Consider the following 102,530-nt stretch of genomic DNA (forward strand, 5'->3'; position numbering starts at 1 on the left):
GGGGGACACATCCTCCCCCAATATTCAATATGCTAAAAATGTCCCCCCCCCTCCAATATATTGCTATAAAAAAGTAATTGCTATGCTATGTAATTAAAAACTGCTAAACCTTGGCCACACTATCTGGACTTGTCTTCTTATAAATCAATGCATAGATTTATGTTTATATGATAGTGGTTATGGTGCTATTTTATTAATCCCTAATCTCTGCCATTACATACAATGAAACAAGAAATGGTAAAAAAGTTAAAACAGAGCAATGTAATACAATACACTATTAGACATTGTAAAAATGAATAAAAAGTCCATCCATCCCATGTGTTCATAATTTTTTTTTATTTTAGGCAAGAAATGAGTTTTCAAATGTAGATATTTTTCTGGGTTGGGACCCCCAGACACCCTGGAAGATTTGGTCCCCCCCAATGTTGACTCCATGGCTACGGCCTTGTGGTCAATATTAAACATCCCTCCAATGCTCTCTATCCTAGCTGAAAATGTAAGTGCTGCATTCATTGTTGAAGGGTAACTCTTACGATTAGGAGGAGTTAACCAATGATATCGGATGCACCTCCGATTCGCACGGTTGGAAACGTACGGTGCGAAAGAAGTTCCACACATATATATATACATCAGTGGCACTTAATGCGTGCAAGACATCCTTGGTGGCCTAGTGGGGAACTTGTGTGGGCTGCAAGTCCACGGGTTATGGGTTCAAATCCACTGTTCGCTGTTTATTAATAACTTACGCCCCTGTGGTTGCTTTTCATCAAGTTCAATAATGGTGATAACATATTTACTGGACAATTTTTGTATATTTAATTTACTTTAAATACAACGAAAGAACATTTATGCCTCGCACCAATCCTTTGCAGTGTAGTGGGCAGCAAAGTCGCCTTTGAAGTGGTTGAGCCCCTTCAAATTCCAGATTTAGTATTTTGCTGTCGTACAGGTAGGAACAACAGTTCCACACTGCCCACCAGGGATTATTTGTCTGTCGTGCATAGCTCCTCCCAAACATGTAGTACGCTCCTGGATTGGTTGAAGTGCGTCACGTGACCGCGAGCTTTCTGTCGCGCGCGAATGCACTGTCCAACCAAGTTCCTACCCGCCCACTCCGAAGGAACGTGTTTTCGACATTTAGCAGACGTCGGTATTTTTGCTCAGATCTGTATAACTATGTGGGAGTCAGTGACGTCACCATACCTTTGTGGCCCTGCGGGAGGGACGTGGTGCTACAAACCACCAAGTCTCGAGTTCAAATCCGACGTTTTTATTTTTTTTATTTCATAATTTCAACAAAGAAAACTAAATTATTGTGTTTATTTTTTTCCATGTAAATATACATTTGAAATGACAATGTTGCAAACGACTATAATTTAATAACCAGAACAATCACACCAACCACCAACCCCTCGTGGTGCAGTGGGTAGAATATGTGCCTTTTAAACTTGTGGACCTGGGTTCAAATCCCAAAGCTTATTTTTTTTGTATTGCTGATTTTAAAATAACACAGCACGGTGCAGAGAGTGCAGTAATTACACCGCACCGAGCACCATGTATCTGTGTGAAGACGCGGTGGCTCAACGCGATGCGAGATGGAGCCCAAAGTGTGGAGGTGAACGGTTCAAACCCTGCCAATAAAGCTGAACGGCGAATATTCTGGACAAAGAACCAGAGGATGCCCGAGTGGCTGACATGGACGTACAAAACGGGCAAGTGCGTGGTGCACAAGGAGAAGAATGAACTCATGGTGGGTGGGGCTAGAGGACCCCAATGTCACTGGATGTTACACGAGGCAAGAGTGTGTATGCAAGAAGAAGACAGAATCCAAGATGCAGAGATGGTGGTGGGAGCCCTTGCCCAGATCTTGAAGTGACCTGGAAGAATAAGGGGTAATGGGGGACGAAAGGAATTTTTTTTTAAATGCAAAAACAATAGATTAGGTTCACCACTAGGGGGCGCTGTCATGCCACTAGGGGGCGCTGTCCCCGCTAGGGGGCGCTGTTGCTATTAAAATACCCATTGAAAATGACATTTTCTTGCAATTTTGCCACTTTTTCGAAATTGCGGCTGTAAAGCTGTGGTTTTATGCAAAATCTTAATCTGAAACTCAAACGGTAACGTTACAATGGTAAAATAATAATTTTCAACCACAAAATGTGCTTGTTTTGCTGGAATGTGGCATTAAACAGATAAGAAAAAGATATGTTTAACAACAAAATTCGACCACATCGTGATTTATCTAAAAAAATGCACTGTGAACATTACCAAACTGATCATTTATCTGTTCAACTCTATAAAATCCATAAAACCTTGATCATTGGTGAAGTATGATGAAGCAATCTGCACGACCCACACATTGGAAGGTGAGACTGACAAAATAATGGCACATGTACAAGCAGCAATCAGTAAAAGGGTTCAAACGGAGTCAAACATCACCAAATTAACTATACCCGCTGACATACATCTTTAAAGACCATTAAAAGATCATGTTTTTTTACACCAAAATACGACTAATAATACCTGGTAGGATGGGGATAGTTTGGTTTTATTTGTATGTGTTTGAGTTATTTGTTTACATTTATTACACTTTGCACTACTGTCATGTTGTTGTGCTGTTGTTGTCACGTTCTGACCCGCCCCTACTGGACATCTGTGCAAAAAGAGCTGGACAGCTCATCGGATTCCTCCAGGATAAATAAATACTCTTGACTGAACTAATCAGCAAACAAAAACATGGCGTCCAAACCGCATACACACAACTTTAGCGCGAAATCCAATGGCGGTAATCACAGTGAGCAAGCCATTTTGAGCTAACAACGTTCAGAACCAATCCTCTTCCCCCTCACCTTGCTCCACTCTCCTCCCCACGCGCTTCGCTCCAGCAGCCGAGGTCGCTCCTTATCCTCCGCTGCTCCCTTTTCCGTGGAATTCTCTTTGCCGGATCAACTGCAACGCAATCAGTCCAGGCACAAGCCCTTCGTCTCCTCCTCTGCCTCTACAACAACAATACAAATTATCAGAATGTTTAGTTTTATATAGCGTCCCTCGTTCATGCCGATTGCGTCTCACAATCTGCCGAGGAACCGTAAGACAAACTGGAAGGCAGCCCACGTGGTGAGGCTGCCACCGACAATTGCCCAAGCTTTGCATTGCGTGGATTTTTGGAAAGCCAGGGTAGGGCAACCCAACACACACGGGAAGAGGATTTCGCAACATTCGTGCGATCCACCGACCCTTAACCTCCACACTGCTGGGTTTCAGGCGTGTGCACCCACCAGCACCTCTGAAGTGCATCCTCTCCCTGTCAATCCTGTAACCGCCTACCGCTATCTTCCTGTGCGAATAACAAACCCTTCTGTGCCACGTGCTCCCAAGGTGGATCGTGCCACCCTGTGTCGGCACGCCATCCCGAGATCCAGTCACACGAAGGTGCTTCATGAATCCACATTGATTTGAAGCTGCAGGAATGAATAATCTTTGGTTCTTTCGGTAAAGTCACGTAGATAGAAAAATAGCTTTTCTATATAAAACTAAAACATTATTATAATTATTATTGTTGTAGAGGCAGAGGAGGAGACGAAGGGCTAGTGCCTGGACTGATTGAGTTGCAGAAAAGCTATTTTTCTATCGACGTACGACTTTACCGAAAGAACCAAGCAGTATTAATTCCTGCAGTCACGAAAGCTTCAAATCAAGATTGAACCACCTCTACGGGGAGGATGTCCACACAACTCAGACATGAATTCAACCGAGAAGATGGATTCCAAATTTTGCAATCTTTGGAAGGACGTTGATCAACCAGGTGTAGTGTTAACTGTTGTGTTGGCCGACTCTCTGAGTTGCATTACATTTCTAAGTTTGCTAAGTTTTATATATATATTCTCTCTATCACCTTGTCCGTCTGTAAATTTCATTAGCTGACGTTTACTAGCCTTACGTTTGCTAGCCTTACATTTACTTGCAAATTCCATCCCTAGCCCCCCCCCCCACTTACCCTTGGGTTGTACCCACCACAAACGTTTTTAACCTCTGGTTGCAGTCGCTCTCTCGCTACATTTCCTCCTGCCTCAGCAGTCCGCCTGCTGTATTGTTTCACGTGAAGACGATGGTTTGTGTTGCTATCGAAACGTCGTGATCTATTAGCTATGTTTCTATCTACGTGACTTGACCCAAAGAACCAATGAGTATTAAATCCACATTGTGCTGCGCTGAGGATTGTGCTTCAAGTGTTACTCCTCTTTAACGGCACGGGAGACGCGAGCCCCCCGAGTGAGCGCGACTAGTTCTAGATTTGAAGCTTTCGTGACTGCAATGATTTATACTCTTAGTTCTTTCGGTAAAGTCACGTAGGTAAAAAATGAAATTAATAAAAATTAAATTAAAAGCGCGACTAGGTTGGATCCCTGAACCTGGTTGTCACAGTGCCACGCTCACCCGTGTCTGCCTTGATCGCGAGCCACGTGTCGCCTGACTGTGGAAATAAACCCCGGCTGCGGTCACCGGTGTCCGATCGCTTCTGCCCTCGTCTGACTTTCAACCGATCTGCTCGCGACAGGCGCCGCGAATCCGTGCGGGGAATTCAGCAACAAAAGCTTCGCTGATCATATCAGGATTCAAATTAACGACGTCCATTTCGAAGATATGGCGGTATTTGGTTGTGCTTAAAAGTAACAGGAAAACACCTAACGGGTGAATTTCGATTTAAAGCTTTCGTGACTGCAGGGATTCATTTTCTTGGTTCTTTCGGTGAAGTCACGTAGAAGGGAAATAATAAAATAAAAAAAATAAAGCATAATAATATATAATATAATATTTACAACGGCGCACGATCATTATTTTATTATTTAATAATGGAAATAATAAAATAATACAAATAAAGCATTATTATGTTATATTATATAATATTATATTTATTATGTTTTATTTTTATTATCTTCTTATTTCCATTCTACGTGACTTTACCGAAAGAACCAAGAAGACCTAAGGGGTGGTTTGCGGGAAGGCTGCCGTATCCCTCGGGAACATTTCCAATACTTTAACAGCCGATCGATATTTTTTGGAGGCATATTTCTGTAGCTGGAGGCTCCCGTCCAAATCTTTCCCAAACCATCACAAGCGCCTTCGATCTTAACAATCATGCAAGCAGATGCCCCTCCCCACTTGATGTGTCCTGCAGTGATAGCTCTGTGCGCTATGACCCCACTCCAAGATATCTCGGGGTTATCATGAGTAGAAGGCTGACCTTCAAGCCTCACACAAAAAAATAACAAATCCAGATATACAAACACAGACATAACTTCAACCGTGATGATGGGTACAAATTGAGCAATCATTGGAAAGATGTTATTAACCATGTAAAAAAGATTTAACTACGCATATTTGTACCGTCTTATTTGACAGGTACTAGTCTATTTTACCGAGTGTTGACATCCCCAGCGTTTAACAGTGCTGCTATTTTGGATTTGGCAGCCAACATCGGCCGTAACCCCGGTTGAGGTTATCCAATTGTACCCTCCCTTCTAGCCCCGCCCACCTTCCCTTCTAGCCCCGCCCACCTTCCCTTCTAGCCCCGCCCACCTTTCCCTTCCAGCCCCGCCCACCTTCCCTTCTAGCCCCGCCCACCTCCCCCTTCTAGCCCCGCCCACCTTCCCTTCTAGCCCCGCCCACCTCCCCTTCTAGCCCCGCCCACCTTCCCTTCTAGCCCCGCCCACCTTCCCCTTCTAGCCCCGCCCTCCCTTCTAGCCCCGCCCACCTTTCCCTTCTAGCCCCGCCCACCTTCCCTTCTAGCCCCGCCCACCTCCCTCTTCTAGCCCCGCCCACCTTCCCTTCTAGCCCCGCCCACCTCCCTCTTCTAGCCCCGCCCACCTTCCCTTCTAGCCCCCCCCCCCACCGTTCAATTCCCTGACTACCACATTTAGATAAGCCCCTCCCCCTCCCCTTAACTTGTATGATTTCTCCTCACTTGATACAATAAATTAAGCTGTGACGATCCCACCTGAAGACTTGTGTTGCCTCCGAAACGTCGTGATTTAATTGATTTATTTTCATTCATTATTATTTTATTGTATTTATTTTTACCTACGTGACTTTACCGAAAAAACATAAGAGTACAAATTAGACTGTGGTGTTGCAGCGGTTTCTAATGCGAACAACTTCAAATGTCATCTTCATTGGGCAATTCACGTTGAAAGAATAATTGTATTTTTATTGTTTTAAACACAACAAAACAATTTCTAAAAAATTATTATTATTATAAAAATAAGTTCTCATCTCCAGCTGCTTGGTGGGGTCCTTCCCAACGGACCGAGTGGACGAGCCGTGTCTGCAACACAAATAGTAACACTTGGGCCTAACTAGCTACCCCCACTTGAGCTTCCGCTGGACACACAGAACACATCAATGGGGCTTTAAGAGTTTTCAGGTTATACGGGGGATCTGTGCCGTGTCTTGTGTCTGCTTGGAGCGGATTATCAGAACGTTATTGATCCATCTTCTTAGGTTTTTTCGGTAAAGTCACGTAGAAAGTAAAATAAAATAAAAACAAAAATCACGACGTTTCGGAGGCAACACAAGTCTCCGTCATCAGGTGGGACCGTCACAGCCAGATTAGCTGTATCAAGTGAGGCAATGATTCAAGATGTAATCCCTTAAAAGCGAGTTGAGGGGGGAGGGAGAGGGAGGGGGGAGCTCATCAGACTATGGTAGCCAATGAAAGGAACGTATCGGGAGGGAGGGGGGGCGAGGCCAAAAGGGTGGGCGATGGACGTGGAAGCGCTTGTGCGCAAGCGGCCAATTACTGCACACGCCAACACAATGGAGCGATTGTGTGCAAGCGGCCAGCCACTGCACCCGCCAACACAATGGGCAGAGAGGAGGAGGCGAGGTCTAATACACATGATAGACAAAAGAACGAAAATGATGATGGGTACAAACTTAGGGGGAGCTCATCAGACTATGGTAGCCAATGAATGGAACGTATCGGGAGGGAGGGGGGGGGCGGGGGGGGGGGGGCGAGGCCAAAAGGGTGGGCGACGGACGTGAAAGCGCTTGTGCGCAAGCGGCCAATTACTGCACACGCCAACACAATGGAGAGAGAGGGGGAGGGGGGGGGGTCTGATACACATGATAGACAAAAGAACGAAAATGCCCATGTTTATATCAATGCTGGCTGAACAATGAAGAGAGTACTGTTAAAATAACTGGGGATGTTAACACTCGGTAAAGTACAGTAAAATAGTGCCTGTCAGATAAGATGGTCCAAAAAATTTGTGATTAAGTCTTTTTTGCGTGGTTGATAACATCTTTCCAATGGTTACTAAGTTTGTACCCATCATCACGGTTGAAATTGTGTCTGTGTTTGTATATTTGTATGGCTTCGTGTACAAACCTTTGATGGTAGCCGGGAGGTTTGCAGAGAACCTTGGTCTCGGAAAAGACAATTTCATGAGAGCCCACCGAGTTGTAGCAATGATCGGCCACGGCAGAAGAATCAGTTCTGCCGTGTTTCAGATCTGACTTGTGCTCGCGGACACGATCAGAAACATGACGTTTCGTTTCTCCAATGTAGCAATCACCACAAATGCAACTCAATTTGTAGACTCCAGGATACTGTAAGTCAGGAACGACATCCTTCACAGATGGAATCAGATCACGGATTTTATGCACTGTACTGAATCGGACTTGGATCTTATGTTTGTTTAGAATTTTGGAGATCTTTTTGGTCACGCCAGCTATGTATGGTAACGTGATGGTTTTGGTCGGAGTTTCATGTGGCTGTTTCTGTGTGGTGGGAGAGACAGCTTGGCGGATAGTACGGTCAGAGTATCCGTTCATCCTGAGGGCCCGATGTACATGTCTTAATTCACCGGTCAGGTGGTGTTTGTCAGAAATGCCATGTGCTCTGTGGTATAGCGTTTTGATGAGAGAGTTCTTTTGAGATGGGTGGTGGTGGGAATCCGGTTTCAAGTAGGAGTCTGTGTGGGTGGCTTTTCTGTAGACAGAATGTCCCAAGGAACCGTCAGGACTCCTCTCAAACAGAATATCCAAGAATGGTAGTTTACCGTCTTTCTCCACTTCCATGGTGAATCTGATGGATGGGTGTCTAGAATTGATGTGGTCCAAGAAGTGGTTCAATGCTGGGAGGCCATGTGGCCAGATGACGAAAGTGTCATCCACATATCTCTTCCACAAGGAAGGACGCAGGGTGGATGTCTGGATGGCGTCTGATTCAAACTTTTCCATGAATATGTTGGCTATAACTGGTGACAAAGGGGAGCCCATAGGGGTACCCTCATTCTGTTTGTAGAAGGTGCCATTCCAGGTAAAATAGGTGTTGGTGAGGCAATGCCTAACCAGCGCAGGTGCATCAGAATTCAATCCATGTTGGACTAAGTCCTCAATTATTGTTAGGGTGTCCGGTACTGGGACTTTGGTAAACAAAGATACTACATCAAAGCTGACGAGGATGTCATCAGGAGATAGTACCATGTCCTTAACCATAGAGACTAATTGGGTTGAGTTGAGTACTGCTGAAGAGGTCTTGCCTGTGAAAGGGAGCAGAGTATCTGATAGAAAACGGGCTAGTTTGTACGTAGGAGAGTTTATCGTCGACACAATGGGTCGTAGTGGGGTGCCTTCCTTATGGATTTTGGGAAGACCATAGAGTCTGGGAGGTCTTGCCGCCGATGGTTTTAGAGAGGGACGTTTGCTTGGTTTGTCACCAGTTATAGCCAACATATTCATGGAAAAGTTTGAATCAGACGCCATCCAGACATCCACCCTGCGTCCTTCCTTGTGGAAGAGATATGTGGATGACACTTTCGTCATCTGGCCACATGGCCTCCCAGCATTGAACCACTTCTTGGACCACATCAATTCTAGACACCCATCCATCAGATTCACCATGGAAGTGGAGAAAGACGGTAAACTACCATTCTTAGATATTCTGTTTGAGAGGAGTCCTGACGGTTCCTTGGGACATTCTGTCTACAGAAAAGCCACCCACACAGACTCCTACTTGAAACCGGATTCCCACCACCACCCATCTCAAAAGAACTCTCTCATCAAAACGCTATACCACAGAGCACATGGCATTTCTGACAAACACCACCTGACCGGTGAATTAAGACATGTACATCGGGCCCTCAGGATGAACGGATACTCTGACCGTACTATCCGCCAAGCTGTCTCTCCCACCACACAGAAACAGCCACATGAAACTCCGACCAAAACCATCACGTTACCATACATAGCTGGCGTGACCAAAAAGATCTCCAAAATTCTAAACAAACATAAGATCCAAGTCCGATTCAGTACAGTGCATAAAATCCGTGATCTGATTCCATCTGTGAAGGATGTCGTTCCTGACTTACAGTATCCTGGAGTCTACAAATTGAGTTGCATTTGTGGTGATTGCTACATTGGAGAAACGAAACGTCATGTTTCTGATCGTGTCCGCGAGCACAAGTCAGATCTGAAACACGGCAGAACTGATTCTTCTGCCGTGGCCGATCATTGCTACAACTCGGTGGGCTCTCATGAAATTGTCTTTTCCGAGACCAAGGTTCTCTGCAAACCTCCCGGCTACCATCAAAGGTTTGTACACGAAGCCATACAAATATACAAACACAGACATAATTTCAACCGTGATGATGGGTACAAACTTAGTAACCATTGGAAAGATGTTATCAACCACGCAAAAAAGACTTAATCACAAATTTTTTGGACCATCTTATCTGACAGGCACTATTTTACTGTACTTTACCGAGTGTTAACATCCCCAGTTATTTTAACAGTACTCTCTTCATTGTTCAGCCAGCATTGGTATAAACATGGGCATTTTCGTTCTTTTGTCTATCATGTGTATCAGACCCCCCCCCCTCCCCCTCTCTCTCCATTGTGTTGGCGTGTGTAGTAATTGGCCGCTTGCGCACAAGCGCTTTCACGTCCGTCGCCCACCCTTTTGGCCTCGCCCCCCCCCCCCGCCCCCCCCCTCCCTCCCGATACGTTCCATTCATTGGCTACCATAGTCTGATGAGCTCCCCCTAAGTTTGTACCCATCATCATTTTCGTTCTTTTGTCTATCATGTGTATTAGACCTCGCCTCCTCCTCTCTGCCCATTGTGTTGGCGGGTGCAGTGGCTGGCCGCTTGCACACAATCGCTCCATTGTGTTGGCGTGTGCAGTAATTGGCCGCTTGCGCACAAGCGCTTCCACGTCCATCGCCCACCCTTTTGGCCTCGCCCCCCCTCCCTCCCGATACGTTCCTTTCATTGGCTACCATAGTCTGATGAGCTCCCCCCTCCCTCTCCCTCCCCCCTCAACTCGCTTTTAAGGGATTACATCTTGAATCATTGCCTCACTTGATACAGCTAATCTGGCTGTGACGGTCCCACCTGATGACGGAGACTTGTGTTGCCTCCGAAACGTCGTGATTTTTGTTTTTATTTTATTTTACTTTCTACGTGACTTTACAGAAAAAACCTAAGAAGATGATTCCTTGCAGTCACGAAAGCTTCAAATCTAGAGTTATTGATCCACTTCGCGTGCCAAGCTTCACATTTCCTACTCTCCCATTCATTCACATCCCGGCAGCAAAGCGTCACTCAATCTGGATCCAACACCTCAGCCTCGGCGATGGGGGCAACAACTCACACTTTAGACGGCTCCAGATGCAGGGACCTGGCTCCACGTTCAGGGTCTCTCGGCTCCAGGTGAAAGGTTTCTTCAGGCTCTCGGTGAAGGATTTCAAGGCTCCAGGTGCAGGGTCTCTAAATTCCAGGTGCAGGGTCTCTAGGTGCTGTACGAACGGACGCCGTGCTGTGCTTCATGAGTTCCTTGTCGCCCGCACCGAATGCTTTTTTTAACACATTCCTGCGGAGGGAGCTGGTAGGAACGTTGGGTTGCTCGGTCAATGGCCAGGGTCAACGGCGGCATGGTGTGTTCCGCAAATCTGCCCGACTGTGAGGGCGGGCAGAAGCCGGCGTGAGTAGGTTAAACGTTGAGTTTTATAAGGGCACCACGGGATGACCAGCCCCTCCCCACCCAGCTCCACCCCACCCAGCCCCACCCCTCCCCACCCAGCCTCCCCACCCTCCCCACCCAGCTCCACCCTCCTCACCTAGCCCCTCCCCACCCAGCCCCTGCCTCCCCACCCATCCGCTCCCTGCACGACGGGACACAATAATCCCCTGTGGGCTGGTGTAACCAGGAGATTTCTACCAGTAAATCTCCCAACTCAGTGGTGACGCCTGCACCTGTGTTGATATCGCCCACCTAGCTGGTTTTGCGGGTTCCGTACCACGCGCGCGTGTGTGTGTGTGCACATAGGGTTGTAGTACACACACGAAACACACTTTACGTACAATACTCTATTCCGTCTCGGCTCAAACTTTACAAATGAATTATATTGTTTTGCGTTGAAAAAATACACATTTCACCGCAGTTACGCAACTCTTCTGGTGCACGGTCGATGCACTTATACTCATCTACCCACTTATTTGCAAGTTGTCTCAACACTGGATACCATCCTCTCATCCGTCTCTCGCCACCACCGATCTGCAAAAAAGGTTAATTTTATATTCGGCGAGATTCGGGCGCTTCGCCTTACCATCTTATTTTAACCCGGTACTAAAACATCGCCATCTTCATCATCATCATCTTCGGTAAGGCGATAATTTGCCCGCAATCCCCCCCTCCCTCCACCACCCCCTTCGACGTTTGGGTTCAGCGAACGGTACATGAAACGCCGCCCAGTAATGAATTGGAGCCCCCCCCGCTAATTTAATAGTGCGGACGTGAAGAGGACGGACGGCCAAGCTGAACGCGATCTTGGGGAATGTGCTGGGCCCGCCGATATTATTTCTGTGTCAGTAATGAAGTATTCTCGGGTGTCGGAATCTGGTAACAAGAAACAAAAACAGACCACCCACCTCCAACAGCTGTTGCGTGTCCCAGCCCGCTGTCATACCGTGAAGCCTGTTGTTGCTGGCAAAAGCAAATCACGTATTCGTCACCGGTGCCGGTTTATCCTATAGTAGCAAAAGTAGCTACTACATATATAGTAGCTACGGGCCCCGCACTTTCAAGGGCCCCGCGCGAAATGCTTTCACGCTATCAATTCCGGTTCAGTGACTCTGCACTTGCTCTATTACTATAGTACTATACTGCCCTTCAAACTTTATGAACGACTGGGTGTTTAAGGTTAGCGATTTGTCGTATTATCTGGCTGTATCGCAAATGAAAAAATACAATTACTTTACTTTGCAAGTTAAAAATGTATGTCTTTTAATATTAACGTTTTTTTTTTATTTAGGGCCCCTTTATAACATATGCTAAGGCCCCGTTTCATCCGGCACTGGACGTCATATGCCAACCTGCAGCAATGCCCAGCGAAGTCAAATAACGCGGGGGGTGCCCCACTGCACCCCCCCCCACCCAACCTCACCACCATCGACAACAGATCGACAAAGGGCTGTGGAGTACGACAAGCAACTGCAAGGTGATCCCGGACCAATTGTTTTCGTCATCATCAGCCACGGTCAATCCACTGCAGGATAAAGGCCGCGGCCACCCCACACGATGCCGCGTCGTAGTAATGCGCTCCGCACCTGCACACAGACACATTTCATCGCTCCATCTCTCAACTCTACTGCCACTCCGCTCGGATTCGTAACCTTCGCCTCGCGCACCTGATCCGCGTGTGAAATGTTTCTGTCTTTAAAGTGTCATTCAGATGTGGAAAGAGAAAGTACTTTCCATAGTGTTTTTTTTCACTTTAATATCATGCCAACTTCAGCAACGACGACGGGATTCAGCAAAGGTGAGGTGGTGTATCAACAACACCGGTTGTGATGACCTCAAGTCGTGACTTTTGCGATGCATTGTCATGGGCCGAGACAAATTGGAGATCCCAAATCCATCCAGCAGATGGCAAGTTTTAGCTGCTAATGCCCTGCTTTCCGTGGACGAGTTGAAGGTTTTTTTTTACCCAAAAAACCTCTGATGGATAAGCTTTATTTTGTCTAACGCCAAGTGAGAACTCGAGAAACCCAGGATGGTCTCGTTTGCACGTGTGACCTGGGGCATTCGGATGACGCAGGCGTTCATTTCGCACCTCAGATTGCCTACGTCCTGCGCGAAAGAAGTTCAACATAAAGTAACATGCATTGTGGCTGAATATACCCGCAGTAATAATGATGGAATTGAACCGCGAGCCTCTGCAACAAGCAGCAAAAGCGAGATCACTGGGCAGTGTTAACGGTCTGGGCCCTCCTTACAGAGGCGACTATATTCAGCCCTCTGTCAATCCCCCGTTGGATGAAGGCTTCTCCATGCCTTACCGTCCACCACGCTGTTCAGTCCTGGTTGGTGTGGTGGGCCGGGGTGACTTCTCAGTTCTCGCACCCAACCAATAGTTTGGCAGATCAAATCACGCAACTGCTGACCCACACTGCTCAACATACAAAGACAAGATCACCCTGTACAGCCTTTAAGAAACTCATGGGTCAATTGCCGTAAAGCGAACACTCAAGGAGGCCGGCACGGCGCACACGAGTGGGTCGCCAATATCATGCCTGGCCACCTTTGTCTCCCCCAGTGCTGATGTTTACACACACAGCACCAGTACTAATACTGGTAGGAACCACCTGTTTCCACCAGCCCACAGGGGATTATTGTGTCTGTCCGTCCGTCATGCATCCAAAAATGGGAGGGGTGGGGCTGGGTGGGGAGGGTGGGGAGGGGCTGGGTGGGGAGGGTGGGAAGGGGCTGGGTGGGGAGGGGAGGGTGGAGAGGGGCTGGGTGGGGAGGGGCTGGTCACCCCGTGGTGCCCTTATAAAACTCAACGTTTAACCTACTCACGCCGGCTTGTGCCCGCCCTCACAGTCGGCTATATTTGCGGAATACACCACGCCGCCGTTGACCCTGGCCATTGACCGAGCAACCCAACGTTCCTACCAGCTCCCTCCGCAGGAATGTGTTTTAGTTCTGGGAGGCCCAGGAGCTGTTCGGACATTCGCCGTCACTGTTATTGGTAGTGAGTGCGAATCGGACCTGGGTCACGCGGTCCGTGGCTCAGTGCGCCAACCACAGAGGCACCGCACGAGAATTATTCACAAGTGCTCACACGCAAGACACTCACGTGGCCAATCATGCTATGGACAACCATCTCCATTCGCTTTCACGTGTTTCAAATACGTTTATTGCCGCTGTGTATCACGTAGCATCGGACGAATGAAACGTACAAGCGCCAGGCAATCCTCATCCCAGACGAGGCACACCTTCTGACCACGTGCCTTGGATTGGCCGCACTTTGTCGCTTTTGCTCTCGATACATGCGCACGCACTGCAGTAGCAGCCTGCATCACACACACAGTTACTGGGGGTTTTCCTATTCGATGTGGGTTTTGTTTTGCACGTGAGAAAGTGTCCCTTATTTGAATTACAAGTGCAGACATATTGATAGGGCGGACAAACACTGGTTTATGTCCTACCCAACAATAACTAATATCATACGAGCGACCAGGATTAAACAAAAAACATACCTGTACGTGCCTTAACGTAGTTGTCCCCACACACCCCCCACCCCCCCACCCCCGAATAAATGAATTTTGGGACACAGTGAATACAATTTAATTCGATCAAGCGGTTGAGTTGCAAGTCGGCGAGTTACGCGATCAGAGTGCTTAATTTCAAACAAGCCGAGTGCTTTTTAATCCGATTCATTACTCTTCGGATTCCAGTGAGAGTGACGCTGGCAGCAAAATGTTTCGTGTCAAATATGTTGTTGTTAAAGTTGGGGTTAGAGGGCCGCATGTAATTCAGGACGCATACCTAAGCGTCACAGATCCTACCCGACCAATTAACCGCCCACACTCAGTGCGGCGTTGGTACACGGCGGTCTTAGCAGTCATTTGCTATACATGTTCTGTAATACGACCTCATTTGCATATCCGTCTATACCGTAGTCCCCCAGCAAGTATGGTATGCGACGTTGAAAATGTACAGAAATATGGATGACTCAAAAATTGGCTGAAAACATCTTAGAATTAAAACCCAATAGAGGAAGAGTCCTACAAATCTCTGTGATCCATAATATGTTTTTTTGTTAGATGGCGTAAATATAAATGCGTCGTTAAACCCGCCAGCACCTGACACAGCCAATTGGTAAAGTTTGCCACGTAAACAAAACATGCCAATTAGTTACTAGGTCAGCACACCGCTTGTGTGTTGAGGAGTAAACCCACAAAATATTGTGGGTTTGGTGGTGGCGGGTTTAACGACATTATTGTTACGCTATCTAACCCAAAAAAAACCCTCTTATGGATGTTTATGTCTTGTTCTTAATTTGCTAAGCATGCAGTCATAAACATGCAAGGCAATTCTATTTCGTGATCTATTGATTGTACTGTGTGGCCCAGTCGTTCCCTTTTCATCTCGTGCTCTGCCTTCTTACCAGAAAGAAGAACATTTATCTAAAATAAAATAAATAACATTTGAGGGTGCCACGTTCGCTACCGTGCGTCAACATGCATAGTTTGTGCCATCCAGCTCCTCCTCATGCATCTGAGAAAAACAGGAGTCTCAAGAAAACGTGTACGTGTGTCCTATAAAGGCAATAAGTGCAGCGTGATTAGGTAATACAGACAGCCTCCGCACCGCATCATCAAATTCACCGCATCACCAAAATTCACTTTTCCAAAATCATCTCCGGCTCATCCTTGTTCAGGATGGAATGCTTTTTGGAAAAATGTGAAGGTCTTCATCCAGCAGTTGAAAGCCAATCAGGTACTCTCCGAGTACATCAACGGTTTTAAGTAGTGCCATTAACATTGAGTTTAAACGCATTCAAGTCGAGTTGATACGTGCGTAGATAAGGTTGACCAGAATAATAACCTACACCACTTTCCTAAGTGTTGACCCTTCTCTAATCCACTTTAATGTGGGTGGGAGGGGGTGCCTCCGAGGGACAGATCCTCATTGTCTGAATTCATTTGCTCCTTTTTATCCCCCCCATTGAGGCGACGACAGGAAGGATTCATTTCTTCCAGGGGACAGATCTGGGCTAATCATCCACGCAAAGGCTCGGATGAACGGATGTATTTTGTGCCACTTCCGATTTGACTCCTCTCATCCGTGCAAACGTTCAGGCAAAGAGATAATGGGATTTTTCACGCATCAATTAGGGCGTGTCTGGATTAAAACTGGGGTTTTGGGGTAAAATAAAAAAAAAAGTGAAGTCGGCCTTCATGGCTGTGTGTTGCGGTTCTTTTGCTGTGCGGTGCAGGATCGTCGTGGGCGGATCTGCCCCCATCAGACTCCCAGCTTGGCGGGCAACTCCAGGGTCAAGATGTCATCGTCGAGATCGCCGTAGGTGATCGGCATCCCCAGCAGCATGAGGGAGAGCAGGCTGGGCGTGCCTACGAGGCAGAGGGGCGGACGGGCGGACGGACAAACGGAGGGATGGAACAACAAAGGGACAGACGGACAAACGGAAGGATGCAGGGCAAAAGCAAAACGTTGGACCGGACCGTGGCACTGGAAACGGCGGAACAGACTTGACCATATTGAGGTGGCTGGGTGGCACCTATGAAGGCCGGAGAAAGTGATGCAGCCAGCGCCACGTCTTTCCGCCTTTGTCTCCCCAGTGCTCATGTTTACGCAACTGTACCAGATAATCTTTTAAGGTTGAGTCGACCCACGGGGAAGGCGCAGATATCGCTCGCCACTACTCTCAGCCATGGCCGGGGATCGAACTCCGGGTCGCCAAGGTTCATAGCGCGGCACGCAAACTAACCACTGCGCCAGCGAGCTGCTCACCCCCCCGACACCCCGCACATTAAAGCATACCACACATAATTGACACGTGTCCCATATCGAGCCTTGCGCCGCTGATTATACTCGGGCCTGATGATCCATTACATTTTGGCTCGATGTCCCCTTGTGCACTCACAGACGTTAGGGGAGAGAGAGAGAGAGGAGGGGGGGGGAGAATTTCGCAGAGCGCACGGTGGGGACAGAACACCCGAGGAAGACGCAGCCCTGGCACCGAGCCTTCCGTAGTCATGCGACGTCTCTATTTGCGACGGCAGGCCAACCCAGCGCGGTTAGCGAACCCCGTACCGCGCTTGACATTGTACCGGGGGAGGTGGCTGTGGGGGGGGGGGGTGGGGACTGTCGCCGGACAGGCCTAATGAGCCCTCTATTTTTGACTCGGGAGTGCCGCTGAAACCGCGATGCGATGTAATTAATATATCGGCAATTTGGTGGGATAAACTGCACCCCTTGGTGGGATTTATCGCGCCGCGTGCAGCCTCCGAGCGATGCGCCGAGTGCCAGCCGCCCAGCTCCCGTCAGAATGCCGGAGAGCGGGTGGGTCCCCACCCACCCCCTACACATCAAGTTTGTTTTTAGATTTAAAGCTTTCGTGACTGCAGGGATTCATCTTCTTGGTTCTTTCGGTAAAGTCACGTAGAAGGGAAATAATACAAATAAACATAATAAAATAATTCCCACGACGTTTCGGCCACAACGCAAGCAGCCGTCCTCAGGTGAAGAACAGGTCTGTCGGAAAGACAGCGTCTGACGTTTCACCGGTAATTACAACCAGACGCTGTCTTTTACAACAGACGTGTTCTTCACCTGAGGACGGCTGCTTGCGTTGTGGCCGAAACGTCGTGAGAATTATTTTATTATGTTTTAGTTTAATTTTTTTATTATTTCCCTTTTACGTGACTTTACCGAAAGTACCAAGAAGATCAAGTTTGTTCTTCGTCAAGCCCCAACCCTCGTCGGGCTTGGTGGTGGTGGTGTTCGTGCGCCGCTGCGACCCGGCGCTTCCCAGGCAAGGGTTGGTGGATCACGCAGAGATTTGGAGGCGAGGGTGGGTGGGTGGGTGGGCCTGCGAGCAGGTAGCCAGCGGGAGGTGGCGGCGGTCGGGTAAAATCGATTGTGGGATTCGATCCACGTGCATCTTTCAGTCTTGTCCCCTCGTGCGTGGGGTTTTTTTCTTCTTCATCCTCCGGATAACTCGGCGTTCCTCCCCACGTGAAGCAAAAAGGGTCGTGAATGCGGTTGGATGGAACATCTCCCAATGGAGCAGAACCCTCCAGAACATGATTCCTGTCACTCAGTGGGGGCTTTCCTGGGTAAATACAGGGCATCATTATTATGATTACTAGCCATGTGCGCCCTCCAGTTGTTTGTCATTGCATACGCTCTATGCATGTCGCATACACCTCGTCGCTGGACATCCCCTTGTGTGCACGTCTGGCCAGTAGGTGGGTGTCACATCCACAAAACAACGATCGCCTGTGCAGCCTTTCAGACTTCAGGGGTTGTGTTGGCGAGCACCTGCTAAGGCCGACACAGCACGTGAGGTGCCACCGCTTCCCTAGTGCCGACGTTTCGGTACGACACCAGGTGCTCACTTAAGGCCGAGTCAAACTTGGGGAGGGCCAGAACCGATTCGGATATCACTTGCCACTGACGGGAGCCATAGCCGGGAGTCGAGCTTAGGGCCCCCCCTAGGTTTGTGGCGCAGCGATAGGTTGATTTTAGCAGAGCGTGACTGTGTGGAGACGCTGTCCGTCCGCAATTCTAACGTGAACAAACGGTCCTCTCAACACTCATCGTTCGCCTTCGAGCTCATCGCACCTCGGACGAGTTACCCAGCGCCACATCTGCGTGCGTGCCCGCGCGTGAGATCATGCAGTCAATCCAAACGGGTGTTTGTTGTTATAGTTGTTGTGCGAGCGCTTACCTTGTGGTGCGCGCGGCGCCACTTAGCCGCGCGCCAATTCCTGGGCCACTGTCGTGCAGAACGGACGGCGGCGCGATGAGAGCGAGCGGGCGGGCGGGCGGGCGGGCGAGCGGTCGGGCGATGAATCGAGCGAGCGGGCGGGCGGGCGGGGGAGTGGGATTGCGAGCGGGTGAGCGGCAACGGCGGAGCAGGAATGGTCGCGGTTGCAGAGGCGGATGGAAGGGAGCGGGGAGAGGGGTAGGGGTAGGCAGATGTTGAGATGGTCAGCGAGCGATCACCACAGCGTAGGTTTCCACGGCTCTGCCGTGCAGTTCTCCCATGAGCTTTCGGGGTCGTGCCACGGCGTTGTTCGGAAGCGCAATGCCAGACGGCTCGCTCCGCACGTGCTGCTGGTGGGAGCGTCTTCGTCCGGCACGTGTGGAGCGAAACGTCGGACATCGTTGCAAATCGACGCACGGTACGACCCGAAAGCTCATGGGAGAGGGAACATCACAGTCCCGCAGCGCAGAGCGCACTGAATAGGCAGGGTGTGGGCATCGCGGCTTGGCACGGGCACGCTGGGGGTAGAGGAACTTCTATAATTTAACGATTATTTATTGCTGCTCACTACCACCGGGAGGGGGGGGGTCACTTAAAGCGATCACCTTCATAGGTCCAAAATAATTTGAACGCAGATTCCTTGGCAGGTAAAGATTCGTCAAATCATCGATCGAACTCCGTCTCTCACGCTCGTTGCGTAGATTCTCCTCGCGACACAGGCACGCATCGAATCAAGCAAAGCGAGAATCGAACGCTTTCGACTCTCGCTCGCAAGAGTCAACGGGCGTGCCGTCAGAACAATCCGTGGACACGCGCAAGAGCCGAGATCAACCCTGCTGTGAGCAGGCACAATGATTTGGAGTGCGTCTTTACACACCGCAGCCAGCGCCACGGAGAATACGGTGACGAGTTCTGCCTTCAATGCAGCCAAGCCAAGCGTCCCTGCCACTGCCCATTCAGTCTCCACGTTGACACGTTTGTCACATTCTAGATTTGAAGCTTTCGTGACTGCAAGGATTCATATTCTTAGGTTTTTTCGGTAAAGTCACGTAGGTAAAAAAATTCAAATTAATAAAAGTAAAATAAAATTACAATAAAATCAAGTGATACAGTTATCGTGCTGTGACGGTTCCACCTGAAGACGGAAGCTTGTGTTGCCTCCGAAACGTCGTGATTTTTATTTTATTTAAATTTTATTTTACTTTTATTAATTTTAATTTTTTACTTACGTGCCTTTACCGAAAAAACCTGAGAATACGTTTGTCACAGCACACGCACCGTCGGCAATGCATCACCAGCCAATGGGAAATGCATAGGCAATCGAAATGCATGTGCCTACCACAATACACTGCAGCATCTGTACGTGTATATTAAAACATACAGCATATCATCACTGTCAATTGCGCGCGTGTGTGTGTGTTGCGGTTCGTGTTTTGGCTGTGGAATGAAAAGCACAGGTCACAACATATTTCCGCACGGCTATGACAGCGAACAAACCCTGCTGCATGACGGGATATAAACGTACGCACCAAATGTAGTCGGGAATTGACGTGCTTCCGAGTTCACTGCTACTACTACCACCTGCTCAGGGTGCCGAGATGTTAACTACCTCGCCTGGTATACAGGAGGTCGTGGGTTCGATTCCGACCCTGACGCCTGCTGTATGTTTGGCCGCGTGGAATTTTCTCCGGTGCCACTGGGTTTTCCTCCACCTTTAGGAACACGGCATGACGAGAGTATTTTGGCTGCTATGAATTTCCACGTGGCGATGAGCCGCTTCCTTGAGCTATCATTTTTAGTCAGGTCGCTTCTGGAAAAAAAGAGCTTTATAAGCTCAGTGAGCCTTATCTGGTTTAAATAAAAACAAATGTTTACAATTTAGTTGTTAACTCATCACCGAAAAAATTTCCCGGTCGCATGTGCAGACGGGAGTAGGCATCACGTGACCAGTTGCCACAGCCAATTAGTGCCTTGGGACTTAAACGAGGCCTCCCTGGGGTAATGAATGAAGTATTTGGTTATTTTACGTAAAAAAAAGGTTATTGATCCGAAGACGGGCTATTGCCAAAATAATTTGCTTCGACACATTTGGTAAGCTATGAAAGGCAGTGTTTGAAAACGGCGACGATAGCAAAGAATGGACGACCTTTCCAAGAATACCACGTTGTATACAAACGTCGCATTTGTATGCAATTACGCAGGAATCAAGGTACGGGAAGAGACACGTCGCGCCAGTCCTGTGTGCACAGAACCACCGCCGGCAACGCGTTTGCTCGTTTCCTGCGCCGATTGTGCAACACAATCACGGTACGTTTCTGCGTTTCCCAGCCGCCTTTCATCGCGGCCAACCTCGGGGGTGCCTCTCTGATGATGACCAATTCACCACCCCCCCCTCCCTTTCAAATATAAACGAAGCCATCACACTCGTGCACACGCCTGATGATTTCCGAACTGTAGCATTCGTCAGCAGTCGGTCGATCTTGTGTGTACGTGTCGAAGTAGTAATTCCGAGGCGAGATATGCAGTGTGTGTACGTGTTGATTCAACAGTCTGTTAAGACTATATGGGGGATCTTTGTCTTTGTACATGTGTGTCTACGTGTGTGTGCACGTGTGTGTTTGTGTAAGCGCGTACAGAGACTGTATGTTTGTGTGTGCGTCCATGTCCCAGGTGATATGGAGAGCACTGATTGAAATTCAGAGAGAGACCTGGTGTGTATGCGTGTGCACGTTGGGACGTGTTTAGCAATCATCAGGCGCGTGCTGCGTGCAACGACAAAGTAAACTCGGAAGGACGAAGTGTGACAGCTTAGAAGGACTTTGAGTCCGAGAAACACTGGGTCCGGTGAAATGACAAAGCGCGTATTTCGGCTCACGACAAAAAAAAAATCAACAACAATAACAACAACCCGCGAATCGCCCTCCACGTTTGGTCCAGAACGACGTCGCGATCGTGGCAGACGGACGAGCAGATCGCGACCGACGAGAAGGGGGTGGGGGGAGGCACGGAGCACGTGGCCAGGCAGGACCGCATCGACAGGACGCGCTTTATTAGGACTCTGACCCCGGGGCCGCCTGGCCTCATCTCGGTCAACGTTTGCGTAACGGCCGGCCCGTGGATTGCGTGGTGCCGGTAGCGCCAACGGCGCGATGGGGAAATGGAGAGCAAGCCGAGGACATGGGCCATTTTAAGGATTTGTGGCCCGAGGGCGTTCGGGTGACACGGAGGGTCCGAGCGCCGAGCTGGATAATCCTGAGAGCCTGTGGTTCGGATCCACGTTTCAGCCGCCTGTGATTAAATTGGTCTCAGTCCCGCTTCATTGGGCGTTTTACAATTATATTACCCGCGACGAACAAACACAGCACGAAATCACGACGTAACGACATCCCATTATTGTTTACATACGAGCACCACGCCGATCTACACCTGTGAATAACTCGATAATTAAATTACCCAACATACAAAAGGCCGGCACATACAACAACAAAATCGATTAATATTCCATATCTGCTCTCAATACATGACACCTCGGATGCCTCCATCACCTTTGGGGGGAGGGAGGGGGGGTCAAGGCTTTTGTGAAAGTGAAAAAGCCGCAAACCTAATCATCGCCTGCAATTGCTTTGTCCACACCTGCGCCAGCATTGACGAAAAACAAGGACATTAAACAGCAGGTTCAGGATTTTATAAACCAGTCGATGTCGTAAATGTGTCACGTGATGAAACACATCGGTAGTCATCGCCGAGCGGATCGACGCTTGGACGTAGAATCCGCTTCGGCTGCGAGCAACCGGTTGCATAGACGTCCACACGCAACAGAGTTGCCACGTGCAACTGATCACTCAGGTGTGGACCCGGCTTAAAGGTGGGAGGGGGGGGGGGCAAGTGAAGGTGGTCCGGCCTCGGAGGAGACAAAGTCGTCAGGGTCCCCCCCCGGGGAGTCCGGTGACGGCACACTCGCACCGACGCGGGGCACGGAAACCGCGCGCACGCACGCACGCAACTTCTATTCTCGGCGCCCGACTTTTATCCCGACGTTTACGCCGAGGCCCGGAGTGGCACCAAGGCTGCCCGCGGGGACGCCCATGCAAGGTAAGGAATGTGCGCCACACGCGGTGCCCAAACAGATGGGCCACGTCGAACAACTGCCGCCTCGGCCAATGCGCTTTAGCGGCCACTTAGCAAGTTGACGCGCCTCCCCCCCCCACACCCTCCCCACACACAACCCTATCCCTCCGGCCAACCCGCATCTTGACCCGTCACGTGTTTCAATAAATTAGTGCACGAGTCAGGAGGGGAGGGGGGGCAGTATTTGTCACCCGGGGTGGCAAATACTGCCAGTCGACAGTGTCACCCCATATGGACAGCGTGTTGCCATTCGTGCAGTGTCCACATACAGGCAGTGTCCCACCGTGACCGGAAAGCTGCCTCGATTCTAATCGCACTTCCATGGATGTTTCATCTCACATTAGGGTTTTTTTTTTAAATCCCGCCTGAAAAGATGTTCCCTGCCAAGCATACTGCGGCCTCTTCCCAAGACAACACGCTGGCCATCGTGCAGTAGCTCTCATTTGGAGATTAAACGAAGACAATCATTGACAGCATTCCTCACGCTCGTTGGTCACAATGAGGCATTTTGGGAACCATCGGCTCAAGGGCTAACTAACATGGCCCGGATGGATGCAGTGAAAATTTAAATTATTATTATTCTTTGGTTCTTTCGGTAAAGTCACGTAGATAGAAAAAGAAAAAGAAAAACCACGACGTTTTAAATTAATTAAATTATTATTTCAGGTTTCTGTATCATTTTGTCCCTTACTTAATTTGGAGCATTCGTGACTGCAGGAATTACTCTTTGGTTCTTTCGGTAAAGTCGTGACTTTACCGAAAGAACCAAAGAGTAATTTTGTCCCTTCGCGAACTTTCCTGTGCGCGCGCTGCATGCGTGGTGCCCGACTCGAGCTTGCGTTCCCCTCTGGCTTTCCCAGGAGATGGGATCGGCTCGTGCTGCAGGCGCTGGACAATCTTCGCGTCGCCGGAGCGAGAGAGACGGCGACGTCTTCGGGGGGGGGGGGGGGAGGTCGTCATCCCGGGGGCCGACGTTAGCGATGGCGATTAAAAGATGTCACTTTCAACCGTTGTCGCTGCTGTCGTTTTGCCGTACTTTTGTGTTTCCGGCTCCCCCTCCTTTTACTCCCCCTTCTAAACCGGCGCTCACTTTCTCGCTCGGTGTTTTCCGGAACGATGCTAGGTCGACGGGGTTGTAGCGCAGGGATTGGTTTGGGAGTGAGGCACTATTACGAAGGAACGCAAGGTGCGCCTCTCCACAATAATCCGCTTAATCCCATATCGTTGCAGCATCTATGCCTGCGTGTAGAGGCACAGCATCGCACGCCTTTTAGAGCGGCGTCAGGACAAAACAAGGCCACGTGGATGAGGCGCCCCAAAATAATCCCTTTCGCACGTCGTACTGGACTGCCCCGGCTAAGATTAATCGCTGCTTGCCAGTGAGATAATCGTTATATAATAACGTCCACTCAGCCGATCTTCAATACATTGCATTCAACGATACAGCGCGCGCCACGAATATCCCTGTGCGTGCGTGCGCTGCATCGAACAAACGCGCACCACCGCAAAGGTAGCGAGAGGGGTGTATTTTTAGTTTGTAGCTCCCGGGACGCGTCGCGCAAAGCATCGCGGCTGTCAACAAGCGACCCGCCGGGGAGATCAACGCCGGAGTCATTGTGCTCAGGACAGCGTGTGCCCTGCCGCTGCACGTGACTCCTGCTGCTGCTGCCGTTGCCAAAGTGGGCACCTCCAGCTCTGCAAGTCGGCCCAAGGTGGCAATCGTTCTTGTTAATGCTTACAAAGCAAAAACAACAACAACAACAACAAAACTAAGTTATTCTTCTTTGGTTCTTTCGGTTAAGTCACGTCTAAAGATAAAATAATAAATTAAATAATAGCATATTACGACGTTTCGATTGCAACACAAGCAATCATCATCAGGCATAAAAGAAATAGCAACAAAAATCTAACTAGAAAACTGTCTGCTTGTATGTCTGTCTATAGTTTTCTAGTTAGATTTTTGTTGCTATTTCTTTTATGCCTGATGATGATTGCTTGTGTTGCAATCGAAACGTCGTAATATGCTATTATTATTTAATTTATTATTTTATCTTTAGACGTGACTTAACCGAAAGAACCAAAGAATAATTACTGCAGTCACGAAAGCTCCAAAATTAAGATTGAACAAAACTAAGCTATTTTATTCACCGGGTCAACCTCCGGTGAGCTATTAGATATGTTTTTCAGAGGCAATCTGTGCTACTCGTTGATAGCTCGTCAATAGTGGCGATATCATCACCATCGCATTTGGGGGTTTATAGTAGCGGCCAAAATAATAATAAACGCGTGTTTATTATTATACAACAACCAAACGCGTGTTGTTTCTAAATGTGGAGGGCAAAACCGGAGGCCCCCAGGAAAAACTATCCACGCGACTGCCACGGAGGGAGAGAGAGAGAGAGAGAGCGCACGGACTACAAATATACAACAGGCATCGTCAGGGTCCGGGATCGACCTTCTGTGTGCCAAAGGCTATCATCTTGTGATCATCTTGTGATGATAGCCTTTGTACTATAAGAATTGCGCAAATACCAAATGTATTTATCTACCGATTACCGCCGCTAATTATTGGCATGGGCGTTGTGGAACAGCTCATCCGGAAAAAAAATGATGAATGCACCCACGACGAATCAATGTCTTGCTTAATTAAACAATATAAAAGACGTGGTATGTCCACGTGATCTTCAGACAGCGTCCGGAGAGCTCAAATGCAGTGGACAGAAGGAAGTGAGCGTGGTGTGGAGCACCGTTTTTAGCCCCTCGGTTTTGTCTTTCGCTGGCCACACGCCGTATTGGGCCCCTTGGTCCCGTTGTTCGGCAACTTTGATTTAAAAAAAAATATAGATTTTTTTTATCCGCATATACTGTCTTCCGCATCGTTTCTGCACGTTGTATTTAGTAAGTAAGGCATTTATAAACGCGCAACTCTTATCGCCGAGGTTTATCACGAGTGCGCACACATCTCGACCCTGGGGGAACAGGCTGTGCCACGGTCCACCACTGGCCCACAGGGCAGTGCCTCTCCGCTGTGCCACTGAAATTCTCATCAGTAAGACTGCCCGTTGTCACCCGCAGGCGCGGATGCGAGGTGGAGAGCACTACCGGCACCACGCCATCCACGGGCCGGCCGTTACGCAAACGTTGACCGAGATGAGGCCTGGCGGCTCCGGGGTCAGAGTTCGAGTTTGAATCTAGGATCTAGCCACCCGTGGGTTAAACTGATCAATGATTTGGTCATGGTGGTGGTGGTGCTGCTGCTGAGTTGTTTGCGGTGCACAGGGAAGATGAACAACAACACACACTCGTCAGCAACGCGGCTTTAAAAGAATAACAAAAAGAATGTATGAAATGAGCGACGTTATGGGAAACGACCCTTCTGCATTCCACCCATTGCCCAAAACTTTGGCGATTATATAGTTTTTTCCCCTCGTTCAGGCAGTGTTGTTGACGTGCGTGTGGGGTTTTCACGATCAAACCGGGTTCTCCACAGCAAGACAAGTGGCGGCCTCAACTCGGTCACCAATGATTGCGTGAAATAAAAAAGTAAGCAGCGCGGAAAAAAATAGTCGGTGCTGCCCTCGACTTGGCTGCAATCTCGCCCTGGGAATGAAACATTCTGGATGCGTCACTGTGTTGCGAGGAGCGTCAACATAGCGGGGTACGTGATGAAGTACCTAGTGTGGAAAAAAGGGTTAATTGAAGGGCTCTAAGAAGTAGTTCTGTGGCATCTCGTTCTGCAGGTTGTTCGCGAATACAGGGTTTGTCGTGAACTCCTCTGCGGGAGCTGTAAACGGAGTCTTTGTCACATCGCGTGATGACAAGAGCAGGTGCAAAACATCATGGACACAGACATCAGCAAAGGAATGTGCTTGAGAGTTATTCCATTAAGTTGTGATCGTTAAGGTAGAAATGCAGCGTTAAACATCAATAACAGCGGTACGTAAGACAATAAGTCATATCACAACACAGTGATGATGATGACGACGACCATGATGATGATGATGGTGATGATGACGGTAAGGATGATGGCGATTGACAGCAGTGACAATTACGATGCTGGCGATGGTGATGGTGAAGGCGACGATGATGACGGTGATGACGATGACAGTAGATATAACGGTCATGACGATGATGACAGTGATGATAATGACGACGATGATAAAGATGACTGATAATGTGATGACGATGACAATGACGACGACAATGGCAACATCGGCCAATGCACCGGCCCCCACACATCCAGCTCACGCTCGGCAAACCCCGCGCCGCCCCCGTTCTCCACCGCCCCCCTCCCGCGGAGTTCCAACCACGCGAGCGACCATCTCCCAGACGCCACCACCGCCACAGCTCCGCCTCACCTTTGACCTCCAGCTTGCACTCGGCCTCGGCCTCACCGAGCGAGTTGACGGCGCGGCAGGTGTAGACGCCGCCGTCGTACGGGCCGGGCTTGCGGATCTCCAGCGTGCACACGCCCTGGTGCCCGAACATGCGGTAGCGCGGGTCCTCCTGCAGGTTCACCTTGTTCTTGAACCATATGATCTTGGGCTGCCGGGGGAGGTGAAGGGGGATGGGGGGGGGAGAGGCAAGGTGAACAGGGAGCGGTGGCGGAGGTTGATGAGGAGGTGGTGTTGGCAGAGGTTGATGGTGGGGGAAGTGGTGGCGGTTGTAGTTTTGATGATGGTGGACAGGGGTGGTGGTTGTGGTGATGATGGTAGTAGTAGGCAGGGGTAATGGTGGTGGTGATGATGGTGAAGGTGAACAGGGGTGGTAGTTACGGTGGAGAAAAAAGACGTGGTGGTGGTGGTAAGCGGTATATTATGATGGTGGTGGAGGAGATGACGGTAGACAAACATCCCCCATATAGCCTTCACAGAATGTTGGGACAAGTGCTGTTAGCGAGCACCTGTGAAGGCTGGAACGGCACACGAGGGGGTGGGTGGCCAGCACCAAGCCTGGCCGCCTTTGTTTCCCTAGTAGCGATGTTTTACACACCACACCAGGTACTAATTTGAGGCTGAGTCGACCTAGGGGGGGGGTTCAGATAATCGTCGCTGGCGTTGGCCGTGAGCGGGAATCGAACTCGGGCCAGCCGGCTTCGTAGGGCAGAGTGATAACCGCGACACCACCGAGGCATCCGTACACCCCAGACGCCCACACCCAGAATAGAAAGCCTTGCACCTTCAAATCACAGCAGGTAAAAATAAACACGCGTTCTATCTACGCGGTCCTGTAGGTGAGTTATATAACTACCAACTCCCATCACCGTAACGGCGAGAGAGCCGGAAAATAATACGTACGAGTTGAAATAATTATGGCGTCACCGAATGGTAATCATACAAAACGCAATCTATTTAAAACTCTTAAACGTGCACCGAGTAAGAGTAATTTGATCTTGATTTGAAGCTTTCGTGACTGAAGGAATTCAAACTCTTTGGTTCTTTCGGTAAAGTCACGTCGGTGATTTATTTTATTTTATACCCAAGTGACTTTACCGAAAGAACCAAAGAGTAAAGACTCATTTGCTTAAATATAAATCGTGCAGAGCAGTTGACCTTGTGTGTTAAGTAGAGAGCATGGGCCTTGGCAGGGCGCGTCACGAGGAGGTTACGAACGACCGGTGGGCAAGGCTGGTGACGGAATGGCAGTCGAAGGAGAGAAACAATAACCACCCCCGTGGTGGTGATGGTGGTGGTGGTGGTGATGGTGATCAGTTCACGTGCCAACCACCCCATCGCCGGACTGAGACGGACAGCGTTCGGCTCAGCTTGGGTTTCACCCAGGAGTGGATAGATAATGTCTGACGTACGTACACAGATTGTGTGTTCAACTTCTTTCGCGCCGTACGTAGACAACCGAGCTCATCGGAGGTGCGGGGGAAGGACAACAAACTAACCACACAAAAAGCAGTTCTAAAGAAATTAGTTTTTCAATCTAGATGATGATGATGTAGAAGTGCGTAGCTCCAGCGGCTTCCTAATATCGGAAGGAAGAGCATTCCAGACGGTCATCGGAGGTGACGACGGTATTACTGTATTGAAGTGCACGCGGTGCCGTATGTTTAGTATCCCGTATGTGATTTGCATGCTTTGTTCAGTGGAGTCTTGTTTTGGTGGCGTTTGTGTCCGAAAGCCACGTGCAACCAAAGCAATACGGTAATTACACACGCGCGCACGCCTTGTTGTCTAATTATCGTATTGCTCCGAGTTGTCAAAGATGCACTTGTTTTTCATGCTGAAATGTAAAGTGGAAGGGTGGTCGTGCGTCTGGTAGCTGCGTGCGTGCGCCACCAAAACTGTATCGCGCTGTCGACACCGGGCCCCAGTTCGGGGGGGTGGAGGAGTCGGGGGGGCGTCTTACTTTCCAAAGCGTCTTTATGCTCCGGAGATTACGGTAACACGAACGCACTTTTGTGGTCCATTTTTAGGAGGAGGAGGATGATGATGAGAAAAAAAATAATCCACGGCACAGTATCTCCATCACCGACGAAGGCAAAAAGGTGGAGCGTTTCGACCTCCCCCCCGCCCCCTCGTGGCTCCTCCATACGCACAACCTTCCGTACGAACACCTTCCGCTGATCAATCGCAGGAGATGACGCCACAGTGAATTCCTGCTCCGAAGAGCACTGTTAACCTGCCGTCTACGGCCCCGAGACAGCGGTTGAAATTCCATGTTCCTCTGGCCAAGGACGAGTCTATCCACAGGAAAAACCCATTGTTGACTTCCGCACAAACTGGTGATTAATTGTATCGGCCCCTGGAGGGGTGATGATGGGCCGAGTCAACCCTTACACATCTCTTTTCTTCCGCGATGCACCTGTGGTCACGTTGCCACTTGTTTTGTTGAGCATCGTGAGATGCGGTGGCATCCGGGTGCTTTAAGAGGTAGAGGTGCAGCCCCTGCAAATGCTGGCTCACGCCGCTGCTGGCAGAAGGGCCTCCACTAGACAGAGTTGCAGAGAGCCCCTCTAGAGGGTCTACATTGGCCTGCTCTTCCACATCGGTCGCATGTCTGGCAGTGCAACGGCTTTGGTGAGACCTTCATCCAGCAGTGGATTGATAATGACTTATGATAGTGGTGATTGATCATGATGATGATGAAAATAAAAACAGAAGGGGATTATGGACCAAAACTCTAGCCTCACTGTAAATTCTCCCATCACGAGGTGTTTTCTAACAACGGACGCGACGACGTCGATTTTTGGAGTCGTTTATATTCCAGCGTGCGCCGACGCGCCAATTTGTTTGCCGGCGAGGTTTAACCGAGGCATGCTCGACAAATCCCTAAAGCTCCCTCGGAGCGCTCCCGATTCGGCGCGACAGCTGAGCCATCCCCCACCCCCCTTCCCCGGCGACGCGGAGCCGCGCCGGGAGTTGCTTCGGAATTTCCCCGGCGTAATCGTAACGGCCGAAGCGTGAAAGGGGCACGGATAACCGTCCTTGCGGCAGGAGGTTCGAGGCCTCAGCAGATGTCGGCGGTGGCGGCCGCTGACACTCCGAGCGGCGATGCAAGCGGGAGGACGTGCGGCCGGACGGCCGTCGTAGGCGGTCGGTCGGTGGTTTCCGAGCGGCACCGGTGGCCGGGAGGCCGCGGGGGACATGACGAACGGACTTTGTGATGTCAACACAAGCCTCCGTCTTCAGGTGGAACCGTCACAGCACGATTGCCGTATCAAGTGAGAGAAATTCCAAGAAAACAGTCCTTGTATATATACTGGTTGAGGGTGGGAGGAGCCAAGGTAGGCCCTGGGTATCATTTTTGTGAGGTTCGGTGCGGATGAAGCACGCTGTTAGGAACGAGCCTTTGTTGTGTAAACTAGGTGCGGATGATGTAATTAAAAAATCAGGGCCTACCTTGGCTCCTCCCACCCTCAACCAGTATATATACAAGGACTGTTTTCTTGGAATTTCTCTCACTTGATACAGCAATCGTGCTGTGACGGTTCCACCTGAAGACGGAAGCTTGTGTTGCCTCCGAAACGTCGTGATTTTTATTTTATTTAAATTTTACTTTTATTAATTTGAATTTTTTTACCTACGTGACTTTACCGAAAAAACCTAAGAATATGAATCCTTGCAGTCACGAAAGCTTCAAATCTAGAATTTACGATGTCAACTCGGAACTCGGGGCGAGGAGGAACCGCAGACGAGAGCAGCCAGGCGGTGAGCAGGAGTCATCAATGGCCAGAGCTCAGCGGTCCGACAGGGTGTCCGTGAAGCCCGTATCTATTTATCGGACGAATAGTATATCTTGATTGGAAGCTTTCGTGACTGCCGGAATCCACACTCTTTGGCTCTTTCGGTAAAGTCACGTAGGTAGAAAAATAATAGATCACGACGTGTCGATCGCAACACGAGCAATCGTCATCAGGTTGGACAACCACAGCAAGAAAACACTGCTGAAGTCGGCACGTGTAATGGTAGTAACACTTTCAATAACGTGGGGGGGGGGGGAGAGGGGGAGGGGGTTCCTTGTCATTACGCAAACGTCGTGTCGCGAGTAACTGAGTGAAAGCTTTCTAAATCGCTGGATTGGACGCGGTGGCAACAGGCCCTGGACGGCTCCATCTCCACATTTAACGCCTTTGAGGGTTTCTTTGCACGGGGGGGGCTTCATCAAGTCAGGAGGTGCATCACACAAGAGTTACAGACGTGCACAATTTACGACATCGGTAATGCAGGGGGGCGGCGGTTACAAAAATAACTCCACAGATGCTGCAAAATGTCTTCCGCAATGCAGCTGTCATTGCACCTGTGCAGAGGCACTGGCGGAGCTTACGTAGAATCAAATCTTTAGCGTTATTCACGAATATACCTGCGATGATATGGTGGCATAATTTACCCTAAAATGCTTTTGTTTCAATAAAAATAGACGAGGACTTTATGGACACCCTGTATTATTTTTATTATTATTATGATGATGATGTTTCCAGCCAATAAATGAGTGGAAGCGGTCCGTGGAATCTGCTGCAGAGACTACCCAGCTCGCTCGCCCCTCTTTACCCAGCTCGCCCTTGCCAAAGTGGCAATGTTCCACCACGTGCACCAACGGGCTCAGTTAATCTGCTGGTACTGGTAGGAACCTCCTGGTTACACCAGCCCACAGGGGATTATTGTGTCCGTCCGTCGTGCAGGGAGGGGCTGGGTGGGGAGGGGAGGGTGGGGAGGGGCTGGGTGGGGAGGGTGGGGCTGGGTGGGGAGGGGAGGGTGGAGAGGGGCTGGGTGGGAGGGAGGGAGAGAGGGAGGGGAGGGTGGGGAGGGGCTGGGTGGGGGGTGGGAGGGGTAGGGTTGGGTGGGGAGGGGCTGGTCACCCCGTGGTGCCCTTAAACGTTTAACCTACTCACGCCGGCTTGTGCCCGCCCTCACAGTCGGGCATATTTGTGGAATACACCACGCCGCCGTTGACCCTGGCCATTGACCGAGCAACCCAATTAGTGATGCACAGTGGTCCGCGAAACATCGCGCCCGAGAGTTCACGGTGACCGTCCCGCCGGTCAACCAGAGGTGGACAATCGCTGTCCGAGAACGTTTCCCAGAATTAGTAATGAGCGTATTTGTTGTTTGATGAAATGAATGAATCATGATTGACGAATATTACATGTGATATACTTCGATAATAAGAAATATGCCATCAATTTTGTTGACCAAAACGGCTGACTGTTTAAAACCACAATATCAGCCACCACATCCAGTATACCATCTCCCGTTATAGCTGTGGCAACTGGCCACGTGCCACATACTCTCGTCTGCGCATGCGACGGGGGAATATTTTCGGTGAGAAATTAAAAACCAAACCTTAAACATTTTTATTTTCAAACAAGTAAAGCGCACTGAGCTTTATAGCTCTTCTTCAGAAGCGACCTGGCCACAAATGATAGCTGCACGAATTGGCTTATTGTGATGTGGATATTCATAGCAGCCAGATACTCTAAAACACACGTTGATTCTAAATGATGGGGAAAAACCGGAGGACACGGAGAAAAATCCACGCGACCACGGGGATGAGAGACATGCAAACTCCAAATATACAGGCGTCAGCGTCAGGATCGAAGCTAAGATGTCTCCCGTATAGCATCTCGCCACCGCGGCACCACCAACAATCTATGGGTCTGCCCCTGGCAATGGAAGAAAACGTCCCCCACGTCCTTCTATCCTTCCTGCGCCCTCTTCTCCCGGCCACAGCCGCGATCCGAGCAAAGTTTCCAAAATCGAATAACCGGCCTCCGCTCGGCGCGACAGGAGCTTGTAAACGTACCCCTCCACCACCACCACAACCACTCAAGACCCATCGTAAACACGTCACGCCTATCACCATTAACACCGTCTTATCGCAAAAATGTACGCTGCGTTCAGCTGCGGGGTAACGCGTGTGTGGCGATAGGCGGTGTTAATGATGATGGGAGTGAGGTTTCCCTTGCTCTCTGCTTCCACCTCCGTCACTTCCAACGCAGATTTCCCACTTGTACATGATTACGTTCAAGATGCTGCATTGAGTTATCACTACATACCCCTCTCACTCTACTCCCCTCCACCACGCACTCTCCTACCTCTCCCCTGTCATCTCACTCTACTCCCCTCCACGCACTCTCCTACATCTCCCCTCTGTCATCTCACTCTACTCCCCTCCACGCACTCTCCTACCTCTCCCCTGTCATCTCACTCTACTCCCCTCCACGCACTCTCCTACATCTCCCCTCTGTCATCTCACTCTACTCCCCTCCACGCACTCTCCTACCTCTCCCCTGTCATCTCACTCTACTCCCCTCCACCCACTCTCCTACATCTCTCTACTCTCATCTCACTCTACTCCCCTCCACACACTCTCCTACATCTCCCCTCTGTAATCTCACTCTACTCCCCTCCACGCACTCTCCTACATCTCCCCTCTGTCATCTCACTCTACTCCCCTCCACCCACTCTCCTACATCTCTCTACTCTCATCTCACTCTACTCCCCTCCACGCACTCTCCTACATCTCCCCTCTGTAATCTCACTCTACTCCCCTCCACCCACTCTCCTACATCTCATCCCACTCTGCTCCCCACCACAGACTCTCCTACATCTCTCCACTCTATTCCCACTCTGCTCCCCTCCACGCACTCTCCTACCTCTCCCCACTCTCATCTCACTCTACTCCCCTCGACCCACTCTCCTACATCTCATCCCACTCTGCTCCCCTCCACGCACTCTCCTACCTCTTCCCACTCTGATCTCACTCTACTCCCCTCCATGTACTCTCTGCTCCAGTGACAAGGAATTATCTCAAACACCTCAATGGGATGTTGCTTATTCTCTGCTGCTGCCACTTGCTCTGGATCTTCCTCCACACTGACCACGTGTGCTCCCAAATCCCTGCCTCCGATCAAATCCATGCTCAAAACCTTTCTCTTCTGCCTATGGCTGTCCCTTCTCAGCTGGAAATGTATAAAGATCCGTAACGCTCTCCCTATATTCTGTGGTTTCCACGCAGGGTCGTGTCTGCGCATGGACCACATTCTCCGGTCTCCTCCCACACGAAGCCAAACGCCGATAAACAAAATTGGCCTAAACATCGCAAAGTAGCAGGACCCTCCTGGGTAAATAGTGTTGAGCCTCGGCGAGCTTTTCCTGTGTAAATAACCGACGTTCTTATTCTAAGTCAGGTTGCCCGTAGCCTACTTTGCGAGAACGTCAACGGGTCAAACGACACTGTGGTTCCCGGCGTTGCTCTCAGAGCCGGAGCCGGTTGCACGTGGCAGGCCAAGCTCCTGATGCTTGCACAGCGCCCGAAAGACGATGCAAGCCCCCGGGCTGCGCCCGTCTCCACGGCCATCAGATACGACGAAAGTTTCCTTCTTGAGCTCCGGCTCCTTTACCCTCTCCCACGCCCTCCTCCGCCCTCCGCGGCGGTGCCAGTCTGCGTCATCCACGTGAACTCCCTCCCACGCACGCACGCACCCACCCACTCACCCGCCACCCACACTCATCCATGCGTGCCCCCACCTCCACCTGCCCATGCACCCACGAACCCACCCACCCACGCATCCACCCACTCGCTCGCCACCCACCCACCCATGCATCCACCCACCCACAACTGCCCATGCACCCACGAACCCACCCATCCACCCACGCATCCACCCACACACTCGCTCGCCACCCACCCACCCACGCATCCACCCACCCACGCATCCACCCACACACTCATCCACCCACACATACTCCCACCTGCCCATGCACCCACCTACCCACCCAGCCACCCATGCACCCGCCTGCCCACCCATCCACGACTCACTAAAGCCAGACTATGTCAGCTTTAAGATTCCAATGGTTCAGTTGTTAAAGCCGGAAACTCGGACAGCCAGCCATATCGAGAGCGACACAACCAACGGATTACACATTCACCCAAGATCTGTCCACTGCTGGATGAAAGCCTCCCAAAGTTGTAGCCATCCCTCACAGGCTAGCGATGTGACAATCCGTCCAGCTCCTCCTGCACACGAGCCGATCTCGGGCACGCTCATCCCTCACGGGCTTGCGATGTGACAATCCGTCCAGCTCCTCCTGCACACGAGCCGATCTCGGGCACGCTCATCCCCCCTCCTTTGGCTGCCGCTCCATAATGAGTCTCGACCAGCGGCACATTGCCCCTACGAGCAACCGTGTGCCTCGCCCAAGCTGCGCACTCCACATCGGTTCACGGTCGGCACGACGTCCCTCTAATGTACGTGTACTTTCCCCCCCGATCGGATCTCGTCGCCCCCCCCCCCCCATCTCCACCGGTGGACATCCCCCTCCCCCGCCACCCCCCACTTCATCTCAACATATCAGCGGCCACCCATCGAATTGTAGGGCCACTCGGCACACTTGCGCCCTGTGGGTTGCCAAACTGCCATCTTTCGATTTAAAGCTTTCGTGACTGCAGGGATTCATCTTCTTGGTTCTTTCGGTAAAGTCACGTAGAAGGGAAATAATAAAAGAATACAAATTTAACATAATAAAATACAATTCTCACGACGTTTCGGCCACAACGCAATGCCATCGCCGCGCCCTCGCCAGTGTCCCCGTGTCCACCCACAAAACCCGCGCCCCCGACTCGCGTCGTACCCGCGGGTTCCCGCGGATGCAGCAGCTGAGCGTGGCGTTGTAGCCGGCGACGGCGACGAGGTCGACGAGGGGGTGCGTGAACTTGGGCGCCTCCATGAAGTCGTGCTCCTGGTAGGGCGGCCGCTTGTACGTCGAGCCTGTCCGACGGCGAGGACGATCGCACCGCACGCGCACGCACACACGCACGCACGTGTGGGCCATCGCCGTTAGCGCCGGCGCTCTGACACCCACGCAGTAGCACCCCGCCTGCGGTAGTCTCCCCCGGGGCAAAATCCCCCGCCGCCACCGGCCCTGCGGGGTGGGCACTGTACGTGCGCGTTTTTCCTCAATTAAGTGATTTGCAGATAATCGATCAGATGTGGAAAGCGTGGGCAGCGGAGTGGGCGCGCACGTCCACCTGCTCGCTCTCGAACGACGTCACGCACGGCATCTCTGGCGTGCACTGCGAAGCGTACGCGGTGTCTTTACGCACGACGCACCGCTAACGGCATTAACCAGGGCAGCCGGACAGGGATTGGGCAGCGGAGGGGTTTGAACTTCGAACATCCGCCACAAGCGGCAGAATTGCCGTCAATTGACTCGTGCAGGGAGTACGGCACCACTTTAGGTTCATGCAGCGTCTCAATGAGACAGGTCGTCTGACTGAGGGGGGACACAAGTGGAAAGGACAGAAGGCGCGAGCCGAGGACGGCTGTCGCGGGTGGAAACGGGAATCAAAACAGATGGAATAAAGAGGCGGACGAGAGAGCCGGTTTGGAGTAGTTTTAGAAACGGGCCAAATAAAAACAAAGGCCTATATTCCATTTTGCAAAATGCCCTCAACCTTTGCGCGCCTTGCTGCCGATTTAGAACGATTTAAAAAAATGATAAGCTCGTTCGAAACGATTGCCACACGTGCGTCTCCGCTCTTAACTTGGACGTGAATTCATTTCGAGGGAAAGTTGCGCGTCTCTTTGAAAACGAACGGCGGAGGAATGCGGCGGCGGCGGCGGCGGCAGCATCGGATCCGCCGAATCCGATCTCCCGCGCCGCCGCATCTGTCGCGATCCGTTGCGCCGGCGCGGACAGGTTCGTCGCGCGAAGCCGCGGTCCGAAAGAATTTGAAAAGCAACAGCGAATTCCTCCATCTCCCGTTACCGGGACCCCGCAGACGCCACGTGGCGCTGTCAACCCAAACTTCTGCGGGCGACACTGGCCGATTGGCAAATGGGAGCCTCCCGTCTTGTCGTATGGCTATTAACGTGTCCGAGTGACTCAGGGGGCTAATGGAACAATTATACGAATGATGATAATAATAATAATAAGTGCCAACGGTACGACTGCGCATGCCTCGATAAATTGAACATCTGTGAAAAAGAGCCTCGTAGTTCATCGGATTTCTCCAGGATAAATTAACATTTGAAACTGTGAATGTGGTGAGGTGCAAACCTGAAAACTAAACTAAACTTTTTATTTTACCAGGTAAGGCCCACTACTGAGCTATATAACTCGTTTGCAGATACAACCTGGCCACAAATAATAGCCCAACGAAGTGGCTTATCACGTGGAAATGTCTAGCAGCCAAATACTCTCAGTGCATGTTCCTAAACGTGGTGGGATAAAACCGGAGAAAAATCCACGTGACCACGAAGAATGCATGCAAACTCCAAATGTGCAGGCGTCCCCGGGTTCGGGATCGAACCCATGGCCTCCTGTATACCGGGTCGAGACAGAGGCGGCCTGGGCTCGACGCAGTTGCGGCCTTCATAGGTGCTCGCCCAAAGCGCTTTCCCCAACAGCCCGCTAAAGGCGATACGGGGAGATCTTTATCTTTCGTGTGCGTGTTTGCGTGCATGCCCACCGGTCTTCTGGATGTAGGCGCTGTTCTTGGTGTTGCCAGCCTCTTCGCTCAGGCCGCACATGTTCTCGGCGAAGACGCGGAAGAAGTAGTCGTTGCCCATGATGAGGTCGGAGGCCGTGTAGCTCGTCCGTCGGTAGTGCTCCACCATGGTGAACCACTCCTGCGGACGCCGACGCCGAAAGCCCTGAGTCAACCTTCGCTCCTTCTCCCCAGCCGACCCCGTGGCCTGGAACTTCCTCCCCCCAGCCATCCGTGCTGTCGACTTCCTGCCTCCAGGTCAAGTCCAGATTCAAATCCCTTCCTTTGTTTTTCCCCTCTGTTGTTTATTGTGGTTCTTTATATAGGACGCCCGTCACCCAGCAGAGCTTCACCGAGTCTCAAGACTATTTTTCAGGAGGGACCTGCCATGTTTTTGCAGTCAGGGGGCGATGTTACTTATATGGGTAGCTTTTAAGCATTGAGATAGATTCTAGATTTGAAGCTTTCGTGACTGCAAGGATTCATATTCTTAGGTTTATTCGGTAAAGTCACGTAGGTAAAAAATGTAAATTAATAAACGTAAAATAAAAATAAAAAATCACGACGTTTCGGAGGCAACACAAGCTTCCGTCTTCAGGTGGAACAGTCAGCTTGTGTTGCCTCCGAAACGTCGTGATTTTTATTTTTATTTTACGTTTATTAATTTAAATTTTTTACCTACGTGACTTTACCGAAAAAACCTAAGAATATTGAGATAGATGTTCGCAAACAGCACTTGTCGCAACGGTCTACCATGCTATACGGGGGAAGGGGGGGCGGGTATTTGTCATTGTGTGTATGTGTGCGTGGGTATAAATACATCTGATGCGTAGATTTCCAAAGCTAGCGATGATCCTGAAAGCCACACCGACGAAACCAACTGCCCGCACTGAGGCCCCCTCTTGGCAAGAGAAAGGCCGGAACGTGGCGTCCGGATGAGGCTGCGTCCCGATAGAGACGCGGTTAACTGTCCCGCGTCAGGATTTGGCGGAAAGCCGGCAGTGCGCCGATTGGCAAGGGCGGACCGGGAAATGCAACTCTTCTTGCAGAGAGATTATTCTCATCTTACATAGATTCATATCAGCGCCCTTATTCCGAGGCGCTTTACAACAATTATACAATTGCGCGTGATATGATGGTTGTCGTTAATGGTGGTGGTGGTGGTGGTGTAGTTGTGGTGACAGTGAGGCGAGAACAGGTGGGAGTGGTGAAGGAGGGGTTGGAGTAGACCTGGTCATAGCAGGGGGGCCAGGACAGGGAGCAGCAGTCGTGGTTAGTGATGGGGGTTGGGGTAGTGATAGGGGTTGGGGTAGTGATAAGGACTGTGTTAGTGATAGAGGTTGGGGTAGTGAAAAGGATTGGGGTAGGGGCAATGATAGGGGTAGTGGTAGGGGTAGTGATAGGGGTTGTGGTAGTGAAAGGGATTGGGGTAGGGGTGATGATAGGGGTAGTGGTAGTGAAATGAGTAGGGATAGGCCTGGTAATAGCTGGGGGCAGGGGCAGGGAGTAGCAGTAGCAGGGAGAGGAGATGGGGGGTTGTTTTAAAGGAGGGACGGAAGCAGGTGAGTGAAGATGGTTGTTCTACATGCTGCAGTAGGAGTTGGTTTCTTCAGCAACCGAGCCGAACGAATACATTCCCAGCATGGACAGCGATGGATTATGAAACCTCAACACATTCGTCAGTAACACCGTGGCTTTGCAAGGCCACGGTGTTACTGACGAATAGGCAACGTGTTTGGGTAAATGGGCCTTCTTCAAAGTGAACACGGACGATCATGACGATGACCAGCGGCGGCCGGTGGGCTGGTGATTGGGGGTTTGGGGAATGGAGAAGTGGGGGGAAGAGGCTGTAGGAAAAGGAGGGTGAGGGAAGGAGGAGGACATATCCAGCTTATAATATTGGCGGCAATGAGCAGGTAAGTATTGTTAAGCATTTATTTAATTTTCTCTACGTACATATGTACGTTCAACTTCTTTCGCACCGTACGTAGCCAATCGTGCTAAGTCGGAGGTGCGGGGCGGGGTGGGGGGGGATAACAAACTAAAAAAAAAATCAGTTCTAAAGAAACGAGTTTTCAAAAAATCATGCCACGTCGTCCCGGGGGCCTCTGGTGACGACAGAGGCCTCAGATTGGTCCTTACCATCGTCTTCTTGTCGGCCTTCTGCACCGTGTAGCCGGTGATCTCCGAGTTGCCGTTGTCGGTGGGCAGCTTCCACTCCAGGTTCACGTTGAAGCCCCAGATGTCCAGGATCTTCATGGCGAGCGGCGGACCGGGCTTTTCTGTGAGCGAGCGAGTCGGTTGGAGGTTAGAGATGGGCTGTCCAATGATCAAATTACATCGATTGCTTTACCGAGTTTTTGTAACGTAATAATAATAGCAGCAAAAAAATCCATTATTTATCCCAGAAAGGCCTCGTTAAGTCCCAAGATGGTATGGCTGCGGCAACTGGCCACATGCCGCAGCTTACTCTCATCTGCAAAATGCGACCGGGGACATTTTCGGTGAGAAATTAAAAACTAATTTTTTTTAATTAAAACCAGGTAAGGCTCACCGAGCTGTGATCGCCGTTTTTCAGAAGCGACCTGGCTATCACAAACGACAGTTCATCGAAGTGGCTTATCATGTGGAAATTTACTGCAGCCAAATACTCTCAGCACATGTTCCCAAATGCGGAGGGGGGCGGGGGGAACCGGAGGACCCGGACAAAAATCTACGGGGCCAGGGGGAGAACATACATTCCAGGCGAGGTCGTTAACATCTCGAGTCGTCTGGCCGAGTTGACGGCCCGTGGGCCTGGTTACACCTTGCAAGAGGGCCATTTCTGGCCCGTGGAAAATAGGTCACAGACGCCCTCGTTTTCGGGGGTTATCGTAGTTGTGTGTTAAAGCACGCAATCGTCGTCCAGAAGAACGGACATGCAGACACAGAACCGACGGACAGACGTTTGCAATATTTCTCCCACGTAACGACAAGCGTCCGCGATTCATAACAGACGTTTGGGTTAGGCCACGTTAACGGATCTGGCCAAATGTTTGTGGGGTACCCACTCTTCACCATTTGTTTGGCGTTAAGATGTTCAACACCAAATAGACACCTATTGCAAAAGGCATTACGTCTGCATTAACCACACACGCTTGTGGTAAAACATGCAAACGTGCTTTGATCATAATGTAAGCATTGTCATTGGAACTGATTGTGCTACACCAGAGACAGCCTCCTTCATAGCCTTGTCTCCCTCGTGTTAGACCAGAAAATGCCAAAAGGCAAACAGACCAAAGGCAATTGCAAATATCAAAGCATTAATAGATCGGGTTGAGCAATTACGACCGTTTCAACTCACCGGTAAGTTAGAGAGCAATTCTCGCGACAGAAATGTAGAGATCCGTTATGATGCCTCGCTTCAAACTGCGCCAAGCATCCCCGACAACAAGAATTGGCCGGATCACTTCGTGGTTGCCTAACCCCCCACCGATCCCCTCCCCCCCCGTCCCCCCACTAAAATATGAAAATCAACTACGGATCGGACCATTAGTTGCAAAACCCGACGCATTTAAAATAAACATCCTACCGGGCTTCCTTTGAAAAAGCCGAGAGAGAGCGGAGAAGGAGAGCTGAGAGAGTGAGCGAGAGAGTGAGCGAGAGAGTGAGCGAGAGAGTGAGCGAGAGAGTGAGCGAGAGAGTGAGCGAGAGAGTGAGCGAGAGAGTGAGCGAGAGAGTGAGCGTTTACGTAAAGCAAAGTAAAAACGAAATGATGAACGAAGCAAAGTGCCGACGACACCGAGCATCTTCTCGTTTCCACTGATCGTAAAAAAAAAGAACAGACAGAGAATGAGGAGAGAGAGAGCGAGAGAGAGAGAGCGAGAGAGTGACCGAGAGAGTGAGCGAGAGGTGGGGGTTTACATGAAGCAAAGTAAAAAAATAAAATACGAAATGATGAACGAAGCAAAGTGCCAACTACACCGAGCATCTTCTTGTTTCCACTGATCGTAACAAAACAAAAAAAGAGACAGCGGGGAGAGAGAGCGGGGAGAGAAAATGAGATGCCGGCACCGCGAGCCCCGAACTCACCGATGACCTGGAGCTCGAGGATGGCCTTGTCCTCGAGGTTGTCGATCTGCACGCTGAGCTCATACTTGCCCGAGTCAGCGCGCGTGCACTTGCGGATGAAGAGGATGCTGTCCGTGTCGCTGTTGCGCACGCTCACGTGCTTGATGTCCACCGGCTCGCCGTCCTTCTTCCACGTCGCCTTTGGCTTGGGCTTACCCTACCGCGGGGCCGGAGGATAGGAGACGGGGGGGGGGGGGACAGGCGGTGTGACCTCTGTGGCATCGTTGTAACCTTCTGACCCACCCCTACTGGACACCTTGTGAAAGACCCAGTGCAGAAGATTCCTGGTTTTAATCTTTCGTGAAGCTCATGGTCGACTTTACAACCGTATCCATTGCACAAGCCATGGCAGATGCGGATGCGCAAATGGAAAATAAAAAAAACTCTCCAATGTGCGACTGTGGTCATCCAGAACAGACCGTGCAACGTAAAACGACGTAATGCCTGATCCTCAAACACGAAGACATCACGGCGATACGCCCCGCTACTCACGAGGCTCTGCATCTACATCAGCCGTAAAGGAGAAAGATTCACAAGAAGCTCATGTCAGGCTTGAGCCGCTCAGTTAAGACGCATGAGCAGCTCAGCCATGGCTCGACTCAGGCTCAGCTCGTGGACATCCTGAACACAGCCGGGGCCAGGCTCAGAGCCGGCTCAAGTTATGAAGAGGAAGACCGGACATCGGTGAAAAAGAGCTTCACAGCCCATCGGATTCCTCCTCCCGTCCAAAACAAAGATCCCCATTCTGACCGCCGCTTGCATTGCCCGCGACGACGCGACCGAGCGGACCGCCACCAGCGCGCCACCGTCGTGGAACGCGCCGCTCACCAGGAAAGGAATGAGGACATTGATGGTCTCTCCCACGCGCTTGATGTACACCTGACGTAGGTTACGGGGCATCTGGATTTTGGGCCGCTCTGCAAGGCACAACGGTGTGTGTTGGATAGCAAACCCACAACATTCACAATTCGAGTACTGTGACGTGTCGCTGGTGATAGGAGAGTAAAGGTGATGTCATCACTGTAGGCCTATCAGGTGCGAAGACCAGAGTGGAGGGGGGGGGTTAATGTAGTCACGTAAGTTATATTTGACGGGTGGTGGCGGGTTTAACGACACATTCGCATTTACGCGACCTAACCCAACAGACAAACACACTTCATTACGGATAACATTGGTCGCGAATGCCCATCAACAAGCTCGGTGTTTGTGGTCGTGACCTAACAGATATTGACACCGTCCCGAGTGCCCGTCGTGTCTCGCGGTTGGCTGCGCCGCCGCCACCTCCCGGCCACTCACCCACGACCTCGCGCACGATGACCGCCTGGTTGGTGAGGCCGGGCTTGCTGGGGCCGGCGGCGTTCCATGCAGTCACGCGGAAGTTCAGCTTCTCGCCCATGGGCAGCCCCTTCACCGTGTAGCCCGTGCGTTCTGTCAGGTGGTCCGGGTTCGCCACCACCCACTCCTCCGCTGCGTCGGCGAGCCGCCCGGCACAAAAGGACAGAGGTCCCAGCACACCCCCACCCAGCGTTTAGCATCGCACATGCGTAGCTGTTGCTGTTGTTGTTGGTTTCGTTGTTGCTGCCGATGCCGTAGCCAGTCTCCCATCGGAAATGAGATACGGAGGCGCGGCGGAAATCACAGACAGAGCGGGAAGGCAAGCGCAGCCAGAACCGGGCGCTGCCAACAATTGCCCATGTTCTGTGGTCCTCTATTGGGATGTTGGGCCGACATCAATAGTGAGTGCGTTTTAACGTGGTGTGGTGAGAGAGGTAATGCTGAATCCCATACCCAGGCACGCCAGGAGATGACGACCTCAATGCCCTTGGGCAGGGAGTTCACGATATGTGTGTGACCCACCAACCCCTCGTCTCCAATGTGCTGGCTCACATGCGTGATATAGCTACCAGCGCCGGTCTAAATGCAACCACATCTCAAGGTTGCTGTACGGGAGTAGTGAAGAATATTTGTTTTATAGAGAGAGGGGCAGTGAGTCACAGGCAGAGACGAGGAAGGTCTGAAGCATGGACTCTAACAGGGGGAGGGGGAGTCGACAGCACGGACGGCTGGAAGAGTTCCAGACTGCAGGGGCCATCAAGAGAAGATTGAGAGGCCTCCCACTGACCAACTGGGGGCATCGACGGAAAGTGTTGCTGGGGAGGAGAAGTGACGGGAAGGAGAGTGAAGGGGAGGAGAGGTCATAGGGAGGAGAGGTGAAGGGGAGGGGCGGCGATGGGAAGCAGAGGCTCTGGGGAGGAGAGGCTCTGGGGAGGAGAGTGATGGGGAGGAGAGGTGACAGGGAGGAGAGGTGATGGCTCGCGACTACACGAGTGTCGCTCACTGCCTTCCTTGCGGTACTCGATGCGATATCCGTCGAGCCCCGCGGCGCCGATGCGCTCCGGCGCGCGCCACTTGAGCGTCACGGTGGTGTCGGTGACGTCCTCCACACTCACGTTCGTGGGCTCCCCCGTGGGGGCTAAAGGAGAGGGGTGGGGGGAGGTGGTGGTGCAGAGGAGGGGGAGACAAGGTGGATGTCATGGATGCTTCACAGAGAGTTGGCTGGGTAGCTTCGGGTTCAGGTGCACGGAGCCAACACCGATGAGATCCTGGGAAGGAATCTGGGTTTCAGCCGCCCGTGGTTAAATCAGGTTCCCTAGTGTAGCGGAATCAGAATATTTAGACTGCACGAATCTGATGAGCTATGAAGCTTTTTTCACAGATGTCTAGTCGCGAGTTGATGGTCGTGGCCCTGTCACCAATGACCTATGCAGAGACCCACAGACCTGTATAGAGACCAGTAGACTTCCGCGGAGACCCATAGCCTCACATGAACTTAGCTGTGATTAAAATGTGTTCTCAAGAGATGATGGTCTCAGCCTGGTTACCAATGACCGCACATACAAAAAGGCCACGCTGAACTTGGTTGGGCAACAGATTGGGTAAATTCCAGATCTGAAAAATACGTGATTTGCCTGCCACGTGATGATCATCAGCATCATTATCATCCACATCTCCATTGTTATCTCATGAATCCATCGGCAGCTACAAAAAAATCCAAATCACTATAATCATCTCTCAGCCATCATCATCTATGTATACCATTGTCTATAATGTAGGTTTGTTTTTGGGTTAGAACGCGTAAATATAAATGTGTCGTTAAACCCGCCACCACCTGACACAGCCAACTAGTAAGGGTTGTCACGTAAACAGAACGTGCCAATTCGTAACTAGTACAGCAACACCGGTGTGGTGGAGAGCAAATCCACAACATTTGCAATCAGAGTACGACGTTTCACCAGTAATTACAACTAGCATCATCAGGCTGTCCACAGTTTGAAGTAGAATAACGATTAACCTCAATGCCATCACCATCCAGTCACAATTGTCAACATATAACGTAGAGATGAGAAAATAACTAAATACCAACATGGACAGCAAGGTTGTCGTTATTATCCTTCACAGTGCACCTTGCTATTCCATTATACACACGTCAGCATCTTCAACCGTGATGGTTTCAACCAGCCCATCACCACCACGTGCGCGAATCGATCTCACTGCTGCTGCTGCACATATGCTACAGGCCCCGCACTCGCTTCATCGGGCACTGCTTCTTCTTCCCCCCTCTCCAAGCTCCCCGCTGTCAGTTTGGCATTCACGACAATCGCAGTCAACATTCTTGACCCAACCACCAACCCCAACACCACCACCAACCACCACCCACGGCTCGAGCGGAACACCCTCCAGCCGTACAGATAGCCGAGCCGACGCCACCGCCTTTGCTTGGGAACACAGCAGGGGATTTTTGAATCCATCTGTGCGGTGCCTGCAGCCGCGCCACGGAACCCCGGGGCCACACAAGATCGATTCTCCGCTCACGGATGTTTGAGCCGGTCCTGGGGGGGGGAGGGGGGGGCTCCCCTAGGTTGACTCGGCCTTAAATTAGAAATGAGTACCTGGCGCGGTACTCAATAGGTGCCCGCTAACAGCACTCGCCCCCAAACAATCTGTCGCACGGCTAGACGAGGGGTGGGGTGGGATATTTGTCTTTGCATCTCAGGGTTCGCTAGCAGTTTGCCCGTCCCCAACAAGAATGGAAACTCTAAATTTCGATTTAAAGCTTTCGTGACTGCAGGGATTCATCTTTTATTATTTCCCTTCTGTGTGACTTTACCGAAAGAACCAAGAAGATGAATCCCTGCAGTCACGAAAGCTTTAAATAAAACATAATAAAATATTTTATTATGTTTTATTTTTATTATTTTATTACTTCCCTTCTACGTGACTTTACCGAAAGAACCAAGAAGATGAATCCCTGCAGTCACGAAAGCTTTAAATAAAACATAATAAAATATTTTATTATGTTTTATTTTTATTATTTTATTACTTCCCTTCTACGTGACTTTACCGAAAGAACCAAGAAAATGGAAACTCTAACGAGCGGAATTTGGCCAAACGTCCCAGCGCAGCGAAGCAAAGCGATGGGGCGAGCGAGCAACCCACCTCGAAGCCGTCTCTCCTTTGAGACGCCGGCGAGGGTTTTTGTTTTCTCTCCTGGGTACTTAAATATACCGTACCAAGGCCTTAGCCATGGAGTCAACATTGGGGGGGACCAAATTTTCCAGGGTGTCTGGGGGTCCCAACCCAGAAAAATATCTAAATTTGAAAACGAATTTCCTGCCTAAAATATTTTCAAATTCACCAACACACGGGATGGACTTTGTATTCATGTTTAACAATAATGTCTAATAGTGTATTGTAATATATTGCACTGTTTTTACTTTTTTACCATTTCTTGTTTCATTGTATGTCATGGGAGAGATTAGGGATTAATAAAGTACAGCCATAACCACAATCATATAAACAGAAATCTATGCATTGATATTGTGGCCAAGGTTTAGCAAATTTTTCTTTTTATTTACATAGCATAGCAAATTTGTTTTTTGCAATATATTGGGGGGAACATTTTGAAGCATATTTGAATATTATAATATCTTCTAATTACGGCCTTGTACCGTACATATGTACGTTGAACTTATTTCGGACCGTACGTAGCCAACAGTGCTAATTGGAGGTACGTTGTTATTGTAACTAGCATCATCATAGATTTAATTGTGGACAACACCCCAGGATTGTCCGACACGAGTTTGAAGCTTTGTAAATGAGATATTGAAAAATATATACTTTTAGGATCAAGCGAGGAGCGCCCCAGTGACGTCACTGGAGGGATGTACGATATTTAAAAGTGTATTTTAAAGTGTCAGCGCTGAATATATAACGGGTACTCGCAGTACACAAGCGGCAATGTCAATATATAATAGGAAATATTAGTACGCATTAAGAAACATTAGGTACGGTACTTTTCTTATTTAATGCGGTGTTATTTTAGTGTTTTGAAGAAGTGCTATTGGCAAATGCGTTGTTGTTGCTGCTGCTAATTATCCACCGTTGCCAACGTAGCAGATTAATTAGTTTAATTAAAAGCTACTCGTAAACATGTTTACTGGAGAAACACAAACACAGGCACGGATAGACAGAGACAAAAGACAGAGAGACACAGATACTGTGTAGGAATAGCATCCCTGTCAACCCCTTATCAGTGCCCCAACTTATTACAGACCAATTCAGACATTACTGGTCACTCCGTGCCCCTAATAATCTCAACGTTCATCCCACAAAGTCCCAGCACGAGGGAGAAACACAAACAAAACAGACAAAACACATTTTTTTCTGCCCGTATTGAAACGGCTGTGCGCCGTATGGACCTGGAAAACTCAATTCCCCTGTACAACAATAAGTGTTTAACCCCTATGGGGTTGACAGATATGGTTCACACGCACTGGTGTGGCCAGCACCACGCCCGGCCGCCTTTCGCCTCCCTACTCGTTTGAGGCCGAGTCGACCTAGGGGAGACCCAGGTACCGGTTCAGAAAAAAAAAAAATCGGCACCGGTTCGGCGTTGGCCGTGAGCGGGAATCCAACCCGGGTCGCCGGGTTCGTAGCGCGGCGCATCGGGCGACTGCCACACACATCTCCAAAACTCTCTCACTTTCTTTCTCTCTCCCCCCCCCCTACGTTTCGCTCGGAGCGGCGTCGTCGGCCCACTGGAGCCGTCGATTCCATCGGCAAGGGAGTCGCCACCGCCGTCAGACACCTTCAGATCGTCTCCATCATCACCACCATCATCGCCACCGCCGTCTCCACCTCCTCCTCCATTGCTCGTGCCGTTGACGACGCTACACTCCACCACAACGACCAACGCAGGCGCCACCTCTCCGTTCCCTTGGGTCGGCACATCCAGCGCGCTCTGTCCGCCCTCCACCGTCGGCGATGCGGTGCCGGGCAGCGGTGTCGCGTCGCTGTCTGCCGGGGCCGTCTGCTTCACCATGGCGAGCGAGGCGGTGGGTGGGCTAGGGTGGTGGGCTAGGGTTGTGGGCTAGGGTGGTGGGCTAGGTTTGTGGCGGCTGGAGGTGCCGAGGAGATGCGGGAGACGCCCACAGGGACGAGTGTCCCCCCGTATTTATAGAGGCGAGGAGAGAGACGAGGGCTGGGGGAGTCTTAGACACTCCCACCATCATCACGAAGCGGCATCGTCAACATCACCCTCCCATCACCCCACCACCCTCCCATCACCAGAATCATCATCATCAACCCCCACCGTCACCTCTCACCATCACCAGAATATTTATTCGGACCATCACGAATAGCATCATCACCGCCAACGTCACCCAATCATCACTCACTCACTCAAATACTTCACGCATCCAGGCAAACACGTATCCAAGTACACAGTCACCGAATGATGGATATGCAGTGATACAACCGCAAACCAAACCATTCACACATTCAACGGCTGTAACCCAACCACCGACCCATTCAACCACTCACTCATTCAGCCTCTCACTCCTCGAACGACGCAGCCAGTCAAAATACTCCTTCACTCACCCAACCACTCACCAACATACTCACCCACCCACCCCCCACTCCTCAAAACATCCGCAATTGAACACCACCTCACCTTCCACCTAGCTGGTCGCTGACGTCTCCGCCTTCTTCGCCCATGACACTCACCCCCACCCCCCATGACACTCACTCACCCCCCCATGACACTCACCCCCACCCTCCCCATGACACTCACCCGCACCCCCCATGACACTCAACCCCACCCCCCATGACACTCAACCCCACCCCCCATGACACTCACCTCCACATGACACTCACCCCCCCATGACACTCACCCCCCCATGACACTCACCCCCCCATGACACTCACCCCCACCCCCATGACACTCACCCCCACCCCCATGACACTCACCTCCCCATGGCACTCACCCCCCCATGACACTCACCCCCCCATGACACTCACCCCCCCATGACACTCACCCCCACCCCCATGACACTCACCCGCACCTCCCGTGACACTCACCTTCACATGACACTCACCCCCCCCATGACACCCCCCCCCACGCCACTCACCCCCCCCCCCCACGCCGCTCACCCCCCCCCCCTCACGCCGCTCACCCCCCCAGGCCGCTCACCCCCCCCCCCACGCCGCTCACTCCCCTATGACCCCCCCCCACGCCGCTCACCGCGGGTATTTGTCGCCACATAGCTGGCCGCTGCTCTCTCCGAAAGCGATCCTCGTCAAGAATGCGGCCGCTCTCACAACCCTCGTTCCGGAGGCCGAGGAGTGACACCCGCAAAGTGCAGCCACAGCAGCCCCGGGGGGGGGGGGGGGGGGGGGGCTCGTGCCCCCCCCCCCCTCTGCTCCTCCTCCCCGCCCCCCACTAATGAACATAATTGTCCCTCCCCACATTCGATGGCAACTCCTCGACGGGCAAACTCGGGACCATTACTAGAGAGTGACCAATGGTAATAGGTGGACAATGATGGTGGGTGGACATTTCTAGAGAGTGACCAATGGTAACAGGTGGACAATGCTGGTGGGTGGACATTGCTAGGGAGTGACCAATGGTAATAGGTGGACAATGCTGGTGGGTGGACATTTCTAGAGAGTGACCAATGGTAACAGGTGGACAATGCTGGTGGGTGGACATTGCTAGTGAGTGACCAATGATAATAGGTGGACAATGCTGATGGGTGGACAATACTAGTGAGTGACTAATGGTAACAGGTGGACAATGCTGGTGGGTGGACATTGCTATTGAGCGACCAATGGTAACAGGTGGACAATGCTGGTGGGTGGACATTACTAGTGAGTGACCAATGGCAACGGGTGGACAATGCTGGCAGGTGGACATTACTAGTGAGTGACTAATGGTAACGGGTGGACAATGGATCTGATACCCGTGATCTTATCGTTGCCGGCTCAGCATCTAAGGCCTGTGATCCATCCTGTCTGCCCATCTATATATAAAAAAAAAATATTTAAAAAAAATGAAACAAGTTTTTAACGTACAGAACTGCCTAACTTGTGAAGCAAATACCGGACGGAAATGAAATAAAAATGTTCGCAGCAACGACGGCAAATATATTATAAACATACAAATACACACATGGTGCCGTTAAGACAATTTCTGAATCTGTCTGCTCCCGTATTTAAATGAACTCCACGTAACCCAGGTCAGCGTTGAAGCAGGGGCGGTGATGCATGCGTCAACGTGGTATTTCGTCCCGCTGCTGTGCCGCTACCGCCAATAAAATGCCCGCGAGTAATCGTTCGCAGGCACGCAGCTGGCTACGTGAGGAGTCATCGACCTAAACACAGTGGTGCATCATTGCGCTCGCCATCCAAAGAATCGAGTCGTGCGCGCACCAATCTAGGGGACGCATACGCGACGTAAGAGCCGCTCGATGGATAGGGGTCATCGTGAGGTCATGTAGCCATATTCTTAGGTTTTTTCGGTAAAGTCACGTAGGTAAAATAATTAAAATTAATAAAAGTAAAATAAAAATAGAATAAAAATCACGACGTTTCGGAGGCAACACAAGCTTCCGTCTTCAGGTGGAACGGTCACAGCACGATTGCTGTATCAAGTAAGAGAAATTCCAAGAAAACCGTCCTTGTATATATACTGGTTGAGGGTGGGAGGAGCCAAGACAGGCCCCTGGATTGGAGTTTTGTATTATTATTATGAGGTTGGTGCGGCTGAAGCCGCTGCTAGGAATGAGCCTTTGTTGTGTAGACTGGTTGAACTGGGAGGTTCCTAGAGTTGTTAAGGTGTGGCTGCTGTAAAGGTGCGGCTGCTGTATTAATTTACATTTTTCACCTACGTGACTTTACCGAAAAAACCTAACAATATGAATCCTTGCAGTCACGAAAGCTTCAAATATAGGCGCTCTAATAGTTGTGTTTTTTTGTGATGTGCCCCATGCTCCCCCCCCGACCCCGAACATCCTGCTACCCCAGTAGATCCACGAGAGATGATTGGGTTAGATCGCTTAAATATAAATGTGTCGTTAACCCCGCCGCCGTCCGACACAGCCAATTAGTAAGGTTTGTCAGGTAAAGAAAGCTTGCCAATTCGTTACTAGTACAGCACCACCGGTGTGTTGGAGTGCAAACCCACAATATTTACAATTCGAGAACGACGTTTCGCCAGTAATTACAACAAGCATCATCAGGCGACAACTCTGCCTGTTTTGTTAACGTGACAAACCTCACGAATTGGCTACGTCGGGTGGTGGCGGGGTTAACGACGCATTTATATTTACGCGATCTAACCCAAAACATACATTTCTATTATGGATAACGTTGGTCGCGAAAACCTACGTGTGAAATGCACAGGTGGTTAAATTTCGATTTAAAGTGGTTGTGACTGCAGGGATTCATATTATTGGTTCTTTCGGTAAAGTCATGTAGAAGGGAAATAATAATAAAATAATAAAAATAAAACAATAAAATTCCCACGACGTTTCGATTGCAACACAGCAATCATCATCAGGTGTGAAAACCATAGCAAGAAAATGTTACTAGTGAGTGACCAATGGTAACAGGTGGACAATGCTGGCAGGTGGACATTGCTAGTGAGTGACCAATGGCAACGGGTGGACAATGGTGGTTATCGTGAATATTAACGAGCGAAGCCGGTTAACTCTCACCGATGGGCACGAAGGGGCGGCTCGGTGAGCTGGGCAGTGACATTCCGATGGCGTTGACGGCGTAGATGCGCATCTCGTACGAGACGCCCTCGATCATCCTCTTTGCCTCGAACTCCAGCTCCTTCCAGAGGTCAAAGTTCAGCCTCATCCAGCGGTAGCTCTGCTTCTTCTTGCGCTCGATCACGTAGCCTGAGGGCGGGGGAGGGGGCCGGTAGGAGGGGGGCGGGGGGTCGATGGGAGAGACACGTGAGGTCGCAAGGGGGGCCCATTGAATCATCATCATCGCTGTGTCGAGCCAACACCCTGTAACCTCACAATCCAACCCGTGACCTCACAATCCAACCTGTGACGTCACAATCCAACCTGTGACGTCACAATCCAACCCGTGACCTCACAATACAACCCGTGACCTCACAATCGAACCTGTGACCTCACAATCCGGCGCCAATGGTTGGCGCAGACACTACAAGCCTAAACATCCTTCAACTGCTTACGACTTCACTGGCTCTTCTTCTGCAATATTTAGCCACGTAACCGATGCCGGTAGACGGTGTACAATTTCAGGCATTGAAATCCTAAACTGGTTTCGACTTGAATGAGCCTCATCAGCAAGGCGTGATATGACAAACTGACGCCACCGGTTAGTGTTGACATCACAAATAATGGAGACATTTAACTGATTTCAACTTCGCCACACCTCGCCAGCAGTACGTGGCCACATAAGCCAATGCGTCATACAAGCAACGCAGACTTGAACTGGTTTCCACGTCAGTGGGTCGCATCAGCGAGCCACCGCTACCCGTGGGCGTGGCCATTACAAGCTTGAAAACCCTCGAACTGGTTTCTACTTAACTGGGCCTCATCGGCAACACTTAGCCACGTAAGCAACGCGACCGGTCCCCGTAGCGATGGAGACCTTCGTCCGAGGGAGACGGCCGCGGGCCTCGTATGGTGGACGCGTCTCCGCGTCCCGACGCGCAAACTCCCGCGGCGAACTGGGCTCGCTTCGCTCGGCGGTCGACGTTCGAAGCGAGGACCGCGACCCTCAAAGGAATGGCGCCACCCACGTGCTCGCCCCCACCCCCCCATAATCAAACAAATCGCTCGAGACGCCGGTGTACGGCAGCAAGAGCAGTTTACGCGAAACGCCGTCGCCGCGAGAGGTCATACGTTCGGCGTCCTTCGCCCGACCATCCGCGGCGAGCGATTGAATGAATGAAGGGGCAATGGCAGCATCCGGGCGGGAGGCAGTGCGGACCACGCGGCCGCTCTTACCCAGGATGGGCAGGCCCCCGTCGTACTCGGGGGGTGACCACTTGGCGAAGCACCAGTCCTCGCCCACGTTTCCGATGGTGGGAGCCAATGGGGGGTCCGGCACGTCTGAGGATGAGAGAAGAGGAGATTCAGTCCAGTAGGGGGTCAATGCGAGTAAGTGGACACTCCTAGTGAGTGGAAACTGACTGTTAGTGATTTGACAATGCTCATGATTCTACGACGATAGACAATGCTAGCAAGCGCACAATACTAGCGAGTAAACAATGCCAATAGGTGGACAATACTAGCACGTGTACAATGCTAGCGGGTGGACAATGCCATCCCGTGGGCAATACTAGCGAGTGACCAATGGTAACAGGTAGACAATGCGGACAGGTGGACAATGCTGGCGGGTGGACAATGCTCATTGCCTGGGTGGACACTCATGATCCCTGCGGGGTGGCTGCGGTCACTCACCCACGACCTTGATGTGCATGTCGGCCTTGTCCTCTCCGGCCTCGTTCTGCACGGTGATGGAGTACTCGCCCTGGTCCCCGCGCTCCGCGCAGTCAATCACGAACGTGCTGTGGTCCGGGAACGACTCGACGCGCACGCGGCCCGCGATCGTGCAGATGCCCTGCGAGAGAAGGGTGGAGGTCAGTCACCTCCGCGTCATACAGGAGCTGGAATCGGAGGCGAGTCCGATGCAGTCACTTTTGTCAGGACAAATCGAGGGATCATCATGGGACCTCCTTTGCCAGTACCAAAATATACTAATAGGGGGTTTCCCCTTTTTTCTGGCAACAAAACTGACACCTTTTGCAAGGAATCATGTTAACATTAACCACAATACTTGCAGTATTGTTTTTTGTTTGCAGGATGGGCAGGCCCCGTCGAATGAAGGTTCATTCAGACGCTGTCTTTCCGACAGACCTGTTCTTCACCTGAGGACGGCTGCTTGCGTTGTGGCCGAAACGTCGTGAGAATGATTTTATTATTTATTATGTTTAATTTTTATTATTTTATTACTTCCCTTCTACGTGACTTTACCGAAAGAACCAAGAAGATGAACCAAAGAGGATGTTTACGAAACTTCACAAAAAACAATAACAACAACAACGTGCATTTTTATCGCATTCACAATGTCTCGGAGCGCTGGCAGTTTTCTTTTCTAGCTAGCCGGGGAGACCCCCTGATGGCAGCTGTCCCTGTGTGGCACATGGTGGACGCAGCGCTGGCCTGCAGGTGAGCATTAGGCTGGCAGTCGGGTTACTGTTAAGAAGCTGAAAAATAAATATTGGATGATGATGATAACAACTTTGATTATGATGACCACTACTATTTTGGCAATGACATGAACACTGATGATGATCAGTGATGATGATGATGATATTGGCTGATACTGAGATTGTTTTAATATCATTTAGACGTGACACAAATTTTAATTATCATTATTGTAACTTCGTCAATGATGATGCCGGCGTTGATGTTGGTGAGGATGACATCGATCACAGCGACAAAGATCCCCCGCATAGCCTTAACAGACCGTTGGGCGAGTGCTGTTAGCGAGTAGCACCTACTGTATTGAAGGCCGGTACGGCACACGAGGGGCTGGGGTGGCCAGCACTGGCCGCCTTTGTCTCCCCAGCGGCGATGATTGCACACCGCACCAGGACACTCATTTGAGGCTGAGTCGACCTAGGGGAGGCCCAAGGCCGGTTCAAATAATCCGTCACCGGTGTTGGTGGCCGTGAACGGGAATCGACACTCGGGCCGCCGGGTTCGTAGCGCAGCGCGCTAACCGCTGCACCCCCGCTCCCCCAGGTAGATACACGCACGCGCACGCGCACACGCACACGCGCGCACACACACACCTGGTCTCCTCTCTGCCAGATGACTTTGGGCGCAGGGTCCCCGGTGATGGGCACGTCCAGGCGCAGCTTGTTCCCCGCCACCACCACGATGGTATTCTGCTGCATCTTGTCGCTCGTCTCCAGGTGGATCTTGGGCGGTTCTGACCAGAGAGAAGACTATGGTCGCGAAACGTCTCCACATTGCCATGGCGCGGGAAGGTCGGTGGGGGGGGGGGGGTGGACCGGTCTGCCCAGAGCAAACGGTGGCCGTTGAGGTGGTTTAAAATGGGACGAGTTTTATCCGGCACGGGGATATAAATGTGCTCCCGCTGCATGCACCAACCTCGGGTCGGGGATGTGAACTGGTATGCTCGCCGCTTGCGAGTGGACTGGACGTCTGCGAACAAGAGCTTTATAGCTCATCGGATTCCTCCAGTATGAATAAATGTTCGGATTCTGGATTGTTACCACTGAACTCCGCAACCTGGCCAGGCACTGTGGCAATATAAAACAAAACACTATGCTGCTGGATGAGGGACTCCTCACTCCGTGCGGGTTTTTGGGAGTTATTTGACGACACTTCAGCACGTTGGAGAGTGCCGGCTGACGCGAGAGTGGTCTAGGACCATTTCAGATGTCACTCGCCACCGATGTGAATAGCCGTGGCCGGGAATCGAACTTGGGTCGCCGGGGTTCAAGGCACGGCGAGAAAACCACTGCAACATCGCTCCACTCGCCGATCTTACACTCAGTACAGGTGACATGCAATCACAGCACAGGACAGGCCAGTGGTAGTAATTACACAGTACAGGTGACATCCAATCAGAACACAGGACAGGCCAGTGGGAGTAATTACACAGTACAGGTGACATCCAATCAGAACACAGGACAGGCCAGTGGGAGTAATTACACAGTACAGGTGACATCCAATCAGAACACAGGACAGGCCAGTGGGAGTAATTACACAGTACAGGTGACATCCAATCAGAACACAGGACAGGCCAGTGGGAGTAATTACACAGTACAGGTGACATCCAATCAGAACACAGGACAGGCCAGTGGTAGTAATTACACAGTACAGGTGTCGTCCAATCACAGCACAGGACATGCCAGTGGTAGTAATTACACAGTACAGGTGTCGTCCAATCACAGCACAGGACATGCCAGTGGTAGTAATTACACAGTACAGGTGACATCCAATCACAGCACAGGACAAGCCAGTGGTAGTAATTACACAGTACAGGTGTCGTCCAATCACAGCACAGGACAAAGCCGATGAACACCAATAGGCTTCAAGCTGGATTTAAAATGTGCCGCTGGGTCACGATTCCTGGCAGAAGGAAGGGAGTGGGGGTCGGGTGTCCGTGGCCCTGCACGGTGCAGAGCAGCAGACCGCGCGGAGGTGCGAGCGTGGTCCAGTTCTCACCTTGCCTTGGCACGTAGTCAATCTTCACCTCTGAAGGAAAGAAATTAAAAATAAAATCAGAGATCGTTTGGAAGATGTTTTTGTTGTTGTTGTAAACAATCGCGTGTATTGTCTCTACCCCACGTTTCCACATCAGCCGTGTCAATAGCAGCATCCTACTTGCTGTACCGTCCCGTGCTCTCTGGCACCATCTCATTGGTCAGCTGGTGGGGGTAGGATTCTAAACGCAGCAAAACAAAAAAACATGAGAATAAGTTTACTACTTTTTTCTGGCAGGTGTTAAGATGTTAAAACACCAAACTGAAACCTTTTACAAGGAATCATGCTACTGCATTAATTACAATGCTTGTGGTCAGAATGCTAACAAAAAACGTACTCTGATAATATATGCATTGTCTTCGAAACTGATTGAGCCTCGTCTCAAACGATGTTAGACCAGAGGACACCAAAAGGCGTTCAGCACAAAGACATTTTAACATCTCAACACCTGTTTTGTTGCCAAAAAAAGAGAAAAACCTATTCTCATATTTGGTACTGGCAAAGGAGGTCCCATGAAATAAAATAAACACTTCCAAATAAATAAGTTCTTCAATCTAAAACTTGTCCACTCGCAGAGCCGCCACCGTTAGGGCCAAGGGCGCGGTCTCACCGGGGGCGTCCGCCTCCCACGGACATCTGCTCGGCTCTCTCGCCCCGCGTCGAGAAAACCATCGTGGCGAGCACGCTGCGCGTGTGGAGTGTGCGAGCCGGCGAGTCGGCTTGCCGCGGAGGCCCAAGCCACCCACCCAGCTACCCACCCACCACCTCCTATGCTTTGCTCTAATGAGGCAATCGGAGTCGTTCGAGCTCTTGAAGCCCTGTCTTGAAAGCTCACCCTGCAGGTTCTCTGTTCGTTTCCTCGTTCCCATTAACACGGCGCGGCATTTGGAACCTCCGGATGAAATGCGCCACTTTTACAAAGTAAATTACGATCATTATTTTGTTGTTTGTTGTTGTCATCGTCGTTGTGCTCGTCGCTCAACCCTTGCCTGCTGCTGTCACATCAACAACAACGACCACGACGACACCGACTCATCCGGCCTCGCGACGAGTTGGGCGGCACGCGGGCCGGCCGGCGATGCTCACCCAGCATGTTGAGCTTGGCGGAGAGCGAGATGGCGTAACCGTCGGGCACGAAGGTGTAGTCGCCCTCGTCGGCCTCCGTCACGCTGTCGATCGTGAGCTTGTGAATCCTGCGGAGGGGGGGGGGGCGCACAGGGAAAAGCGACGGCGCGGCCGTGACCGCTTGCGACGGCGCTCCAGGTGGGGGAGAAGGATACTGGCGACGATGGTGATTGCGATGATGATGATCATGATAATAATAATAATATCGAGAGTGATGGTTACGATGATGATGATGATGACAAAGATGATGATGACAAAGATGATGATGACAAAGATGATGATGACGCTCCGGGTAACGACGATGATTGTAGTCCTCCTGACTAGACAAGAAGTGCAATGACAAAACAGTGGCGACGGCGACGATGATGATGACGACGACGATGACAATCCTCAAGACGATAATGGTTAGGACACTGATGACTGTTGATGCAATGATGATATTACAATCAAGCCCGACCTTGATTTCCCGTTAAGATGATATCAATGACAGTGGCAATGATAAACGGTGCTAAACGATTGATTCCTAGATTCGTGATGATGATAAGGACAACAAAAGCTGATTAAGATGATGACGCTCAATACAACAATGGTTGCTATGATGATGACAACAATGATGATGATCACGGTCGCTTTCTCACACGTGGCAAGATGACGATGATGACGACAACGATGGAGAAGACAATGATGACGATTATGATGATGACGACGACGGTGAAGACAATGATGACGATTACGATGACGATTACGATGACGACGACGACGACGGTGAAGACAATGACGACGATGATGATGACGACGACGGTGAAGACAATGACGACGATTATGATGACGATTACGATGACGACGACGACGACGGTGAAGACAATGACGACGATGATGATGACGACGACGGTGAAGACAATGACCAATGACGACGATTATGATGACGACGATGACGATGATTATGACGACGACATCGACGGTGGCACCCCACACCGACGTGACCACGCCCACCTGCCCACGTGCGTGGCGTTGATGCGCGGGGTGGGTATCACCTCCACGCCGTTCTTGAACCACCGCCCCGTCACCTTCTCGTCGGACACCTCGCACTTGAACACGGCCTGCTCCTGGGCCTTGATGGTCAGATCCGCGATGCTCTGCAGCACCTCCAGCTGCTTCTCTGCGCCGTTCAACAACAGCAGCGGCAGCAGCAGCAGCAAACGACAATGGCAGCACACAGCTCACATTTGCGACGTGCCCAATCGTAGCCAGCGTCTCGGAGCGGCAGAAGCACACACGCGAAGAACGGGAGCGAACGGGAGGGAACGGGAGGGTTCACATAGCGTGCAGGCAGCGGTTGGACAATGGAGGAGCAGCAGCGCTTCTGTCTGTACGTCTGCACGTTCATCCCTCCATCGCTCTGTCCGCTCGTGCCTCCATCCATTCGTCGATTCCTCTATCCGTTCATCCGTCTGTGTCCCATCCATTCATCTATCAGTCCGTCCACCCGTCTGTCTATCCGTCCATCTGTACGTCCGTCCCTTTTTTATCTATCTATCCCTCCGTCTTTCCGTTCATCCCCTTCCATCCGTCCGTCCATCTGTAGTGCCTTTCCCTCCCATCCGTCGATCCGTCCGTCTGTCCGTTGGTTTGCGTGCGCGCGTCCGTTGGTGTGCGTGCGTCCGTTGGTGTGCGTGCGCGCATGCGTTCGCGCGTGTGTGCGTGCGAGTGCGCGTGCACGCACGTGCGAGTGCGCGTGCACGCACGTGCGAGTGCGCGCGTGCGATGTCCGTACCCTCGACGTGCAGCTCGGCCATGGACTCGCCGCCGTTTGTGCGCACGCTGTAGCGGCCCGCGTCCTCCTTAGTGGCATCGTTGATGATGAGGCAGTGGCGAGTGCCGTCCTTCTTGAAGCGATACTTGAACGTCTCCTCGCGGGTCAGCTCCACGCCGTCCTTCATCCTGCGGGGACACGGAGACGTTACTGTGTCCGGGATCGCGTACATTCCCTCGCACGCGCTCAGACGGAGGTCATCTAAGTTTGTGCTTCGTGGTCGTTCATCATCGGCCATGGTCTATCTAGCAGTGGATAGGCCATGGCCGATGGTCTCCCCAAGCCGTTGTCCTTCCTCATATCCCTGTGATACCGAAGTTGATCTCGCTTCTGCACGTAATAATAATGTTGCATAGCAATAATTATTCTTAGAATAATCTCATCGCTGGCTCCATACAAGTGAATGTCGAGTAAACATCTGAGGCGGGTGGAAATCTTCCGTGTGTGTGTATTGGGGCAATTGTGGGTGGAGCTGGGGCTGACATTTATTTTTCTCAGGGGGTAACACACACACACACACATGTGTGTGCTGTATGATGAATGACAAACGTTAAATGATAAATTAACATCCAAAGCCGAGAGAGGGCAGTGTTGCCACTTGGCAAGGGGCCGGGTTCACGGGGGCGCGGTGACCTCGCTCGCTGTCTCGCGCGCCGGGTCCGAGGAGAGCGTCGACCGTTTTGCGGCTGAGGGATGCGAGCCGGAGTTGGTATGTGTGTATATGTGTTGAACTTCTTTCGCACCGTACGTAGCCAACCGCGCTAATTGGAGGCGCGGGAGAAGGGCAGCAAACTAACACGCAAAAAGCTGTTTTAACGAAATGAGTTTCCAATCCATTTGATTTAAAAGTGCACAGCTCAAGCGGATTCATAATATCGGACGGAAGAGCGTTCCAGACGGCCACGGAAGCGCATCTGTAAGCACCACGCGATGCGGTGACCACCGTCTTCGCTCGGTGGCTCGCTAAAAGTCTCTGTTGCTGCTGCTGCGAGGATGACCGGAGTTTGCGTGATGATGGTTTATGCTCCTTGACGAGATCAGCAGCGAGGTACTGTGGTTCATTTGTGGCGGTCGCTACGCGTGTAACGAGCACGACCTTAGCGTGTCTTCGTTCAGCAACCGGAGGCCATTGTAACTCAGCGAGCAACCGCAAGTGGGGCGATGGAGATTACCTCTGTAGAGGGGGCTAGGTGATCCCCGCTACCCCGATCGCTGAATCCCCCAGGTAAAGTTCCGTATCCTTCGAAACTCCACCCCGGTTCCTGCTCAACGTCCCCCGCTATGCGAGAACCAAACTGGGTTTAAACTCCTTCCGCGCGGCCGGGCACGGCTCCTAATCTCTGCAGCAACCGAGCGAGAATGCTTGCGATCAAAACACGACCATCCTCTTCCGACTTTACATCGCTTTTTGGGCCTCAGATTTCCTTTCGAGTGTACACGCGATCGATCGATCGATCGCTCTGCTTTGCAACATTTCATCAATTAATGGTTATTTTGTTGTTGTTGTTGGTGGTGTTTGCTATACGTGACACGATCTATTCGCCTTGTATACTTTGTGCCGGGCTGTAACAGCACCGTGTCCCTGCACGACCTTGCCAGTTGGAACGGGGAGTGATGGGGCTGTAAGAACCCGGATTCTATGACGTAAACAGGTCCCCCAATCGGAAATGAGAATTTATTTGATAATAGATTTTTTACCCTTTTATCTGGCAACAAAAAAAAACAATGATCACATTTTGCTACTGGCAAATGAGGTTCCAATGGTGAGAATTTATTTCTCAACTGTTTTTTTTTTTTTTACCCGTGGCAAAATAAAACCTAAAAACCAGAGCTAGTGAAGCGCGGGTGACGCTGCGCGCACGCGCGTCACTACCATTTGACGGCAGCTCCCTCCTCGGACACCTCGCACATCATCTCCACGCGCTCCCCGACCAGCGCGGAGTGGTCGTCGAGGCCCTGCGTGATGACCACAGGCGGCTCTGCCGACGACACGACACGTGGGGGAGATGACGTCACAACACGTGGGGAGATGACGTCACGACACGTGGGGGAGATCGTCACAACACGTGGGGAGATGACGACACGACACGTGGGGGAGATCGTCAGAACACGTGGGGAGATCGTCACAACACGTGGGGAGATGACGTCACAACACGTGGGGGGAGATCGTCACAACACGTGGGGGAGATCGTCACAACACGTGGGGAGATGACGACACGACACGTGGGGGAGATCGTCACAACACGTGGGGGAGATCGTCACAACACGTGGGGGAGATCGTCACAACACGTGGGGGAGATCGTCACAACACGTGGGGGAGATCGTCACAACACGTGGGGGAGATCGTCACGACACGTGGGGGAGATCGTCACGACACGTGGGGAGATGACGTCACAACACGTGGGGGAGATCGTCACAACACGTGGGGGAGATGACGTCACGACACGTGGGGGAGATGACGTCACGACACGTGGGGAGATGACGTCACAACACGTGGGGAGATGACGTCACAACACGTGGGGGAGATCGTCACGACACGTGGGGGAGATCGTCACGACACGTGGGGGAGATCGTCACGACACGTGGGGGAGATGACGTCACGACACGTGGGGGAGATGACGTCACAACACGTGGGGAGATGACGTCACGACACGTGGGGAGATGACGTCACGACACGTGGGGAGATGACGTCACAACACGTGGGGGAGATCGTCACGACACGTGGGGGAGATCGTCACGACACGTGGGGGAGATCGTCACGACACGTGGGGGAGATCGTCACGACACGTGGGGGAGATGACGTCACGACATGTGGAGAGATGACGTCACGACACGTGGGGATGACGTCACGACACGTGGGGGAGATCGTCACGACACGTGGGGGAGATCGTCACAACACGTGGGGAGATGACGTCACGACACGTGGGGGAGATAGTCACGACACGTGGGGGAGATCGTCACAACACGTGGGGAGATGACGTCACAACACGTGGGGAGATGACGTCACAACACGTGGGGAGATCGTCACGACACGTGGGGGAGATCGTCACAACACGTGGGGAGATGACGTCACAACACGTGGGGGAGATCGTCACAACACGTGGGGAGATCGTCACAACACGTGGGGGAGATCGTCACAACACGTGGGGGGAGATCATCACGACACGTGGGGGGAGATCGTCACGACACGTGGGGAGATCGTCACGACACGTGGGGAGATCGTCACGACACGTGGGGGAGATCGTCACAACACGTGGGGGAGATCGTCACAACACGTGGGGGAGATCGTCACAACACGTGGGGGAGATCGTCACGACACGTGGGGAGATCGTCACGACACGTGGGGGGAGATCGTCACGACACGTGGGGGGAGATCGTCACGACACGTGGGGGAGATCGTCACGACACGTGGGGGGAGATCGTCACGACACGTGGGGGGAGATCGTCACGACACGTGGGGGGAGATCGTCACGACACGTGGGGAGATCGTCACGACACGTGGGGGGAGATCGTCACGACACGTGGGGGGAGATCGTCACGACACGTGGGGGAGATCGTCACGACACGTGGGGGAGATGACGTCACAACACGTGGGGGAGATCGTCACAACACGTGGGGAGATCGTCACAACACGTGGGGAGATGACGTCACAACACGTGGGGGGAGATCGTCACAGCACGTGGGGGAGATCGTCACAACACGTGGGGAGATCGTCACAACACGTGGGGAGATGACGTCACAACACGTGGGGGGAGATCGTCACAGCACGTGGGGGAGATCGTCACAACACGTGGGGGAGATCGTCACAACACGTGGGGAGATGACGTCACAACACGTGGGGAGAGATCGTCACAAACACGTGGGTATGACGTCACAACACGTGGGGGGAGATCGTCACAACACAAGGGGATGACGTCACAACACGTGGGGAGAGATCGTCACAATCACGTGGGTATGACGTCACAACACGTGGGGAAATCGTCACAACACGTGGGGGGAGATCGTCACAAACACGTGGGTATGACGTCACAACACGTGGGGAGATCGTCACAGCACGTGGGGGGAGATCGACACGTGGGGGGAGATCGTCACGACACGTGGGGATGACGTCACAACACGAGGGGGGAGATCATCACAAACACGTGGGTATGACGTAACAACACGTGGGGAGGTCGTCACAACACGTGGGGAGGTCGTCACAACACGTGGGGGATGACGTCACAACACGTGGCGAGATCGTCACAACACGTGGGGAGAGATCGTCACGACACGTGGGGATGACGTCACCCTGCTGCTGCTCTATTTAAGACCGGGAGCTAGAGGGGAGCTTTACCATTCCGGCGAATTGCCCGATGATGCTGGATGTAATTACCAGCGAAACGTCGAACTAAAATTTTTAAAATGTTGTGGATTCACTCTTCAACACACCGATGGGCTAAAGCAGTGAACTATTTGTCTTTTGTCAACGTGACACTTTTTTGCTGATTGGCCGTGTCGGATGGTGGAGGGTTACGACACATTTATAAATAACGCGATCTAACCCAAAAACGTTTATGATGAATAATATTTGTCGCGAAAGCCTACGTGTTGAACTGACGTGGGGGTGATCGTCACAACACGTGGGGAGATCGTGTGTTAAATTACGATCTATCTATACAGAGAGAGATCTCGCGCCTTAGCCCAAGGCGCGCGATCTCTCCACAACAACAGAGCTTAAAAAGCGGCAACAAAAGTAGAATGGTTGAGACGGCGAGAGCAGTGCGAGTGACCGTAACAGAGGGCACAGCGGGGGTCGCGCAAGGGCAGCAGGGGAGGGACGGTAAGGAGTGGAGGGGCGTGGGGAGAGGGTAAGAGCCAGGGGAGAGTGGCGCGGTCGAGAGGAGGCGAGCGAGCGAGTGAGGCTCCACGATTGTGGCCGCGGGCACCTTTGACGAAGAGCTCCGTGCTGCACTTCTCGTCGCCCACCATCACCTGGTAGGCGGCGTCGTCCGCCAAGTTGCAGTTCTTGATGACGAGGATGCGCTGGTTGCCCTTGGTCTCCATGATGTACCTGGCTCGGCAGAACGGGCAGCAGCATCAGCAGCAGCAGCGCGCTAGCACTCCGAGCCAGCGGTGTGACGTCGCGTGGCTCGGCGAGACACGAGCCGGGGCGTAGCGGGCAACGCGTGCGTGGGAGTCTACTCCTTGGGTTCCCCCTAGGTCGACTCAGCCTCAAATGAGTACCCTGTGCGGTATGTAAAGAGTCGCCACTGGGGAGACAAACGCGGCCGGGGGGTGGTGTTGTTGGACAGCTACTTTCTTGCGTGCCGTGTCGGCCTTCATAGGTGCTCGCTAACAGTACTTACCCCAACAGGCTGTTAAGGCTACACGGGGGATCTTTGTTTGTGTATACAGTATGTGTGTGTTTATAAGCAGCTGTGAATAAAAGCAGTCTGACTTCCCCATCTGTTTAAGAATATCGTGAAGGACGATGTTTCTAAATAATCATCATCATCATCATCCATTACTAACCATGATGATCATCATTATCATCCATATTCGAAATCAGCCGTACACAGTCACGTGCACCACATCAAACTTGACACAACCTCCGTGAGCATCGCTCTCCAGATGTCAGGCAGTTGCCTGATGATGCTTGCTGACTGTAACTACCGGCGAAACCTCTGCACCTGTTTGTTAAACGCGTGCGGATCCTTCTCCACTCTATACAAACCATGGAAACTATTTATATTTTACCAGGTAAGGCCCACAGCTATATAGCGCTTTTTTCAGAAGCGACCTTTCCTACCACAAATAATAGTTCGACGAAGTGGCTTATCATGTGGACATTTATAGCAGCCAATGACTCTAAACGCTTGATTCTAAATGCGGAGGGAATCACCGGAGGACCCGGAGAAAAATCCACGCGACCACGGGGAGCGAGAGAGAGACAGACAGACAGACACGCAAACCCCGGTGTCGGGATCGAACCCACGCTCTCCTGTCCACCAGGCGAGGAAGTTCACATCTCGCCACCGTGGCGCCCAAACCGAGAGAATGGATGCAGTTACTCACTTGCTGTCACAGGCGGGGGTTGTCGGATCGACAGAAGGACATGCGGGGGGAGGTGATGGGAGCGGCGATCCAAACGCAGGCGGATGAGACACGACAGGGCAAAGCGTTAGTGCGGCCGAGCCAGGCGTGATATAGCCGCTGCGTTAGAACCCAGACTCTCTCTCCCCTTTGCTGCTGCTGTTGATGCTGATGCCGCTGCCGCTGTTTGAAAGGGAGCAAGCGTTATTGACGAACGGCGCCGGAACATGCGCTCGCGCATGGAAACATCAAAAGCAAGCGTGGAGCAGCGTGGCGCGGTGAGGTCGGCTCGGATCCCAGACACCGCGTGGGCGGCGAGCGATGGTGTCCCGAGGGCCGCCTTCGCCAACCCGCACTGACCAGCGCGGTGAAGTATGGTCAAACAACCCGTGTGACCGGCACGGCGTGCAGCGAGTGGCCTTCACCCAGGAGCGGATTGGCAAAGGGCTTGCAAGACAAGTAGAGAGCGCTTACTCCGTCACGTATTTTAGCGCACTCAGTGTACATTGCACGCTGGGTAATGGTAGCGTGGTACACGTGACGGTGGAAGAGGAGACCAAATACCCTATAAGAGGGGGCTCTCAAGAGCTTCCCTTCGTGGGGGGACCCTTCCGTCAGCAGTGGCGTGAGCAGGCAATTGCAGCCCTGCACCTTTGCATTCTCAATAGCGCTACACGGTTATTCTCGTCCCTTTAACGTGCATCGTACACTACCGAAACAACGTTATTCTATTGCGTCTGAGGCTCCCCTTGATCCAGCAGTAAATTGGAAAAGTAACTATTATAAATCCTTATGCCTACTCAATATTGCATCATCATTATTATTATTGTTTTTGCGTTTATATCGCAGCAAACAAAATGGTCCTTTGTTCGCAGAAGCCAACGACGGACACCTCGCTCATCGGCGGGCACGCGTCCATTGAGCTCTCGTGCCGAGAGAGCCGGAGAGCGGGGGAGACGGGGGCAAAATTGAATGCCGCCGTGCGTTCGACAAACTGCTGAGCGGCACGCAGATCGCGAGTTTGGGAGATCAAATGTTGGTTTGAAGGTGTGGGGGAGGGGGGGTTGAGGTTTACTCAGCCCATCATATCTCCGGGGTCGATACAACTTTGTAGGGAAGTCAACAGCGATTGTCCTGTGGTTAGGCTCGCGCCCTGCCATAGGAACGAGGAATTTTCCACCGCTGGCTCAAGGCCGTTAATGGGAGATTAGCACCAATGCCTCAATGTTCATTCGAGAAAGATGAATCGCGTTGACAGATTTTTTTGTAGCGCAACGCGAGCGAGCAAGCGGTGGCGCAGTGGTTAGCGCAATGCGGTATGAACCCAGCGAAGCTTTGTTCGATTCCCGGCTAACTGTAGCGAGCACGTTGGTATCATCCCCTCGTATGTCAGAGTCTGTGGATATGGGGATCTAGCCTTGGGTTGGCACCTCTTAGCTATAACAACACAACGGGACATGTGGGAGAGAGGAATATCTTACAGTACCAGAATGCGGTGCGAGTCTTAAGTGCTGTATCATTCACCATTGGAACCTCATTTGCCAGTAAAAATATGATAATTGTTTTTTACCCATGTTGGACCAGATGACGCCAAAAGGCGCACGTGCGCCTTTTGGCGTCATCTGGTCCAACACCATGTGAGACTAGGCTCTAAGGAAAGCTGTCTCGGGTGTGGACCAATCAACTTCAAGGACAGTGCATACATTATCAGAGTTATGTTTTTTGTTTGCATTACGACCGCAGGTATTGTGGTCTATGCAAACATGACTCCTCGTAAAAAGGTGTCAGTTTTGTTGCCAGATAAAAGGGTAAAAAACAATTATCATGCTGTATCATTATCTTGATTATTTTTACACAGCTGACAAAAATTCACTTTGAATGCCCCCGAGAAGACCGGCAGATTTCCCAGGACAAGCAGCTACCGCAAAGAGAGGCGATCCTGAACGAACAAAAACAGGCCAGGTGGCAACCTCGTCTGGGGGGAGGTGGCGGGAGTTCAGGGGTCTGATAAAGGGGGCTCCCATCGTCGGAGACATCGGAAGGGGGAATAAATAGGGGGGGGGGGGTGACCCACTTTCCACTCTGCCGAATCTCCTGGCCATTCTTGAGCCACTTGACCTCAGCGTTGGGGTCATTCATCTCCACCACGAAGCGCGCCTTGGAGCTCTTGTCCACCTGGTATGCCGGGTCGAGCTTCTTGAGGAAGGCTGTGTCCGTCGGTCAGTTGATTTAGTCGGCCGGTCAGTCGGCCGGTCGATCGGTCAGTCGGTCGTGTCATTGATGATTGAGTTGCACGGGGCGAATGGAAGAGACAAACGGAGACGTTTCTATGATCAGCTTCAGAGAACGAGACAAAGATCCCCCGTATAGCCTCTAACAGTCTGTTGGGGCAAGTGGCTGTTAGCGAGCCGCAATTATGAAGGGCGGCACGGCAGGGGCGTGGGTGGCCAGCACCACCCCCGACGCTGATGTTGACACATCGCACCAGGAACTCGTTTAAGGCCGAGTCGACTTAGGGGAGGCCCGGGACCGTTCCATATAACGGTCACTGATGTTGACCGTGAGCGGAAATCGAACTCGGATCGCCGGGGTTCGTAGCGCAGTGCGTTAACCGCTGCGCCACCGCTCCCCACACACACACCCTCACACACGCGCACACATCCCCTCACAAGACAAAGATCCCCCGTATAGCCTTGACAGACTGTAGGGGCAAGTGCTGTTAGCGAGCACAAATCGCACACACATACACCCCTCTCGCACACACACATATACACCCACGCACACACACACCCCTCGCACACACACATATACACCCACGTACACACGCACAGACCCGCTCGCACACACACACACCCCACACACACACACATACACCCACGCACACACGCACATACACCCACGCACACACGCACATACACCCACGCACACACGCACATACACCCACGCACACACGCACATACACCTACGCACATACACCCACGCACACACGCACATACACCCACGCACACACGCACATACACCCACATACACCCACATACATACACCCACGCACACACACACACCCTCGCACACACATACACCCACGCACACACACACATACACCCACGCACACACGCACATACCCCAACGCACACACGCACATACACCCACGCACACACACACATACACCCACGCACACACACACACCCTCGCACACACACACACCCTCGCACACACACACACCCTCACACACACACACATACACCCACGCACACACACACATACCCCAACGCACACACGCACATACACCCACGCACACACACACATACACCCACGCACACACACACACCCTCGCACACACACATACACCCACGCACACACACACATACCCCAACGCACACACGCACATACACCCACCCTCACACACGCACATACACCCACGCACACACACACACCCCTCGCACATACACACACACACACACACGCACACACACACATCCTCACACATTAACCCTCACACATACACACACCTGCGCTCTTGGTCTTCTCGGCCTTCATGCGCCGCAGCCTCTTGAGCATGCCGCGCAGGTCGGTGATGCCGTGCTGGAAGGCGATCTTCTCGTAGTCGTGGGGGTTGGCGCTCTTGAGCAGGTTGAAGACGTCCTCGTCGGGACCCGTCTCCTGCACCTCCTTCAGCTCTCTGCAGGGGAGCAGCAGCCGGAGGAGCAGAAGAAGATTTAGGAGGATGGAGCGAGGAGGAGGAGAGGAGGAGGAGGAGATTTAGGAGGATGGAGCGAGGAGGAGGAGGAGGATGATGGAGTGAGGAGGAGAGGAGGAGATTTAGGAGGATGGAGCGAGGAGGAGAGGAGGAGGAGGAGATTTAGGAGGATGGAGCGGAGAGGAACGAGGAGGAGGATGAGATTTAGGAGGATGGAGTGAGGAGGATGGAGCGAGGAGGAGAGGAGGAGATTTAGGAGGATGGAGCGGAGAGGAGGAGGAGGCGGCGGTGTAGAAGAGAATGAGGCGAAGGGATCGAGTAGGGCACGGATCGGAAACCAAAAGAGCAAGACGAGAGCCATCTTTTTTCGAATTCGGTGGGGAAAAAAAAAACTTTTTTTCGAGAGCCGCAATGCAACGTGAACATGAGACGGCGGCCCTCAACAAATAATGTCAACGAAGGAAGTCCTTAAAGAGCCGCATGCGGCTGCTGAGTCGCAGTTTGCCGACCCCCGAGGTCGGGGGGACGGGGGAGGGAGTCGAGGTTTGTTCACGTGACGAGGTTAAAGGGTGCACGGGGCTCATTACAATCGAGCACTCGTCATGGAGCCATGAGCGGCGGCGGCGTCGCGTCATGCTCTGCGCCACCAACTCGGAAGCCGAGTTAGATTCCCGTCCACAGCGAACGCCGGCGGCGAGTACCTCCTTCACCGAACCCACACCGACCAGCGTGGTGAAGTACGGTCAAACAAAGCAGCGCAACTATCGGCGCAAATCACCAGTAACATCCAGCACAACCACCATCCCCGTTACCACTACCACCACCACCACTACAGCCAGAACCGGCCCTAGACCTTTGGGGGCCCTAAGCAAAATTTGGTTGGAGGCCCCTTTGATGTATGATTTTTTTCACCCACTCACTAGCAGTGACTCTAGGGGGCCCTCTGCTGGCCACGGGGCCCTTTGCAATTGCAAGGGTCGCTTAGTGGCTGGGCCGGCTCTGACTACAGCAACCACCCGGATTAGTGACTGGTGGAAACTTGTCAAGGTGGAGGCGGTGGGTGGGGACGAAGTTCCGAATGTTAAGATTCTTGAATAGAACCCTGACAGCGGGGAATCACCCCCGCCCCCACCCCACCACTTCACGCCCCCCCCGCCCCCCCGCCCCCACGACCCCTCTCACCCTCCTCTGCGTCGTGAGTCGGAGCGGTGCCACCGAGAGGAGGCGGCCACGGCAGCGGCGTGGAGCGCGAAGCGGAAGCAGAAGAAGCGCAGGGGAGCGGAAGCATGAGGAGCAAGGGGAGGCAGAGCAGGCGCACACACGCACGCAGCCACACGCACGGGCACACGCACGGGCACACGCACGGGCACACGCACGGGCACACGCACACACACAGCCACACGCACGCGCACACGCACACACACACACAGCCACACGCACACACACGCAGCCACACGCACACACACACAGCCACACGCACGGGCACACACACACACAGCCACACGCATGGGCACACACACACACAGCCACACGCACACACACACGCAGCCACACGCACACACACACGCAGCCACACGCACGGGCACACGCACACACACACACAGCCACACGCACACACACACAGCCACACGCACACGCACACACACACACAGCCACACGCACACACACACACACAGCCACACGCACACACACACACACAGCCACACGCACACACACACGCAGCCACACGCACGGGCACACGCACACACACACACAGCCACACGCACACGCACACGCAGCCACACGCACGGGCATACGCACACACACACACACAGCCACACACACACAGCCACACGCACACACACACAGCCACACGCACACACACACGCAGCCACACACACACACACACAGCCACACGCACACACACAGGCAGCCACACGCACGGGCACATGCACACACACACACACAGCCACACGCACGGGCACACACACACACACAGCCACACACACACACACGCACGCGCACACACACAGCCACACGCACACACACACAGGCAGCCACACGCACGGGCATACGCCCACACACGTACACATACAGCCACACGCACACACACACGCAGCCACACGCACGGACACACGCGCACACACGCACACACACACGCAGCCACACGCACGGGCACACGCGCACACACACGTACACATACAGCCACACGCACACACACACGCAGCCACACGCACGGACACACGCGCACACACGCACACACACACACGCAGCCACATGCAGCCACATGCACGGGCACACGCGCACACACACGTACACATACAGCCTCACGTACGTACAGCCACACGCGCACACGCGCACACACGTACATGTACAGCCACACGTACGTACAGGCACACACGCGCGCACACACACGCAGGCGCGGCACACGGACAGAGCACGCTCCGTTAGTCCAGCGAGGCCCCCAGAGCACAGAATGAATGCGATGCGCGAGCTGACGAGGGCGCGAATGAAGCTGCGTTCGCCATGAGCGCCCGAGGACGTCGCCTCTAATGGAGCCACGTGGCTCTAGACGGAGCCACGTGGCTCTAGACGGAGCCACGTGGCTCTAGACGGAGCCACGGGGTGCGAACGCGGGGTCCTTAAGATCCCCGATGTGCGAGACGACCCAGCGAGGCGGCGAGTCTTGGAGGCGACGCGCGTACCTCTTTTTGAGGAGGGCGCTGAAGTCCAACTCTCCTGCGTCATCTCCCATGACGCTCCTGCCATCACAGACACACGCACGGACAACACAACCACAACAACAACAATAATAATGATGATGCAAGTTTCCCCCGCGCTCCGTGCGGGTTCGTTCTTTCGCGCGATTCCTCGTCGCAACCGCGGCGAACCTATTCCCACCCAAAGTTCGCTTCGTGCGGTTTGAATTCTCTCGGACGGGGTGGGATGCGGGACAACACCGCCGTGTGTGGACACAGCGCGCTGGGTGCGAATAGAGCGGGAGGGGGTGGCCGGGGGGTGTCAACCCCTGAAGTGAACCTTCAGAATGGAAATAATAAAATAATAAAAAATAAAAATAATAAAATAATTCTCACGACGTTTCGGCCACAACGCAAGCAGCCGTCCTCAGGTGGAGAGCAGGTCTGTCGAGTAGACTCTGACTGTCTACTCGACAGACCTGACTGTCTACTCGACAGACCTGCTCTCCACCTGAGGACGGCTGCTTGCGTTGTGGCCGAAACGTCGTGAGAATTATTTTATTATTTTTATTATTATTTTATTATTTCCACTCTATGTGACTTTACCGAAAGAACCAAGAAGATGAATTCCCTGTAGTCACGAAAGCTTTAAATCGAAATTGAACCTTCAGAGTTTGCGAGCGTAGTGGTTTGCTATGGTGCGGTGGAGGACACCTACCACAACAATGGGGGAGGAGGGGGGGGTTAGATCGCATAAATATATACATGTGTCTTCTTGGTTTTTTCGGTAAAGTCACGTAGAAGGGAAGTAATAAAATAATAAAAATAAAACATAATAAAATGAAACAATTCTCACGACGTTTCGGCCACAACGCAAGCAGCCGTCCTCAGGTGAAGAATGAGACAATCCAAGCTAGGAGCTTACATATAAGCTGGGTTGGGGGTGGGAGAAGAGCGCCTTAACAAAAAGAATGCATGGTATGACTTTGAAGCCCCCCCGCCCCCTGCACATTTCCCATGTATATGCTAAATTCCTCTTGATATGCACATTATTTTTGTTAAGGCGCTCTTCTCCCACCCCCAACCCAGCTTATATGTAAGCTCCTAGCTTGGATTGTCTCATTCTTCACCTGAGGACGGCTGCTTGCGTTGTGGCCGAAACGTCGTGAGAATTGTTTCATTTTATTATGTTTTATTTTTATTATTTTATTACTTCCCTTCTACGTGACTTTACCGAAAAAACCAAGAAGATGAATCCCTGCAGTCACGAAAGCTTTAAATCGAAAAATATACGTGTCGTTAAAACCCGCCACCACCCGACACAGCCAACGAGTAAGGGTTGTCACGTAAACAGAACGTGGCCAATTCATCACGAGTACTAGCTGGCTGTGTCGGGTGGTGGCGAGTATTAATGACACATTTATACATTTACGCGATCTAACCCGAAAAACTCCCCCTCTATTAAATTTCGATTTAAAGCTTTCGTGACTGCAGGGATTCTGAAAACTTCAGACGCTGTCGCCTCGACAGACATGGTTTTCACCTGAGGACGGCTGCTTGCGTTGTGGCCGAAACGTCGTGAGAATTATTTTATTATGTTTTATTTTTATTATTTTATTACTTCCCTTCTACGTGACTTTACTGAAAGAACCAAGAAGATGTCCCCCTCTATTGTGGATGATATTGGTGGCGGAAGCCTGCTCCGTGTCAAACACAACAATGGGATTCACGATCCCACTCGCCCGGCCTCGCGTGCGCATTCTACACAACAACAATAAAACAATCTCTAACGCCATCCAACAACCCTCGCCTCGAAAGAGCGCTCGCATCGCAGGCGTGTGACACGGAGCTGAGCTGCCGTGCGGCGGCGGTGTGGGACTTACGCCGCTGGTCTCGGGGTGGAGAAGGGAGGGGATGGGGATGATCGCCGTTCAAAAGCCCAGCTTGGGCAGAGGGACGCTGCCATTGCGGGCGTCTACAACGAAGCGATTCACGTCGGAGCTGTGACGCAGTGGCCTGGGGTCGATTACGACCAAAGCTGAACCGGTGTGGGGTCACCCCCCACCCCTCACCGCCCCCCCCCATCGGCCCCCCGCGCCCCCACATTTGAACCAACCCGCACTGACCAGCATGGTGAAGTATGGTCAAACAACCTCCATGACCGACACGCTATGGGGAGGCCTTCATCCAGCCATTGATTGAGGTGTGCTCAAATAGATACAAATGTTAACTATCATTCGTTATTATATGATATCATCGTATCGGCCGTTTTGCAAAATAGCATTCAATTAAAAGCAATATCGTATCGTCAAAATAATATCGTATTGGGTTATATCGTATCGTATCGTGAAACGTGATGTCGTATCGTACTGCGGAGTGTGATATCGTATCGTATCGTGAAACGTGATGTCGTATCGTACTGCGGAGTGTGATATCGTATCGTATCGTGAAACGTGATGTCGTATCGTACTGCGGAGCGTGATATCGTATCGTATCGTGAAACGTGATGTCGTATCGTACTGCGGAGCGTGATATCGTATCGTATCGTGAAACGTGATGTCGTATCGCGACCGCCCGAGTCGGTGGGGACGGGACTCACGATCGGCGGAACGCCTGGCGGATGTCGAGCACCTGTGCGCTGTCCCGCGCTTCTGTAGACGCAGCGACACGCAGACACACGCAGCGACACACAGACACACAGACACAGCGACACACACAGCGACACACAGACACACGCAGCGACACACAGACACACGCAGCGACACACAGACACACGCAGCGACACACAGACACACGCAGCGACACACAGACACACGCAGCGACACACAGACACACGCAGCGACACACAGACACACAGACACAGCGACACACAGACACACGCAGCGACACGCAGACACACGCAGCGACACGCAGACACACGCAGCGACACACAGACACACGCATCGACACACAGACACACGCAGCGACACACAGACACACGCAGCGACACACAGACACACGCAGCGACACACAGACACACGCATCGACACACAGACACACGCATCGACACACAGACACACGCAGCGACACACAGACACACGCAGCGACACACAGACACACGCAGCGACACACAGACACACGCAGCGACACACAGACACACGCAGCGACACACAGACACACGCAGCGACACACAGACACACGCAGCGACACACAGACACACTCAGCGACACACAGACACACGCATCGACACACAGACACACGCATCGACACACAGACACACGCAGCGACACACAGACACACGCATCGACACACAGACACACGCAGCGACACACAGACACACGCAGCGACACACAGACACACGCAGCGACACACAGACACACGCAGCGACACACAGACACACAGACACAGCGACACACAGACACACGCAGCGACACACAGACACACGCAGCGACACACAGACACACACAGACACGGACGCACGGATGGACAACACGGACGCACAGAGAGGTCGTCACTTCAGACGCCCGAAGTTCGGGACTACATCGTCAGGTTACAGATTCATCTGAGATCACATCTCGTTCCGTGCGTTACGCGCACTCACGCACGGAGTGTCACCTTATTCACTCTGTGTCTGGATATGTGTAGCCAAGAGGCTCGCTTTGTTGGTTATTGATTCAACAAAGTCACATAACGTGAGCATAATCAGCCTCGCATGAAACACGTGGACGAAAAAGACGGGGCAGCTGTGATCTTGGAGCCACACACCGAAAGGGGGGCCACGTGTTCCGGGCTGTCCCATATATGCTTCAAATTATACAACTAAACACAACTTTCTAGAGTTGCTGCCCAGGTGAAGCGGTCATGAAATAACTTCCTTCCCACTGCCCATACAAACGCACACACGGCTGTACGCGCAGTCCCACCTCCGCGTTCTAAATCAATTAATTACTTACTTTTCAGTTAGTCTGTTTGTTAAAATGGCGAGCGTAAATATTTACCCTGGCTTTTTTTTTGGAGCGAGGATGCGTATTTTCTAGGGGTGGTGGTGGGTGGAATTGTCGTTGTTTTAAATCACCGAAAAAAACAACGGTTCTAAACAATTTTACTTAAATGAATGAATAACGAGTGACGCCGCTCGCTAACAATAACCCCAGGGACCTCCCAGGGCCCCCCAAAGCCTCGTCTACGAGAGTGGCTTCTGTGACGGAACGCTAGGTATCGCTTTCACTTGACAGCCTCTTGTCGATCCACTGCTGGATGAAGGCCTCCGATCAACGCCGTGTCGGGCGGGGGTGGAGTGGTTGTGTTTGCATGCTCGTCTGTATTCACGTGGCAGCGCTATTAACTTGAGAATTTAGCAGCGGTGTGCCCGATTTGTACTTAATTGAAATTACACATTGTAAAAGTAATTTTAATCACGCAACAAAATGAACTAAGGCAGACTCGTCTCGCCCATTATATATGCACTGAAATAAATAAAAACATCGGATCGTGTACATTTAGTTGAGCGTTTCCAATAGATAATAATAATAATAATTTATAGGAAATAAATAAAAGCATGCCGAGGACATGTCATTAAAAAAAAAATGCGGTCCAAAATGAGACCCATCACAAAAATGAACCGCGTGAGATAAAAGAAAGAAAAAAAAACGAAAACTCCTAAAATGTGCAGATGAACAAAATAATGAGATGGGGAACATCAAAATCTGCACGGCGAGTGAGAAGCGTGCAGGAGCGTGTTGGAACGGAACGAGATTAGCGAGCGGTGAGATGATGGGGGATCAACCTCCCAGAGTCGCTGTGAGCCGGGGGGCTTCATGTCAGCCAAGGTCTGTACCCGGCACACCACATCGTGTGGACCTGTCGCTCATGGCTGAGGCAAATGATCGCCACGCGCCTGCTCCAGTCTGTAGCAGTGCCTCGGCAAACGTGCGTAGAGAAATTCAACCCTGTAGGGGAGTGTGCGCGTATGTGACGACGCACGAATATGTGTGTCAGCCTGTATGTAGGTCCTGCGCCTCCCCTAGGCCGACTCAGCCTCAAATAAATACCTGGTGCGATGTGTAAACATTACAACCAGGGAGACAAAGGCGGCCGGGTGTGTTGCCGGCCTGCATAAGTGCTCGCTAACAGCGTTTGCACCTACAGTTTGTTTAAGGCTACAGGAGGGATCTGTGTGTCGTGTGTGTGTGTCTGTGCACACGGTATGAAAAACTAGAGCAAAGTTGGCATTAGACATGAAAAAAACGAGACATAGACTCAGACAGAAAGACAGAGACGCCAGTCACTGTACCGGATCGAGATTTGAAGTGTCGCAGCCGATAGGCAGAGAGATGCCCACACCAGATTTACAATCCAGGGGAACAAAAAAGCATCATCCGTTAAAAGTCCGTTCTCTTGAGAACTTGCTTAAATTTAGAAAAAGAAAAAAACGGCAAAACCTCTTGAAGCCGGCAGAGTCAAGGAAGGGACAATTCGGAGTAAGTCCGATAATAAATACGGAAAATTAACAAAAGCAAGACACTACTAAGACGGGATTCCCGGCAGCGTCGGCGCTCATGGAGATGCGAGTGGCAGGGTTCGGCATTCTGCAGTCATCGGTCGATCGTAAATCTCAACGCTCATCGCGTGCAGGAAATTCCAGATTCGCTGCTTGACAACGCTAGGAAGTAAGTGATCGATGTGCCCCCTTAATGTGAACTTCTGTCGTAAAGAGGGATGAACTTCTGCCGTAAATGGATGGTGAAATGTACGTTTCATCATTCGGTATTTATGGTTGAGACATTGTAATAGTTTTGGTATGTTTAATTAATTTAAAAGTGCCCTTTTATTTGATTGTTTAATATTTTATTGTATGTGTTTGAACACGTGCTCTTGGACGCTCCGGTCATCGGCGTGCCGCACTCGTGGTCTCTCTCTCTCTCGTTCATTGTTTTCACATTCATCTCAAATATATTTAGCAAAAATATATATAACATTCGTCATCATCATCAATGTTCAATCCACTGCTGGATGCAGGCCTCCAACAAACCACGGGCACCTTCTCGAGATCCCGCGGTGTTGTCATTCACCACCCTGCACCTCCGCTCTCACCACTCTGTCCCGGCGGATGATTCGTTCCATTTATTGGCTGCCATTTCGACCGTCTTCTTAGCCATCCGAACATCTCTTTTAGCCATCCACATCCAGCGAAGCAAAGCCAATCCGCCTCTTTATTCGCGGCAATAGCCATTCGGATGAAACTGCACGACGGTTGTGGCTTTCAAAGTGGTTATTACATTTTTTTAAACGCACTACGCCGTTAAGTTATATTCTGTTCATGAGCACGATGGCGGTAAGTTCAGGAGCTAAATGACTATGTCGACGTCTGCTGGCCACAATGAGAGGGCTTCAGCAGAGAGAGTGAGAGTTCGCGTGGTTGTGGTGCTCCTCCGCCTCCGGTGAAGGAGTGCGGACGACAAAGTTTACGGAATGGTCCATAGTGTGGCTTGCATGGCGACAATCACAAGTACGGCTCTTCTATAATGCATCTCCATCAGTCTCCATGAATCTCTACGGGTCTCTGTGGGCTTACAATACGGTCCATAGTTCGAATTGCATGGACACAATCACAGTACGGTTCTTCTATTAATGCATCTCGATCAGTCTTCATGTATCTCTACGGGTCTCTGTGGGCTTAGTGCACGGTCCATTGTTCGGGATGCACGGCCACAATCGCACTGTGGCTTGTCTTTAAGCGCTATGTAAAAAAATGTAAGGTGTGATTAAACGTCATTTAAATTATGATTCTAGTTTCGAGATATGCCGAACGTCCACCATAACCGCAAAGAGCTCCGCCTCCTATGTTTACATTTATTTGGTTATTTATTCCGGCTTCGAGAGGATTTACTGTAGACAAGAAAAAAGACAAAACAAAAACATGCCCAAAGAGCTGAGCGGTAAAAAAAAAATTCTTCGCGACGAATTCAATGTTTGCAATGGCATAAAAAAAATTATGTAAAAAAAACGAAATTTCTAAAAACAATCAACAAAGATGATGTTGCAAAATTTTAAAAAGGTACACAACTCTGGCAACGGAGTTTGTTTGTTTTGTTTACAGGCAGCAATCACGTGCAAGCTGGAGAAGGAAAAAAAGCGACTCTGACATCGCGGTGGTTTCAAACGATGCGATGTTGAGCTTCATTAAATACCTGCAAGTGTCGGGCGTATTCCCAACCACCACCGGGCTTGTACATCCACGCTGGTGGGATGGTGGTGGCGGTGGTGAATGCACCAGACCATCGACTCATTCCACAAATAAGCCACGTGATTCTAAATCCGTAGATGCCACTGCCTTGAAAAGGACATGCCACGTGTGTTTTTTTGAGTGAATTGTTAATTTGACTGTGAGGTTTGCCGAATATGTCGGATTGCAATAAATGAGCATTTCAGGACCAATGTTTGGCAGAAGTATTTGTTGAAGCGGGCCAACTCTCAGACCGGTTTTGCCTTATTTAAATCTTATCGGCAGGGTCTGGCCCATTAAAACATAAATAAAATATTCGTCGAATTGCCCAGTGCTGTAGGCAAGAGCCATCTCTGAGAAAGCCGCGTAAGATTTTAACCGCATGCCGCCCGCATGCGATGAGGCGCGTGCATTCGTTCATTCAATTACAGCGGCTTTTTTTTCCCCACTCAGAACTCTCGCAGACAGCGGTCCTCCATCTTGTGTGAGAGAACGGCCGTGGAAGATGGCTTCACAGAACTACTTCTGAAGCCACTACAATAAAAGCCCCATTATGCATTCCCTGCTATAAAAAACTTCGTCTAATGCCAATCAATCCAAACATTTTATTCTCATAGCCGTAATATATTCAAGAGGAGTACAAATATAAATGTAACGTGATTATTTATCCTCTATGTGGTGATTGGTGACCGGGCTTAGACCAGAATCACCTCACCGTACATGAGAACCAAGTTTGATTTTAAGTTTGGCGACTGAAATCAGGGAAGATGGGATATCAGCGGTGCCTCTGACATGGCCATTGTGAACCCCCACCCCACACACAGCGGTGCGTCTCTACGTACCCTCGACCGTGATGTCAAAGGGGCAGCTGTCGATCTTATCCTTCATCGACACCTCGCATCGGTAGGAGCCACTGAAGTTCTCCTTTGCGGCGATCACCTTCATCTCAAACGTGAAGTCCTGCGGGAGCGTGTGCGGGGGACGGTGGAGAGGGCGGCATTGACGTGTGGTGGGCGGACCGGGTGGCATTGCCATCCCTGTGTTGGTGGTGAGTGAACAGAGTGGCATTGCCATTTCTGTGTTGGTGGTGAGTGAACAGAGTGGCATTGCCATCCCTGTGTTGGTGGTGAGTGAACAGAGTGGCATTGCCATTTCTGTGTTGGTGGTGAGTGAACAGAGTGGCATTGCCATCCCTGTGTTGGTGGTGAGTGAACAGTGGCATTGCCATCCCTGCATTGGTGGTGAGTGAACAGAGTGGCATTGCCATCCCTGTGTTGGTGGTGAGTAAACAGAGTGGCATTGCCATTTCTGTGTTGGTGGTGAGTGAACAGAGTGGCATTGCCATCCCTGTGTTGGTGGTGAGTGAACAGAGTGGCATTGCCATTTCTGTGTTGGTGGTGAGTGAACAGAGTGGCATTGCCATTTCTGTGTTGGTGGTGAGTGAACAGAGTGGCATTGCCATCCCTGTGTTGGTGGTGAGTGAACAGAGTGGCATTGCCATTTCTGTGTTGGTGGTGAGTGAACAGAGTGGCATTGCCATCCCTGTGTTGGTGGTGAGTGAACAGTGGCATTGCCATCCCTGCATTGGTGGTGAGTGAACAGAGTGGCATTGCCATTTCTGTGTTGGTGGTGAGTGAACAGAGTGGCATTGCCATCCCTGTGTTGGTGGTGAGTGAACAGAGTGGCATTGCCATTTCTGTGTTGGTGGTGAGTGAACAGAGTGGCATTGCCATCCCTGTGTTGGTGGTGAGTGAACAGTGGCATTGCCATCCCTGCATTGGTGGTGAGTGAACAGAGTGGCATTGCCATCCCTGTGTTGGCGATGAGTGAACAGAGTGGCATTGCCATCCCTGTGTTGGTGGTGAGTGAACAGAGTGGCATTGCCATTTCTGTGTTGGTGGTGAGTGAACAGAGTGGCATTGCCATCCCTGTGTTGGTGGTGAGTGAACAGAGTGGCATTGCCATTTCTGTGTTGGTGGTGAGTGAACAGAGTGGCATTGCCATCCCTGTCTGTCTGCTTGTATGTCTGTCTATAGTTTTCTAGTTAGATTTTTGTTGCTATTTCTTTTATACCTGATGATGATTGCTTGTGTTGCAATCGAAACGTCGTAATATGTTATTTTAATTTATTATTTTATTTTTAGACGTGACTTAACCGAAAAGAACCAAAGAATAATTCCTGCAGCCACGAAAGCTCCTAAATTAAGATTGCCATCCCTGTATTGGTGGTGAGTGAACAGTGGCATTGCCATCCCTGTATTGGTGGTGAGTGAACAGAGTGGCATTGCCATCCCTGCATTGGTGGTGAGTGAACAGAGTGGCATTGCCATCCCTGTGTTGGTGGTGAGTGAACCGGGTGGCATTGTTATTTCTGTGTTGGTGGTGAGTGAACAGAGTGGCATTGCCATCCCTGCATTGGTGGTGAGTGAACTGAGTGGCATTGCCATTTCTGTGTTGGTGGTGAGTGAACAGAGTGGCATTGCCATCCCTGCGTTGGCGGTGAGCGAACAGAGTGGCATTGCCATCCCTGCATTGGTGGTGAGTGAACAGAGTGGCATTGCCAACCCTGTGTTGGTGGTGAGTGAACAGAGTGGCATTGCCATCCCTGCGTTGGTGGTGAGCGAACAGAGTGGCATTGCCATCCCTGCGTTGGTGGTGAGTGAACAGAGTGGCATTGCCATTTCTGCGTTGGTGGATGAAACATTTACAAATCGCCAACCGGACTCTAACCGCAACCTCGCTAGCTAGCCAACCGGAACCAGAACCCAAGCCTGACCCTAAAACATCACTAGCCCACCAGAAAACGAACCCAACCCCCAACCTTAACCTGACGAGCCAACCACAACAATAGCTCTAACCTTAACCCCGATGGCCGCGCTTGCCGACAGCATACCCTGTCCCCCCGACCGCTGACCCCATCGTGCCAAACAGATTGGCGACCCCACGGGCACCCAACACCACCCACCCGCCGGTGTTAGCTAGTCCGTTTACTTTGAATCACCAATGTTTGCCAATTCGGGTTTCATCACCAACAACAACAACAACAAAAACAAAACAACACCGCCGCTTCTCCGACGCAAGCAACAAGTCACGGCAAAAAATAAATCAATGATAAACAATAACAGCCAAGCGAAATGAAGAAAAAGAATAGATAGAAAATCGTAATCGCATTGCTTTAAAAATGTTTTACGATAAGCGCAGCCACGCGGCCCCCCCACCTTGGTGTTGCGGTCATACATCTCCTTGAACTGCAGGTGCTTGCCGGCCTTGCTGGCCAGGTCCATCCACTTGCCCTTGAACCACTTGACCGACGGCTTCTTGGAGAGGCTCTCGGCGTGCACCTTGGCCACAAACATCGCGTCTCCTCCTGCGCGTGGACGGGGGGGGCGGGGGCAGGGGTCGCGGGGTCACGTGGGTCCGGGTCAACGCGCGCGCGCGGTAGTGTAGCAGCTCGCGCTACGCTGCGCTACGAACCTGGCGACCAGAGTTCGATTCCCACTCATGGCCAATACCGGTGACGATTTTCTGCACCGGTCCTGGGGCCTCCTCTAGGTCGACTCGGCCTCAAATGAGTGCCTGGCGTGATGTGTAAACATCGCCATTGGAGAGACAAAGGCGGCCGGGCGTGGTGTTGGCCACTCACCCCCTCGTGTGCCGTGCCGGCCTTTATAGGTACTCGCTAACGGCACTTGCCCCTCCAGTCTGTTAAGGCTACACGGGAATTCGACACTTCACGTGGCCTCAATGTGCACCAAGCCTGGCACAAGCGCCGTGGTTACGTCACCGCCACTTAGTGGCGAATGGCGGTTGTTGTTGGCAAAACTATTCCAATGCAGTAGTGAAAAAAAACACTGCAAATTACTCCGGTTGGGATGACACGTTGAAACATTCCCCCCATTGTAGTCTTTAGATGCAGATTCCTGGGTAAACACGAGTAATAATAGCTTCATAAAAATGTATCATTCATCCTGGCCAGAGTTCGGCAAACCAAAGGAACAGGAAGAGCCGTTTTTCGATTTAAAGCTTTCGTGACTGCAGGGATTCATCTTCTTGGTTCTTTCGGTAAAGTCACGTAGAAGGGAAATACTAAAATAATAAAAATAAAACATTATAAAATACAATTCTGAGAACATAATAAAATACAATTCTGAGAATTGTATTTTATTATGTTTTATTTGTATTATTTTATTATTTCCCTTCTACGTGACTTTACCGAAAGAACCAAGAAGAAGAGCCATTTGTTTCGAATTCCGTCAAAAAACCTTCATATTTCAAGCGCCGCAATGCACTTTGGTGGTGAATACGAGACGGCGGTGGTCCTTAATAAATAATAAATCACGGTCACGAAGCAGCAAGTCCTTTAAAGAGCCACACGCGACTCAGAAGCCGCGGGTTTGCTGACCCCCCCTGATCCGGACAATTGAAAGCAGACGGTGCCCTCGATCGACCCGTGAAGATGATCCGATACGGACCGGCGGTGATGACGCGGGGTCACGTAGCCATGTTAATCAGGTGAAGGTGATCCCATAGGGGTCATCGTGAGGTCACGTAGCCATGTTGATCAGGTGAATGTGATCCCATAGGGGTCATCGTGAGGTCACGTAGCCATGTTGATCAGGTGAATGTGATCCCATAGGGGTCATCGTGAGGTCACGTAGCCATGTTAATCAGGTGAAGGTGATCCCATAGGGGTCATCGTGAGGTCACGTAGCCATGTTGATCAGGTGAATGTGATCCCATAGGGGTCATCGTGAGGTCACGTAGCCATGTTAATCAGGTGAAGGTGATCCCATAGGGGTCATTGTAAGGTCACGTAGCCATGTTGATCAGGTGAAGGTGATCCCATAGGGGTCATCGTGAGGTCACGTAGCCATGTTATTCAGGTGAAGGTGATCTTATAGGGGTCATCATGAGGTCACGTAGCCATGTTAATCAGGTGATCTTATAGGGGTCATCATGAGGTCACGTACCCATGTTGATCACCGTGGACACGGGCTTCTCCAGGAAGAGGCCGGTCAGCTCCTGGCGCCGCTCCCCTTCCGCCACCTCTGCGCACAGCACGCAGCCAAGCGCGGTTACTTCACGGGGGATTGGGGGGCTCCACCGGGCACACCGCAGCAGTAGCTTGCAGCCCCCCCCCCGCCGCTCACTCTTACAATAGCCACACTCACATCACTTGCTCCGCTCACTTACAGGTAGCCACCGCCCATTACTCATTTAGCCCCGCCTACTACTCGTGTAGCCCCGCCTACTACTCGTGTAGCCCCGCCCACTACCCAGGTAGCCCCGCCTACTACCCAGGTAGCCCCGCCTATCGCTCAGGTAGCCCCGCCTACTACCCAGGTAGCCCCACCCACTACTTATAAAGCCCCACCCACTACTCCTGACACTGATTTTTTAAATAATTCATTCATGGGAATGTTACGAACACTTGGCCGATTTTAATTGAGTTTCCATCCGTGTCTATGCACTTGTGCCAACGTGGAAAGCCTGTGGCCAGCATTCCATTCTCTGGAAAAAGATCCATCAGCAGCATCACGTGGCCATTCGGTGTCTGGATAACAGAGCTCACTCGGAGATATCTCAGAAGTAGTTCTATGATATCTCCTCCAGTGGGCCACTCTCTAACACGGCGAGCGCTCCAAACTGATCCTTCATCTCGCGACACAATGCCGATAGCGCAATCCGAAAAAAAGAATGTTGGGAAAAAGATCCTGAGGAATCCCGCTCGGATCGCTGCTGCTCTGAAAGCGCAAATTTAACGGCGGAAACTCCCGTGTAGCAAAAGTCACTTCAACCGCAGCGTGGAGGGTTAAAGGGCAAGCCGGCGGCTGTTAGCGTGGCAGGGTGAAGGAGCGTGGGGGAGCTGTGCAATGAGTGGCGGAGACGGGAAGCAGCGTTGGAAGTTGTCAGGGATGGACCGGCCCGGGTCTCTCTTTGGGGAGAGCGAAGCGGCGGGAAGGGCAGAGAGAGAGTGAAGTAAGCGGAGAGCCACACGGAGAAAAAGAGAGAGACACACGGAGAGAGAGACACACGGGGAGAGAGACACACGGAGAGAGAGAGACACGGGGAGAGAGACACACGGAGAGAGAGAGACACACGGAGAGAAAGACACACGGAGAGAGACACACACGGTGGGAAAGACACACACGGTGGGAGAGAGACACGGAGAGAGACACACACGGAGAGAGAGACACACGGAGAGAGAGAGACACGGAGAGAGAGAGACACACGGAGAGAGAGACACACGGAGAGAGAGACACACACGGAGAGAGAGAGACACACGGAGAGTGAGACACACACCTGGAGTGTTGCATCTCGCCAGAGAGAGTTTGCGCGCCATAACCAGCGCTGTACGACATGATAACAATAATAATAATAATAAACACATCGCCATCGCACGAATGCCCGGTCACTCCAGGTGATACAGCGTTCATGTCACTTGGTCGAGGCTGGTCATATACAGGGCGCTAGCGACCCACAACACATACACAGATGATATATTACCGCAGGCTGCGTCATCTACAGACGTTGCATTGGAATAGCGGTGATGGCACGAGACCCTGACGAGTGGAGGAGGCATTGGGTTGCTCCTCGTGTTTGAAGCAACACACAAATCACTTGCAACGTGTTGCCCCATGTGGCGGTGACACGGAACGGACTAAGCACTCAATGATGTGCAGTTGATATGTCATAATAATGGTCGTATAATATGAATCGCTTTCACACTCATCATCATGGTAGTTATCGATACTATTGCCACCATGAGCTTAACGCAGTATTCATGGTAATATTCATTGAAACTATTAGACTGATTAACTATATGAATTGTTACTTAAATAATCATCACCGCCATAATTCACGGATACCATCATCATAATTAACCGCTACCATGATAATCATTACAATAACAATACTAATCATCATAATCCTCATCGGTTTTCATCACCGGCACATTGTTATCATCATCATTCACAGCTACCATCACAATCATCAGTACATTTTTCAATCATCATTATCATCTTGACTTAAAGCTTTCGTGACTGCAGGAATTACTCTTTGGTTCTTTCGGTAAAGTCACGTAGAAAAATCAAATCATATATTGATTTTATTTTCGACGTGGCGTAGATAGGTTCAAATAACTACGACGTTTCGATCGCAACGCAAACGTTCGTCTTTGAACGTATCTACGTGACTTTAACCGAAAGACCCAATAATATCATTATCATCATCAGTATCATAAAGGGTTTCATCATCATCATCATCATCATCCCATTCACCATCATGGCTGTGTGTGTGCCACCACAAGCACTTTCTCTCGTGAGCAAGTCTTTAGTATTTTTTTCAATAATCATCATCATTAGTATCATGAAGAGAATCATCATCATCCTCTCAATCGCCATCATGGCTGTGTGTGTGTCATCACACGCACTTTCTTTCGTGAGCAAGTCTTTAGTAATTTCTTCAATAAACATCATCATTAGTATCATGAAGGAAATCATCATCCACTCCATCGCCATCATGGCTGTGTGTGTGTGTCATCACACACACTTTCTCTCGTGAGCAAGTCTTTAGTATTTTTTTCAATAATCATCATCATTAGTATCATGAAGGGAATCATCATCATCATCATCATCCACTCCATCGCCATCATGGCTGTGTGTGTGTGTCATCACACGCACTTTCTCTCGTGAGCAAGTCTTCAGTACATTTTTCAATAATCATCATCATCATCCTCTCCATCGCCATCACGCCTGTGTGTGTGTGTGTGTCACCACACGCACCTTCTCCTGTGAGCAAGTCTTCAGTACATTTTTCAATAATCATCATCATCACCATCATGGCTATGTGTGTGTGTGTGTGTGCCACCACACGCACCTTCTCCTGTGAGCAAGTCTTCAGTACATTTTTCAATAATCATCATCATCACCATCATGGCTATGTGTGTGTGTGTGCCACCACACGCACCTTCTCCTGTGAGCAAGTCTTCAGTACATTTTTCAATAATCATCATCACCATCATGGCTATGTGTGTGTGTCACCACACGCACCTTCTCCTGTGAGCAAGTCTTCAGTACACTTTTCAATAATCATCATCATCACCATCATGGCTATGTGTGTGTGTGTGTGCCACCACACGCACCTTCTCCTGTGAGCATGTCTTCAGGATTTAATTCCGGCGCGGGCGCGTCTCCGTCGCTCGCTGGGGCACCTGTGGCGCGGGTTCGGGGAGGAAATCGGTAAAAACAAAGTCGGCAAAAAGCATCCGGACAGTTCAGCGGCCAAGAGATGGGTCACCAGAATGCGCGTGCAAGTGGCACCCCATGGTAATACGGGTGAGGAGCGGTGGAGCAGCGGTTAGCGCTACGCTTCGTTACGAACCCGGCGACCCGAGTTACATTCCCGCTCACGGCCCACACCAGTTACGATTATTGGGCCTCCCCTAGGTCGACTCAGCTTCAAATGAGTGCCTGGTGCAGTGTGTAAACATCCTCACTCGGCAGACAAAGGCGGCCAGGCGTAGTGATGGCCACCCACCCCCTCGTGTGCCGTTCTGGCTTTCATAGGTGCTCTTTAACAGCACTTGCCCCAACAGTATCTTAAGGCTACACGGGGGATCTCTGTCTTTATACTAGGACAGGCTCCTCGCGGCAAGGTTTTCAAATTACATTCTGCGCTTAATCATCTTGCACCTTGTTACCCGCTGCACGTGCCTGATGATTGGAAAACCTGTCCCACGTGACAGAGAGCGATTCTTTGAAGCCGGATGATTGCATTGTGTATATGCATCTCAATTGAAATCTGCACTCTCCACGTGACAAGAGACACACGCGAGATCGATATCTCAATTTGAAGCAGCATTTTCCACGTTACATGCGATGTGTTTACCAATCATCGGGCTTGTGCAGAGAGTGAACGCGTGCTTTGTATTTGAACAGAGCACGTGGGTAACCAGGGAAAGGCGTAGGGCTACCGTAGTGGGTCGCGAGAACTGGAGTTTGAGCAACTTTGTTTTGCCATTGAGTATAAATATTCACATCACAGGATCTCTTCATCATCATCATCATCAACTCTACCACCGCTACCTGCAGTGCCACCACCACGACCTCCACTTCCACCACCACTACCGCTACCACCATGAATCACAACTTCCACCACCCAACTATTCCTCCATCTTCATTACCACCACCACCACCACCACTATCCACCACAACCACCAATGCTGCCTCTGCCATTACCACTGCCTCTACCACCGCTACATACATCACGTCCACTTCCTTCTCCAACCACCACTACATACACCACCACTACCTTCACTTCCACCACGAACACAACCACAACCATAACCCTAACCATAACCCTAACCATAACCCTTATCATAACCCTGGCCATAGCCTTAGCCACAACCGCTTGCATCCACACACGCGTCATCACCGTTAGCATTGGCCGCCGCAGTTGCGCTTTGATCTGGAGCTCCGTTCGCCTCCGCTGGGGGGAATGAGAGAGAAGTCACCTTGCATCAAAACAACGCGAAGCCGGCACGCCAGTCCACTCAGGGAATCTGCATCGCGTTTATCGTAGCATCATAGATTTACCGTTAAATAAGTGCCATAAAAAATATAGCATTCTTAGGTGTTCTTTTTAGTACGTCTCGGTGTACATTTATCTGGTATGAACTCCTCTCCAATTATATCTTGGAAGTGAATGGAAGAATGCGGTTCGATATAAGACATTTTACGTTACGGATACGGTTTTTAAGAACTTACCTGTTCCGTTTACCAAGGGATGCTCATATTAATGATTCGATGTATGCATCGTGAGTTTAAGAGCATATTCACATGAAGGGGACAATTCTGGTAAGGTAATTTCGTTAAGGTGATTTTCTCGGGGAGATAGAGAAACTATATTTCATGGAAAGGTCACGGAATGAGGTGGATATCGAAGGTTTGAAAATAAATCAAGGAAGCGCCGAATCCGATTCGTCGTCTCACTGGACAATCTGCGAGAAGAAAAAGAGCTTCATTGCTCATCGGATTCTTCCAGCCTAAATAAAGATTGTGATTGTGACGCAGGAATTTGTATTGTGAATTTGATTGCAAATGTTGTTGTGAATTTTTTTTACGTGAATTTTTATCGTCAGTTTTGTTTGTGAATTTTGAATGTGGATTTTTGCATTTTGATTGTGAAATTTGATTGTGAATTTCGATTGTAAATTTTTATTGTAAATTTTGATTGTGAATTTCGATTGCAAATTTTGTTGTGAATTTTTTTTACGTGAAATTTTATCGTCAGTTTTGTTCGTGAATTTTGAATGTGGATTTTTGCATTTTGATTGTGAAATTTGATTGTGAATTTCGATTGTAAATTTTTATTGTAAATTTTGATTGTGAATTTTGATTGTGAATTTCGATTGCAAATTTTGTTGTGAATTTGATTGCGCATTTTCATTGTAAATTTTGATTGGAATACAGGAATTTCCCACAAGCTCACGGTAGACTTCACCATCGGTTTAACGACGCCTTCACCATCGTTCCAACAACGTCGCCGTCACGATTAAAATCGACGGTTCAGCGCGTCCTCGCATGTGTAAGAAGATGGTATTGTGGTCTGGGATGCGAAAACTTAATGGACTAATTTATCTGTTGTGATAACTTCGGTTAATTAATGTTGTTTTTGCTTATTTTGTTTTGGTGCCATTTCTTTACCATTCATTTGCTCATTTTTATTTTCTCGGCGTTTTCACTTGCTCGATAATTGCTATACAATAATAGTATGTGGCCCGTATACGCAATTAGTGCACCGTATCGCGGGATGCAATTCGCATGAATGACGCGATGTAAAATAAAATTACGAATAATAATAAAAAAAACATTATAATTGTAATGAATGAAGCCGATTTGCTTTGTTCGTGTACCTGGTGCGGGCGACGCGTCCATGGCTGCAGGGGCAGCTACCGGAGTTGCTGCTGAACAACACATTCAACAATCCCAGACTCATGTCAACATCAATCGTCGTCGTCGTCGTCAAATGACCTTGACAATTAATCGTTAAATTTCGATTTAAAGCTTTCGTGAATGCAGGGATTCATCTTCTTGGTTCTTTCGTAGAAGGGAGAATTATTTTATTATGTTTTATTTTTATTATTTTATTATTTCCCTTCTACGTGACTGTACCGAAAGAACCAAGAAGAAAAATTAATCGGGAGGTTAAAGGCGCAGCCCTGCAATTGCCTGCTTACACCACTGCTGGTGCAACGGCCTCCACTACGCGGAGCACGAGAGAGCGAGGACGTCGGGAGGAGGTATTTGTATTACTACTACTACACGCTTTCTATGAACTCACTCTGTCTGTTGTTGTTGTCGTATCCTTAAATCTTGTAACTCAATTTTAACCCACTTCCCAATGTGGTATCGACTGCAAACTTGGTATACTTATGTCATACTGATGACAATACTATATTCTATCATTAAAAATAAAATAAAATGAATTTTAACGTTATTTTTATATGTTATGTTTCGGCTTGGGTCTAATTGTCCACGCTCAACTGACGTTGGCTGTAATTGGCCGCGGTCCCTTACGTTATGGAAAGCTTCAAGGGCCACTTCATGGAGTCGTGGAGTTCTTCCAATACTAGTACATTTCATGAAAGCGTGTTTAAAAAAAAAGATTTTTTTAATTATTACCTATTGGTTACGGAAGAAGTGGGAGCACCTACCCCACGCTTAATCCCACCACACGCTGCTCGCAGATCGCCTTAACTGTGGTGCGACGCCCATTCATACCGCTGGGGTGGACGGAGATCGGTGGGGAATTGAACAAAAAAACGCGCCCCATTTGTTTCGGCTGCCGCGCCGGGGAGATCGAACTGGCGATCCCCGCCTGGATTGGTACGTGCAGCGTGCTCGCAAATCTGACGTGGCCAGCGTCCCGGCCTTCATCGTTAAACACCACTCTTCGTTAATTTCAGAAAAGCAACATGACGGTGTTTGTTCCCAGTGTCACGTGATACGTGTTTAGCAATCATCAGGCACGTGCAGCGTGGTCGCTGGAAGGGATTTTCAGAAGTAGTTATGTAATGCCGAAGCTCCTTCTGCAGTGCGTTCTCTATCGAGGGGAGGGGGCGGTAAAGTGGATTTGTTTGATGTGCTTAAAACATTTTTTAATTTCATCAGGGAAGGCCCATTGTGGTAGCTCTTTTTCAGAAGCGACCTTGCCACAAATGATAGCTCGACGAAGTGGCTCATCACGTTGAGATGTCTATCAGCCAAATACATTTATAAATTTGGAGGGAAAAACCGGAGGACCCGGAGTAAAATCCACGCGACCACGGGGCAAAAACATGCAAACTTAAAATATACAGGCGTCAGGGTCGGGATTGAACCCCACGACCACCTGTATACCAGGCGAGGTAGTTGACATTTCGCCACCGTGGCACCCCAACCAGATGACGACCAGGATAGTTCCATTGAGTCGAGCATTGCCTAGCGGGAGAATTCCAAATGGGAACCGCAGACATCGTTACACGGCGCCCATAGCACAAACGGGAATTCAATTGAGGGAAAGAGAACATTCCTTAGAATGGTGTGCAAATGAAAATTAAATCACCGCACGAAATGAATGGAGGTAACGAGTTAATGGACACGCGATGGAAATACAAAAGACAAAGATACCCCGTATAGCCTACATAGACCGTTGGGGTCAAGTGCTGCTGTAAACACATAAGGAGGGCACGGAGGCAAGAGGGAGTGGACGTGGTGTGGCCATCACCACGCGCAGCCCCCCCCCCTCCCCAGTTTTGGGGTGCTCATTTGAGGCTACGTCGACGTAGCAGAGGTCCAGGTTCAGATATCGCTCGCCCACTTGATGTTAGCCGTGGCCGGGAATCGAATTCGGGCGGCGGAGGGCATTGCGCAACGCAGCTGAACACTGCACCACCACTCCTCGCGGTGGGCAAAGACAAAGATCCTCCCATGTAGCCACCCGTACAGGCTGCTGGGGCAAGTGGTGTTAGCGAGCGCCTAATAAGGCTGGCATAGTGCACGAGGCAGTGGTGCGGTGGTCATCATCACCACCACCACCACGCACGGTCGCCTTTGCCTCCCCAAGAGGTGACCGTGTACACACAGCACCAGGGTGGCGGGGACACACAAGACAAAGACAAAGAAAGATCCGCCCTGTAGCCTTTCAGAGGTTGTTGGGGCGAGTGCTGTTAGTCATCACACACGCACACGTGCTCACGTGCTTTGCCACACGAGGTGAAGTAAGTACACACTCCCTGGGGGGGGGGGGGGCGGTGAGCGCCACGTGGCTTCGACGACGCACGACTCGAGACACGCGGGTGGCAGCGTCAGGGACCAGCAGCCACCGCCGCTCGGCTTGACCAGTGGCAGACGGTGCGCGACCCTTGACCCCTCCCACACCGGCGAGGGTTAAGGTGGTGGCAGGGCCGGATTGAGGCACGGGGGGCTTTAGGGGCTGCAGCCCAGGGGCCTCCAGAGATGAAGTGAAAAGTAGTTTCGTTTGCGAATGCTGAATCTTTATTTGTTGTTGGCATCGTAAAATTAAATTAAATTTTTTTATTTAACTTTGTTTACCTTTTTAAAATATTTCCTGGGGTGGGGGGGGGGGTCTGACAGTACCTGTAGCCCAGGGGCCTACAAAATCGTAATCCGGCCCTGGGTGGTGGGGGGGGGACGGTGGTTGGGTGGATGTGGGGGTGAGGGTGGTAGAACGTAGCGCGGCCACGTCGCTCCACGAACGAGCGCGCTCCCTCACCCTCCTCCACCGCCGCAGCAGCAGCCTTGACTTTGAGCTCGAACTTGACCTTGGAGGTGCCACACACCACGGCGTAGGAGCCCGCGTCCTCCGCTGCGGCCGCGTCGACCTTGAGCGTGTGGCGGCTGCCCTCGGCCTGCACGGACACGCGACCGCCGGCCGCCACCTCCTTTCCGTCTCGCTGCCACTTGACCTTGGCTCCGACCTTGGCCGTCTCGGCCACGAACTCGGCCGCTGAGCCGGCGGCCACCTCAAGCGAGGTGGGCTTCTTGCTGAAGGCGGACACTGCGCGGAGACGCGGAGACGCGGTGACTATTGATTGGTGGTGGTGGTGCTGCTGGTGATGGTGGTTGGTGGTGGTCGTCGTGGTGTTAATGACGATGGTGGTGGTGGTGGTGGTGGTTTTGCTGGTGGTGGTTGTGATAGTGCTGGCACGGCGGGGAGCACAGTTGGCGCATCTGCCAGTCATCTCACTCAATCAACCCATGGGCACTTTGGGTCTGTCCCGTGACCTCCTCCTGCCAGCAGCGAGCCTTCGACACTTCACGTGGCCTCGAACCACGCCTGGCCTGGCGCAAGCGCCGTGTTGACCTCACCGCCACTTAGTGGTGAACGGTCGTTGTTGGCTGTGGTGATGATGATGGTTTGGTGGTGATTGTTGTCATGTTAATGCTGCTGGTGGTCGTGGCTTTTGTTGCTGTTAGTCGTTGATGCTGGCTTAGCTCGTGATGGTGGTTGCTGCTGTGACGCTACGAACCTGGCGACCCGAGTTCGATTCCTCGCTCACGGCCAACACCGGTGACGATTATCTGAACCGGTGCTGGGCCTCCCCTAGATCGACTCAGCCTCTAATGGGCACCTGGTGCGGTGTGCAAACATCGCCACTAGGGAGACAAAGGCGGTCGGGCGTGGTGCTGGCCACCCACCCCCTCGTGTGCCGTTCCGGCCTTCATAGGTGCTCGCTAACAGGACTTGCCCCTACAGTCTGTTAAGGCTATAGGGGGATCTTTATCTTTGTCTGTGACTACGTGTGCACCCACCACTATCTACTCCGTGGGAATGTAGGCAAGTGGCTGAGTGGCAGTCGCGTCTACGAAACCGGCGTGCCCCACTGCACAATTTCAGGAGACACGTCAACCCAAGTGCCACTTAAATATAACGATGAAGTCACTGGCTTGTGACTGGGACCTGACGGGAGCCGCCCTGCCCCGTGGCGAGTGAGGATGACGCCACCTTTGACCCCCTCGTGCGCCATCATCCCGCACCAACCCTCGGTTCCTCCAACCGCAACGCAATCCGAGGCCTCTGTATTCTTAGTCACGGCCCAGGCTCTGGCTCAAGATTATCGGAGCGAGGGACCACAGGCAAGCTAGACGGCTACCAGGCGGGTGAGCCGGCGCTACCAACAATTTCCCAAGCTCTGCGGTCCCCTGTATATGAAGGCGCTATCAGCCGATTAACAAGTATTTACACGTGGGAGGTAGCTGAAGCAGCTGCAGAAACTCCGAGCGTGCGAGGGGACAACACTCTATTCCCGTGCGGATTGAACAGGCGAAGTCCCCGTTTTGCAGAAAGTGAGTTCCATTTGTGCGGTGATGCACCAACCCTCACTGCCTCCACAGCGCCGAATTACAGACCACGGGCGTCGCCACCAATGCCCGACTTATTCAAACTCCTACACTTACAAGAGTGAGGGCTCACGACCGGCTCTTCATCACTCCACGCCCTGACCACTGCGTCATAGACGAGACCACGGCACGCCCGCCAGACCGCAGCAGCATTGTGCTCTGTGTGTCTGTGTTGTGCTTTGGCTACGTACGGCGCGAAAGAAGTTCAACGTGCGTACACACTATTGCCTGGGAACACTGCAGTGTGGCCTATAAAAATTACTCGATTGGGATGGCACGTAGCAACGTCGCAGCCTACTGGCAGACTGATATCCTGGTATCGAGTCTTCTTGCGCCCACAGGGACAGCTGCCACTGCGAGGGAGGGTGCCCATTCGAATGTTTGCAAATGATACATGATGTAAAGTGCTGCATTGCCCCCGCCTACAGGTAGCTGCATGAAAAAGCAATTTATTATATTATTATAACATCATTATCAACAACCGCCTCTTTTGGGGTGCACTTTGCAAGCGCGCGTGCCGAGAGTGGGCGTGGTTTGCCCGTCCTTGGGGTACAATTTGTAAAAGTGCCGTGGGGCAGTTAGTGATCGACGGTGCTCATCAATGCTCCGGGCACGTGTTGCGCCTGACGGCTTCTATATTTAAACGTCCGTACTGATGCCACCCCCCCCCCCCAGCTAGAAACCGATGACCTCTGCCTCACCCCAAGGTCACCGCCCCGTGATCCTCACCCCCCACGCATGGGGCCGCAGCAGTGGAAGTTTGTCTCCATGCACATTGTCGCCTGTCCATGACGAGTAGATGGAGAACATCCCCACCACGCGCTCGAAATAGCAGGCGGGTTTCAAGAACCTACTTTCTCTACTGCCACATTCCGGCTGCTTCCCCCCCCACCAACACCCCCACCCCTCTCCCCGTCAACACGTCCGTCGTGTTTGACGGCTCCGTAAATCTCGACACGGTCCAGCAACCGCCTCGCCTCCAAAAGCGCTGCATCACGGGAAAGCATCGTTATCACCACGCCCGTTGACATCCGTGAGCCTCATATCGATCACTCGCACAGCGTGGATCATTGCAGCATCTCTGTGTTTGCCACGCAGCACTGTCGTCATTGTGCCTGTGGTCTGTGCCACACTCCGGTCGCCATCGTCGCAGCAGCGGCCTTTGGCTGCGAGCCATCGAAACAAAGACGGCGGTCACCGCATCGCGTGGCCGTTTCAGACGCGCGTCTGCGGCCGTCTGGAACGCTCTTCCCTTCCGATGTGAGGAAGTCACTGGGAGCTACGCCACTTCGAAGTCGTCTAGACTGATCAACTCATTCCTTTAGAACACGCTTTTTGTGTTCAGTTTGTTATCGTTCCCCCGCACCTCCGACTAGCGCGGTTGGTTACGTACGGTGCGAAAGAAGCTCAAATATGGCGTGGCCTAAGTAAGAGAGGACCTGCCAGAACTCCGACGAGAAGCTGGACTCGAATCCGCTGTCGAGTCCCCCGCGATCAAAAAAAAACCCAGATTCTCGGCTGTAGCGGCGAGTTGATCGTCTCAGCCCGCGTTACAAATTACCTTCAAAACGTCTCTTACCACTGCAGCCTCCTGGTCAAACTTCGCCGCACACACTCGTACGAAAGCTGACAGCGCCCACGTTCTTTGTGGTGGTGGTGGTGGTCACCCATCCGAGTGCTGACCAGCCTCGTCGCCGCTTAGCGCCCGAGATGCAACGGAGTTTGCGCGCGTCCAAGGGAAATTCGGGCATCAACATGAGCAGCTGTGATCGATCCACTGCTGGATGCAGACCTCGTCCGCAAGGCGGCGACGTCTCTCGCGGTCCAGCGAGGTGATCAGTCCGCCGAGCACTTGCACACGAGGTGCTGATTCCATCGCTCCATCTCCGCGGTCGGGAAAAAAAAAATCCACTTCCGGGACGCGTTCCATCCTTTGGCTGCCACTCCGCCACTGTTCTCCACCGTCGGACATCAACCGTCTCGAGCGACGCCTCCTCCTCCTGCCCAATCCAACTTTACTTCTCTCAAAAGTTCGGCGTTTGGGGGCCGATTCGTTGTTTCCGTTCGCGCTGCTAAAATTATGTTTCATCTTGCTCCGCTGACCACGCGTATCCCCCCTCTCCACCCCCACCAACCCATCATCTGCTAAGCCCCCCCTCCCACTCCTCAGCCCATCCACCCCCCACTAGCCACAGTTGTCGGCCTCGTTAAAGCAAAATTTAGGTTATGGGGAAACACGACCCCTGGGGGTGGAATGAAACTGGAGGCCGCGCCACTTAAGCTCCCCCGCGGCTTGAGGCTGCGTGAGGTCGAGGGATGCAAGCGTCGTCACCTCTCGCAGGCTACCGTGGGGAGGGGGGTGTGGTGTGGTCAGTGGCCCCCCGTGGGGGGGTGATCAGTGCCCCCTATTAATAACGGAGTCGCCAGCATCGCGGCGCGCGGTGACGAAAGGCGCCATACCTCGAGCGCGATCCACACCGCGTGCTTCGGCAGCCCACGTCGAGAGCCCCCCACACCCCTCCATCTCACACACCCCCCACCCCCCGTTCCATACGACGGGCTGACCTTCTAGTGACAATGCCCAGGCCACGTGGATGAACCCGGAGTTAAGGTGGTGGAGGCCTTGCTCGCCTCGCTACGTCGTGCGAGTTGGTTGGAGCGCGCCTGGCAGGACCGGTCGCAGGTGTCGAACTCGGACCCGTCGGGGTTGCCAGCGTCTCGCGCTCTCACCGCCGGGCCGCGGACCCTTCCATCACCGGCACCGCGCTAAATTGTTTATAGGCGGACGCACGGGCTTTGGAGTGACCGATGCAGACCTGTGTTGTGTATAAGCCTGTGTTGTGGATAAACCTGTGTGTTGTGTAAAGCTGTGTTGTGGATAAACTTGTGTTGTGGATGAACCTGTGTTGTGGACATATCTGTATTATGGATAAACTCGAATGCTGTTCAGAAATTAACATCATCCCGTTTAAGCTTTTAAATAACGATAAATGAGCTCCAAAAATAATTGTTTGGAATTTGTAGGGGAAAGGATGTCTACGTGTGTTTTTTACATCTTGGTGTACGAACTTTGAAAAAAGAAGAATAGGTGTTGCCCTTTCTGGCAGTCAAACACGAGTCGTGTGAAGATTCTTTTTCTACCCACGTGACTTTACCAAAAGACCCATAGAGTATGGATTCCTGCAGTCACGAAAGCTTCGAATCAACATTGTGTTAAGATGTTCAAAGACAAAATAGAAACCTTTTGCAAGGAATGAAGTCTGCATCAACCACACACGGTTCTTATCGTGAACATGCAAACAAAACATGATCCTTATTGCCAGAAAGGGTTAAAACTATTCTTATTTTTTTCATACTTTGACACTGGCAAATGATCCCATTTTGTACGAACTTTGTGTATCTGGTGGCTCTAAGGAGTGGCTGAATCTAAATATAATATATCAGATTTTTTTTGTCAATAGCTTAACGGATTTTTGCACAGCGTTGGTGTACGGTGCTTTTTTTCTGAAAGACTTTGCAGTTTTTTCCTGGATGTTTCTGTTTGCGCATAGTCACATAGTAACTTGAAGATGTTTTCTTGTTCATGTTTTTGTTTTTTGTTTGTTGCGGTTGCACCCGATTCAAGAGCCGAATGGCTCATAGGGCTATACCAAATAAATGAAACTAAATAAAAAAAAAACTGAAATATGTTCGGTTATTTTGTTGCAGAGTGCACCAAAAACGAATTCAATAGAACTCGGATAACATCAATCACCCGGTATTGCTTTGAAGCGCGCCTGGCAGGACGGGTTCCCGATGTCGAACTCGGGTTGTCGATTCAGATGCACTGGCACATGCCAACGACCCAGCGCTTTGGAGGCAAGAGTTGGCGGACCACGCAGAGATTTGTGAAGCTCCCAATCCCTTTTGCGCTGCACGGTGGCCAGTAGATGGCAGCACGGTAAGTGGGTTCGAGAACCCATCCGTGGTGACCTTCCAGTCGTCTCTCTACCCTCTCTGGCCTCCCCCTCTACGTGCTGTGATGAAGGGCCATTGCTCGAAACGTCATCTATTAGAAACTTATTTTCTTTTAAGGCCACAGTGTAATTTACGAATGTGTCGAGTTTCCGTTTTTCTTGCGTGACAATCGTCATTTTTTTTTCTTTTTATAAAAGCTCGCATTTTACGGGCACTGAACCGGTGGTGGAAATTCCACGTTCCTATGGCGGCTGCCAGCTGATACGTATAACAGCCACTGTTGACACTTGGCAACCCGTCCGGTGTTCATAGAGAATAGACCCTCACGCCGGCCGGGATGGAGCAGCACTGATCCTCCGTACGATCCCTCTACCTAGCCATCGAGTTAAAGGCTTCACTGAGTCCCAATACCTCTTTTGGGGAGGGTCTTGCCTTGGGCTAATTGATCGGTCCCCTATCGAAGACCCTGATGCGTAAGAACAAATCGAACTAACAACTCCTATCCGTTCGAAATCCCTCATTTCGATCGGATCATTGGGGTATATTACTAATAAATCGGCATTTTGCGAGCCCCACTGTTACTGTGTAGCATATTATTACGTGCCAGGGACTCTATGAGATGATAGGACAATAGTCTGAGTCCATAATTTGTAATAAGTAACGGCAAAGCAGTTATACGTGACTCACAGAATTGTGCGCAGTTGCGTATCCAGTACACGACTTCCCTGAAGGCATTCACCTTCAGCGAGCGCGATGCCGATCACACAACGCGGTTCGAATTCGACCCTCGATCGATGGCTGCGCCATCGCCGCACACGCGTCGAATAAAAAGCAAGGGACAAGTCCTTACTCACTAACAACTCCTCTATCATTTTTCATTGCTGGAGGGGTTGCCACCCCTACCTGAAAATCCTGGCATCCGCGTACGGGAGCGGATTCCTGAACCCATCTGTGTTGACATTTGAGTGTTACAACCTGGCATGCGTCGCGTGGTATTCTCCGGGTCCTCCGGTTTCCTCCCAAACTCCCATCGATGGAATTGGCCAAACGCCCGCAATGTAGCAGAGAAACCTCGTGGCAACGAGTCTTGAGACTCAGGGAGGAATGGTAAAATTACGTTTTTTTGTTTAATTACAATTATTAAACTCCAGGCATGCGAGGGGTACAGTCGGGGCATTGACCCACTTGCTGTACCGCCATACACACGCCACCTGTCAGGCCTGCAGGTTAGCAGTCTGATGCACGAGATAATCTCTCCATTACCCCCACATCTAAAGTGCTGGATTGCAACACAATTCTCATACAACCACCGCGCCGTATGCAAGGTGGAGCGGTGGCGCGGTGGTTAGCGCGCTGCTGCGCTGTGAAGTCAGCCACCTGGGTGTGAATCACCAAACACGGCTGAGGCATATATGAGCCTGACCCTGCCACCGTCAACTCGCTCTGACCAGCGTGGTAGAGCATCGGCGAAATATCCGGCAGCAGACCAACGATATAGCATCTTGTTGAAACAGCTCTCTCGCTGGTTCAGCAGTTCCACTGCTGGATTAGTTTTTTTCCGTCCGAGGACGACCGCTCGTGTTGCGATCGAAACGTCGCGATATATTTTATTTTTCATTTAGTTTTATTTTTCTACCCACGTGACTTTACCGAAAGAACCAAAGAGTATGGATTCCTGCAGTCACGAAAGCTTCCCATTAGGACGCTGTCTTTCCGACAGCCCTGTTCTTCACCTGAGGACGGCTGCTTGCGTTGTGGCCGAAACGTCTTTTATTATTTCCCATCTACGTGACTTTACCGAAAGAACCAAGAATATGAATCCCTGCAATCACGAAAGCTTTAAATAGAAACTTCAAATCAAGCCTAGACCAATTAAAGATTCAACATTATTCTAGAACTTAAACACGGACTACTCTTTGTCGCGAACCGCTGCTGGAATGAAGGTCGATCATGGGGCTGGTTTGACCATACTTCACGACGCTGGTCAATGCGGTTTGGTGAAGTGGCGAGGCCGCCACTGATTTGTTGGCCGTGAACGATAATCGCGTTCTTCTTCTTGGTTCTTTCGGTAAAGTCACGTAGAAGGGAAATCATAAAATAATAAAAATAAAACATAATAAAATACATTTCTCACGACGTTTCGGCCACAACGCAAGCAGCCGTCCGGAGGTGAAGAACATGTCTGTCGTCATTCAGACGCTGTCTTTCCGACAGACCTGTTCTTCACCTGAGGACGGCTGCTTGCGTTGTGGCCGAAACGTCGTGAGAATTGTATTTTATTATGTTTTCTTTTTATTATTTTATTATTTCCCTTCTACGTGACTTTACCGAAAGAACCAAGAAGATGAATCCCTGCAGTCACGAAAGAAGCTTTACATCGAAAGATGATCGGGTTCGTTAAAGCGCGGTGTGCCGACCACCGCTCCATTCCCACCACACCGTGCGTGATTATATAATGCGGCTCTAAATATTCCCGACAAATATAAACGCGCGTCGTTTTGTATTTTTAAACGTAACATTGTTCGCATACTTAATGGCTAGACACGTGCGCGGACAGTGCCGCTGGGTATATTGGCTGACGATGCTGAGATACCACCGTCAACACCACGACCGGCACTTGATATTTGCCCAGAGAACTGCGATACAGATGCACGTCCTGGCCTTATACACGTTAAGCAAATGAGTCGTTTCGGTAGCATTGTCGAGTTCTTTTGCATCACGTCTTCCTATCGGGATGCTCATTTTAAATCTGCAATGCATTCGTTGTATTACTATTATTGCTTTGCAGGTGATGAGTAACCTCAGGTTTAAGTCCGTCAGCTTGTTACGTGAGCCTTCAAGGACCGACTCTCTTGCAACAGTAATCGATGAAGCAAGCAGGCCAAGCCGGGATTTGTTTTTTTTTTGGGGTGAACGTATCACGAGTCGGACACACCGAGACACGCCGCTGATATCGTTCAACCAGGCGATGATCTCAGCGTATCGATCAGCGGCGCTGTAAATGGTTTCGACGTTTCGAAGTCTCATTGCCCGGACCCGTTGAAACGCTCGATTGATTCTACACAGTCAACTGTGGTTGTCCGATGGGATGGACGGATGGATATACTGGGCCCCGCCATAGAAATGTGGAACTTCCACCACTGGCTCAGAGCTGCAAACGGGAGATGAGTACCAAATGCGTCACGACGCGCGTTACTTTCGAGAACGAACTGGGAGTCGAACTTGTGTGCGAGCCACTCACCGGCTTTTTTTGGCTCGGGCATGTTGCTGCGGTGATGACCTCGGGAACAGAGACAGCGCCTCCGCGGTGGTCCGTAGAGAGAATTCTGACCGCTCGGAGCCTCGCGCCCAGTGATTTATAATGGCTCTGCTACCCACCCCCTCTCCCCGTCCTAGCAACCTCTCCTCCTCCCCCCATTCCCTCTTGGTCGCTCTCCAGAGACCTCGACCACCCCTCTCTACCACCCAGCGACCACCCCACACCACCACCCCCACACCACCACCCCCACACCACCACCCCCACACCACTCACGTCGTGCCTCCAGATCCCACAGCCAGCAGCCCACTTAGATGAATAGGTCGCCTTTATTTAAAGGCACAGATAGATGATCCGGTGTCTCGCAGGTCGAGACTAAACAACGAATGGCAGCCAAAGTCGGAAGAAGAAGAAGAACACGCCAGCGTGTGTGCAGGCGCTGGATTGAATGCTGTCGTCGCGAGACTCTGAGACGTGGCAATGGCTTCGGGAGGCCTTCATCCAGCAGTGGATGGATCGTGGCTGATGATGATGATGGGATAGGAGGGAACCTGTGGCACGCTCACTGCGTTGAGAACCCGGCGGACCTAAAGTCGCTTCCCGGCCACGGCTGATATCAGTCGGAGCGAGTGATGTTCTAAAGCGCCCTTCATCATCAACCCATCGCTGACACGCGCGGTGAAGTATGGTCAAAGAACACCCGTAACTGACACGATGATT

General features: G+C 51.2%; 1 protein-coding gene across 5 annotated transcripts; it reads right to left on the minus strand.

Annotated features, from left to right (window-relative positions):
- Window positions 1-14,180: 14,180 nt before the first annotated feature.
- Window positions 14,181-101,873, minus strand: MYBPC1 (myosin binding protein C1). 5 transcript variants are annotated; one of them, XM_078597047.1, is made up of 33 exons: window positions 101,796-101,873; window positions 92,970-93,254; window positions 90,109-90,159; window positions 88,629-88,682; window positions 87,337-87,405; window positions 85,497-85,544; window positions 84,164-84,241; window positions 82,412-82,560; window positions 80,036-80,153; window positions 74,589-74,637; window positions 71,996-72,052; window positions 69,124-69,293; window positions 67,689-67,821; window positions 64,468-64,592; window positions 61,416-61,521; window positions 59,504-59,670; window positions 58,723-58,888; window positions 57,691-57,797; window positions 56,566-56,595; window positions 55,161-55,300; window positions 53,764-53,923; window positions 53,308-53,412; window positions 52,033-52,221; window positions 44,316-44,450; window positions 43,274-43,444; window positions 42,806-42,894; window positions 41,939-42,134; window positions 40,010-40,149; window positions 37,850-38,009; window positions 36,010-36,146; window positions 27,289-27,475; window positions 18,764-18,811; window positions 14,181-16,421 (listed from the first exon to the last, which is right to left on the minus strand). In XM_078597047.1, exons 1-32 carry the CDS (start codon window positions 101,815-101,817, stop codon window positions 18,786-18,788), a joined length of 3,819 nt encoding a protein of 1,272 aa, XP_078453173.1. In that variant the 5' UTR covers window positions 101,818-101,873; the 3' UTR covers window positions 14,181-16,421; window positions 18,764-18,785. The 5 variants fall into 5 exon arrangements, with proteins under 5 accessions (XP_078453173.1, XP_078453172.1, XP_078453174.1 ...); XM_078597046.1 differs by having other exon boundaries at window positions 74,589-74,640; XM_078597048.1 differs by lacking the exon at window positions 85,497-85,544 and having other exon boundaries at window positions 74,589-74,640.
- Between the last annotated feature and the right edge of the window lie 657 nt (window positions 101,874-102,530).

This window comes from Lampetra planeri, chromosome 8 (genome assembly GCF_965212315.1).
Source record: "Lampetra planeri chromosome 8, kcLamPlan1.2.h2, whole genome shotgun sequence".
NCBI lineage: Eukaryota > Metazoa > Chordata > Hyperoartia > Petromyzontiformes > Petromyzontidae > Lampetra > Lampetra planeri.

Coding starts and splice junctions, on each gene's coding strand:
- MYBPC1 (XM_078597046.1), bottom strand. CDS start 101,817: ATGCCCGAGCCAAAAAAAGCCG. Junction 69,294..71,995: donor AGCGCCCTCCTCAAAAAGAG/GTACGCGCGTCG, acceptor GCTCCCCTGCAG/AGAGCTGAAGGAGGTGCAGG. Junction 56,596..57,690: donor CGCCAAGCTCAACATGCTGG/GTGAGCATCGCC, acceptor TCTTTCCTTCAG/AGGTGAAGATTGACTACGTG.